This window comes from Patagioenas fasciata, chromosome 4, assembly GCF_037038585.1.
Source record: "Patagioenas fasciata isolate bPatFas1 chromosome 4, bPatFas1.hap1, whole genome shotgun sequence".
NCBI lineage: Eukaryota > Metazoa > Chordata > Aves > Columbiformes > Columbidae > Patagioenas > Patagioenas fasciata.
In genome coordinates, this window is record NC_092523.1 from 29,630,669 (window position 1) to 29,759,862 (window position 129,194).

At 42.0% G+C, this 129,194-nt stretch overlaps 1 protein-coding gene across 1 annotated transcript; it reads left to right on the forward strand.

The window, feature by feature from the left end:
• Window positions 1-20,212: 20,212 nt before the first annotated feature.
• Window positions 20,213-78,041, forward strand: KIT (KIT proto-oncogene, receptor tyrosine kinase). The gene is made up of 21 exons (XM_065837214.2): window positions 20,213-20,379; window positions 38,756-38,995; window positions 44,156-44,434; window positions 47,833-47,969; window positions 50,653-50,812; window positions 53,622-53,811; window positions 54,514-54,629; window positions 59,728-59,842; window positions 61,381-61,574; window positions 62,695-62,801; window positions 62,894-63,020; window positions 63,278-63,382; window positions 63,465-63,575; window positions 65,222-65,372; window positions 67,139-67,227; window positions 67,568-67,695; window positions 70,717-70,839; window positions 73,544-73,655; window positions 73,753-73,852; window positions 74,519-74,624; window positions 75,768-78,041. Exons 1-21 carry the CDS (start codon window positions 20,313-20,315, stop codon window positions 75,891-75,893), a joined length of 2,883 nt encoding a protein of 960 aa, XP_065693286.2. The 5' UTR covers window positions 20,213-20,312; the 3' UTR covers window positions 75,894-78,041.
• The last annotated feature ends 51,153 nt before the right edge of the window (window positions 78,042-129,194 follow it).

Genomic DNA, 129,194 nt, shown 5'->3' on the forward strand with positions numbered 1-129,194 from the left:
AATGGTCTTTTCCTATCAATGAGTTGCAATCCTTTCATTTCTGCCATACACAATGGTGAGCACAGTTTCCATAACAATAAGAAACCTGGAACTTATCATTCACACCTTCACTGTTAACAAGAAGCTCTACCCTCCCCTCCACCCCTAAAAAGTTGTTCTGTGGTAAATGAGTTCATAAGAACAATCATACAGTTTGAGACCAAAAAATCTTGTCTCCAGCAATGGTCAGTCTCATTACAAAATATATTATTTTAGTTTGACAAGATTTGTTTTCCATAAAGCAATTTTGATTTGAAACAGTTTTATTCCTATCCTTAAAATCTAGTCCTTTATTCACAATCCAACATTTTGTTTTGCTTCCAAATAGCTGTGATTCGCCTGTAATATCCAAGCTTCCTGCTACACGTTTTTAAAATACTAACATGCCATTGACTTGCTTCCAGTCTTCTGGAAACTGCTGGAAGTTTTCCAATATGCTGAAAATCACTATTTCTGGTCCTCGGTTCTCTTCAGTTAGCTGTCTTAAAAATCACAGGTGCAGGTTATCCAGACCTGCTGTTTTTAAATGTTTAATCTTTGTAGCTGCTGTTTAATATCTTCCAGCTCCATGCTTGGAATGACAATGTGCACAGAGAGATGTGATATCACCAGATTTAAAGTAGTAGAAATTTGCACACACACTGGACCAAAATGCTTTATCAGATGTAGCCCAGTTTTGAGATAAAAGGCTTAGCACTATTTTTGAGGGTTAGACTGGGCAGGTACACTGATCCACAGTGTATACATACATCTCAAAATATAGCTTGTCTTTCATTTCTGTAAATAAATAAGACTTTTATTGTGAGAGCTGAAAGAAAATCATGTGAATGTGAAATGGATGTGTTGCCTGAAGCTGAAAGAAACCTTGGACAACTGCTTGGACAAGTCAGAGGTGTTTTGGTCTGTTGCAGTAAGATGTGAACTGTGATGGTGAGGGACACTAATCCTTATCTTAGCACGAATAATTAACTTGCTCTGGAAGAGGACACGCCACTTGATTTTCACCAGAGTGTTAGTATAAGTATTCTGGTAGTACTCTCCATGAAGATAAGCCATATAAGAGTTTAGTCCCCGAGATATCTGACGCAAAGGATTGTGATTCAAATACTTTCTCCTCTGGCACTGTCTCCAGCCACCTAGTACCAGAGCTCTGACTTTGGGCAGACATAGCTGGACAAGTTCAAATGTCTTGATCTGGAGAGGGTACCTCACTGTCATATACCCTTTTTGATGGTGGTGTTCTTCCTTGTTCTCTTCCTGCTTGCCTTGGCAGGTATATTTTCCTCCAAGACATGGTGACGCCATGGGTAACCTTGCACACGGCCATCTTTGCTTTCCAAGTCAGAGTGGCCATGTCTCTACTTGCAACATGATGTGTCAGCACATGGCCAGATAAAGAACCATATCCAGGTTTCTAGACAGAGCCAAATATCTTCTGTACTTCCCCTACTCAGACTAAATGTTACATACTGTTCATGTTATTCTAGTTTAATGTGGTTTACCTCAAATACTTACTTGCTGGGCATTATGTGTTGTGTAAAAAAAAAAACCCAAAAAACAGCAAAACAAAACAAAACAAAACACAAAAAACCACACACACAAAACCAAACAGAAAATAGCTTCTTTTAACATTCAGGACAAGACATCTGACTTAAGAATCTCCCAGCATGCAGGTCTTACCATAGCATTTGTATTTGAAGTGAAACAAAACTGCAGCTGATAGGGAATGTTTAGATGAAACAATTTCTCATGAGAAAATACAGGTTCATAAACATGGAAAATTTTCATGGAAATACATGGGGCAAGAAGAAAATTTAGGGCCAGGGCAGAAATTCTGGGTCAGAGGGGAGACCCTCACAAGTGGTTGAAGTGTTGGTTGGGATGGGAGAAATGAGTATCTTTCAAGTAGTATCCTCAAGTGTGTCTCAGATAAGGCAATACACTCAGGAAGAGCCAGCACAGTCAAGTGCTCATTCAGTGCTTGAAAATTGCAGTTAAAGTATTAGATGAAACATTTTTCAGCAGAGAACTAGCATTAGTTGTTACTGTTCAGCTGTGGGTAAATTTCTGGGTCTGACAGCTGAATTTTGGCAATAGCGAGTATTATTGAGAGTTTCCCATGAATAACATGTTGGCCCTATCCTGGATAGGGAAACTCGCCGCATCAAGTAATGTTTGCCACCTACAGCAAAGCAGTAATGCATTTCTCGCCCATGTTTGCAAGTCATTCAACCACACAGTATATCAAAGAGGCTGTATATTATGGAGCTGAAGACGATCAACTTGGAGTCAGTGGAGTGTGACTGGAGGTGTTTGCGGGGAGACCTAACTAGCATAATTAACATAATCAAAGACGTTGTAGGAAGCGGGGTGGGAAGAAGAATCTTACGATTTTACCTCAACACATCTTATCAAAGCAACCTTCTCCTCCAGCCAGGCTCCCATCATGCAGACTGGTTCACGCCATGAGCCACTTACTTGTAGTCACAGATACAGCTGAGCCCCAGAGGCATAGCCAGGACTGCACTAGAGCAAATTAGTCCATCTGAGGGACTAACAGATGCCTGAATGACATCTGTAGCTGAGCTTGGTTCTGTCCTGCCAGCTCTGGGTGCAGACAAAGCTAATGTGCGACTGTGCCCTCACCAAGTGGGTAAGCCCACAGAATTTGATCAAAAGGCATCTGTGTGAAGACTCCCTTCTTATAAAGGTTAGAGCCATGGAAAAATCCAGCTTCAAAGCTTCCCTCTAACCCTTGTATCAAAGATGGTTGGAATAAGCAGCACCCAAGGCTGCATGTTTGTGGGATCTTGATTCAAACAAGTTTCAGAGTCCATAAAAACGGCAATAAAGCATACTGGTAACTTTTCCCACAGTTGGTCCTTAGCCACGTGGGATCTTATTGCTGAACAAATTCCAAATAGGAGTACCAATAAATGTCTGTCCATGTTCAAAAACCCCTCAGTGACAGCAAACTCCTGTTTCCTGAGACATCTCTAATCCCTAGGACATTCCTGAACATCATTCCTAATCTGAGCGGCATGAGTTGGCTCACAGTGAGGTCTCCAAGTGGGCAGAGGGGTGGATGCAGCTCCATGTCCAGCACTGCCAAACTTCTCCTGTATCTGAATGACGGGCCCTCATGTGAGCTTAAAACACTCAGCTGCTTCTGGAGGTCAAAAGGTCAGTCTCCAGATTCAGGAGTAGTTGGGTCCTTTGCTCTCTGGGCCTTACAATGCAAGAGCAAAAGTATTTTATTGGTGACAGCTTCCCTTTGTCTCTTTTTTTTCTAGAAGGATACTTGTCTAGGGACACAATGTTTGTTTCTCACCTCTCCAGACAAATCAGTCAGCCCTTTCCTCCAGGTAAAACCTCTTTAATTGCAAGCAGTTAACATCAATCATTACAACTCTCTTAGAAGTAACCTGCCCTTTACCTGGCATTGAGAAGACCTATCCTATTGTACCTTGTACCAGGTTGGAGTGTTGACTATTCATATAACCTCTTGCCTTGTTTATTTATACTACAGGAGGGAGTGAGTAATTCTGCAAAAATTTCAAAGGTGAGGACTATCTCTTTTATTTGCTTAAGTCATTATAAATACACTGCAATATATCACTGTCCAAAATAACTACACCTGAAAATACATATCTAAGTCAATATACGTTCATAATAAAGTGTATTTAACTACAAAGATATATATGTCTGAAGGTATAATTGCTAGTGGAAGAACATCTGAGCCTTATTGCCACAGGTTCTGGGAATGTAGAAAATGCTCAGCAGTCCAATAGTGATACCTGCATTTCTAAAGTATCTTTAAAATACTTCAAAGAGGAGTTGCTGGGAAGGATCTTCCTTTGAAAATTAGGGCTCTTCTTCAGGCATGCAGATGGAAACAGACAACAGCATGTCCAAAAACTTGGCATCCTGTGTATGAAATGTATTTATGTATACTATTAATAAATAACATCAACAATAGTTCTATTAAATTCACACAGGATCACCTAAAGGAATCTGATGTAGGAGATTTTGAAACAGCAAGAAAAATGAATGAGAATAAGCTGTATGTCTGTCAGAGACCTGAAGGTGTTCCAAATAACAGAATCCTGGCAAATCTAGAACTCCCAAGGGGTTAGGCAATACTGATTTGGCTCAATTATCAGTATAGGAAACCATACTTGTGACAGCATGTCTAGAACAGTTAAAGAGTCTATAAACTTTTCTAAAAAGTCTTGAGTTCTCGTGTCCAGACCACAGCTCTAAAAACAAAGAATTACTGTGTTTTGAAATTTTTTCCCATGGAGAAGGAAAGGCTTTTTTTTTTTTTTTTTTTGTGAAAGCATTATAGATGTCCAGTTTGGTTATGCTTAAGGCTTCCAGTTTTCAATTTGCATAGCATTTTTTATGCTTAAGCTATTCTGAATTAATTTTGAGAGTAAGACTTTGTAAGGTGCTGTATCAAATGTTGCTGGTTTTAATTCAAATTACCACTACCATGTTTTCTTCAGTTGCTAATTTACCAAAAGAATCAAGAGCCGGCAAAGAAAAGCTATCAAGTTTCCCAAGCAAGATTTAATCTTTATGAGAAAATGCATGCATAAGTTTCATTCTTATTAAACACTGCTGAGCATCCAAAGATAATGAAAATTAGGCTATGTCTTCCTGATTTCAAAGGTGTAACTCAGAGACGAAGGGCGCTTTGAGGACGTATCACACAGACACCAGATCTATGAGCTTGACATTAATGGTATTTTTTATGTCATGCTTCACGCTTGCTGTATTGCTACATTATTTGCATTATGAAGTAAGCCTCAGTCATAAGCAAACATATCTGAAAATCTGTATTGTGAAGGCTCAAGAACTGCTTGAAGACATAATTCATACGGCAACACTTTGATGCATTGGAAAACTGCTAGTAATTGCTGGAAACATTTTGAACTTTTCACTTTTCTCCCACCTTTTTCTTCATAATCACTTCCCTGTGACTGAAACTCTTATTATTTTAGACATGCCTGCAGAAGATATTCTGCAAAACCATATTATAAAGTTTTCCTCCAAAACTCGGTCTTCTGGAGACACATCAACGTATGTAGAGGGAAAGGTATTACAGCATATCTGAATCCAAATACGACAGACAGCACCTGAAGAAGATGTGAACGCCCAGAGGATCTTCCCCAGCACCTCATGATGCTGGACAAGTTTGAATCAGAAGTTCAGAGCCTTTTCTGGACAAGTGGAGGAGAAAGGTTACTTCAAGTTTCTTTACGGAAATTTCTGCAGGAAATAAATGCTGCAGAATCAAGCTGCCCCAGGTGTATGACAGCTTAATAGGCAGGAAAATGTAGGAATCTGGAAGCTAACCAAGCTTTTTTCAGGTCGTGTGTTGGAAAAAATGCTGGACCCGGGGCTTACTCTCTTACTGTCAAGACTGAAAGGGCCAGAGCCCAGTCTTGTGTAGCACCACATGGATCTACCTGTGCTGAAGCTCTGAGAAGGCCTTTTGGAAAGAGCCTCTCCTCACTAGTTTCTACCTAGGAATTACAAAAAGTCTTTCAAAGCACGGCCATTCTGATGCAGGAGGTAAGAGAAAAATGAGGAAAGACATAAGTGGCTGACACATACAAAGTAATTACTGCCACCATTCCATGTACGCATCTAGGTTCCCGGCAGCAGCCACTGGTCCTATTAATTAAAAATATTCCATAAAATTCAAATAAATTTTAGCAAATGAGATTCAAGCAATATGCCTGTCCACAGGCTCCGCCATCACATCTGGAGGAACAGATGTAATTATTAGCTTCCTTTATTCCATCCTTGCACTAGGGGTAGGAAAGGCTGGGACAAACGATCAGCGAGACATTGATTGGACAGCACTGCTTTCGAAGCTCCAGTGAGCTTGTGGTAGCTCTTTTCAGGGTCATCAAACCTGGCAGAAACTCAGCTGTTTATGCTCGTATTTGAGGTCGCAGCAGGATTCCCATGGGGAAACTCCTGCAACTCTGTCCTATCATATTCACAATGAAACAATGCTACCAAAGTGCATCAGCGAGAAGAATATCTGCTAGAATAATTATTTCTATAATCTGACATCAGTTTGGGTCAACTTTGTCTGTCTAACACGCCCAGTGGGACTTTGTAGAGGTTAGATCCTTCTCACACACAACGGCCTTAGGCTTTGTTTTCAATTTAGAAAAATTAGACTAATATCACAGTTTGTTAACTAACAGCCTCCTCAAAATGGGAACAGGAATTGCATCAGATACAGATCTATATTAGTATGACCATAATTTATATTATGTTACTAAATTATTTTTTGTTCTTTTCATCTGTGTGTTACCACTTTAAAATGTGTGCAGTGTGTTACTAGTATGCAACCTAATCTTTAGCACATTATCCGTAAGATTTAAACACAATGCACGCTCTCTTAATTTTGGTTATAGCTTCTGTGACATTTATACTTACTTTCCCTTTTTCCTATGCTGATAAGTTAAAAATGCCCCCAAGCATTTCGCAGTTTATGTCTGTGTGTTTGTTTCCATGGAATTACACATCTTATGTTGGAAGGAAATATATTTATCTGAAGACTTAATAGCTTTTTTTTTTTCTTGTGGATATCAATAAAACCAAATCTCTCTGTTTCCCTTTTACATTAAAAAAAAAAAGTAATTCTCTTGCTGTTAATGAACACTACTAGTGGTGTTTTCAGTTCCTAAATTTAATAGTCATCTCCTGTGTTTACAACTCTTTCTTCACAGAACAAGGGTACGAAGTATTTCATATAGGGAGAGCCTATGACAGACTGCCCCTTCAGTAATGGGGGCTCCAGATATATGACCAAAACATTTTCATCAGGAATAGATCGCCTAGACCTAAATTTTTCCCACTTCAAAGCCTGAGGGTGACCAGATCAATTCACAAATATATCTTCCTTCTTTCATTTCCCTAATGTGTCATCGTCACATGAAACTTCCACAGGGTCAGATCAGAAATAATTAGGAAATTCTTATTTATAATAGAGTACAGAAGCCAAAAAAAAAAAAAAAAAAGAAAAAAAAAAAGATGAAAGAAACCGGGGGAAGTCCCCTTTGCTTAATAGATAGGAAACAGGTCAAACAAAGAAGGCAATTCATGTGTGTCTGGGAGAGATTTCCTAGGGTTAGCAGAGATGCTGATTTGCGAGGCATACTGAAATAGAGGGATTTATTTTCTCCCGCTTGGATGTACACTCCAGGTCAGGATGGGAAACAGTGTCTCACATTCAGCTCACAGCAGCATCCCACCCTGAATGCCTACAGAGATGTTCATATTTATCAGGAGTTGAAACAACCTGGGAAAATTTCTCACCACTTTCAGCTTTTGAAAGTTATTATTGTCAGTGGGGCAGTGTGACAGGAGAAGGGGCTGGAGAGGTGGATGGGAGAATGGGAATGAGAAAGGAGAAGCTGAAAACAAGAAAAATCACAATATAATGAGGCAGCAGGTGGAGGAGAGGAACGGGTAAGTCCTGGCCATCAGCAATGTGAAAGACTGAGCTCAGGTCTCGCCCCACCACTGAGCAAGACTCTCCGAGACAGACCTGGGAAGAGGCACCTTCCTGCGGCATAAGCTGTGGAGACCCAAAGTCATGCAAGAGGGACACGAATGACCCTGTGAGCCTCCCCATGAGCCATGGGTAGTACTGAACATAGAGATCTAAGACTATAATTTTAGGCTTTGAATATCTGACTCTTTCTACAGCTAACTAAGCACAATCATGTGCCTCTCACTTAACTCATATCCAGTCTTTAATCAACACTGACTAGTGCCAGAGACATCGAAGTCTTAGCTACTACAGCCTTCCCCTGGGTCACTAGTAATCCTCCAATTCCTCGATACCATCCAGTGGAAGAATTCAACATTTAATTTTTTTGGGGGTCCTGAGGTCTTAGCATCATGCTAAAGACAATACTTCCACAGAGGCTAAAATTTTGAGCTGGGTCACCAACGGCTGAGAAATCTGCACAAACAATTTTTGGAGGATTTTGGCGAAATGTAGTTTATCTTCTCTGTGTTAGCTGAGTGCGAAAACTGCAGCACTGGTTACAGCAAAAGACACTAGTCATACACTGTCTCTTTGTCTAGCAAACCCAAAAAGCAAGTTGCATTTTAAAACTTTGTATTTTGTCATGGACTGTATTCTCAGAGAACAAAGATGTTTGAAGATGTAACAAAATTTTATATAACAGATATATATGAAACATATATATATGTGTGATATGTGGCCCTTTAAAGGTGTACTGCAAAGGAATTTAGGCACAGCATGTAGTTTTATAAAAATAACTGAAACACTGGTCTACTTACAAACTTAGTATTCTACAAGGAAAAAATACTGGTTGCACATTTTCTGCATAGTTTTTCCATGTGTAAAATGTCACTTCTGCACTAATTCTGTTGGTTTAAGCTCCTAATTGCAGTATTAGCTGGGTCCAAAATTTTTCCTGGAATAAGGATGTCAAGGAGGAGTCAATAATACACAGTTGTCAGCAACACAGTCGTGCTCACAAATGCTGCTGGGCTGGCAAAATTGTTCTTGGTATTGCTGCTTCTGTTCAGAAAACTGAAACAACCTCTAGCGGGAAATCACTTTATTTTGGTGCAAGCAAGTGGTTCTTCATGAGGGTTTGCCAGCACTTCTCTACCAAAAAAAACCCACTCTACTGTAGACAAGGACTTTGCAGTCAATTCATTTTTTTTTGCAGAGATTTCTTACAATTTTGCATTGTACTTGCATGACTTGACTCTATTGACATTATAGTTAGGAGTAAAAACATTCCCCACTGCCTGGTTTGATTTAGCACAGACATTAGATACAGTTTGTTTAAAAAAGAACTTTTAATTGTAGCTCAAAATAGAGTGAAATGGCATAAAAACTGATGTCACGGTCCAAAAATACAATTCTATTTTGAACATCTAAACAATATCTTGTCTTATAAATGTTCAGATTATCATTAAAGTAAAAGAGAATCAAAAGAACAGTGAAACTGCTCTGTTATAGATTGGGCAAAATCTGTAATAATTTGCTTAACAAAAAGATGCCTTCTGAAGATATGCTTGCTTTTAAAATCAAGATACCATTGCACACTTGGCTAAAAAGGAGTTAGCAAACATTTTCTTTTTATCCAGCTGCAGTCAATCAAATAGCACAAGAAGGCTATGAATGAATGTGAATTAAAGTCATCTGTGGAAAACATAAATCGAGCCTTTTCAGAATTATCATATCTGAGAACATACAAATATCTACCAGCAATTTGTGCACAAATTGTTTGTTTCCATGGTCCTTCCAAGACAGATTTACTTATCATGATGTTATTTAATGTAGTGACATCAGCATAAATAGGTCACCCAACCCAGGGTAACAGCTTTCTGGTAATACCCCCTGCAAAAGGGATCATGGGGACCAGGCACAAATAGCTCTAAGGCTCTGGTGGCACATTCTATGATTCTCTGGTCCCAGCCCACCAGTGAGCTGATACAGATGCGAGAGCTTTCGGTGTATGTTGGAGCCCATGCTAGGGGGAAATCCCTTTTCAAAACACGGAATGTTGCCTGTCTGTTGTGCAGAGCATCCTGAGGCCAAACCCTTGCTGCAGCGGTGGGGAAGGTAATCCCACACCATTTTTGACTGGGGATTCATCTCCAATCTCCCCCTTTTTCCTGCCCCAAAGTGGACATCCCGCTTGAGGATGCCCTGCACCTGTCAGGATTAGGAGATTCAGAGCAGATGAGCTGAAAAGAACATTCCCTGAGTCTCCTTTAGTATGTCTGTGAGAAAGGACCTGCAATTTATCTCAAATATCTTTAGCAGAAAAAAAATCTATGTGGAACTACAGTCTGGCTGAAGAACCGAAAACTTTATCAGAGGCAGCAGGCAGAAGCTGTCAGCTCTAGGAGACAACAAAGACCCAGAAAACAAATGCATGGGCTGCAGTCCACTATGCATCTCATTGACTGTGGTGTTAATTTAAGCAACCTTGTTCTCCACCTCCTTTTTTTGTATTACAGCAATACTTCAGCTAGGCTTCTTCCCTGCCTGGACCCATGATGTGGCCACACACACACCTTTTCCTAGCACAATGGAAGGGACAGAGCTGAGCATGAGCAAGCCATAGACAGGGTAGCACAACCACTTTGAGGATACATGGTGTTGGGGCATCACAGTGATGCAGGGATGCAGACGGCTCTGGTAGCTATTACTGCAGCTGGTCCAACATATCAACACCCACCTACACCCTGTCTCACTGGGTTACAGGTACTCTTAAGGGTATTAAGCATGGCAGTGTGCACCAGCAGAAGAATTCACTTACAAATACAGTTACTGAGCTTGTTGACTCCATGAGGAAATACTCTTTGCTCCACATCACCATTAATGGAAGGATGGCAGTTCAGGTAAGGTATTAGTGGGAAACTGAATGAGAGGGCATCTACAACCTCCAGCCTCTGGTATGCTGGTTTTGATGCAAAGAAAGGAGAGCAGCTTCAAGGAGGAATACATATCAGCCAGCTAATGAGGCCCACAGGCATACTGGAAACAAATGCATCATGCACTGGAGATGCTCAGTAACTGCTTTAGGAGGCTAATACCTAGCTCTTACATTGCCCTCATTAGCCACAGAGCACAAAGCATTTTGCAAAGCAGGTCAGCGCACTTTACAGCTGAAAACACTGTGGCACAGAGAAATTTTAGTAAAGTTCAGTTCTCCGGTGGAGCAGTGCAAAGGGGTTCCCAAATCCCCACGTCATAGGGCAGCTGCAGGGTCCTTTCCTTTATTTTTTTTATTTTTTTTTTCCTGCTGGGCAGGACAACCTGCACGCATATTTAAAGCTGTGCCATTCACAGCTGAAAACAGTGAAGCGATATGAGATGTAGCTGGTAGTGATGTAAGATCTAAACAGAGTTGTGCTTGTGACCAAGTCTCTATGTCTAAATATTTTGTTTGTATTGCTTTGGATTTATTTACAGAGGAAACTCCTCATTGATTACATTCATCCACCTTATTGTTTTTTAAGCATCTAACGGAAATGACTGTTAACCTTTGAGGCTAAACAGCGTACGCAACTTCCACATAATTCCAGCCACCTAAAAGTGAGATATTTGTTTAAAGCAGTTATCTAGACTCTCTCTGAGGAGGATAAAGACATCTCCAGATGGTGACTCCTCCCACCTGCTTCAGGTTGGATGACTGTCATTCCAGAGGTGCCTGCATTTCTGCACTGGATATAGACAGCACCTAATCATCCAGCTTAGACCCAGGTGAATCTCAGCCTCTGCTGGCTCATTTCAAAGGGATCCTGTCTTCGTTAAAGATCTAAGAGAAGTAAAGTTAAATGAGCTGTCAGTCCATAACATTTCATCCAACGTATCTGACCACACAACAATTTGAAATGAGTATGAATGAATGGGTATTTGACATGATGATCCAGGAGCCTGTTATCGCTTTGAACATGGGCTGCAGTATTCTGTTTTGTCAGTGGCTGATTGTATCAGCTAAACATTAACCCAAGGGCTGTGATGTGTTGCTAGTTCTGGATAACTCCAGTGTTTGTTTGCAGAGGGATTTCTGAAGAGTTTGGAAAGGAACTGGAGATGCTAATATTCTCCCAGGCTTTCAAGGGTCAAAATGACATGTTTCATCATATGATCATGTTAGAGAAACTGAAAAATCATCTGTGAAAGAAGGTGAAAGAAAAATTCTAAATACTATCTACAATATTTGCTGCATATTTCTGCTTATCAGCTGTATGATGGTTGTGCAGTGAGAATTATTAACATGGCATCAAGGTTCTACAGATAATAATGTCCCAGGATTTAACCCCAGGTTGAGACTCTGACTCAGATTCAGCAAACAGCACCTGTTAAATTTGCCTTTGAAAGGAGCTAACCTACCGTGTTATTTTGACTTCCTGTCACTGTCATAAATCCAGCGCACATTGTCATAGACTAATGAGTGGACGTTTTCTACAGCCACATCCTAATTGCTATACTAATTTCATCCCCAAAGACCCAAACAAATGATCCACTTCTGACACATGAACTGGAGCAGAAGCTGGGAGGGAAGAGCTGCCGGCTCTCCGAGGTGTAGCGAGATAAGCTGCTCCCAGGCTGACATCTGCGTTCACAATGGGCCATATGTGGGCTGCACAGAGAGGGCTGGTAACACAGCAGAGATCATGCATTTAACAGATTGCACCTACAACCAACACCTTGTATAACATTTAATATAAGGATAAATAAAGGTGGCGGCAGCAGCAGCCCAGACTGGGTACAGAACAATCAGCCAGCTGACATGAAGCAAGGGAAATAGCTCCGAGATAACCAAGACATCCCCTTCTAGGAGGAGCCGGTTGCTGCCTCACATTGTTTAAATCTCCCTGGCTATTTAGGTGTCCTGCTACAGTGAGGAAATCACCTGCAAGTACCTTCACACCTGGCTTCAGATAGAGGCATCATGGCATTTACTTTGGCATTTAAAGGCCAGCTCCTTCAGAACAAAAGGGTTTGCTTTTGCAAGGTGCTGGCTTTGGCAGCAATCCAGCCTAAGTTCCTTCTCACTGCTCCTTCTCATAGCTTTTCCTCCCTCAGTTCAGCAGCAGGCCTATTTGCAAAGCCACACAGTAAAACAGATCATGGACTAGATTAGAGGTGAAAAATAACCTTTTTTGTGGTTCCTCAAAATAGATGTAGTGGCAAAACAAAGAGCTAGCAAGTTAAAGTGTCACAGCAGGGGACAGAATTAGGGAGAGAAGGGACAGGACCTTCCTAAGCCTGTTTTACAGCCGGTGTCTTGCAGATCAATGTGACAGACACAGGCCTGAATGACATGGGAGTAGTTCAGGATGGAGGCACAACACTATCAGCTGTGAAAGTCGAGTCCCAGTGGATGCGCGTCCCCCCAGTGAGAAAGGCTGTATGCCTGGAGGGGTGATGGGCTTGTAAGCCGAAAAACTGACATTTACATTTTCATTATTTCCAACACGGAGCAGATGGCAAAGGGACACTCCATACTTTCTTGCATGAACCTCAAAGAATCCCATATCTCAGTTTTAGTTGGACATTTTCCTGTCCCAAACTCGTCCTGTATGCTGCCAGGTGACAACAGCTCCCTGCCCAAAGGCAGCTGCTTATCAGTGAGGATGGCTCTATATGCTGTTTATTAAGGAACATGCTGCGAGGAAGGGAGGCTTTGAGATATAAACATCTGCAAGGTTTAAGACAGGCAGAAGTGAAGGTAGGGCTTTTCCACTGCAGGTGGAAAGAGCTGATGAGCTCTGAGAATGCACCTTGGTGCAGCTGATGGGGGTCACCCCCTCACAGCAGAGTACTCTGGGCATGGGAAACTGCACACAAGCAAAAGCCTGGCCTTATGCGGGGGCGGCAGCTGGGATTAGGGGTTTACCCTCAGTGCTCTGGAATTCGGGATGAGAAACAGCACGAAATGAGGATTCAGCTGAGTATTTAAGGGCAAAACTAGATATGGTCTTTAGAATATATTTTTTACACTAACACCATTGTTTATATTGCACATCAGACAGATATGTACAGGAAAATGTACAGAAACATCTAGATAAACATTGCACACCTGGGTAATGCATCATTTCAATATAAACTCCCCAAAAGAACTGAGATAAAATGGGAGAAGAGTCCCAGAAAACATATCCTGAAACTCATCTCACTGAATTTGAGCTAGCTGAACTGATATGGCCTTACCAAATCTGCTTAAATTGTGAACAGGAGGAGAAAAAAGGAGAAGTGGTCATCACATTTAATAGAACATTGCCTCTTAAGGTCCAAATTCACAAGCCTTCTAAAGCTAGATTATTTAATTAATATCAGTGGGCTTTACAGCACCTGTCTCACAAGGGAATATACCATTTTTATTCCTGGGCATCCTCATGAACTGATTTTTTTCTTTCTGTTTATCCAGACTGGAAAAACTAAGTAATCAAAATGCAAATTCATCAAGGTGCAATTCCAAGCCTTCCCAGGATGCCAGGCAGTCAGCATCCATTGGGAGGTGGTCTGTAAAAGCTCACTTATGCTACGTAACAGGCTACATACAGAAATTTCCAAAGGTGACTGCACCATCTCAGTTTGAAAACTCTTATCAAAAAGACTGAAAAAAAACTTCTACAGGTGAAAAATTAAGTAGATTAGACGATAAATGTGATGGGCATGACCTTCCTTAGTGGAGTGGGGAGAGCACTTTGACTGCACTTTACTCTCCCAGTCTTGTATATGTCTTTCTTGCCGCCCACCAGCATTGGGCTTAGGGATTATAATACACACTGCATTTGCAAATATACAGAGTTGAAAAAAAAAAAAAAAAAGAAAGCCCCACAGGCCTCTGGCAGTACAAGATAGCTGTATGAAAATGGAATAAGACTGATAGGAAAATAATCTCTCAGAGACTTTTGGTTACCAAGAACTGTGAAGATAGATTGTAATGAAAATGTAAATATGTACATACCTGCTGTGCGGTGTGGTCCCCTAAGACACTGCAGCATTGCCTCGGTAAGGGTTACCTACCCCATACAGAAGGGCAACAACATCTACAGTATTTTAATTTGGTAGGAGTTACTCAAAAAGTTGCAGGGGCAGAAGTGAGAGGCAATGGAGCAGCTATTATAGCCCTGTGGATACTCCATCTATCTGCAGCAAACTACAAACCTTGCTTTATCAAAGCTGGGATTTACCTGCTCACAGACAGAGATGCTAACTAAAAAGTGCCTTGGTCTCTAAGAAGTTCAGCTGTCCATGGCCATCCTGGGAACTGAGTAACACTGAGCAGAAAATGAGACAAGATTTGCAGAGCAGCAGCTGGGGAGACCAGACTTCTTGATCTTTCTATGAAAAACAGTAAATGGGTCACATGTGCAGCCTGTTTACAAGTTTAAGAACTGTCTTCTCTGAAATGCTTTGACTCTAATACATAACAGTTGTTTTTAAGGCTGGCCACTGATATCCTTGTTGCAGACAAGGTGATGGAGTTGTGACAATTCCGCCTTGTTCAGCACAAGAAGATGGGCAGAGTGGGCTCTGAGGATGGGACGGGGAGAGAGCAGGAAGCTCATATGATGCTCCCCTGACAAAGACTGAGTGCTCCAGGCCAGACATGTGAGGGGAGCACTGGCAGAAGGAGTCAAGAGAGGCCACTTGCCCATGAAGTACAACCCCAGGTTAGCAACAAGTTTTAAAGCTGAATAAAGAGGAACTGACACATTTCTGCAAACTACACAAATGGGACCTAAAGAACTTTGAAGATGCCTTGCAAAACTAAAATGATCCAAGCAATTTCTGACACAGCTAAATAATGATAATTTAAAATAGGTTAAAGAAAGATATTTGAGAGGTGATGTGACAAGCAAGATGTGATAAAACAAACAAGCTTTTCCGTTTGTCTTCTCAGGGAACACAGATAAGACAAGCACCCTGTTCTCCACGTCACACTCTTGACATATATAATCTCAATCAAGGGGGTTCTTTTGCTTGTCTTTTTGTTCTCTTCTTATTTGATCCCCAAATTCATCTGCAAAACAGCGTGGTTTGACAAAAATGCCAAAGGAGTCAACTGGATCTCATGTGGCTCTAACCACCTCAGAAGAAAAATGCCTGACAAACCCCCTCTCTAGCTATTTATCTAGATTTAAGATATGGCAAAGCACTGCAAGAAAGCACAGAAGGACTCTTTATGAACAGCAAAGCAAAGTCAGTTCTTGTCACGAGATGCAGAGCCTGGATATGTTTTCAGCAACCAAGGCATTAATATCCTGTTGGGAGCAGGCAGGGAGGACAAGGACGAGGCTGTCCAGGTCTGCAGCCCAAAGCTGCTGTGTGTGGGAAGGCCAGAGAAGGATGAGAAGAGAAACAAGCTGGGAAAGGGGAACACTTTTGAGCCAGCCACATCAGCTGTTTCTCCACAAGTATTTTGATACATTAAACTTGTTTGTTTTTTTCTTTAAAAAAAAAAAAAAAAAAAAGAACAGCAACAAAATGAAATAGGACAAAACAAGACTTGAAAAGACCTAAGTTGCTGCATGGAGTCAGCTCTCAACACTGGCCTGTGCAAATAAAGCAGTAAGCGATAAAGGCAAGAACTGTACTTGGCAGTTCATAAAGACAAATCTCTTTTCTTAGTAAGATTGCAGGCTATAAACTAACAAAAATGCTATCAAGAAGATTAGAGCCTTTATTTTCCACTTAAGCTCATACTGATAAAACAGTTTTTACAATAGTGTGCTACACATGTGATAATACAAGTCGTCTTTAAAACCAGCATATATTTCAAGCTTCAATGACGATTATATCTCAGCTCTTGACATTCGATGCTGGAAAACTCTTTAATTAACTAGGATGGCAATGCTGATTTAAGATCACGGGCACAATGGGATTTAGTGAGTATTTTACAAAACTGGATTAAAAGGGAATAAGAGACACCTCTCACTTTAGTAAGACTGAATGGATTCGATGTGAAGGCTCATATTCCAGGGGGAATGCGATAAAGGTGTCCATTTTATCCGCATTAATTTAAGTGTCACCCCTGCTAAAATACTGGAAGTTTCTGCAGTTAAACAGCATGGAAGACTTTATAATCCTGCCATCTACAGATGAAGCCTTAAGGCATATGCCTATCAAATAGTACCAGTTTTCTCCACTCACCCCCCCTGCTACATCTCAGTGTAAGGATGTAAAAGACTGGAAATTGATAAAACCAAATGCAATGAGATGTCTCAGCATCTCCAGCCTTCAAAAAAACACGTACAGCTGGATTATACCTTGCTGTAACAACAGTTTAGACCAGCAGATTTCACACTTTCTTTTTTTTATTAATAAACAAGAGACTCAGAAAATTCACAGCTATGGTTTTGTCAATTAAAATTAAGATACAGCAGAGTGCTGAGTATATATTTTTGCACAGTGGTCATATGACATTCCTGACGGCCACTCTTCAGAAATGCTGTTTTAGATGAATTCACAAGGCAGAAATTTAACCACGTTTCACTTTTAAAAGCTTAACAAACTTTTACATCAACGATTAGACAGCTTTTAGAACAACACTGGTAAATCGATACATGTTTCAAACTCTCATAATTTCCCAAAGCCTTCAGGAATCACAGAGGAGTTAATGCTGGAGCTGTTTGGTTTGCTGGGGCTGCCAGTTTTATATGCAACAGCAACGTCCTAGACCAAGATCTATAAATCTGCAATTCAGAAAAAGGAAAGTATAACCTTATAGAAGAAGTTGTTATCACAGGGTTTATCAGGAGGGATTCTAGCTGACATCAACTGGCTGTATCAGAAGGGTACTTACCTCTCTTCTCATTAGCTATGTCATGCCATAGAAAAAAAGGTGCCACAGATTATTTATGCTGTAAAAATTTAGGGCAAAAAGGCTTTCACAGCCCTGACAAATGAACTGTTTGAAGCCAACAAACTAGCTAATTCCTAAATGCATTTCCATCAAGATACAGAAATGATGTTGTCTTTCATTAGGGCAGCAGTTGCTAAATGACATTAGCTTAATCTTACCAATATTATTGATCAATTCAGTGTTTACTTCAGTAAGCAGTCCCATGGACATGTAAAAACAATCTTTTGAACTGGCTATTCAAAGGAACTGGTCCATAAATGTTAAATCACTTTAAAGATTTTAAACTGAAGTGAGCTTTCCAAATACAGAGTTTCATATTTTTCTCCAAGCTTGCCATTCTTATCTCCAAATTGGTATCTATTGTCTCCAAAGTCTGTGGATCTCTCTTCCCCCCTCCCCCCAAATGTCAACCTACTGCAAGCTGGTTCCAGCAGACAATGAGGAGAGATGGCATTACCTGTCCTAACACACTGACGACTGACAAGAGAAACATGTGAGGCTGACTTCAGATGCAGAGAAGATCCTTTTCACATATTTTGGGCAAAGGTAGAAAAACGACCTAAGAGAACCCTCCATTGCTTCAGAAACTTTCTTTTCTTCTATAATGCAAACAGAATATGGATGAGAGAACTTATAGCATTCAGTGCAATACATTGGACAGAGGTGGAAAGGGCAACTGTGTTTATCATTATGATTATTAAAAATAAATGAAGTGGCAAGGTTAAAACCAATTCACCTTTGTTTCCCACTTACTGTAGCTATTTATAGCCAGTCAAAGCACAGGGAGAATGTTGTTGCCATCCTGATTTTGAGATGTCTAACATTCAGTTAATGCTTGTGAAAATGAGGCACATGATGCAGGGCCATGCGGAGTTTGGCTTCATGTGATCAGGGATGAGCAGGCCACTAACTGAAAGAGCACTAATCAAGAAGAACAGGGAGAAACCTGTCACAATAACAACATCACATGTTCCTTGATAATGTTTCAGTGTAAACCTCTTGTAGCATATTGTGTGCTGCCTTTGCATCTTTAAGAAATTACACTGTAAATGCTCCAAGATTTTATATAAAAGAAATCCAACTCCCTTTTTTTTCTCCTACAAAAACAAACCCAAAGATACTCGGAAAATCTGGAGTCCACTAAAAGTTTAAGTATTTCAGCTATTTTCTTTCTTCTACCTAGAATTAATTTGATGAGGTTAGCACCTACCTAGAAATATGACTTTAAAACGATGTTTTATTTTGAAATTGTTGGTGTGCTAACAAAAATGTATTCCATTTTGCAGGAGAGGAAGGATTCACTCATCAAAAGAGACTGGCTGTCAGAGATGAAAGAGAGTAAAGAAACTGAGAGAGCCATTTTAAACATATAAGACAAGACTTTTATCTAAGGCTGGACCATATGGGACAGTGCTATTAACCTTGGAAAAAATTTGACAGTGCTGCAGAAGAAAAGAAGATGAAGAAAAAAAAAAGGAATAATTTACCTTCAATAACTTTTCTGATCTGTACTGACATATTTCAATAAGTCTACATTTATGCTTTTCCAAGGGTGAAGGTTTTGCCATGTGTCCCCTACATCTTTCTGTACATCCCGAAGTGCTGGGATGGGTTTTCTGACAATGTGTGTGTCCTTCCGCCTGCCTGTGGATACCTGGGCAGAGCACAACTGGTGAATGCGTGGATGACTCCTTTGCCCTGGTCACCTATATACTTTTTTTTCACCTCAGGAGCATGTGACTGACAAAGCAGCGTTAAAGACAGACATTTCTGTAGTTTGTATTATTTTCACCTGAAGAGCAGCTCCATGCTGGCTCTGTAGCTACAGAAGCAAGTGCTCCCAGCTCATCCTTGTCTATCGCCTCATTGGTGCTTAAAAACCTCCCTCTGTGGGATTCCACATTTTCTCCAAAACGCATTTGTAGACTAAATTCTCCTCACTCTTTGCAAGTGCTAACATTTAAGCTATTTCTTCTTTTGCTGAGACCTAAACAGATTACTTTTTATCTTGCCCTTGAGGGACATGAAAAACAATTGCTCACAATCCTCTTTGTAAGAACCTTCACCATGTTTAAGCTCGCTGTCGGCTTTCTCTTTTCCACACCAAACCAGCTAGTTCTTTCAGTCCTCCCTTGTGTCACAGTGTATACTTTTAAGTCTCACTTCTGGTGCTCTGACTGACCCTTAATAGGTGACAGCCCAAAGTGGGCACAGTTTGAGATCTCAGCGGTGCAGGCTGAGGCAGAAGCATTCCCTTTGGTGCATATAGAATCTGCTGTGACATCTCCAGGAGCTCTAAGTGAGAATTTTAGTGGAGGCAAATGTCTTTGTACCTGTCATTTGAGGGATGTTCCCTCTGTTTCCAGGCCCCGTGCCCGGCCTGGCTGCCCCCAACACCGCGGACCACGTTGCCTCCAGGGCTTGCCTGGCCCCACAGCCACGACCCCTCCTCGCAGCACTTGCCGATGCCCAACACGGCTGAGGCGCTGATCCGTGCGGAGACCGATCTCTCCCCCGTGGCAGCGCTGTGTGCATATTCAGACATCGGGCTTTTCCTTTTAAAAATTATTTTATTTTGGGGGTCTTTGGGTAAGCCCCACCGAGGCAACATAGAATGCTCCCCCTCCGCGGGGGGGCGGAGGGGAGTTTCTCACCTGCGCCCATCTCCGTGGCAGTGGGGCGGGGCGGGGGCGCGGAGGGAGCTGCGGGGGGCCGCGCAGCGCGGGGCGGGCGGCGGAGGCGGAGCCGACGGCGGAGCGGAGGGGCCGGTCGTACTCCGCAGCCCTCCCGCGGGGGCTCGGGCATCTCAGCGCGCCGGGCGGTGCGAGCGGCAGCCGCGCCGCGCCGGGCTCGGGGGGTGGCGGCGGCATGGAGGGCGCGTACCTCGCCTGGGAACTGGCGCACGCCGTGCTGCTGCTGAGCGTCTTCCCCGCAGGTGGGAGCCGCGGGCGCGGGCGGGCGCAAAGCTCCGCGGGGCGGGGTGGCCGGAGCTAAGGCGGGCGGCTAAGGGGAAAACTTCAGCGCCGGCGACCGCTTCCGCGGGGCAGCGGAGGGCAGCGCCGTGCCGGGGGTCGCGGCGGCAGCCCGCGGTTTGCCCCGGCATCGCCCCTCGCCGCCGTTACGGGACGCCCCGCCGGCGGCAAAAAAAAGTCCTTTGTTTGCAGTGCGCGGTTATCCGGGACTGGGAGAGGAGCCGACAGGGAGCTCCCCCCTCACCATCTCCCCGGGCCGGGTTGTTTTGACAATAAACTATCTGGTAATCAGTACAAAATGTCCCCGCGGTTAAGTGCTCGTTGAACAATAGTAACGGAACGAGCCGCCGCCGTCAGGTGTCCAGCGCTCCCCAGCAGAGGTGAAGCGTCCCCCGGCGGGGCTGGTGGGCTCGGTGCCGCGCTGCGTCCCTCCAGCGGGTCGGTGCCCTGCTGTCCGGAGGGGCTGGGCAGGCGGCTCACGGCGGGACAAGGCATCAGAGCCGGTCTGCTCTGGCACTGCCGCTTCGCCGCGTTGAAGACGAGGACAAGCGGTGCCGCTCAGGCCTTCGGGAGCTCTCTCAGTGCTAAAACTTTGGTGTGCCGGGTCATAAATTGAAAGGTTCCCTTCCAGTTCCTTGATAAAAGGAGGTTTCCTTGCCACACCTCACAGCCTTAGCGCACAGGGTTAGTGATTTTAAATACAGCATCTGTATGCAGCGCTGGGCAACTTTGCATGTGACTTTCAGAATTGCCGTGCAGCTCTGTAGGTTTAAGCGGCATTTGGAGGTCTACAGGGGAAGGTGCCGTAAGGAGATTGCTGCTACTGTTCAAGGAGTTGCACCCAGGGAGGAATTTGACCCTGCACACCGCGGTCTGAAAGTGGACAGCACGAAAGGTTATTTTGTCACTTATCTAAGAACAAGGTGAGGATGTGGTGAGGAAGTGATGCTCTGTGTGAGGTGTTCAGCGTCTGCTGCCACCAACAGAGAGGAGCCCTGCAGAGCACCCTGTGTGAGAGCAGGCGGGGAGTGCTCCCCAAGTCTCTGCCCGTGCTCCTGGGAGCAAATAAAATACCAACAACTAGCTTTAGTGGCAATTTACAGTGCTTGATTGTAAGCACTTTATTTTGGGATGTGAGAGAGGGCAGTAGTTGATTTACATTTTTGTTAATAGTTTTGTTTGGGTTTGCTCCCTTTCGTTTATTTGTTTATTGATAATGTGAACCAGAGTGTGATATCTGACAATTTGGACTTTCCTATTTGGAAATACTCATACATTTGCAAAATGCTAGTGCTGTGGCCACAGGGACAGGAAAGTCTCCTACCAATGGGTTATTCCCCCACCAAAAAAAAAAAAGAAGTGTAAATGTCTAATACCAACTTTATTTACTTCATGTGTTTCCTGCCTGCACTTGAAGGTCATCCTTCGTCATATGGTTAGACTGTCCTTAAGGAAAGCCTGGGAAACAGGTCAGACTGGCAGTGTCTCCTGGAAGTCATGAGATGCAGGCTCCAGAGTACTGGAGAGGCAAGGAGGGAGTCTTTCTCGTGATCTTTCCTCTGGTTCTGAGTTCAGCCACTTACTTGTGGGAGACATTTCACCTCAGGGGCACATCAGACAAACTCGTATAGACAAAAATACACTGTGTAGTAGGCATGAATGAGTTGCTGTTGTGAAAGACAACTGTCTTTGGATATGTATGTGCATCATCTGTGTATCACACAGATGCAGGAATATTCAGGGCTAGTTCTGTGCTGGAGGAGGTATCAGAGTGATGGCTTGTGTCCTGGCAGGGGCACAGAGGACATCAGAAGTGACATGCAGGACAGAGCTGATCTGCTGTGCTGGATTGCTGTGGAACTAGCATGACCCTGGGTTACTTTTTGGTTTGCCTCAGTGCAGATGCTTGGACTGGATGATCTCCCACAGTCCCTGTTCAGACCTATCCTGTTGTTTATCGGTATACAAATTTATATTAAGTATCTTACTTTGGCTGTTAGTCAAAAGCTTCTTCCTTTGGTTGCAAATAGGAAAGGAGGATCTAGAAAACAGAACTTAATGTAGCTTCTTGGACGGTAAGCCATTAATCTTCTCTGTCCCTTCCTACTTTTTGTTTTTCTTGCATTCTAACATATATCTCCACTTTCCCTTCCATTTGGGGATTGCCTAGTCCTCCTTTCATGCAATATTCTGGATCTTTTCTCTGTGCTTCTCCTGTCCTCCCTCATGGCTTGCCCTGTCCCCTATGCCCTGGTACTCTGCCAAAGTCCCAGTGGCATTTCCATCCTGCAGTCACGGAAGACTGGACATGGTTCCTTTCAGCATCCATCAATATAGACTTCTTTTTTTTTCAGTCAGTTGCAGAATAACAGGAGACTCTCCCTGTGCCCAGAGGGAAGAATGTCTGTTTTCATAATACTTCCTGCTACCTGTCAGCTGGGAGAGAGGAGGCTTTGGAGGAGGAAGATTGAACTTGATAAGGATTCTGATTGCTGTCACTCAGTTGTTGCCCCGATCCCTGCAAACTCTCTGAGTGTCCTGCCCTCCTTACTGTCCCGTTTACATCTCTGCTGTTTCCCTCCTCTGTGACAGTGCAGGTTCTCCTGTGCTGGAACGTGGCCCAAGGCCACTGCCAGAAGCAGAATGGCAATGTCCGAGATTGCTCAACACTTGACTCTTTTTCCTTCCGTTACAACTGGGAGCCCTTTCCCAGCAAGCATGTAAGTGATTTTTTCTTCAGGCTCAATAATAAAGAATGTGATAAATTTGGCAAGAAGTGAGATTCCCATTTGCATCCCGTTTAAGTACCATTCATAGAAACTGGAGGCATTTCCATGTGCTCATTTTGCAAGGGAGAGCCTTTTGTCAACAGATGACTGCAGATGTAGTACCACTGGGTTATACTGGCTCTCTGTGGGCTTTCCACCTCGCTTCAGCCCTCCCAGAAACCTTTCGCTGATTGTCCAAACAGTAACGCTGCTTTGCAGGTGCCTGGATTGATCAAAAGATCCTGAGTCACCTCCAGAAGGGACATGTTGCAGCAGGACACAGGTGGAATCAGAAAGGATATGTCTTTAGCACATGTAAACACGAGCTAAGATGGGTCTTAGGAGGAACATGAGTCATGTCTCAGTCAGTAGGAGTTTCTTGTGGTGAAACTTGTCCTTTTCTCTCTGGTTTGTTGTGTGAGACTCAAATGATACATCTATATTCTTTAGATTTCTGTCTGAGCTATGATTTGTTGTTAGTGCAAGCTATTTGAAAGATTTTTAAGGCATATCTGGAGCTGTCAAGCTAAATACCAAGTACTACGCATTTGTAGTTTGAAGGAAAGCTACTTTCTAGCCTGAACTTTCAGTAAACACTCCGGTGTCATCTGAAGGTAAGGAATAACGAATTCTGGATGAAGCAACAATCGCATAGCATCAAAGAGTTTCAACAACATATATATTTATCTACAATACACGACAACCTATCTAATCTCATATAGATCTTGTAAAAGAGAGGCAGTAATTGCTCGAGGTTAAGCTGCTTTTCAGCTTTTTCTCTCTGCCCATGAAGGTGAATGCCATTGCAGAGATCCAAGTATTGCACATTGTCTTGCTCTATGTGTGTGACACATGATTTTACAGATGTTGTTTTCTTTTTCATCTAGTACAAACATCTTCCAGGATTTTGAGTCATTTCCTTAAGTCTCTTTCAGCTGTTCAGAGAATGGCTAGAGGAAATGAGGTCTAATACCCTAATGCATGGCATTTACTGTAAGTACCCTCTCACTTTGAGGATAAAACTTTGCCTTTTTGTAATTTCTGAATATTCCCCTGCACAAGAAACAACTTGCAGTTGTTTCTGTCCTTTAGAAACTCAGCTCCCCTGCTTGAGCCTCTTTAGCCTTAATAGAGCTTAAGGTGTTCATGGTAACCTTAGGCGAGAGAAGAGAGCTGATGCTAGAAGTATCTAATGAAAGCAGTGATCCAGATTTTAGTGTGTTACATCTTTAGGACATTTATTATAAAAAATCTGAAGAGAATGTACATAAAAATTACTAGGACTTGACATAAAAGAGATTTTAAAATAATTATTATTTTTCTCTAATATTTTATTGCAGAAGTATTGTGCATGGCTTTTTCAGTGACATTTAGGAAACTAGAAGGGCTTTTTCTGAAAGGACCCTCTTTACAATGAATCCTGCAAACAGTCATAAAGAAACATAATTTTACGTGTGTGAGTAGTCTCCTTGGCTGGTTGCCAAACCTAATGGCAACTGAAGTGTATTGTTTGTCCATCGGCCAAGATTGCTGCTGTTAGTGATAAAAGCCTAAGGGGAGTGTAAACATCTGTGTGTGAAGGGAGAAGTTGACTCCTGTTTTCTAGGGTATACCAATTAGAAGGCACAGTAAATGTTAATCTCTCAGCAGATTTACTCTTGGGGATTATATTGTTTTATTCTGAAAACATAGGTTTTCAGATATACCTTTAAATGGATTTTTAATGATGTTTTTCGTGTCACAACAGATTTTTTTTTTTTTTTTTTGTGCACCATGGAAGGCTCTTAATTAAATTATCTTTATATTATCTCTTACAGGCATGTAAATAACATAAAAGTTTGTAATGTTGCTACCATGCTATGCAACTCCCGGTCTGCTCCGTGCAGATCACTCCTTGAAACTGTAACTAAAAAGAGGCATAATTTAGTGAAATTATCAGCTACAGGGGGTTTTCCCATCAGGGGGTCTGACAGTGTTAAATGTCTACGATTTTAAATGTCATCTGACAGCCAAGTCCTTAATCTTGTAACATAATCATTAAATATCTGATACGGAGAAGAATTCACTGGTCAACTAGGCACTGACAGCTTTAAATCTAAGTGATAAAGAGAATGCACGGGCTGATTTACATTAAGAAGAGATGAAAGCCTTGGCAAGGAAATTTGGAAGTTGGAGAGGTGCATCTCTTACAAGTTCTTTGGAAGCCTGGCAAATGCCGGGTTAGTCCATCATCTCCTTTCTTTTCTCATCAATAACTGTCTTCAGCTAAGTAGTGCTCCTGCACTCATGCTGGGTGAATGTGCTCCTCATGACATGGAGTGGACTTCTTCTACAGAAAGGTTTTGTGCAAAAGCCACACTGGAAAAAGAAATAAAACTTTTTTATTATAACCTGTCATTCAGAGCCTGCATGTTTCAGGGGAGGAGAAAGGTCCCAATGAGCTATGTAACAGGAGTGTTTTGGGTACTCACATACATAGGCCATTCAGAACTAACTAGGTTCCTGGTGAAGGGTATCATGAGATTAAAAACTTGCACTTGGCTCTCTTAGTCTGTTTTTTGTTCAGGAGTTAATGGCTGTACTGACATCACGTGTTGAAGGTTTTGTGTGCAGCCCTCAGGACTGGAAACTTCATTCTTTGCTGAATGAAATCTGACTTCATATGCATTCACCTGCCTCCCACATCTGGGTTTCTAAAAGGCACAGCAAGTCTTTGGAAGCTCCCAGAGAACTGTTAAGAGTACGGCTGGAGGAGACCTGCAGAGTTCATCTGGTCTGTTCCCTGCTCTCCGCCGGGGTCAGACCGAGCAGGTCTTCCCCGGCAGACTTTTGTCTAACCTGCTCTAAGGCAGACTTGTGGTGCAGATTCTACCACCCATTTTTTCTAGTACACAACTAATTGTTTAAGGTCAAAAGCTTCTCCTGATGCCTAACTGCATCTCCCTTGCTGGGTGCATAATTCCATCCTTGTTTTGTTTTCCCTGCTCTGGTGGATATAGTGAACTGCTGATCCCATCCTCTTTGTAATAACATTTTACATGTTGACAGTTAACATAACGTCTTTGACTTCTCTTTTCTATGATGAACCTCTTTTAGCATTTTCTTTTGGTGCACCTTTCATAACTCCCACTCCTCTTTTTCTTCTCAGCCCTCTGTAACTTGTTTACATTTCCTCCAGATACCATGTGTAAAATTGACGTCTCACTCCAGATAAGAAATGTAGCGCTCCCAGGTTTAACAAAATAGTTACCTCCTGGTGTACTGTGTGCTTCAATTTGATCCAAAGCATTGTAAATCTTATTTTAATCATGATTTAAATCAGCCAACAGTAAGCCTCATTTTAACTGTTTTGCATTTGTACTTAATCATTTTGTAAAGAAAGGTTTAACCTCCTTTATTACCATTGAGTTTTAATTAAATATAGCCTTTGCACTTAGTGTTATACTTACTTTGATTAATCACTGTGCCTGTATTTAAGCAATTATGTAGCTTGTTATATATACACTTACTCTGATTCTTCATGTGTATGTTTTAGTATGAAAATATAAAGTGTTGACATTTCTTGTATTACATAATTGATATTTTACTGATTATTTGCATCGATTACAATGAAGGAAATGAGAGTTCTGAAATGTTCTTCCGTTAGATAAATAGTACCACATAGAAGCCAGCCAATTCAGAAGAAAAAACTCATTGAGAAATGTTTTGAAATAAAGAATTAATGTCTGAAAGGCCTATCTGTAGTAAAAACTGGTGGTTTCTAATCACTGTGCTGTAAATATTTTAGAACTAGGCAATCTCATCCTCTTTTTATTCTTAGAATGGCAATGCAAAGAAACATTCATGGTTTTTCAACTCCTGATCAGTAGCTCCTCTTTGAATGGACCAGTTGCTTAATTGAGTAGTACTAAAATAAAGACAATATTTTGCCTGCACCTGCTAGGAAGCTCCAGATGCCAGAGGCTGGTTTATTGCTGCAGCACAACCTGCCTAGAGGTGCTCTGCGACTGACTTCCATGAATTCAGTAGTTTGATTACCTTTAAAATGTTGGCAGCGAATGTATGGCTTGGATAATTCTTTTTGCCTTTATTTTTTTTAATGATTAGAGGAGTTGTAAATTTAAATTAGTGTTACTGTATTTTCAGAATTACTGTTGAATATTTTTACTTTTTTAAAAGGAAAATGTGCATTATGAAAATGCTACATTTTAACTTAATGTAATGTTAAATTAAATATGCAGTCTAATAGGGTATTTTTATCGGAAGCGGTTATGTTCATATGCCTTAGGTGCTGTTCTGCACTAGGACTTGGTGCTGAGGCATTCATTTTGTGCTGCTCAGTGACTGCCTGATTATTTTCTTTATTTTTGCTGCCTAACTCCTTGTTTGCTCTTTTATATGGCATGGAAGTGCTTTTTGTGCCTGGATGAGCATAACTTTTTAACTTTGAAAAGAAATTATGTTATCTTCAAGAAAATAAAAGCTTCCTCCCAGTAGTGTTCACTGTAACACAAGCTGTTGAAGTTTCCTATTCTATAGCACGTCTGACTTCCAGGTATTATACATAAAATTGCTGACTTTGCAGTAATGCTAATATCATAATACCTAGGATTTGAAGTATGTAGCACAATAAAACAGCTCGAATGGAAGAAGCAGAAGTAAACACTGTATTTCTGGTCTTCTCCCATAACCCAGCTACCATCAGAAGTGATGCTGAAATGGGATTCCCTGCTTAGGCAGGTACTTGGGCTCCCCTGTCCTCTTGTGTATATATTCTGGGGTAGGAAAGGACCATTTCTTCAATAAGCAGCTACCTATGTATATGCTGTGTATATGCAATTTATGATAGTGTTTATTTGTAAATTAGGAAATACAGTAACATTTGCAAAGAAAACATTTAAGTGGGATTTATGCTGACATTGGAGGTTAAGTTCAATGACCAAGTAATGTATCTCCTTGCCAGGAGAAGTCTGAAACTGGACTGTTAGAAAAATGTCTAGGACTCTGTATTCAAGGTACTTCCAAGACAACATCAGTGACAGATCTTGCTGGGTGTTAGCATGATTACCTGAGCCAAGATTTGTGCACCCCAGGAGGTTCTGAGGAACCTGCTGATGAATCCTACACAAGTTGTCCTAGTCACAGTTTCAGAAGGCATATGCAAAGTTACTTTTCTAATACTAACACGTTAAAAATGCATTTATGAGATTTAGGATTGTCTGTAAGTCAATGCTTTTACAATAATTTTTTAACATCCTAAGTAGCAGCAAAGTTTGTGCAGTAGTTAGATAAAGGAAATTGAACTTATTGCAGGCTTATTAAAAATCACTGAATAGGTAAAGTAAATTTATATGGACAAATATGGAAATACTTCAAAACCTGCTTCTTAAATAGATCTGTGTGCCATGTAGTAGCATGACATGGTGCAATGACTTGTATTTCAGTAATAGAGCTATATAAATACTTCAGCTATCTTATTGCTTAAACCCAGCATTTTTCTCATGAATCCATCAGAGAATGCAAAGTAATATGGACGTAAAAAATAGCTGTGTCTTTTCTGCAAATTTTGGTGAACAGGTTTATTATTCTAAAAGTCTTGTTTATTGCTGTAATCTTCTAGGAAAAAGTACTGGACTAAACAGAGAAAGTAAAATGCAGTGCTTCTCTTTGTGGTATTTAATGTGGTCCATCATAAGAGCAATGATAACATAATTATGCAATTATTGGTAGATTTTCCCCTCTGGAGGCCTTATGTAGATGATTACCAGTGCACCTTTTAATGAAATTGCTACTATTTGATAAAATTACTGCCAAGATTTGGAATAATTAGAATTCGCATTGCCAAAAGTCTTACATCTCCTTCCTCAGTTGAGCTTTTTCCAAATAGGCATTAATTCAGATTGCCAAACGATTCACTGTTCTCCAGTTTTCTCATTTCTCTTCATTAAAACTATCTTTTCACTGCATTTCAGAAAACACGCTTTCAAGCCCAGGTTGCTCATTACAAGGAACACTTGTTCAGAACGGCAGTTGAAAGATACTGCACCTTTTAATGTAAATGTCAGCAAAGAGAAGTGAGAAGAAAAAGCCATTAAAGGAATACACTGGATGAATGACAGCTGAATTTGAATACAGTATGCATTACTGTGCTTTCTCATTCCTTCTAATCATTCTCCATACTTTATAATTTGTTTGTTTATATGTCTAGCAGTCGATAAGACAAACTGTGGGAGCAACTGGTTAATAAGTAATTTTGGAAATTAGAGGGAAGAAGGAGTACTCACTTCAGTCTAAATGTACAAATCTCAGTGCTGACAAGTGTGTGGCAAACAGTTGCTCTTTTTTGCAAATCCTGCTTATGTGTGTGTACATACATATATATTTATTTTCCCCTTGTATTTTCCTTTGAATAAGAATGAGCAGGTAGTAATTTTAAGTTTAGATCATTCTGGCTTAAAAAAAACCCAAACCTGCTACATCAGCCATGCTTTGGGTTTGGTTTTGTTCATTAGACCATTGCCTGTAGATTGCTTCTGTGGTTGGAAGTTTAGGAATAAGATCATAGTGCATCAAAGCGCTGTAATAAAATGAATTAATAACCCAGAATAGGTTGTTGTACATAGTGCTTCAAGATGAGTGACTGGACTGCTAGAATGTGTATGGTGCTCCTTCAAAACAACAAATCCCAAACCCCCAAAACAACAGAAAAAAATCCCAAAGCCGTGACTTCCCTGCAAAGACGATCCAGAAAGGTGTCATACCCAGCCATGGCAAGCAGCATGGTGTTCAATCCTGCTGTGGCCATTTAGTACGTGTGCTAAACTAGAATTATATTCAGCTGCACGTCTGGCTTTGTTAAATGCCTTTATTAGCTGTGTTAGCAGAGGAGGGCATGCCAGTCAGAAAGGGCGGGCTGCTTGGGAGGCAGGAAGAGCAGCCTGTTTGCATGGCTGGAGTTTCCTCAGCCCTGCAAGGGAAAACAAGGCAGCTGGGGAAGAGGAAGGTATGTCTCTGTCTCTGGAAGGTGCAGTTACTTCTCCCAACCCCCTGCCTTGAGGGAATGTTGCACTTCTGTGTTTAGAGCAGCTCTCACACGTTTGTTGTGGAGGTCATGTGCGGAACCTGCTCTGCTAAGCCTGCTTCTGAAATAAGGAAGCAAAGAACGATTAGCTGCATGTTTAATTGCTGTGACAAGACCCTCTGCAGGAGGACCTGCTGGCTTCTGCCCACAGGCAGGGGAGCAGCCCAGGTGCTCATGCTTGTCCTGCCTGAAGATCCTGTGAATGTCTCGGAGAGTGGGATGTGTGGGGGCTAGAAAGCTGGCTGGATTTGTCTTCTTGCCACCTGCCTCTAATGCTGGCTGTGTCTGATTAACCACTTCTTGTTCAGAGGCACGCATAGCTTCTTTTCAGGTGTAGCTGGGGTGTCTCCTCAGTCACCTGAGCAGTTTTCTCTGCAAGGGGTAAGCACCAAGTGCCTTGTCCTGTGAAGTGCCCTCCCAGGTCATCAGATGTTCGGTGAGGCAGGTCTGTGTAGGAGCAATCTCAAACTATGGAGCTGAAAACTTACCGTGGGGCATCACTGCAAAGGGGAAGGTGTCTCACAGCCAAGTTCCAGCTGCCTCTGTGGTTCCCCATGCTCATGCCTCCACAGATGATAAAGACAACCTTTGTTCCGCTTCCTCTCTTGGGTTTGCCAGGGGTGGGAATAAGCTGGGTGGCTCCATACTTGCTCTTTGTATTGGGAGATACCCTTTTCTCCTTTACGCTGCCTGCAGCTGGAGTTGGTTTGGCTGCACCTTTGAGTGCTGTGCTGGCGAGTTCCTGCATTTTGTCCCCGTCCTGTTCAGGATGAAGGGTCTATGGTGAGGGAAGGTTGGGTGAAAAGGCAGTGATTTCCCTCATGCAGCTAGGTAAATTTTAAAGCCCCCACTCATCCCCTCCCCTCCTCTCCGCCAGTTTTCTGCTTAGTAACGTACAGCCTCTGAGGATCCAAAAACTTCAGAGCAAGTGCAGGAGCTTTGCAATTCTGCTTGAGAAACACACGGCGTTGAAGAGTCTGTTGGTCAGCAGATGACACTGACTCTGTTAGATGGGCTAGAAACAAACCACTTAGTTTGGTGGGGAAGCCTAATCAGTCTAGACCTTTCAATACATGCCTGGTGACAGTTAAGTTATTTTTCAGCCTCCAAGATGAAGCTGGGGCAGAGGAGCTGGTCAGAGCTTCTTATCAGCGAGGGTTTGTGATGTTCCTATATATATACCAAGAGTCCGTGATGTTTGCAGGGGACAATCAAGTCTCTGGTCATTTTTGGTCTATGTCTTTGAGAAAGACACTAGCATGGGTGTTGGCGTGGATGGTTTATTTTGCGAAGTGAGAGATTACACTACTGGCCTTCTTTTCCCCTGCAGCATAGCTGAAACGGCATCTGATGTAGCTTTCAGATCAGATAATTTAAAATTGACATTTGCCATTGCTAAACTTTTCATCTAGCATGAGAGTGTCTGTTTAGTGAAGTGGAACAAAACGAGTAAGCATATGATAGCATCTTTCTGTTGAAAAATCTGGGAGGTTTTATACATCAGAGTAAATAAGTTGTTTCAGTGTGATTAACATGCGAGTTTGACACTTGGTTTCCTTGGGTCACGAAATGGCAGGACAAATAAAATATAATTGAAAAGGTCTTAAATTCATCTCATAGCATATGTCAAGTGTCATAGTGACTTTAACAAATAAGAGACAGAGTTGGAAAAGAGATACCCTTCAATAAGACCAACTAAAACTGTAAAGAAGACCGAGCAGGCTTCTGGCTAGGACTTCTGGACTTGTATAAAAGAGATGGTTTTGCTTCTGCTTTTCTTTCAGACCTGAAGAAGACTTGTGTGTCTGAAAACATGTTCATTTTTCCATCAATGCAGGGTTTGCTGAAAGAGGATATTACCTCCCTGCAAGCCATGTCTTGCTGATATCCTCAGACCATTGCGTCTACAACAGTGCCACTACTTTAACAGATAAAGCATATCTCTCGTTTCTGCTCTCTTATGTTGTTGTAGATGAGAAACTGAAAACAGCAGTGAGTAATGTCTGTGTGATAGCCCTTGAAATGAACCCAGTGCCCAGAATGAATAGGCACTGAAAAGAAAGTAGTCTCTTGAATTGTATCCAGTCACTGCAATCTTACGTGAAAGTCACAGACACTTTGTCCCTGTAAGTTTAGCTCCTCTGTGCGTTTGTCATAGAAAATGTTAACTGGTTTAGAAATCATGGTCAGGATCAGGTCATGGTCAGGTCATTGTTTTTGTGGTGCAGCGTTTGTACAGCTCACATGGGTACTGCTGATGGCTGTGAAGAAGAGCCTACCGTGTCCTAACTGTGTGTCCCAGCCCTGGGAGAGGCAGGGAGGGGAAATTACTCTTGCCAGGTAGCAGTGAACCTGCTGGCAGGTCCCTGCTGGTCCCTGAGGCTTGGCAGAAGTACTGGCCCTGGGTGTGAGCACGTTGTGGCTGTACTGTGAAGCTGTGTTGTGCCTCTGTCTCGGGAGATGTTTGAGATAAGTTTATTGTGGAAGGGGGTGGGATGAGACACAGGGGGTTTTGTTTTGTTTTGTTTCCTCTGAAAGCAATCTGTTGTGGTATAGGGCTGCCACAAACTTCTTGTTCCTTTTAATGTTTAGATAGGGGTTGAGAGAGGAAATGGTCACAGAGGGACTAACCTGTTGGTCTAATGTTTTGTGGGAAATCTGGCAGAGCTGGGAATAAAATCAACACTGCTTGATTCTTCATCTTATTCCATGGCAATCTCGTGTCCTTTGTTTGCTTGACAGCTGGGGACAGTCTCCAGTTGCTTGTGAACGTGATGTGGACTAGCACCTGACATGCTTTTCTGTGTTACAGCAGTGCTGTGGCTGGGGCTGAAAAGCTGCCACATAAAACATTTTTTTTCCAGGATGGTACACTCCTTAGCCAAAGCTCTTTTTGTTTGGACATCCCTTAATTGTTACAGGAACATTCTGCTGTCCTTAATCATATCCCTGATGTTTGACCTGCATTTCCTATCAGTATTATCTAGAGCTGTTTAATTTTCTAATTCTTCTAGCCCAGTTTTCCAGATGTGCCTTCTGCATGCAGAAGTCACAACTGCTGTACTCCCCCACTTTCCTCCTCCTCCCTTCATTTATGGGGCTTAGGAAGCTGCTTGTAATATATTAATATATTCTGCTTCTCTTTTCAGTTACACAGCCTGGTTTACAAGTGATCCCAGCATTGTGGTTTTTAACTTAGATTTGTTATATCTTAAGGAGAAGCTAGGATAGTGGAAGTGACTCTTTTCAGCTGTGAGACACAAATTTAGAAAATCCAAAATGGGTCTTGGGCTGTCCAGCTCTGAGCTTTGCAATTTATTATATGTATTTTTTAAAATAACTTTATTGTTAATAATTAAATATTTGCCATTATCAATATATTTTTTTAGCATGAATAATTACCTGCTAGTTGCCCCAGAAAACAACTCTAGAGGGTCATCCAGGACTCCAGCACGCTATTCTGTCTATACAGTGTATGGATAGTGTTGGATGTTTCACAGTGGGATCCACAGCCCTTGACCAACAGTGCGATCATCTGCCCCCACTAGCCTGCAGGAGCCATGGAGGCAGAGGATGGATTTTCTCTCTTCCCCTTGTCCTGTGGGGTCCCTGTGGTCAGGTGGGCTTCATGGAGGTGGTGACAGTTAAATAATGAGGTAGTGGTCCACATCCTTTTCCAAGGTGTAAGCAGGTAGAGAAAGGGTGGAGGCATGCCCAGGTGTGAGTCAGGTAACAGAGTAGGAATGCACACCTACACCTGGAGATCTTAAGTGGACATACAGCCATGGATTCCTCCATTCTGTCACTGTTTACAATCCCGCTGGTGATTGGTAAACTCATGGTCCTGCCTGAGGTGGACATGGAGCTCTGGGAGGAGACAGCAGGCTCTTGAAGTTCAGCATCTGAAAGTCTCTTACCATCCCTGGCATATACCCTGCCAACACAACTGATTCCCAGATTATTAGTGTTAGTGTCATGGTTATATGCTCATGATCTGTGTTACTGGAGTGTACAGGAGCAGCAGCAGGCTGGGAGAAGCCCCATCCTGCCTTAGGTGTGGTACAAATGGAGCAGGCTTCCACCTGAGGTGCCAGCAGTTTGAGGAAAGATCAAGAGATAGTGGATGGATGTGTGCTGTGTCAGATTTCTGTTACTGAATTATTCCTCCAAAAAGGAGATACAAAGTAATTCCTATCTTTCTAAGCACCATTTAAATTCTTATCTTTTAAAGACGGGTGATATTTAGGTGCTTAATGCTAAGCACATCTGATAGTTCTTGTGTTTACAACCTTGTGTTCTTAGACTGCTATGCATTTCTTGAAGACACATTGTTTCCAGAAGGCAACAGAAAAAAACCTTCAGATTGTGGGAATCCTTTACACAAGGCATTAACTTAATTTGTCAGCTGTCTTGCTGAGAACTTGTAGGCTGTGTAAAGGAACCATAACAAGATTGTCTTGAAATATGAGTGATGGTTTCAACTAGAATATCATGGCATTTGCTGTGGAGTGCCACAGTGTGCTTGTCCTTCTATGCCTTTCTTTCCCCAGCTCCAGTATGTAACATATTTCTCATGTCTCTGGATGGAGACGTGCTCTACTATGTTTTTTACCACCTTTAAAAACTTTCCACCAACTTGCTAGATAGTCCTGATACTAAGTGTTACAAAATTTTGAACTCCTAACCTGAATGGGTATGATGACTGCTAAGAATAAGAGTAGGTAAAAGTCATAAATATTGCATAAAAATATGAAAATATGTTTTTCTTAATCTGTCTGGCAATTATTATTTCTAGGATGCTTGTTTATATGTTCAGTCATGTGAGTTTGTGTAGAGGATTAGTGGACCTCATGTGGAAAATTTCTGATGGTGCTGGAAAAACAGGCACTGATGGACTGTCTGTTGCGTTTAGCACTGATAAATAAATCTTCATCCGGGGCAGATGAGGAGAGAACAAGGGCTCCCTCCAAAACCCAGACCACAAACCAAGTAATTAGACCCTGCAGGTGGTCTGACTGTCCTTTGCTTCCTACTCTGTGGTGGATTTGTGAGAAAAAGGAGCATTTACCTGACCTGCTCTTAATCCAGTATATACCTTAAGAACAACTAAAGCTGCAAGATGAGTGAATTAAGTCTGGAGTATGTGACCTCATGCCAACTAATTATCCGATTGTTTTGCTTGAACGTCTGTTGTTATCTGTGTGGGTAGGGAAATTCAGCCAAAGAGATGCAGAGTGTTTTTTTGCATGCAAGTGGTGTTGGTTTTTGAGAAATGTTCCCCCTCAGCTCAGGCATGGCTATTATACATCCAGTCCAACTGTGCAATACTGTGCTATGCATTAGAGGGCAATGGGGTGATGGTTCTTTGTAGAACTGGAGAGTCAGTCTTCAGAAGAGGAAGGGTTTGTGCTGCAGCACCCATTGGAGTTTGCAGACATCACAGCCATGCGTATGGTTTGACAGATCCACACTCATTTAGTAGATCAGTTATGAGTTTAATCTGTGCACCACTACCTCTGATCTGTTCCTTTCCTCTGCAAACCTGTTGATGATGCCCTACCTTTGACCTTCATGCATCCTTTTGCCCGAGGACTGGCTGTTTAAGAGAATTGAGGGGGGGTAGGGGGGGAGAAGCCCAATGCCTGGCTATGCAGTACAATACAGGCTGGTTTTGTCTGGGCATTTTGGAGCCTATGGTTACCCTATGTGTCATTAATCCACTGTATAAATACCCAGGAGACAAGTGGAGGGAGCGGTTCAGCAAGCCAGGCTGTCTCCGTGTTCCCTCAGGGGCAGGTAAATCAGCTTATTCTCTGTGTAGCTCTGGGGCTTTGCATGAAGTAGCCCCTGGCTGCAGCTGAGAGCGTCTCCACCAAGGCCTGGGCTCCATGCAGAGGCTGCAGTGAGGTGTGAGAAGGGGATGTCCCTGATCCCTGCACAGGCGTGGGTTGTGCACCAGGAGCTTCTGTTGGCTGCAAGTGCATTTCTGTTCCCATGGCGGAGGTGTCCCATTATTTTGTTGTTGAAAGCAGAGGGCTGGGTAGGGGCTACGTCGGTTGGCTTTGTGCTTTCAGAGGCATCCAGCTGTCCGTGATGCTGTGCTGGTTGTGCTGGTGAGGGAGTGCACAGCTCAGGCCCAGCTTCCCCCTGCTGCCCATTTTGTGCCAGGTGTCAGGAGCCGAGGCCAGGCCACCACCAGCACCGCCCCTTGTGCTGGTGAAGGAGGGTTGTCCCATGGAGTTGTGAGGGGACACATTGGTGTTCGCTCCATGGCGGGGGCTGTGTGCCCTGCCTGGTGCCGTGCTCCTTGGCAGTATCACTGGGAGTGGACAGTAGGGGCCATCCCAGCCCAGTCATACATGCACCTGCTTTGACAGGGCTCAGGCTGAGACCTGGCTGCAGGCAGGGAGTGATGCCAGTGAAGGTTGTACTGGTCTTCTCGTTTTCCAGCCTTTCCTGACTCGTCAGAGGACCTAGCACCATGAAGGATTATACAGCATTGCGCATCTGCTATTTTGTGCAGCCCATGTTGTCTCTCAAAGCACCCCATGGCTTGTGGGAAGCAGCAGAGGCAGCTTCCAAAGACATCCCCGTGAAGGACCTGTATGGTCTTTCATGAGACATTCTCAGAGGTCTTTGCTCTCTGCCTTCTTGGGTGCTGAATTTGCTTTCTCCAATCTGAGATCTCCTTTGCAAATCAGAGGTCTCCTTGCCTCTCCTTACGCTGCTGTCAGGCCCCTTTCTGCCCCAGACAAAGGGTTTTCCCAGCTCTCCTGTCTGAAGAGCCACTACTGGCTGGGACTTGTGCTCCTCAGACCTTGGACTTTCATTCTTCTTGGTAGAGCTGCTTTGTCACAGCTCAGGCTCACACCTGCACTTGGAGGTAGCAGATTTGAAATTATTTTTTTTTTTCCCATTTCTGGCATTTATTATTTCTAGGATGGTTGTTTATACGTTCAATCATGGAAGCATATATGCAGGGTTAGTGGACCTCATGTGAAAAATTTCTGGTGGCACTGTAAAGTGCTCTCTCCAAAACCCAGGCCACAAAGTAATTAGACTCAGCAGGTGGTCTGACCATCCTTTGCTTCCTGTTCTGTGGTGGATTTGTCAGGAAGAGGAGCAGTTACCCGACCTCGTCTTAATCCAGTATATACCTTAAGAACAACTAGAGCTGTGAGACGTGTGAATTAAGTCTGGAGTATATAATCTCACCCCAAGTAATTATCTGATTGTTTTGCTTGAGGCTCTGTTGTTATGTGTCTGGGTAGGGAAATACGGCTCTGAAAGGAGCCACAGAGTATGTTTTTGAATGCAAGTAGTATTTTCAGTGGCATGACTCTGCTGCTACATATGGATTTTGTACAGTCTTGTACAGCTGTGCTTCACATGAAAGGGACATTAGCTAACAGCACAGTTATTATGAACTAGGGGTTACTTGTAGGACTAAAAAACTACTCTGAAAGAGTTTACTACTGCAAGGCCACCTCAATATTTGGGTATGTTCTTCTGATTTTCAAGTAAGTCCATAGTAGTGAGAATTTATGTACATTTTCTTTATTAACTCCATTTTGTAGGTTCACTAAGACTTTCACATTAGGGTTGTGCTAACTCAGCAACCCCCTACTTGACTTGTCTTAACAGGAGCCAGAGAAGCCTGAATGTGCTTCTTTCTCCAAGTACACAGTGTAAGGTAGGTAGTAGTTGGGAATTGTTAATTGAGACAGCTAATTTTACCCTGCTGTTTTTTTTTTTTCTTTTCTGAGAACTTTTTAAAAGTTGTGTTGTGGCATGTTCACTGAAAGAGAAGCTGAGAGGTCATTTAGAGGACTTTTGGTGACTAGGGGATTGGTACCTCAGTAAAAATAATTTGGTAGCATTGGGATAGAAGCTTGAAGAATATTTTGTGTAAGATTTTTTTGGATGTAAAAGATGATGAATTAGGACTTCAACTATAGAAATAAGTATGGAAAACATGTACTGATCCTTTCATTAAAATGGACACTTATAATCTAAGAGTGTGAGTGGAGCTTCTGAATACATGAGAGAGCAGTTAAAAAAAGATAACTGTTGAGCAAGGAAACTTTAGTTCTTGGCAACATACTGAGTAAATGACAAAGAATGATTAAAAGTGCTGCCATGTAGAATCAGGCTCATATGTTCTTGAATTTAATTTTTAAATAGCTTGGGTCTGTTCCCATTCAAAAGCCAAACCATTTTAGAAGCTGGTGCATCTGAAACTAGTTTCAGAAGGTTTTTTAAAGGCCAGTTTCCATCTGCAGTGGTTATTTGCTCTGTGTGCCAAAGGTCTTACAAGCCAAGAGGTGTCTGTAGAATTGCACAGTGACATTGAAGCTTAGTATTTTTAAGAAATAACTCCCATAATATTGACTGCACATCTACAACTATAAATAACAATTTTGCTGCAGAAAATAAGAATGCGTTGTACTGACAGATATTGTATTTTGTGCTTTTTTCTTTTTTTTCCAGGTGGTTCACTGCCCCATGAAGAATCTTCACTGGTTGTGAATAAAGGGGAGGAATTAAGGCTGAAGTGCAATGAGGATGGACCCGTGACTTGGAATTTCCAGAACTCAGACCCATCTGCAAAAGCAAGGAGTTCCAATGAGAAAGAGTGGTACACCAAAAATGCAACAGTCAGAGACATAGGCAGATACGTATGCAAAAGCAAAGGGAGTATTGTCACCTCTTTTTATGTTTTTGTTAAAGGTAAATATCAATGAAGTAGTTATTTCTTGCTTTCCTCCTTCCCTTCCCACTCCCAAAATAATAGGACAGTAGATGCTGGAGGAGGGAATGAATTTGAGGTATTAAGGGAGAACACAGTCTGATAGAAGAAATCTTCTTTCCCGTTCAGTAGAAACAAAACTCACTCCCAACTTTGTTTGCAATGGCCTTTGCCACCTGAGCAAAGCTCTGAACACGTTTCTCTTTACACTGCTGTTATTCTGTGGTGAAATGTACCTGAGCTCTCTTTCCAGAAATCAGTCAAGTCACTTGAATCAGTTGTATGAGTCAGTTGTACTGTGAAGAAACAAGTAGTATGTAGAAATGTCTTTTTAATTCGATGCCAGCCATCAGTATGAAGTCGTACAAGGTTTGGCCCCAAGCTATTGATTTACTGAGGCAGTTACCTGAAGGATTTGGCTTTATGAGGCCATGTTCTCAGGCTTAAGCTGGCAGGCAGCAATGATTCCCCTGCCTCAAGCTCCTGATCTACCTTGTGACTGATCAGAAATGTCTGAAGTGGGGAAAAAGTGCCTCTGCTCTGACGCATTTTCCCAATAATTTATTACCCTGCTTCTTTGCCCAGTGTTTTCTTCTCTTCTTCTGTTGGCTCCTGATCCATGACTTCATCAGCTGCCCTCAAGCTGACAGTTTACCACGCCTGGCATTCCCTTTTCCTTTCCAAGGAAGACAGTTATTTTGCTTCTCCTTCACATAGCTCTAGTGGTCTTTCTTCCCTGTTGATGGAAACAAGTCCTACAGCATCCACTTTCTTGGAGACAGCATTCATCGTTCTCCAAGACAGGGAGATGCCAGCACAGCACAGTGAAGAGTGTTTTCCAGAGGGAAGATACCTGACATAGTGGCCACACAATTTAAGGCGTGCTCCTTTAACTTCTCCTGAGCTGTCTAAACAGCCAGGTAGCTACCAGGGATGAATTTTCTTGACCTTTGTTTCTCTGAGACTATGGCTAAAGAAAATCTGGCATTTATTTTACCTATGTGTGACTAACATTGTTGACTTTATTTGCCATGACTGTTTTCCTGAAGGTCATGATAATTATCTGAGATGGCTGTGATCATAGAGATGTTTGTGCCTTCCATTACGTGAAAGACTTTCACCTCAGGATAGCAGGGAACCCTCCCACTGAGCATGATTACCAAAGCAGCAGAGAAGTTTTGTGATCGTCATGAAACATGTTGTTAATTTCTTTGCCTTAATTGTGTGAAAAATGTGCAAGCTTCACTTTGTCAAGTTCCTGACAGTAAAATAAGTAAATTTGTAGTTTGCCATAATTTTGCAATAGGCTGTTGCTTAATGGCATCTTCCATCAACTTGAAGATGCTACCATCAGCTCAGCTGCAGCCCATACGCTGCAGCCCATACACCTTCTGCTTGTAGAGCTGGTAATGAAGAGAGATCAGGGCCAAGAACTTCAGCCCTGCACAGTCACAAATGGCACATAAAATGGTGGCAGCTATTTATCTCTTATGTCCAGCTGGATTTACTAAAAGCAAATTTTCTCTTCCCTGTGACCAAGGATGACACAGTGTTGACAGACTGTAGGTGCTTACATCTTTCACCTTTCTGCTTTGGCAGTGAGTGCCTTTGTTGTGTCTATAGAAGCAGTTCATGTCCCTATCCAAGAAAGTTTAGTGAAGATCAAGCTAGTTTAGACACCTGCACAAGGGAGAAAAAATCTCTCGGTTTTTCATCTCAAGTCTTTTCAGAAGCCAGCAATGATAAGCACCACCACATCTTGTCTTAGAAACCTGAGGTATGCCCAGAAAGCAAGTGCTACCTGAGATGTTGCTTGGGTTGAAAGCCATGAAGGGAAGAACATGACCATGAGCAGCCTTGTCTGTGCCTGGTTTCCCTACAGCAAATCCTTTCATGTCTTCTCACCATGATGTCTCCCTTCCAGAGGGTAATGGAAGATGGGAGGGCAGCACCTCAGCAATTCTACTTACCCCAGCCAAAGCTCTCCCTGCAGTTTCAGCTGTTAGTGAAACAGGTCTTTGTTCCTTTCTTCTGTTTTCAAAACATTTTTTTCTTTTTTTTTTTCCTTGGGAGCCATACTTTCTATAAAGTGAAGATATCTTGGGTCTGTCCATATTGGAGAAAAAGTGGACTAAGAGGAATCCAATCAATTAAGATTCGGTCAGCAGGGATATTTAGATGATCTTTTCTAGCCCGTGCTCTTCCAGCTCAGGCGTGACAGCTATGCATAGCATTTCTCTATCTCTGTGTGCAAAATATCACACTTTGTTTCTGTTCAGACATGCTTTTTTATTTGTTAGTAGTCTCCATCCTCTAGTTCTAGGCTGATGCTTCAAAGCTTTTAGTTTGGGGGGCTTCTTGGGCAGCAGTATCAAATAAAATTAAAACTACACCCTCACTCTAAGCTAGAAACCAGCCAGTAAATTCTCTGTTCAGTGATCAACGATCTTCAACTTAGCATTTCCTAATTGCTTACGTAAATGTCCCATGCTTCATTTTCAGCCTGGTACTTCTTGTCTTAAACCAAAGGCATGTTGTCCATCACCTGTACTGAATTACCTCAGTCTTCCATGTTAAGTCATGGTTTGTTGATCTCTAATCATTCAAGTTGCATGAAGCTAGTTTGCAAAACAGAAAGCAAGCTTTTCCCTCTGTTTCTACATTTCTAATTCATGTTACTCTACAGGGAGGGCAGATGGGAGCTGAAATAAGCTTTTACAGAGTGTTTGTCACTACACCATCCTTTTATTTTTGTGTTTGCTATTAGTTGTGAGGTTCATAGCATTTCAAGGTCATCTGCTATCATGGGCTTCAACTTTGGTATCACAGTATGTTAGGGATTGGAAGGGACCTCAAAAGATCATCGAGTCCAATCTGCCTGCTGGAGCAGGAACGCTTAGGTGAGATCGCACAGGAACATGTCCAGGCGGGTTTTGAATGTCTCCAGGGAAGGAGACTCCACAACCTCCCTGGGCAGCCTGTTCCAGTGCTCTGTCACCCTCACTGAGAAGAAGTTTTTTCTCAAATCTAAGTGGAACCTCTTGTGTTCCAGCTTGATCCCATTACCCCTTGTCCTATCATTGTTTGCCACCGAGAAGAGCCTGGCTCCATCCTCGTGGCACTCACCCTTTATATATTTATAAACATTAATAAGGTCACCCCTCAGTCTCCTCCAAACTAAAGAGACCCAGCTCCCTCAGCCTTTCTTCATAAGGGAGATGCTCCACTCCCTTAATCATCTTTGTTGCCCTACGCTGGACCCTCTCCAGCAGTTCCCTGTCCTTCTTGAACTGAGGGGCCCAGAACTGGACACAATATTCTAGATGGGGTCTCACCAGGGCGGAGTAGAGGGGAAGGAGGACCTCTCTCAATATACTAACCACTCCCTTGTAATACACCCGAGGATGCCATTGGCCTTCCTGGCCACAAGGGCACAGTGCTGGCTCATGGTCATCCTGCTGTCCACCAGGACCCCCAGGTCCCTTTTCCCTACACTGCTCTCTAATATGTAATTTCCCAACCTATACTGGAACCTGGGGTTGTTCCTGCCCATATGCAGGACTCTACATTTTCCCTTGTTAAATTTCATCAGGTTATTCCCTGCCCAGTTCTCCAGCCTGTCCAGGTCCCACTGGATGGCAGCACAGCCTTCTGGCGTGTCAGCCACTCCTCCTGGCTTCGTGTCATCAGCAGACTTGCTGATAGTACACTCAATTCCCTCGTCCAAATCGTTAATGAATATACTGAATAATACTGGCCCCAGTACTGACCCCTGAGGCACTCCACTAGATACTGGCCTCCAACTGGACTCCGCACCATTGACCACCACTCTCTGGCTTCTCTCCTTAAGCCAGTTTGCAACCCACCTCACTACTCTATTGTCTAGACCACACCTCCTCAACTTAGCTGTGAGGATGCTGTGAGAGACTGTGTCAAAGGCTTTACTGAAGTCAAGGTAGACCACATCCACCGCTCTGCCATCATCCATCCACCTTGTTACATTCTCATAAAAGGCTATGAGGTTGATCAAGCATGACTTACCCTTGGTAAAGCCATGCTGACTGCCCCTAATGACCCTCTTATCCTTGATATGCCTTGAGATGGCACCAAGGATAAGCTGTTCCATTACTTTCCCAGGGACAGAGGTGAGGCTGACCGGTCTATAATTAGCCGGGTCCTCCTTCGTGCCCTTTTTGAAGACTGGAGTGACATTTGCTTTCCTCCAGTCCTTGAGCACCTTGGTTGTTAAAGTCTTTAAAGTACAGGGTGTTCCAAAAAGATGGACCCAATTTCAAAGCAGTATATTGGCAGATTTGATCCATCTGCACTGTATGTTTGTGTGCAGTGGTTGGCTGAGATGAAACACTTTAGAAAAGTTACCTTGTCAAAGGTTACATGATGATTACATGATGACACATTCCTGTGCGATCTGCTCTAGGTATACCTGCTTTAGCAGGTGGGTTGGACTAGATGATCTCCAGAAGTCCCTTCCAACCCCAACCATTCTGCGATTCTGTGATTTTTTTAATCAGATACGCTGTTTGTATGCCCATTTTTTTTTCTAAGGAGGCTAAAAATAACCCCTGTTTTCTGGGAAGGGAGAGAGAGAGAAGTTGTTTGGTTCTTCCTCTGGTGGCAATGTGTGTTCATTTAGATTATGTGTTTTACAGAAGTGAAAACCATAATTTAGGTGCTTTTCAACTTCCATTTGCTCATAAATTTCTTCAAAATCCTCCTGTGGGCATGAAACCTTAGAGCCTTGCCACTAGCTAAAAGCAAATTACTTTTAATGGTCTGCAAAAATCTGTTTACTGTTGTTGGAGGTGGAGGGTGGAGGTTTTGGAGCTAAACAAGGCAAAAAAAACCCAAAACATCTCCAAATAAAGAAGCATTAAGATTATTTTTAGTGCACGTGATTCTTTAGTGCATCTGGTAGTGAATGCTACTGCATATCTCCTGTTGTGCTGCTCATCTAAGACAAAATTTAATGTCTCTTGTTAAACATGAATTGGGTAATACTTGGTTTTACTGGCCGAATGTAAAGCTTTCTTTGATCCTCACTCTGCAATTGGGCACTTAGATCATCAGAAGTTCCCTGTACAATGTCAACTTCTCTGACAGGTCTTTGTGTTTCTTCACAGATCCAAACGTGCTCTTCCTTGTTGATTCTCTGATCTATGGAAAAGAAGACAGCGACATCCTGCTAGTGTGCCCGCTAACAGATCCAGATGTGTCAAATTTCACACTGAAAAAATGTGATGGGAAACCTCTCCCCAAAAATATGATGTTTATTCCCAATCCCCAGAAAGGCATCATTATAAAGAATGTACAGAGATCATTTAAGGGCTGCTACCAGTGCTTGGCCAAGCACAATGGAGTTGAGAAAATATCGGAGAACATTTTCCTGAATGTGAGGCCAGGTAACACAGAATTTTCACCTTCTTGTAGAGCACCTGATATTCCCCTATTATCTCCCAGGAGCTGATGGGAAGTGCTGTGAAGCCTCACCTTGTGTCTTGACCTTGTCATGGGGCAGCTGGGAGCTGGGTGGCTCTGGAAGCTTTTTGAAGTCTTCTCCCACTCAAAGCCAGATGTGTTTGCATACCAGGGAATTGCTCTATCATGCTTGTGACTGCTGCACGTGGTGCAGAGGCAGGTGGTGGGCTTGGAAACCTTGTTCTGGCCAAGTTGTGTGAGGGCACAAGTTGATCTTGTAACATTTGGCTTGTAACTGTACTGAGCAGATTTGGCCATGAACACTTTTGTTTACTGTTCCTGGTGATTTCCAGATTCTAAGAAATGTGGTTTGTGCTGTTAAACTTTGAGGACAAACCAGTGCCTTGAGGTTTGGACAGGTTTATGCAGGCAAGGTGGAGATCTGAGTGGCTGACTCACAAGTCTGATAACCACAAGTAACAGCAGAGGAACTGACAGGTGGCATTAAAGAGGGATTCAGTGGAAAGGAGGAACATGAGGGAGCAGAGGGCCCTGATTTGTCTCCAACTTCATGAGTGTGGATGGTCACGACAGCAACCATGTGCCCAGATCATGATGAGGATTGCATTGTGGCTGAGCTGCCAGATGTACCACTTGGCTCTGCAAACCTGTTGATGATGCCCTACCTTTGACCTTCATGTGTTGTTTTGCCCTAGGGCTGGGTGGTTAAGTAGGTTTAGGAAGGAGGAGAAGCCCAATGCCTGGCTGTGCAGTACAATACAAGCTGGTTTTGTCTGGGCATTTTGGAGCCTATGGTCACCCTGTGTGTCTTTAATCCACTGTATAAATACTCAGGAGACAAGTGGAGGGAGCGGTTCAGCAAGCCAGGCTGTCTCCGTTTTCCCTCAGGGGCAGGTAAATCAGCTTATTCTCTGTGTAGCTCTGGGGCTTTGCATGAAGTAGCCCCTGGCTGCAGCTGAGAGCGTCTCCACCAAGGCCTGGGCTCCATGCAGAGGCTGCAGTGAGGTGTGAGGAGGGGATGTCCCTGATCCCTGCACAGGCGTGGGTTGTGCACCAGGAGCTTCTGTTGGCTGCAAGTGCATTTCTGTTCCCATGGCGGAGGTGTCCCATTATTTTGTTGTTGAAAGCAGATGGACAGGTAGGGGCTGTGTTGATTTGGTTTGTGCTTTCAGAGGCATCCAGCTGTCCGTGATGCTGTGCTGGTTGTGCTACCGGGGCTGGTGCTGGCGAGGGAGTGCACAGCTCAGGCCCAGCTTCCCCCCACTGCCCATTTTGTGCCAAGTGTCAGGAGCCGAGGCCAGGCCACCGCCAGCACCGCCCCTTGTGCCGGTGGAGAAGGGTTGTCCCATGGAGTGGTGAGGGGACACATTGGTGTTCACTCTATGGCAGGGGCTGTGTGCCCTGCCTGGTGGCAGAGCAGTGGGTGGACAGCGGGGACCATCTCAAGTGTGCAATTTGCTGTGACAAGTTGAAGAAGTCTTTTTGTTAGTGACTTGGGAACTCTGATATAGTGAATTTTACTGAATACTTAATGAGAAGGGAACAAAAGTACAAGCATCTCTGGCATTCTCCTTTGATGACCAAAATCAAGTTAGTTCTTGCTGTCTCTGTTCTGTAACAAGTTTGTTTTTCAACTGTTTTTTCAGTGGTGGCCAAAGAAAGCAGTTGATTGCCATAACTGACATTTCTCTGACATAGGAGAATGTAAGCTGTAGTATTAGGTTCTTTCAGTGTTTTATGGGATGGAAGTCTGTATTTGCACACTACAGCGGTGACTTCAGATGGGATGGTGCTGCCCTGGCATCCATTGCCAGTGGCCCACAGATGGTGGGCAGCCGTAGGTGGCCAGTGGGACCTGGGCACTCTGCCCATATTCTCCAGCTGGGGGGAAACCTGCAGTAAGTGGAAGCCTCTACTGAAGGTCAGCAGCAGCAAAACAACATTGTCATCCTCAGTGTTGTAATTACTGTGCTGTACTGTTCAGTCCTTGTCAAGTTCACCAAGTAAAACTCCTACCTTCTTCTTGGCTGAAGACTTACGTGTGTTGGAGACTCTTTGGTGGGCATTGTTTTTGTAATGACAGCTGTGGTGCTCAGACCCTCAGGCTTGAGCTTCTGGTGCAGAAAGACAGGCATCCATGAAACAGGGAGCTGTGCAGGCGTCCTCAGACATCCATCAGCTGTGCTACAATAGCACAGGGAGTATTCATGTCCACCCTTCTCAAAACAATGAGGGGCTTTATGGCCTTACAGCTCTTTTTTTGATTGTCCGTAGATGTTGCTGGTGGGTGAGAACACAGCACGCCTTCTGCATCAGTTTCCTCCTGCCTCTTGGGTGCTGCTGAATGCCGGGGGGGAATTTTTATGTGAGCCTTTATCTCTGAAGAGAGCAAACATTTTTCTTTGTTCTCTTCTGTAGAACATGAGGAAAACATTATTGTTAAAGTATGAATGGCTGAAAAGCGTGGCGTTTTCTTAAGTTTCGCATAATTTACCTAAGAAAACTACAAAGCCTGTGTCAGAGGCAGGAAGAGAGTCTGGAAGGCTTTATCTGATGTATGTTGCATTTATAATTTGAAAGTGAGTCTTCCTGCATAAAAGTCCTAGTGGGAAGTTCACTGGAGTCTTGTAAATGAGGAAAAATTGAAGAAATTATGAAGAAAGTGTAAAAAGAAACTGTGGAGGGGACAGAGGAAGAGCTGAAGATCTTTGTGGAGATAAGAGACACATAATCCTCAAATATACTTGACTATTGAGAAAAGACACCCTGAAGCAGAACAAGGGTACAGCTAGCCCATGGCTGCTTGTAACCACCTACTTCTTGGGTGATGAACTTGTCCATGGTCTTGGCTCCAGCCAGCTCTGTGAACCATCACTGTGAGCAGAGATTCTAGTGCTTTCAGAGGCTGAAGTCCTTGAGCTGTACCTGTCCTTGCTAGGCTGTCTGTCAGGGGCTTTTCAGGGACCTGTCAGCTGTAGTAATTTGTAATTAGAAGTTGCAGTTAATGCTAGGCTGCAGTTCTTCCGTTGCTGATCCTCACTGTGTTTTCGGTTCCAGAGTGCAGCTTTTTAATCACTGTCATGGAATGAATCATCTCATTGATGGTTCAACATTGTTCAGGTTTCTTTGCACAAGCTGCTAAGCTCTAACAAGTATTATCTACCTTTAAGTGTAATTTGAAGAGAGATTGAAGCAGAAACGTGCTTGTTGTAAAGCAACAACTATGTAATATATTAAAGAAATTTGAATACCTCTCAAAGGTCTGAAATCTTATTGGAAAGTTAATGACTGTTGATTTTTTATTCCCCCTTGGAAGCTCTGAAACTAATGAAAAGTAACCCACTTCTAAATTGTTTTCTAGTTCACAAAACTCTTCCTGTCATCACCTTATCCAAAAGCTATGAGCTTCTCAAAGAAGGGGAAGAATTTGAAGTTACATGTGTAATCACAGATGTGGATAGCAGCGTACAAGCCAGCTGGATTTCTCACAAAAGTGGGGTGAGTTCCTTTAATGGCATCATGTATGCCTCATCACAGTGCACAAACTCTCTGTAGGCATTTGCATGCTTGTCTTGGGGCACCTGATGCTATAATATTATTGGTCTGGATTTGTTGCGTTTCCAAGGTCCCACATCCCACAGATTGGTGAGGGAACAGCAACAACTGTCCAGTGCTCATGCAGAGGGCTGTGAGGAAGAGCATCTGCATAGGCTTCTCTTCCCAAACAGAAATTAAAGTTAGGCTCTTCAATGTGAAGTTTAGGTGACCTAAATACAGAAGCACTGAGTGCCTACACATCACATTGCAATCAATGGGAACTGCAAATATCAACACATGGACTGCAAATTACATATTCTAGTCGTTATCATTAACAGTAAAATACCTGCTAATTAGCGTGGGATTGTATGTGACAGGAATAGTAGTAAGCATTCGCAGGAATGATTAATTCATTTAAATTACATGATGTGCCTCACTAACTGGGAAACTTCTGAAAAATGAGCCAGTGAACTGGCTTCTGTCTGTAGTGATCGATGAAGTTACTGCCTGGCATCACCAAATTAAATTATTGGCATGCTGAGTGTTCCATGAGAGTTGGTTACCAGCAGCACAGCTGTTCTGCAGATGCGGGGCAGAGAGATCCCGTCCTCTGGTCAGCTACCGTGCAGCCAGCTCTGCCTTTGAAATGAGCAGCAGGCTCTGGGTTTTTTTTAAAGATGTTTCTTGGTCTTCTGGGTATATCCCGAAATGTAAATGAATTAAAAGCCCTTGTGACGACCTGTTAGTAACTCCTGCAGTCTACATTCCCATGCTAATTGGCTGGTCTTTTACTGCTAATGGTAGTGACAAGAATACGTCATTCATATGTATATGGAAAAAAAGGCTTCTGTGATGCTGTGATGTTTGGATAAACCACATCTCCCTGGGCATATTGTGAACAGGAGACCTGTTCCCTGGAGCTGGGTATGCCATGCTTGGCTAATCCACCAGCCCTGGCAGAGCTGCTCTCACTAAGTGCTCACTCCTCCAGAAATCCCACCTCGCAGCTCCAAGGGTTGAGGAGGTCTAAATGACATGAAGGTGGCATGGGACATGCAGATGGGGCTTTTGGTCCTGTGCCAAGGCCAGCTACAAGTCCTTCATCTGAGAATTTATTTTATTCTATTGTTCCTCCCCTTTTCTTTGTTACAGTGTGAAGAAATCAGGGTCTTCCTTTAAGGTTTTGTGCTTTAGCACTTTTCATTTTATGAGTAAAAGCCACAAGGAAAATATTTTAGCCCAAATAATTTTGACCTTTCTGTCCTTTCTGGTAAATAGCATGGGATGCTATCTTTTAAATATTGACTGTCAAATTAAAGTTTGTGCTGAAACAAAATACATGAAATTCATGTTTATATAGATGAAGAATTACATTTTGTCCTGAACAGGTCAAAGTGAAAAAAAACAAACCAAAACAAGCCACTTTCCTTGTATGACTGAAGTTATCGCCACTTTTGAAAATGAGGAGTCTTGTTATAAGCAAACACATCCATACAAACCAAACTACTATTTGTGATTATTATAGTTCAGGAGGAACCAAAGTGTCTTGAGAAAATTAAATTTATCTAGAAACTCTTGGCACTTCCAAGAATTGAAATAATTCTACTAGACAATTACAAGTCCAGGTCTGCGTTTGGATTAATCAGTGTAAATTTATCAGTCTTTCCACACCAAGCATTCTCACAGAAACTAATGTCAACACCTCAAAGCATTTTTTCTTTAGTTCCAACATGCATACATAGGCATAGAGTCATGATATACTGAATGCTTGGAAAGGAAAATGGAGTTTCCAGTTGCCTGTAAGATTAATAGATCTAGATTGCTATGGACTGAGAGGCAGAGTGGGTTCCAGAGCAAGGATGCCATGCAGAGCATGCCATGAGCGGGTCTCTCTGCAGTGTGTCTGCAATGAGGAGATGCCATGGAATTGGGACATAGAGAGACCCCATTTAAAATGAAGCTCCAGCACTTTAAATTCTCTCTTTGTCATGTGCTGGAAAGCATTGCAACCCATAGAGAGTTCAGTGACTTTTAGGCACCACTTGGGTGGTGAACCACACTTCAGAGTTGCAATGACTTTATACAATTGCTGCAGCTTCTGAGCATTAGGAAAGACAAGACCCAGTGTTCCTTTTACATCAAGCCTTACAGCTAGAAGTGTTATTAGTGCAAATAAAACCTTCTGTTGGTTCCTCACCTTCATCAGCATTAGAAATTTAACCAAAGTAAGCTGGGTCTGACCTTGGGCCCAACACATTTTTCTCCATAGGTTTGAAATATTTGAAGAAATTAGAGTTTTAGCTTTGTGGCTTGGGCTGGTCTCTCCCATTTGGCACTTCCTCTCTCTCCCTCTTCTTCTCCCTTCCCCTGCCCTGCCCTGCAATATTCTTGTGGAAGAAAAAAACCTAAAGAATGAGGGGAAGGGATAGGAATTAGGAGAGGACATTATCTCCCAAAGACAGCTGATCACACACTTGTTTTTCATGGAGAGATTCTAGTGACAGGTTTGTCGTGCTGGCTTATTATTCCGGTTTAAAGTTATGAATATTAATATAGCAAAGTTATAATTACTTCTATTTTTAATTTATCTAGGAAAGATGCCGCATACACAGTGTTTTAGATGTTAATTGTTTTTTACCGACAGATTGTTACAAGCAAAAGCAGAAATTTGGGTGATTATGGATACGAAAGGAAATTAACATTGAACATCCGTTCAGTGGGAGTTAATGATTCTGGAGAATTCACATGCCAAGCAGAAAACCCTTTCGGAAAAACCAATGCCACAGTAACCTTGAAAGCACTAGGTAAATAGTTCTTGTAGAGATCTCAGCGTTTCTAAGAGCAGGAGGTGGAAAATGAGAACACTGGGGAGCCCTCCCTTCCATCTCTCTCCTTTGCCCCAAACCTCAGTGGGTGAAGTTGCTTTATTAAAAGGTTATTGCTGACAGGTACCATATGAGGTGGCTCAGGAAGTGTTGTGATATGTGTGACTACTTTAATTTTTATAACCCTTTGCATGCTATTGAAATGTGATAGTAGAACAACCACCCAACAGTGTTTCCATCTCTCTGGTTTGTCTTATCCTTCCTGGTTCAATTTTAAATTTAATCCAGTCTTAATGAAGCAAGTAATTTACCTTTGTCTGGTACTATCCCTACGCTTAAGTAATTTGGCAGCACAAGCATATCTTTCATACCTGCCTTCCAAGCATGGGAAATTTCACTGACATTGTCATATCAAGATTTTTTACATAGTAAAAACTACATATATGTACCTCTATTTAAAACAATGCAGTGAGGAACATTGCAATGTGTGTAGGCAGCACGAAGTTGTTCCAAGTTCACCCCTGTGGCAGATCCACTATCCATCACTTCCATCGATTTTGGATCGTGTCTTTTAACAGTGAGCAAACTCCATCCCTCCTCTTGTTTAATAACAGACTTGGGTGACACACAGTGCCTTTTGAATTTTAAAGCTTCTGAAATCTGTTTATTTGATCAATTTAAGGACATGTCAGTATAATTAACAAGTTCATTCTGAAGAAGTCTGTGTGATGGGCTACAACAGTTCTTTACCATTCAAGGTGTAGTAACTGAGGGAAGTGTAGCCTTGGATCCTTTTTCCTTTCCAAATCTGTTTTTGTGTTGCACAGATAACTGCTGCAACCTTGCTTGTTTGGCTTTCCCCAGTAACTTAAAGAAAACAGAAGTATTTGACCTATGTGGGTTAGATCTTTATGAGAGCACCAGAGGTTTGAGTGCCCTTAATCTTGTTCTGCCATTCTAGGGGATAGGGCTTATAAGTGATGGGGATGTTTTCCTTGTCTTTTTACAGGAGAGACTAAATTCATATGTAAAAGAATGAAACAGTGTGAAGTATGAAAGAAAATCTTTTACCCAAGGGGAACATTATAAAAGCTTTTATTGTAAGAGGAGGGAAGTTCTTAACTAGAGAAATTCTTAGGACTCCTATGTATGCAAATGTGGCTTTAAAAGTGATTGACTTTGGAATGTCTGGGGACTAAAATAAAGCACGGCATTATAAAAAGTAGAAAATAAAATAACAAGTTTGTATTTAGTAAAATGCAAAGTTTGTATGTAATAAAAAAAAAACAGAGAAAAGCTGAAGTCTTTCATTTTCAAGATACTTTTCTTTCCCCACCCTCTCAAACGTGATTTAAAATAAAAAAAATCTCTTGTCTCCTGGATGCCTTTCACTATTCATTGTCAAACTGACTATATTTATCTGAACTGTGCCAGTTCCCAGGGTTCTGGGAAATGGTGTATGGCATGTACCAGGGAGATCCTGGGATTGTATCAGTTTTTAAATTGCAGTGGCTTTAATATTAGCCAAAAGGTTTACAAGAAACAATGACAATTTTTGGTAAATTTCCCAATTACTTTTTTAACAATTGATTTATCTGATCATAAACAGTTTCTAGAACTGTTTTGGGGATTGACAACACAATCATAAAATCTTATTTGCAAGCTCTCGAGTCCAATTTTGAATCTCAGTTGCATAGGGGATCCTGTGTTTATAAAGAAAATAGAAAAAAAGCCCTGTGAAGGAACTAAAAATCTTCAGTTTCCAGATTTAAAACCTTTTTCGCTTTTCTAATGATGGAGAGCATTTTAGAGCATACCTGCCAGCTGTGTATTTACTTAATCTTTCTTCTCTGAAGCATCTGTTAAGTGCTCTGACAGCTCCATATGCTTTCACCAAGCCCCACAGGCTTGTTTTCCTAAGCTCAGGTGCCCAGCTGGCCATGGCAGTTTGATTACTAGAAAGTGGGAAGAAGCAGGCATCTGAGATTGACTTTTGGTCTAAATTCAAGCTCCCCCAGTAAATTGTAATTGCAATCTGCCTGTCAAACTGATAATTCCCATATGAATTTGTGTAATAGGACTGAAAAATTTGTCTTTACAAAAAGTGAATAATCCTGAAGCTGATGAGTTTATTAATGAAATTAAAACCACTGCAGTGAGGATGCTGCTCCGCATGATATGTTGGAACTGAATTGCACAATGATAAATGGTATCTGCCAAATAAAAGATTAAGCAGCAGTAGATGAACAGAAATGCCTTAGTTTAAGACAATTGCTATCCAGGCCTGTGGTCTTAGCACATTTTTCTCTAATTACAGTTTTCGATAGCTTAATTTGTAATGTCATTCTTAATTACACTTGACAAAGAAACCTTAAATACTCTGGTACATTGTCACAAATTATCAATTTATCTTGCTCTTTTCTTAGCGTTTCCTTTGTACCATACAGTTAGTGACTCTGATTTTTGGAAAAATGTAAATTCTTGAGTAGAATCAAACATGGGCTTGCACTTTTCTGAAAGCAAATAGAGGGTATTTAACACCAGAAGATGGAATTATTTCTGCTAAGGCACTCAAGACTGCTTGAACTCCTGTGCTTCATTGCTATATATAGCTAGTCATCTTGGTTTGGGCAGATGAGTTTTCAAGTTCTGCTTTGTAGAAGAGGTTTCCTGTTTCACAGTTGTGTGTTTGATCACTGATCTTGAAAGTAGTCTAAGTGTGGTTAGAGTACTGACAGTCTTCTAAATGGCCCTGAAATGGTTTTTCTTCTCCTCTTGTGGCCATCAGCTAAAGGATTTGTCCGTTTGTTTGCAACAATGAATACCACAATAGATATAAATGCAGGACAAAATGGAAATTTAACAGTTGAATATGAGGCATATCCAAAACCAAAAGAAGAAGTCTGGATGTACATGAACGGAACATTACAGAATTCATCAGACCATTACGTCAAGTTCAAGACTGTGGGCAATAACAGGTAATATGGATGACTGTAAGTGCTATTGATTTCACTTTGCAACAGCAAACTAGAGTCTGCTCTGGAAAGATGAAAGTGGAGGTGTCGAGAAAATTGTGGTTATAAAAGATCTTGTAGTCTGCGTGGTTTACCACAGTAACTGGTGCAAAGTCTGCTAACCTAGATTTGGAATAGCATTGGGCTAACCACAGCAGCTGAGGACCGCAAACTCATGACTCACCTACAAGATCTCGTTCCTGCCCGTTAGGCAAAAATAAGAATTAAAGAATAAAGCATTAAATAAGAAATAAAGTTGTTTGTGTTCAGAGACTCCCTCTACCAACACAGCACAGAGCCCAATGCTCTGGACTAAAGCTTATGCTTTTATTTCTGCTGTGCGCTCTTCTCTCCTGAGCCCTTGTCCTCCAAAAATCCAGCGTAGTGTCCGGCATGTGGGGTCTGGGTTGTGTATCTGGGCTCCCTCTTCAGTGAGAGCAGGAGCAGGTGGTGGTGCCTGTGCGAGGTCCGAGCCTGGTGCCGAGCTGTCATGTGGGTAGACATTTGGGAACAGCAGAACCTTTGGATGCTGCAGCGCAATGGCAGTCATAATGCAAGATAAGAGTGTCTGCATGGACAGCATCTGCAGAAGAAGCTGGCGTGCTAACTATTCCCTGTTCACTGTAAGTTATGAGCATCAGTAATGCTTAATTTTTTTCATTACAGTTATACAAGTGAACTTCACCTTACCCGATTAAAAGGAACAGAAGGAGGCATTTACACATTTTTCGTGTCCAATTCTGATGCCAGCTCCTCTGTAACATTTAATGTCTATGTGAAAAGTAAGTAAAGTGAACAGTCTGAAATATTTCATTATCACAGTCATTGTATTTTATACAACATAATGTATGCACAAGATGTCACAGTGTGGTTCAGCATATGAGAGGGTTTCTGAAGTGAAGTACATGCTGGAAAACTATTAAAATATCAAAATATAAAAGTGCGTAGTACTTACACAAACCCACGTACTGCCCAGCGTGACCTTATGTTCTAGTGAGTGTATTCGGAGGTTACTGGAGAACAGCTAGATAGTTTATACAGGCAAAAAAAATGTGCGCACCTGGAAACATGATCTCAAAAATAAGCATGTGTCATAAACCTTTGATAATTTAAGGTGGAGCAGGGTATACAGGAATTATAATCTGCATTTTTGGCAACCAAGTTAAGCTATTAAATGTATTTAATTCATTTGAGTTGGATGCAGAGTTTGAAAGCTCGTAAAGAGATTTATTCAGTTGTGCCTTTTGGCATCTAAATACTTCTGTATAATAATATATAGCTCTCCATTGTTTTAAAGAAATGTGCATAGCTTTACAAATGCATGTGCTGTCATCTTTTAGAGAATTCAATGCTGTCAGCAGACAAATATTGGCAGACACTAAAGGCCAGGCTTAAGCAAAATTAAGCCGGGGGGGACTGCAGGCAGACTGGAGAAACTAAGGCGAGGTAGACAATGATGCCTTCAAGCCCAGCAGAAGGAACTATATAGAAAGTGAGCGCAGGTACTGCAAATACAGTTCTGTGTCCTTCTCTGGGCATAGGCTAATGCAGAGGGCTGTTGACGCTTCCACAGATGCACAAAATCCTAGATATTAATTTCTGAACTCTTCTCATTTATCACTGAAAGTCAATATTTGTAGCATCACTATTAGCAGTGCCATATTTTGCATCTAGAAATATCACTTGGGCTCCCTTCAGAAGCCAGCATTTCTTCCTTCATTTGTGGATGTTGTCACTTTAATTTGTATGCCTTTTCTGTATGACTGTGAATTACGCTCATAAGGGGCAATTCTGCTATTTTACAGATAAGTGGAGCAAATTTTTGAGACAGAAGTTTAATTTCTGGGAAGGAATGAGAGAAATTGCAGGTTACCCATGGTGCCCTCCGTTCAGATGATGCTGGCTGGTGTTTTCTGACTTGGAGCATCATATGTGTGCTTGGAGCAAGGGGCTGTTCATGGGCCTCCCAGCTCTGCCAGGCTCTGCAGTTTTGTCATCATCAGGTGTCAGTTCTCAGTGGAGAGCTTTGTATTGTTGCTTTTGAGAATCTGCTACTTGATAAAAGCTGAAAACCCTTGTGGGTCGTGGTTAGGAAAACAGAATAAGAAGAACACGGTGAAGCAGTATGGCCAAGGTAGGAGGGGGCATGGATGGCTTAGTTCTTTGGAATGGCTTGTCTGTGAAACCAGCACCATTCAAGTCTTCTTCCGTCTTGCTTCAACTATGGGTCTTATAATTAGTAAGATCAGTCTAGGGATGCAGTGAGGACTTTTAAGCTGTCTCAGTAGAGCCCAGGTTACCATGCACAGCAGCCGTGAGTGGACTGCAGACATTGCTGAAGCAGATGGATTTGACACACTTGATTCAAAAAGAGTTTGTTGTGGAACTTTAACTAAGCTCCTGCAAATATTATTTTTTTTTTCTTTTTGAAAAGAGTTGTAATCAATTGGTCCTTCTAGGGGTTCATTTTTAAGAAAAATAACCTGTTTTCAGTGGCTTGTAAAATGCTCATCATTTAGGTGTGTAACACAAACTGAATGACAACATACCATATTATTTGACATAGCAGAGTAACTGCCAAAGGAGAGTCTTGTGTGGGTGGGTCAGATCCTGAACTAATAATGCGTGCTGACCTGGCATTATTGTCAGCAGGGATTTCACATAAAATGCTGAGATGCAGCTCGTGATGTTTACACGTGTGGCTCGAGCGAGTAATCAGCAGAAAGTAATCAAACAGGTAAAACAGGATTCATAATCAGGAGAATGTCTTTGCGTAAACAAAAATTGATGCTGAAGCATTTGCTGAAAGCTATGAAAAACCCTGCGCAGAAATACTTGCCTTTTAAACACATTTAGTAATTGCAAAAGCTAATCTGAAACAATACTGAATTGCTTAAAAAAATAATGTAGTCAGTCATAGCAAATGTAACATAAAGTAAGGAAGGAAGGAGCTATGAAATTAAGAGCCAAAAAGAAAATTACAGCTTGACAAGCAGCGTACTCAACTGAGTTACAATTAAGACATTGTAGAAATCTCCAGAGTGGCAAGGTACGGCACATCTAGCAATTAGTGGAGGAATCTTCCAAGTGGTGTCTGAGTTTAGTGCAGAATAATATCTGGGCTTAATTATAGTCAACAAAATATTACCTGTGCAATTGGGGCTCATGCTGCAAAGAGAAAACCGATCACCGTGTTAAAGGTGAAGCTCGGTGGTTTTCCTGTCATTGGAATAGACAGTGAACAAACAGGAATTCACTGTGCTATTATAAAAAGATTCATTCTGATCCAGAAAATGTGGCTCTAGGAGGAAAGCCCTCTCTCTTTGACTGTGATGACAGACAATACCTGTTAAGTGTTACTTTTTAGACATTTACTTTGTTAATGATGAAGAAAAAGGAAATCTGTAATAGAAAGCAATTAGATGCACAACCTTATTATACAGAGCATTGAGATAAAATAGGAGTAACCTCCTATTAAATAAGATAAACCATCTTCACTGTGTTCAAAATCAACATTCTTGAAAGCTGAAAAGAAATTAATAAATTTAGTGAAATTAGAAGTTTAAGACACCTAATGACTGACTGTGGAAGGCAATATGCATATACGCCAAGCAATGTAATGAAACATTAAATATTTAATGGGTTCAAGCCAAAACAGTAAGCAAAATCTAGTCATAAAGAGCCTGATACCAGTGGCGATTAGGCAGTGAAAGTCGTAAAATCTAGCACATTAAAATCTCTTTTAAAGGGGATGCTTGGTGGTCACTTGGCATCTGTTTGCCAAAACCCGTCCATCTTTGCTTCAGCATCCCCTGGAGCACCTACACTGATCAATGAGGAAGAAGCTCCAGCTCCCAGAAAGGGGTGGAGGTGCTGGGAAACACAGCTGGGGTGACAGTGGTGGCAGCCATCTCTGTCCCCTTGGGTCTGGAGCTGTGGGGGGCTCTTTGCTGCCACAAGTGAAACACATCCTTTAATTTCTCTGAGCCAGGGAGGATTGGGAGGTGAACAAAGGCTGATCACGCCCGTTGCCACATCAAAGTGCCTCACCGGGGACGTCACAGCCATTCCGAGGCTGCTGTGTCCTGTGGCACCAGGGCTGCACCACTCTGCCCAGGCTGCTGGAGGCCTTAACGCTGCCTGGCCTCTCATCTCCCTCTTGCTGCTGCAGGAGTCGTCCACATGGACATGCTTGTATTGCACTAGGTTGTTACAATGGAAGAAGCCTGTCTGTTGTGGACATTTTCATTTCCCTCACTCAAAGTGTTAGATGCAGCCCAAATCTGGCACAATAATTTTTGAGAGGCGTTATTGTTAATTTCCCTCTTATATTTGACTTTTCACCTCATTTCTTGAATTATACATTGTGTTGTAATGTTGCCTAGAACATAGCATATGCCTAAACAAATTGCTTGCACATGGGTAGTAGATTAGCTATTTAAAATTTCACAATCCAACCATTTTGACAGGAGTTTTGGAAATGTAGATTACGTGTATTCCATGAGCACTGAAATGGATGAATGAGATGCTCTTCACTCTCAAAAAGTTCCTCACCAAATGAGTAATGCTGAAAATCCACCTCAACATTTGCAACAATGTTTAGTCCTTGGTGGTTTGCATGAAACACAACATGTGGCTTTAGGAATGAAAGAACATTTGGTTCCTGTAACATGAGTCATGAGGAGATGCTATGTGATTGAGAATATACGTGTGCTTTATTGCCTCTAATTTAATCAGCAAGTAGAATATTCATTCAATCTAACACCATGCAGTCTTTGACATGGATTTTATGTGAAACGAATCGGAGTTTTCCCACTGTAGTCTATGCATTTTCACAACTTTCTAGAGTATTAGAAGTTCATCTTACGTTTCTGTAAGGTTGTATTAACCATTAATGGAGTCTTAAATTGTATCTGTCAGGTGAGCAGCTTCATTGCAATACAGTTGGTTTTTTTCTGTTAACATTTTTGGGGGTGATTTTGCAAGGAAACTAAGGTAGTTGTGGGAAGTAAGGCCTCTAATTCAAATTTCTCTGAGAAAAAAAGCTTGCTAGTGTTTGCCAGAACTGTGTTGGTGGTGCCTTCGGCTGAAGCCAATGACATTTGACTAATGACTGTAAAGTCCATCAGATTACTTTGGTTTCCTACCATACTTAAATCAGCAGCTCCTGAACTCTGCACAGGACCAGCTCCGGTGCAGGACGCAGTGGGAGGCATCGTCTGGCCAGACTGCTTTATAAACTACCAAAGCAATCACAAATCATTGTTTAGAAAGCTAATATGTTCAGCAAAATGTTGCCTTCCTCTGTGTGTGGTGTTTCAGAGAGTTAGGCAGTAGGGCATTTTGGTAGCGGTATCTTAGAGGGATGTATGTCCTCTGTGGGGACTCTGTCTGCACCGGTTGCATTGCACTGTAGTTCCTTTTCTGGCTGCAATGGTAATACACAGGGCAGATGTAAGGGAGATGTGGTTTGACAGATTTAGTACGCTTATAACTGTGAAGAAATTGTCCTTTGTGCAGGCGGGTAAAGTCATGCTGTGCAGGAATGGGAACTGCACTGTTGTTCCAAGCACACACTTCTCTGGGTTGTTTAAACTCTGGGCTTTGCTGGTTTAGGATCATCAAACCAAATACTCAGTGGAGGTAAGGGATTCTTCTGAAATCCAGCGCCAAGCATTGAGTCTAAGAACTGATGTTTCCACAGGTGGTCAGTGCTTGCAGGACACCAAGTCAGAACCGGACACGCTTGAACATGCAGAGCTCTGTTCACCTCAGTAATTCCACAGACAATGATACACACAAGCTGCCAAAGTGAAGAGCAAACTGCAATGCAAATTCGATGTTCCCCTGATGTATGACTCTCATTTTTGTTTGTTGCAGCAAAACCAGAGATTCTCACTCTGGATATACTTAGCAATGGTATTCTCCAGTGTGTCGCAGCTGGATTCCCAGCCCCTACCATATACTGGTATTTTTGCCCAGGAACTGAGCAGAGGTGAGTTTAGTAAACAAAAGTCTCCAAAGGTTATTCTAGATGTGACACAACCAATTTATATGAAAAATAAAGAACATAAAATGACTCCGTAACAGTTATGTTCAAACATTGCATCACTGTTTTCATAATTTTCAACATTGCATTATTTGCAGTGGTTTAGGGGGAAGGCAGGGGTATATTTCTTTATTCCTCTTTGCATTCCATCCTTGATAAGGGAATAGCCATAATTTTCTGCTGCGGAGAAGTAACAGTCAAACTTTCTCTCTGCTGCAGGCTAGCTAAGGTTTCTATCAGTTTGGCCCCAAATGATACACGTTCTGTATGCAATTTCATAGAATGACAATCACAGAATCACTTGTGAATATGGCTGTTATCTTTTGTTTTATTGTGTAATGCTAAAATTTTTCAAGACATAAAGTAATTAAATTTCTATTCACATGAAGCATATAACAAGTAAACAAGTCCAGAGTTATTATGAATAAAACCTTGCGTCTAGTTACCGTGTTTCTAAAAAGGTTGTAGAGTTTCACTGTGAAATGAGGGGTGACCTCATTAATGTTTATAATATGTAAAGGGTGAGTGTCACGAAGATGGAGGCAGGCTCTTCTTGGTGACAACCCATGATAGGACAAGAGGCAATGGATACAAACTGGAACACAGGAGGTTCACTTAAATATGAGAAGAAACTTCTTCACAGTGAGGGTAACAGAACACTAGAACAGGCTGCCCAGGGCGGTTGTGGAGTCTCCTTCTCTGGAGACATTCAAAACCTGCCTGGACACATTCCTGTGTAACCTCATTTAGGTGTTCCTGCTCTGGTGGGGAAATTGGGCTAGATGATCTTTTGAGGTCCCTTCCAATCCCTAACATTCTGTGATTCTGTGAAGTGGGCATCTGTGAAGTGTGTTTTAAGGTTTTGGTTGACTTCCACCATGGTTGTACATCTCATACAAGCAAGTCATGAGTCTCACCTGTATAATTTGTTTTATGCCTAAAATAATTGTTATTTCCCTCATTTTTTTATATAGTACTTTTCTAAATTTTAACCATGTGTTCAGCATCTTGAGCGAAGAGAACTGGCTGTTTTCTGGCTACATATAAGCTTCATGATGTTGTACATACATCACAGAATTTTTTTGTGTTGTAGTAAAATGGTGTTTGGGCAAAGTTTTCAAGAGTAGATTATAGACCACAACTGCTTGAAGCTAAAGCTGGAGATGCACGTTGAACAGTACAAAGCCCACAGTGGCCTTACAGACCAGTAGATATCTCTAGCCAAAAGCGAATACCAAAACCTCATGGTGTCCAGTTGGGTCAGGCTTGATGTTTTTATCCACTTCACTCACTACTTACAAGACAATGAGACATCGTGAGTGGGCTAAGTATCAAGGATAAGATCTTCACCTGAATTCCTTTGTAAATCAGTGTTATTTAGTTATCTGGTGGTCTGGCAGTGGCTGTCTGCCTCTACAGCAGGACCTGTCATCTATTCCAGGTAGTGTTTCATGGCACATAACTGTCAGTATTGTTTCTCCCAGGTGTTTTGATTCACCAACAATATCCCCCATGGATGTCAAAGTCAGTTATGCAAACTCGTCGGTGCCGTCATTTGAACGAATCCTGGTGGAAAGCACCATTAATGCCAGCATGTTCAGGAGCACCGGCACCGTGTGCTGCGAGGCCTCCAGCAATGGGGACAGGAGCTCTGCTTTCTTCAACTTTGCTATTAAAGGTAATGGCTGGAGCGAATGAGACCATAAAACGTGGGTGCCGTTCAGCTCTTCCCTTTGCAAGGGGATTCATATTTTAAGTGTGTTACCTTTGCCATAAGAAAGTTTATGTGACTGAGCGTATGATAACGTATTACACTGCATGTTCTGCCTGTCAAAGCATTGCTCTAATTTTTCAGTGGGTGTTCCAGTATCTTCTTTATTACAGCTCCAGATCTGAAGGATAGTAGTTAGCTGGTTTTCTTCTGTCTCTGCAGCACAGGGGCAAACCACCTACAGCATTACACTGGCTTTTCTTCTCTCTCTCTGTTTCTTTTCTTGTCTTTTTCTGTTTTTACTATTTAGGCCATCTTTTTTTCAAGGAAAAATTGCATTTTAAAATGTTTTTACAGTATCTCATGAAAATGCAGTCCTGAACTTGACTGGAGCCTGAGGGCCCTGCTGTTATAAAAGAAATAACAACAATATACTGCAAAAGGGCTTATGAGTTTTGTAGCAGTATTTGTGAGGGGAAAAAAAAGCTCTAGAACATAGATGACTTGAAATGTGTTTGTAAATCTGTGCTCTTCTTCGCAAAATCAAACGTTCTGCTGCCTTTTTTTTTTTCTGTGTTACACCCAGCTATAACATATAAACAAATAAGCAAGATTTAGGGCAGATGGGTTTTACTGGAATATTTCTTCACTACTTGGCACAACCTCTACTTGTAAAGGCTGTGCTTTAGAGATCATACTGGAGTTGGGGGGTGGAAAAGAGAAGAAATTAGGACTTCAGAAAAAAGCTGCTTTCTTTAATGTAACTTGACTGAGAATTATCTCAAATTATTTCATTCTATTCAAATTATCTCAAAATAAATGCAAACCTCATGCATTAATTCTTCTTGGTGTCACACCTCCTGAATTGATGAAGCTGAGACTCCCGAGGCAACAAACTGAATGGTTTCCATACCAACTCTGTCCCCCACAGCTCATTCGGAGTCACCCCTTCTGATGTACCTGAAGCACATCTGGGAAAATCAAAACCCCAAACCATGATTGACAAGGAAGAACTTTTCACCTGAATCTTTTTAATACAGTCTTTCTTGTTCAATATTTAAGCAGAATTTTTTCTTTTTCTTTTCAGAACAAATCCGTACCCATACCCTTTTCACCCCTTTACTAATCGCGTTTGGAGTTGCTGCAGGACTGATGTGCATCATAGTCATGATCCTGGTGTACGTATATTTGCAGGTAAAATCAGAAGCCTCTCTACCTGAGTTATGAAAATGTCTGAGCTGCCTCTGTAGGTTTTGGTAATGAGAGCCATTCTCTTTCCCTTCCAGAAACCCAAATACGAAGTTCAGTGGAAAGTTGTTGAAGAAATAAATGGAAACAACTATGTTTACATAGACCCAACACAACTTCCTTATGATCACAAATGGGAATTTCCTAGAAACCGGTTGAGTTTTGGTTAGTTTAGATTTATTTAACTTAATCTGCAAGATGAAACCTTCAGGTCTCATATGAGACTTTGCTCAAACGCAGCAAGATTTTTGTCAAAAGGACGTGTGATAATGCAAATAGGGGTAATTGCTCATATGTACCTTGGGACAAAAAGCAAGCTGGTGTATCTACAATAGCTTCCTTGATATCATAAAATAAATTGTTGAACCCTTCAGGAAGAAGTACTCCAAGTCAGTACAGAATACTTTGTTTTGCTTTATTAGGTAAAACCCTTGGTGCTGGAGCTTTTGGAAAAGTTGTTGAAGCCACTGCTTATGGCCTATTTAAATCTGATGCTGCTATGACAGTAGCAGTAAAGATGTTGAAACGTAAGTTGCTGTAATATACCATACAATTTTTTCTCACTTCCTTCTGATTGATACGTACTGAACATTGTGCTTTGCCTTGCAGCAAGTGCCCATTTAACAGAAAGAGAAGCCTTGATGTCAGAGCTTAAAGTGCTGAGTTACCTTGGAAACCACATTAATATCGTGAATCTACTTGGAGCTTGCACTATTGGAGGTGAGGTTATCAAGAGATTATTGATTATTTGTGTTCCTTTTTAGTGCCAGAAGGAGGAACCTTGTGAAGAAGAATCCAGTGCTGCTAAGTGTAGAAATCCTAAAGACGTTTCTTGCTTAGGCAGGTTGCAGATCATCACGACTATCACCGGTGAATTACTGAATCTAGATTTTAGACTCATCATAATAGTAGTTGAGATCACTGTAGCTGTAGCTAAAAAGGAAAGTTGGTGTTATTTTCTTTCATATGAGCCATTGTGTACTTTCTTGTTGAGACACGACAAAATGTATGGCATAAGTTTTTTCCTCATCCACACTTGCTCACAAATGAGAAAAAATATGTGAACTGGTTCCTTGTTGGTATCCAGGGTGAAGTCAGCAAGCCTGTTTTGTATAGTCTTCCAGCCTTCTGTTTAAGCTGTAAATGTATCTGTTGAGGCACCACTGAAGTTACAAATGCTAAGCAGCAGAAAGTTGAGAAAAATAATTTGCCAAATAAACTATTGCACAACCCAAATGTTTCACATTTAATATAACTTAATAAGTTTGTTTTTGTATGTAGTAAAAGCTACAAACAGCTGAATTGTCAATACAGAGCGATACAGTCCTCTATTTGTAATTTATGTGCATTTTAACAAATATTTGCTTTTTGAATTTTCGCTTCATTTCTCAAGAAAAAGGAGCTTGTAAAAATTCATAGTTTTAGATGGAGGCAATAAATTTCTCACTTTCACATTTAATGATTTAAAAATAGGATGAAACATTTTTGTTTAAGCTGTCAACAAAATAGACTCGCTGGCCTGAGTGCATATCTGTCTCGGGTGAAAAAATGTGGTGTCTGTAAGAAAATTCCACCACAAACACTGCTTTTGCTATTACAAAAACTAAAATTTTTAACTGCAAAAAAATGAAATAAACTAGTGAGTGAGCTTAGGGAACGGTGGTACAGAATAACCTTACAGTTGAAATAATGTGCAGCGCAATTACATATTCAAGGGCTGTAGCTGGAATCATTCACTCAGAAAACATATATTTGATCTGTAAACATCCATGCTGGAGATGACTTGATTCTCCTTTCCGATTTCATTTTAATATTCTAAGACCTTGTGCAATGTGGTTTTCTATCGCAGCAGGCTGTTCTGTTTGAATGATTTTTCCTATTATACTGCAGAATATAACACTACATCATTTCCAAAACATTACTGAAGGAGTGTGAAGCTCTACTGTAAACAGAAGTGAATCAAAAGGATTAATGTTTGAAGCTTGAATTGCTCTAACATTTGGAACAAATAACTTCCTTCAGGAAGTGAGCAAAATCAAACAGATGTGTCTGGCCAGAAACATTATCACATGAAGAAAGAGAAAAAGACTGATTTGTTTAATTTTTGTACAATGCAATGCTATTGAGGTGGGAGGGGGCTGGAAATTAATTGGGAGCAGCACAGCTTTAGCTGGACAATAGTTGCTGATCTGTGAAAGAAAAGATGCTGGGTTACTTTTCTATAACTTTTCAAGTCTAGACAGTGCTAGGCAGTGTTATTTTTAATAGCCCAGCCTGTGTGCTTGGCTGAATGCTGTCTTTATGATAAGGTTTTCTCCTGTGAAAACAATACTCACTGGCTTTCTAAACCCCATGTACATCTACAGGTCCCACTCTGGTCATTACAGAATATTGCTGCTATGGTGATCTTTTAAATTTTCTGAGACGGAAACGAGATTCATTTATTTGTCCAAAACATGAAGAACACACAGAAACAGCAGTTTACGAGAACCTTGTACATCAGGCAGAGCACGCGGCGTAAGTATGACCTGATGAAATGTATTTGTGGTTTTAGAAGATTGGGAAGGAGGAGATATCAAAGTTTATTATGGATAAGAAATGTGAAGAATCCTTTCATGCAGCAGGCTTTGAAGGTTCTTTGCTGTGAAAGAGAACAATTTAATTAAAGAGACGATTTGTACAGTGAGTGGTTTATTCTAACAGAGAACAATTGATTGTATACACTCACTGTTTTACTTCTTTATCAAATTTCCTGTAGTTATTTCATGCAACCTGTTGGCTCTAGTCTATGTACGTATTTGTGTTTATCATTCCTGTTAAACACTGGCAGTCTCATTTAGCTACTTGAATGACAATTCCCCCAGTGTTGGAGTGTTAATACTCTGAGCTCTCCTAAGTTCCTGCCTTCAGAAATGACTTCTTGCTGCACACCAGCACCTTACAGTATCAGAGGCAAGCTGCCGCCAATAGTTTGCTAGGTTTTGTGATGACACGACCCATGTCACGACTCTGAGATTGCTCTTGTACTTCTTTTTCAGTTACTTCATCTGTATATTTTTAACTGCTCTGTTTTAGATACAAGCCCAGAGCTCTTTCCAAGTACATTTCCAAGCAGATGTCCTGCTCACTCCTTTCTTTTGCAAAGTGAGAGAAACATAACCAAAACCTAGGGGCTGTAACAATAACTGCCCGTTTTTATTTTTAGTCTGTTTATTGCCCCAGGGGGCCCATTACTTTGTGTTGGCAAACACCAAAGAGCAAAGCAGACCCTTAGGAGGTGGTAAAGTCCTTTGTCCCAGCAAGACGTAGTAGTGGTGAAGCTGTTTGGCAATATATGGATATCTGGTGACGCCCAGGGAGGTTGGGACCACTGAGATGATGATCGCTAATCTGTGATTTGCCATTGGAGGTGTGCCCTCTTTTCAGTGCAGGAATCTTGCTGCTGGAGCACATTTTCTGAATGCAGGTTTTAACAATGGAGTATTTACCCAATTCTCATATTAGTATTTACTGTAAGGTTGCAGCTGCTAAATGTGTCAGATGTCTTTGTGGTGGTGACTGAAGCTATTGGTGATCTCATTGCTACTTTCCATGTTAGCTCTGTGGCTGCATTTATTGTTCATAAACTAAACAGATATTTCAGGCTAAGGGTGGGCATTCTAATGGCAATGAAGTGAAAAACAGCAAAGTACATCCACCATTCCTAAAGGTGCCTGACTTTATATTTATAAACCAGATAGTATGAAAATCTGTACATTTGAATTATATATAGCAATAAGAAAACTTAAAAAACGTAGCAGATGGCTGTCCCAAGCCTCAGCTGATTCTTTGAAATACATACAAATCCCCTTTAGAACTTGAGAATCTCTGAATTTAACATTTTTTTACCATTTGTCTTCTGCATTTCATTTGCCACTTGAGTTGCTGAAATATTCTGTTAGAAGTTGGCCTAAGCAGGAGAAGGAAGCATCAGCAGATCCCGTGAAACATCAGGATGTTAATTTATAGAGAGTGAAGTCTGTATAAACAGTATACATATAGAGGTTTTGTTTGCTCACCTGAGCAAACTCCAAACTTTGCGATGTATCACTAGCTGTACTGACAAACTTCTCTTTCTGTACAGGCCTTTCCTCATCTTTTTTACGCACCTATAAGTTTCCAATCTACTGATAATTTGTAAAGCATTACATTCAGAAGGCTGGCATAACTTGGGCTCTTTCTTTGGATGGCTTTTGAGACCTTTTTCACTAAACTATATTTCATTTCATCTGCTGTCTCTACAGTGATGTTGCCAATGAGTACATGGACATGAAACCAGGAGTGTCATATGCAGTCCCACCAAAAGCTGATAAAAAACGACCAGCAAAGTCTGGTGAGTGCAATGACAAGGAATTCTGTTTGCTGATGGGAGTGCAGAGAGAGGGGTTTCCTGCATTTTTTCAGCTTTATCATACTTTTTTCTCATGGATGGGGACAATTAAAACTCATTAGTTGATACGAGAAGGCTAGACAAAGAACAGTATGCTAAATTAAGGTGTCTTGTATTTCACTGCACTTAAGTGGAGTATCAGGATTAATTTTTGCTTTTTGGCAATGAGCTTTTTATGTGACTCCAGTCTGGTACTTATTCAGATCACTGTTCTGTTTAAGACAATTCTGTTTCTAAATGAATACACTTTCTCCACTTTAAAACTGTTGTTTATATTGTGTAGGATCCTATACCGATCAGGATGTTACCCTCTCTATGTTGGAAGATGATGAACTTGCTCTAGATGTTGAAGATCTACTAAGCTTTTCTTACCAGGTGGCAAAGGGCATGAGCTTCCTTGCCTCCAAAAATGTAAGTTAAGAATTTTTCAGAGCTGGAAAGAATCAGACTTCTGATTTCCTTTAGCATCACTTTCAGTGTTTTTATGTGATCCACATGTTTAAATGATGAATATTTTTGTGTTCTTTTCAACAAGCACTGCAAACTCTTATGCTCCTTCTTGGATCTGAAGCATTGGCTAGTGTTGGAGTTCTGTACTGTACAGAAACTAGTCACAGAAATGTCAAGAGAAGAGACAGAGGGACTGCAGCGAAGTATGTTTGTGGTGCCCCAAGGCTCCACTAATGAATGATGTCATGTGTTGGGAGATGGCAGGTACAGCTGCCTCTCTTGGGTGGTGCCTCTTACAGGTTTGATCTTCAGCCCTTCTTTTGTTTCTTGGAGCATCCAAGTAGTTTCATGAGAGCTCCTAATGGCTTGAAAGGCACTGAAACCCATAGGAACCCTGAGGAGTTATTTCTTCAGGCTTCTCTGGCATATAGCAATTAAGTGGAATTCATAAAAGGAGCAGAAGCCAAACATGTGGATACCTACAAACACAACTAAATCTGGAGAGTCTAAGATTTATTCTCTGTGGCGCTGCTGGAGAGTTTACAAACTGAAGAACACTATGAAGACAGCTGAAAAGCTATATATTTGCATGAGTTTTAAACAACGCTGCACTTGCTACTTCTCTCATACAGAATATTGCCTTAGACAGGGGAGCTGTCACATTGCATGCTTTATTATCATTATGGCTTAATGTACAGGATATATCCTGTTTTTTCTGAAAAGATAAAATCAGCCTAGAGACCCACAAATTATATTTGTTGGCTACCCTGAGCATAACAGACAGTTCTCTGGGTTTCATAGGAGAGGTACTGCATAACTGAAAGGGATGTGTATGGAACAGAAGTCTTAAGCACAGCATAATTATAATCTTGCAATGGATGTTCTTACATTTTTATTGGAAAAATGTGATTTAACATGTAAACATTGTAACTAACGTAGACACAGGATAATACAGGTGCACCTTGGATAAAACCCAAAACCAAACTTACACAATTTTAAGGAAAATAAAGTAATCCTGAGATCCTGTGTTAGTAGTGGGAAATGTGTCTCTAATTCTGCTCCAAAGGAAGTCCGTGGTAATATTTGCTCTTGCACTTGTTTTTTTTACCCTGCTGTTCCTCCTTCCAAACCCTTTAGTTTATTTTTCATCTGTCAACTTCAAAATAAGCCTGACAGGCAAACACATTATATTACAGATTTTAATGATTTTCACTGGACTCTTGCGGACATCCAGTGCTTTGCACACATATTCTTTATTTCTTCTTGTTTTCCTGTAGAACAGCACTAGGATTCTCTAAGCATCATTCCTCGTGACTGTTTTCTTTATAGTCTTTCCATTGATACAGACACCACGGCATTGAGTAGCAAAGGCAATAGGGAATGTAACACCCTCTCACCATGACGTTGGGAAGTAATGTTCAGTATCGCTTTAGCAAGTGCAAAATTGGCAGCTTTATCACAGAATTATGTTGTACTACGCTAACACATAACTGTGCTTGGTCCTCTTTGGTCATAGTGTACATACACACTCTTAAGTCTAGCTAGTAAATGCGAGTAGTGTGGGCTGATAGATAAGATGCTTCTCCACACATACCAGCAGTGCAGAAGACCCAGCTGCTCTTCTGCAACTTCTGTGTCAAGGCTCAGAGGCATAAAAGTGCCTCTATGCAGGAGTTGGGATAGGAGCCTCCCCTGGGGGGATAATTCCCGTATTAAGCATGTGGTGCCTCAATCACAAGACAGGGCTTCCTCCAATGGACAAAGTCTGTAATTCACTGCAAACTGTACTGCTTCTGAAGGAGCAAGGCAAAGACATGCTGGATGCTTGGCCGTTCTCTTACTGCTTCAGTGCAGTTACACTCTCAGCTTTACATAGGCAAACTGAAGAATATGTTGGACTGGGATGTGAATGAGAGTCCCCTGAGACAGTAATTGTCGTTAAAAAGAGTTCCTGATGTAAGCATGCAGAAGGGACAGAGATTAAGTTGCTTATGCAACCTGCAGCCATTTTCTGAGTTTGGTTTGTGTAACTCTTGATATTTTAAGTAGTTTTTAGGAAATTCCTGAAGTTTGGTATTTTGAGGAAAAAGGGAAAAATTGAACCACCTTCAGATATTTTTAGGCAGCTGTGCCCTGCATACTGCATACTATCAGTAAAGCAGGAGCTTAACACTCCCCTTTCCAGATGGAAAATATATTATTTTGTTAGAAAACTACCTCTGTTCTGTAACAAAGGCACATGAGCTCAACAGTTGCATGCAGAGAAAAGTGACTGCTGGGAAACTTATCTGTAGCTGCAGTTACAGACATGTGCACACTTCTCCATTGAAAACTGGGATATAAGCTGGCTGGGTCACTGAACATGTGACTGTTCATTGAAAGATACTAGCATGTGAAAATTCACAGTATTGTCAAATCCTTAGGTCTGCTTATAAAGCTCTCCTAGGTAGTTAATAACTCAGGTCTTCCAGAGGAGTATTTCTGAAATGGGATTTGATTTCCAGACTTGTGTGCTTTGAAGTTTAACCATAATTTTCCCTATTTTCAGCTTTTCAATACTTTTTCCTTAACCACAATAGTTATTTAATAGAAGACTGGAATTATTTTAGAAACAAACCACATTTCCCCCTTATTTTTCCTGTGCTAGGAAACAAGCCAGTGATTTTTTTGATAAAAAGTCAGATAAAAAGTACATTGAACTTCAGCTTCAAACATGAAATTCAAATTCAATGTGACTGCAAGTGGTCTTTTATAAAATAAATGCAAAGACAACCTTAACCATGTGGATCAATGTCACGAGAGTAGAGATACTACACTGGAATGTTTAATCATCTGAGTAAGCTCATTAACACATGGCTTCATTATGACTTTCAGCTTGCCATAAAATGCATAATGCACTAAGTTATATAGCTAAGTAAACATGTAACCAAGCAACAGCCTGTTAAGGATATTACAAAATAGCTTTGTTTGTTTGTTATTTAGTGCATTCATAGAGATCTGGCTGCAAGAAATATTCTTCTAACTCATGGTCGAATAACAAAAATCTGTGACTTTGGCCTGGCAAGAGATATAAGGAATGACTCAAATTATGTGGTCAAAGGAAACGTAAGTATATATGATACTTTATCCACCTGTTTTGAGTTACAGGACTTCTTCTTGTCTTGACTTGCAAAGTCAAGTCTTTCTTAAGTGGAAATCTCTAGATTTCCCAGTTCTGATATACTGCATATCAATACTGGTCAGGAATGTTAGGAGAGGCAATTCCTGACATAGATGCGTGTGCTGACAAAACCTTTGGTATATACATGTTGTTATACTGCAAAAAAAGTGCTGGTGTCTAAATGTATGTTGTACTGGAGGAAATTGTTTTGCTGTACCAGTGTAACACCCAGTCTTTCTGTTATATCTGAATATACTAAAAGCTACAGCTCTGTGAGTGATTGCAAGTTTTGCCATTGGAATATTCTGGTAGCCCAATCCTAAATATAATTATTTTGAAACTTTTTCTTTGGGCATTGCTATATTTGTCCATTACTGAAATAGTTTATTTTTAAAATATCTAAATAATCAGAGCTTTGCATCCGGTTCTTTGCTATAAAGCATCACTCAGACAAAAGAAACTGAATTCTGAAGTGTGAATTTATTGATTATGGCATAATGGAAGCCAAAAAAGCCTTGGTTTTATCTGATGACATATACAGATTTTAACTTCATGTGTGTAACATACAACTTTGACTTGCATCTGTAATTAAAACCCTGTGACAAGGCTGGAACAAGACAGTATATTTCGATGAGAAAGTTTAAAACCTCCCATGTAGAAGAGTACACTGGTGTGTACTAGGCATCTCCAGAGGTACAATAACACTTTGAAGTGATGCAGATTACCTTGGCAGTACTTGAAGTGCCCTTGAAAGTGCTAGTGCAGTAAAAGGAGCCTTACTACAAAAGAAAATTGAGTCTGTGATTAAGTTTGAGAGATGTGTTATGAAGCGTAGGTATTTTGCTTCTCAAACTGATTTGCAGTGCCTGGATTAATGTTGTAAGTCTGCATCAGATATATGCAGCCATCCGCTGCCTTCTGAGTATGCAGGTTTTCACTGGTACCATTTTTCAAAGGAGAGAAGATCCAGGTTGGCCAAGGCAGCCCTTTTCCCCAGCCCCACTGGGTGCTCCAGCGGCTGGTCATTAGTGAGGGACATGACAACACACAAACTGAAGGTTGCCCATCCAGGCAATCCAACACCTGAGCATCTCTCACCACAGTGGTTTGCCATGCTCAGTTAACCTGTCGGTCCATGGCACCTCAGGTATCTGAGATATCTCTGCTGCTTTGCTGTCACACAGTGGTCCCTGGTGTCCCAGATACCTACAGCATCCCTATTTTAGGCTACAGGAGAGATGGGTTTATTTGTTGTCTTCAAAACAATGTTGGTACCAGCCACTGAGTGCCTAGAAGTTGAGGTTAGGGAGCAAGAGGAGCAGAAATTATTCAGGAATGGCTGTCCTGGCAAAATATTGAGTGGCATTTAGTGTAAGAAAGCTGCTTTCAGGGTCAGGTCAGGAGCTGCTTGATCAGTCAAGGCTCCTGGGAGTGGGAAGTGAAGGCCAGCAGCTTAGAAGGGAATTGCATTCTGTGATTCTGTGAAGGGAAGTGGGCAATAAGTAATTATGTTTTACATGTCTAGGCTACCCTTTAAGTTTCCTGAGTTGCCCAAGAACAGGATTTTATGTAGCCTGGAAGGGTCAGAGGAGGATAGGCTGCAGCTGCCTGGGGAGAGAGGAAGCAGTGGCTGCAGGAGGCGTCTGGTTGCATCTGGCCTGATCTTAAAGGAGATGAGGAGCTCTGGGGCATCACTGGCTGTGGACGCTGCTGGGAGGCAGCACTGCTGACAGCAGCTGGGGGCTCAGCCAAGAAGAGAGTTTACTGTCTGTGATATTCAGGAAATAAACAACTTGGGTTGTCTCTCTGGTGAGCCAGCCCATGGCAAGTGCTGCCTTTCCTCCCCCTCATTTAAATCTTTTCCTTTCCATTTACCTCCTTTTCTATTTCTTCTTCTTTCCTTACAAGACATCAAGGCTTTTCTTGGTTGAAATATATCTTTGGACCCATCATTGCAAGACCTCTTAAAAGGAAGAGATCTGGTTTCTCCCACAGCAGGACAAATGCAAAGGACAGAATTCTGACTAGCTCCTATAGTCAGACAAGGAAAGGGCAAAGCAGGGAGAGGAAGGCGGAAGCAAATCCAAAGGCTTTCTGTTAGTTAGCATGCCACACAAACTTATGAAACATGTCAACATATATTTCTTTTGTGTAAATTTTCTTCTTTTTTTTTTTTTTTCCCCTGGTACACTGAGGAGCTAAAGCAGATGTCTTAACTGGTGATTAAAGCCTTAAAGCATCTTGACTACATGAATCACATCTGTGTTCCTATGGTAGCCAGTCCATGGAATAAGACTTGCATGTTTGCATAAGAGACCATGCCATGATTTTATATATTATTTGCTCTGGATTCTTGCAGTCCCTTATAAGTAAGACAGAAGAAATCACACAGTATACAGAAAATAAGAGTGCAAGGAACTGCACGAGTTTGGCAGACTCACTAAAAGATAGATCAATAACCACACAGCACTTGAAGACTCTAAAATGCTGAGATTTCCATTTTTGGTTGGATACTTGTATTTCTTGATATAACAAGTATTTGAAGCATGTAAGATGTAGAAAAGGTTAATTTTATCTTGTAAATGTTATCTTGTAAATTTTGTGTGCCCTATGTCCATTGTCTTAATTTATTCCCTTTTCTCTGGAAAGGCTCGTCTTCCTGTGAAGTGGATGGCACCTGAAAGTATTTTCAATTGTGTCTATACCTTTGAGAGTGATGTCTGGTCTTACGGGATATTGCTTTGGGAGCTCTTTTCTTTAGGTAAGCTCCTTCAAGACCTGTACTTCAGGTGATTTCTGTTTCACCTTGGTTTTACCACAAATGCAGAAATCACATTGTTCCTGTGCTCTCTCAACAGGAAGCAGCCCATATCCAGGGATGCCTGTGGACTCCAAGTTCTATAAAATGATCAAGGAGGGATACAGAATGTTCAGCCCTGAGTGTGCACCACCTGAAATGTAAGCGAGCACCCAGCACCGCTAATCACCAAACATCAGCAATGATACAAAGGAAGAGAAGCTTCCATTATTGTGTTAAGGCTCATTGCACTGCCCTATTGTCTTTTTTGTTTTTTTTTTTTTCAAGTTCTTTTCACTTTTCAAGTAATTCATGTTAATCTAACTAGCAGAATACATGCCTGTGTTGTTACAAGCAATGAAATGCACTCATGCCGTGTGCCATCTTATTACTTTGTCATGACATCTGCTCTGTGTCAATAAATTATTGACAGGTCACAGAATGTAATTAAACATTTTTAATTCAGGTCAAGCAGTCAGTGAGATTTATCACGAGCCTCTACAGCACCTGCATTTGTGCTGTACTTCCTGACAGCAGGAGGACCAGCTACTGAGCTTCTTTATGAGCCATCCCTAATTCCCTATTTTGTAAATGGATCAACACTTAGCAAGCTGTCAAGGAAAACTGCCCCCGGAGACTCCCATTAGTATTGAGTCCTTTATCGTCACAAGCACCGGTGTTACCAGCACTATTTCTATTCTTAAAAGTCATTTAAAGAAGATAAACTGTGAGACTGGGTCACAGTTTTCTGTGAAATAATAATGGAAGTGAGATGAGAATTCTCAGGAGTTCCTCTTCAGCAGTAGTTAATTTCAGTATCTTTGCAGGTATGACATAATGAAGAGTTGCTGGGATGCTGATCCTTTACAGAGACCCACATTTAAACAAATCGTACAGCTGATAGAGCAGCAGCTTTCTGATAATGCCCCCCGGGTAAGTTATGGGTCATCATATTTTTGGAGTCAAAGCAGTTTCAAGCAAGATGTTAGACTAGAGCTATATGGAGCAAAGAGCCTGGGACCTTCATTAATTTTCCATTATTAATTATGTAGCTTTGCATTGTAAGTTTGGGTGGTAGGAAGGATGCCTGGGCTACCTGCTTCTGCTTTGTTGTGCCATTAGACAGTAACTGTCTAAGCCCATGACTGAAACAGGTACCAGCTGGAGAAGACTCTGGATGGTTGATGTTTCTCACTCAAAATAGACCTAGCACAACAATTTTGTTGTTATAAAATGCAGTGGTACCGTATAAATTAATCTTATCTTAAACTATGAGAAATTCTATTCTAATAGGAAAAAGCTGAGAAATGAAGTATATTTAGCTTTTATTAGAAGAGCTTTCTGGATGAAGGGGTTGAGCTTTCGGTGCCCTTCTGCCTCTTCTCACTTGCTTTCCCTAGCAATATTTATATAACTTTGGAGATATGTCATGGCAAACGATATTCACTGCTCTTTTGACCAAAGCTTTTTCTCAAAGAGTAACTGGACAAAACAGTCCAAAGAAAAAGTGGAGGCACATCACAGACTTGGATTTTCTCCTGCAATAACATAGTGTGCTATTGGGGTTTAAAAAAGTTTAAAACCTGGTTTAAAAATAAAGCTTCCTTTTACCTTCTGGATGCCTTGTTTGGGCACTGAGTAGATGGCTTCCTGGCGGTTTGAGAAGAAAGCAAACTAAAAGCTGCTGGCATTTGATTGCATCCTGTAGTGTATTTTGACAGGTGCAGGCATTACTAAAACAAAAGCAAGAATGCAAAGGAAATATTAGTGAGGTTTCTGGGGGAGTTTGTTAATAATCTGAGCTGTGGTTTTTCAAGCTCAGTTGAAATTGGGTGTGTAGTTGGAAGCTGCGGTGTTCTTAATAACTGAGTTTGAGATCCTTGACTGTTTTTTAAAAAGAGGAGTTAAGCCCAAGACCCTTTGAATGTCTTTAGATTTGCAAAGAAGCACCTGAGCTGGTCTGTGCCATGCTGGTGTGTAGGACCCAGTGGGAAAAGGCTGGGAAAGGAGAGCTCTCCGACTAGGTGTGCAGGGAGCGGTCTGCACAGCTTTGATGCCGGTCTTTGGCTTCTGCAGGTTTATGCGAACTTTTCAACTCCACCTTCCAGTCAAAGAAACGCTCCAGATCACTCAGTGAGGATTAACTCGGTGGGTAGCAGTGCTTCATCTACTCAGCCTCTCCTGGTACGTGAAGATGTTTGAGTGGTATCTGGAAGAAGAGGACCCCAGATGTCGCTAGCTGTTTGTATTGTGCAGGGGGTGAGAGAGGGACGACTTCAATAATTTCTCTTACTTTTATTCACTACTACCACTGTGTAGCTGAAATGTTGTTGTAATGCTGTCCTTTACCACACACTGTTACACATAAACTTAATCTGCTGAGCACGGTTACAGGCATCATTGCAATGTTAACTGAAGCTGTATATATTTTGCTGTATTGTGTGTATTTGCAGTAGAGAGCCAGATCGGAAGGAAAAAAAAAAAAACAACACAAAACAACCAACAAAAATATCCTGAGCCAGGGTGTGGAGTGAGATGACTACAGATCAAACCAAATCTGCAGTGATTCTTCTCTGGATCTGTGCTTGGAAAACGTACAGTCATTTTCTAGTTGATCTTGTTTTGCTGAATTTAAGAAATAAATTAATATGAAGACAATAGATTTTGTAAACCCCTTTCTATCTCCTGCCAAGCCTGAGAAGCTTTCCCAGGCAGGCATTGTAGACTGGAGACCAGGAAGGGTGCTGGGTGTACCTGGGCAAGAGAGGTGAGGGGACTGAGACCCTTCCAGAGTTGGTCTGCACAGCAGCAAACATTCTTGGGAGCTCTGGGGTTTGACCCAGCAGAGAGGAGAAGAGCATGAATCTTCATCGTTATTTCCCACCTGTGCTATCAGCCTTGCAGACCAGTCACGAGGTTTCTGTGGGTATACACGCTACTGCCCACTGGCCCGTTCCCCACCAGGGACAGAGCTGCACATTGCTGGGTCTCACCCCACCAGGGAAGCTGAACTGCTCCCGTGACCCCTGCCTGGGGAACCTGAGGTCTTCAGTGTTTGTTTTGCTCATAGTTATGCCTGAAAGTGTTCACCAAAGATAGGTGGGCCTTGCCAAGTTGGTCAAAATAGAGGAGGAGGGCTGCTTCCAATAAACTGTGTGTCTGGAGGAGAGGCCGTTTAACGAGTCATCTTATCTAAGCAAGAGCAGAGGCAAAAAATTCTCTCCTGGGGGCCCTCTCTTTATCTTGTCCTGTGCAGGTGAATCTTTCCCACAGGCAGGCTTGGATAGTGCTAACTGGAAAGGGCTGTTTTCTCCTGCCCTGAGTCATTTCACCATTCCATAACAGTCCAGAGGTCATAAAGAAGAGCCTCACTGGGAAGTCCTGAATCTATGAATGGGATAAAAGAAAGAATTCCTTGAGTCTTGTCTGACAGACATGAGGCTTTGGGCTCAGTATCTGTTGAGCCCAGGGTCTTGCTCACGTATCTTCCAATCCAGTTTCTTCCCATTGGAAACACTGCTAGTTCTTTTCTCCCTTTGTTTCTGTCCCCTAGAAGTTGCTAAGGGCATTGAAAGAAGCATTTATCAGAGGCAGAGTACTAGTTAACTACCTATTTATTTACGATGCACTTAAGCACTCTGTAACATATACTTTACAAGGATTTTGGTTGAGTTTACAGGCAATTTAAGTGTGTAAGTAACTGCCCAAATGCAAGGTAATTGTAAATACAGACACTGGTAGTATATTTTGGGTTATGATGAATACCATGCTCCTTCTATGACTGTGCATTTGGTTACCGTTACAGGAATCTGTCTTTCAGAGTTAAGTCAAAAATTAGCCATTTGCACTTAACTTACTTAAGCTGTTGCACCTTTCCAAAGTTAGCCAGTTGTTTGGAGGCACTCTTATGCATACTTGTAGAGCATTTTCAGTTTAATGCTATAAAAGCTCTTTTGTGTTGGCTTTCAGAGCAACTGTAGACAAACTAGTTGTTATGATTATAGATGTCTCGGTACTTTACGGACACTTAGCGGAAAGAGGTTTGGGTTTTTTCCTTCTTGAAATTTATATTTTTATAATTTGGGGAATTTTGAAACTTATTTTGCAATGGCTTAGTGTTTTGAATGCGTTTATGCATTGTTTTTGTAAATATGGAAATGTAGCAATAATGTCCTTTTGACTATTCTCAGTCCTTGAGTCTCAAAAATATTTTTATATATATATATGCAAAAACTATATGTATAAATATGTGTTTGAAAGTTTATGAAACACTTATGGATATGTTGCTCAGTTGTAGAATTGCAGTCCAGAAAAGTTCAAATAAATCTGTAAATATGTATTCAAATGCTACCGATGTGTACTATGTTAAGATGGAATATTTTCATGTAAGTCTTAATAAATTCTTAGGTTGAAGCAAAGTCTCAGTGTCTGGCCACATAGAGGTCAAGTTTGGCATTCTGCAGCATTTTTGCAAGTGTGTGCCAGAAAACCTTAACGTTTGTTTGTTATGCAAGTTCTTTACCTGTGAATATATGGGAGAAATACTTGGAGACTTGGATGCAGCTTTATTCTGGAAAAAATTGCAAGTATAAGATTGATCCTGTAGACTGTTGGTGCTGCCTATATGTCATGAATAGTATTATTTAAAACTGAACAAAAATCTCTCAGTGTTATCAAGGGCATGATTGCAGAGGCAGCTGGAGCCACTCAGAGGTTGCAGTGATGCTGAGTATTCCCGCTTTGCTCACAGCACTGCGGGGGAGGCAGTGTGAGGTACCCACCGCTGCTGGAGCTGTTTCCTGTGCCGAGCAGGTACCCCGCAGCTTAGTGGGTGACCCTCTGCTTTAATTACCCCAGGACTGAAACCTGTGACTCGCCTGCTGATTCTGATTGCTTCTGCTGCAAAAAGCTTTGTGCAGTTGGCGTGTGGTTTAATAGTAGGTACAGACCATATGAGCAAAGTTTTCAGAACTACCCTACCAAAGGCCCTACTAACTCATGTGAGAGACAGACCTCAACTGTTTTGGTCCTTAAACATTTCTGTTCTGTCAGCAGACCTCCTTGAAGAGCTCCCCTCCTTCAGAGTTTCCGTTTTAAAACAGCTTCCTTTTTTTGGTTTTTTTGTTTTGTTTTGTTTTGTTTTTGGTTTTTTTTTTTTTCTTCCACACAGGTCTTGATCATTGTTTGTTAAAACTAATTAAGGAAATTAAAAATTAATTTTGTCAGGAGGCACAAGGCACAGGCTTTGCCACAATTAGCATTGTCATAGTTTTCTAATAATGCTTCAAAAGGTACCAAGATTGTGGCTGATGTTGAACCATTTTTTCTCCTGTCTTGCCTACCCCCCTTCAAGCAAAGTAGACTTCATAATGGCATACCAGTAGCTGAATTTGTACAAATCATTTGTGAATTCTCATTTAGCATAGCCAAAGGAGCTATTTTATGTATTTATTTGGTTAGCATAGCACGTCTTTTTTTTTTCTTTTTCCTGAAATGTTTCGCCTTTTCAAGCAACCTAGGATATGGCATCTCTGCTTTCTGAAAAAAAATCTTTCTCCTATTTTCTTACTGCAAGGCTCACGATGATTACTGCCTCCATTCCTGTTCATGGTCACATGGACCATTTCCCCCTGAATTATTTTCTTGTGTGAATTCTAAGCAATAGCTAACATGGAAAAGCACATCAGGGAGGCATTTAATATGTATTTTATCTGCCCTTCAAAACATTATTGTACTCAGATATAAAGAGAAACCAGCACGGACCATTAGGACCCAGGACCATCATTGGACCAAACACCTGAAGGGAGGTTACACAGATGAGTGATCCAGATGCTTTTTCACTGGTGCCCAGTGACAGGACCAGAGGCAATTGGCACAAACAGAAAGACGGGAGGCTCCCTCTGAACATCAGTAAACACTTTTTTTACTGTGAGGATGAATGAGCACAGGTTGCCCAGGTAGGTTATAGAGTTTCCATCTCTGGAGATACTCAAAAAACACCCAGACATGGCCCTGGCCAATCAGCTCTACGTGGCCCTTCTTGAGCAAGGGGATTGGGCCAGATGAACTCCAGAGGTGTCGTCCAACCTCAACCCTTCTGTTATTCTGCAATCAGCAAAGGCACTTTGGAGAATCTCATCTGTAACACTCACTTGGCCAGAAATAGAAAAGAAAATCACACCCTTACAGTGAACACTAGAGAGTGACTCTTCCTCTGTTGTCTTTACTATCTACAGACAGATATGCTTGTAGGCTCTGTGGGAGAGAAGAAGAAAGATCATGGAAACACCACAGTGTATGTGGAGTTAGTGACCAGTATATGCATCACCAGCAGCAGATATTTTTGGTTTTGGTTCTTCTTCACATCTCTATGTCATATATATCTTTGGGAAGGTTGTCTGTAACTGGAGACATGGTCACCAGGGAAGGACCAGTCACACCCTGGACCAAAATATTCACAGCCATCACTGGAGAGGTTGGACACCACCATCCTTAATTCTACTGTGTTGTAGGCTGAAACCAAGAGTGAAACGTTTCCCCCTTCCTGTATATGGATTAGGAAACTTCCTGTTTGTCCTGTGAGGAGGTCTGGGTCTCAACAGAAGACAAGGAGCAGTTGCATAGGCTTTTTAGCCCCTGGTTTAAAACTGCAGTTGTGACAAACACATGAAAATCTAGTCTGCAGTTCTGTTGTGGTTTCCAGAAACTTCTGTAACTATGAATAATGATTACAGATGACCTTCAATTGACATGTTTCATGAGCACTAATTTCTTAAAAGATTATACACTGTAACTAGTAAGTTTATGTCCAAAAATTACTCTGAGGATATGTTTTCTGAAAGACTGTCTATATTTCAGAAACTGATTATTGGTCACTTTTTTTGATGAGAACTATTGTCATCTGCCAACCAGGCAGCAGAGATGATTTACCAGCAGCAACACCTCCAGTGACTTGACTTTTCTGTTGGTGCCCTGGAAATCATTTTAGCGAGGTTGTGACAGGCAGCGGAAACCAGCTGACCCCGAAGAACCTGATGGGCTTGGAGCCTGCGCTCCTTGCTAAGCAATGTCAGCAGCAGCAGATAAGGGGTTTGCGTGACAGGTTTAACGCTATCTAACCATCAGGTCACCACAGCGTGCAGCTTCCTTCATAGATCAGTACACATCAGTGTGTACTGCAAGTTACCCCAGTACTTTCTCTAGCTATAGGAAGTGCAAAATAATCTTTGGCTTCCCACAAATACGTATGTTTTGAGAAGTACCGCCACCAGTGGATGGCTGCACTTCTGTGAATTACACTGCATGTGCTTTTGGCTGGTCCAAGTATCGTCAGTGGGCAGGGGGCCTTGTTCTTAGTATGTGGTTGTGAAGGGGATTGGTGTGGTCATCAAAAAAGAAGTTGGCTTAGCAGCACTGTGGAGCACTCACTTTTGGTGATTGAAATAAAAAGTGACATTTGACTTAACTGCTCAATGTGGGAGGAGGGTGGCTGAGCAGGGCTGCCAACCCGGGTCTAGCTGCCCACTGGGCTGGGGATGAAAGGAGTGAAAGACATTCCTCATGCCTCCAGTCCATTTGGTGCATTAAAAGAAAATTTTAAAAGGGCAATAGCAATCTCCCAAATGCTGTTTTTGGCCTTTCCTGGTTTGAGTTAAAAGAGCAAAACAATTAAAACTCATTTATGAGATGAAAACACACGTGTATTTTCCCCTTCAATCATTTTTCATTCAAAAGCTGTTCACATTTATCTTCTTTTGGTGGGAACAAACATTAGCCAGTCACGTTGTTCCAGAAATTAGTGGTATTTGGAAATTTACAGAATTCTTGTGCAGCATGTTTTGGGTTTCAGGTCACTCTAGTAGACAGGAGGTTTCTGAACCAAAGCACCAAAACAAACACTTCTCCTTGGACTAGAAACAAACTAGATCAAAAATGGCAATTGCTGACCAAAAACCAGTAAGCAGTTGCACAGCCCCTGCCTACCTGAGGGTAGCCTTGAGTTGCTGCATTTCTAAGACCAGTAGAAGCGTGATCAGCCCCTCATGCTGGGCACCAGCTCATGTCCAAGCCCAGAAGCAGTGGAGGAAGAAGCATTGGCTTTATCCCTTCATAATGCGGACCTGCAAAGCCATCCTCACTCATCCCAGTGTTTGCAAGTGGCTTCGTTTTGACGGAAGAAATGGAAATTACTGGTGTCATACGTTTTAGCTATTCAATCTGGGAGAACTAAGACACTAAAAGAGGGGAAAACATTAAGTCTGTTTTAGAATACCTGCTCTTTTAGTTATCAAAGTAAATGTTTGTAGAGTGTGTTTGTTAGCGTCCTTTGAACTATCATGATGAAACCAATGCAGTAGGATAGAATCAAATTGCTTCACTACAATTAGTTATACAACTCATTTTGGAAGTTTTATTATTTTCTTTTAGAGCTTCTGGGATTTTGAGGCATAGAGAAAGTATACAAATATGAGCGGTACCCTTAACACCCCCTGACAAGGAAATTAATACAATCCCAGGGTTATAATTACTTTTTAGAAGCTCATGGTTAATCCACTGGAGATTTCAGAAGCCTGGGGCACTACTGGGGAGCACCTGAGCCTGTCCATGGGGAATGGCGGTGCAGAAGTAGAGTCCTGGGTTAAATGGAAGCAGCTCCAGCAGCAGCCCAGAGGACACAGCTGACCAGCGCCTTTCTGCATCCCCTCTGGCAATCAATTGTCAGCCTGTTAGTGACTTTCTAGGATTTCTAGGCTCCTTTGAATAGCAGCAGTTGTTTGGGTTTCACTAGTAAAGTTGCAGCAAAAAGAGCCAAGCTGATTTTGGCCACTCGTGGAAAACCAAAACAAACCAATATTTTTTATCATAAAAATATTATTGCAAGATCCCTCCAGTGCTTGCATTGCATGTGGCACAGTCCCTGCAGGGATGCATCAGCAGGACCCAGGGCAGCAGGAGCACTGGGACCCCACCATGGGGATGGGCATCCCCAGCAGCACTGGCCCTGGGCCCACCAGCCAGCTTTTCTCTGAGGCCACGTACAGCACTTCAAGGGTCAAGGAGGATGTCCACACTATATCTCAACGGTCCCCTGCAGAGAAGCCACCAGCACTTGACACGGGACAGGGACAGGGATTTCTCTAGGAGTGGTAGGAGTTAACCCAGGGGATTTACCTCCCAGGTGGCCTCTATTACTCTGCCGGTTAATCCCAGCAGGAAGCATATTACCTGCTTCCTTACAGCCTCTGTCCCAAAGAGCTGGGAAGAAAAAAAAAATTATGATCTCTAATGTTCTTTGCTTTTTTTTTTAAATTGTTGCTTAATAAAGTTGCCTCACCAGCCTCAGATCTTGCTGTGTTTAATATTTTTTTATTTTCTATGAAAGCCTAGCAGTACAATATTGGAGAAGATTCTGTTTTTCTCCAATATTTTTTCTCCAACAAAGCACTCAGAGCCTGTCTCTAGCAACGGGGAGGCTCTGTCTCCCTCCTTGGGGTGTGTGTGTGCTTGTGAAGGCAGGGCAGCTGCAGAAAGCACCATCTGGCAGGCAAACGCTGCTGAGGCAGGCGGCGAATGGCTTTAAGAACAAATTTCCCTTTAACCATCTTCGGAAGCTACTGTTGCAATTACGTTGGCTCCCCAGGCCGTGTGATGGTCATGTGTGCTGATCACCCCCTAGGCACTTTTCTAATCACAAGTAATGGATAGATCGACCTCTTCGGGATCAAACCGGCACTGTTAGCTCTGTCCCGAGCAATGCCTCTGTGAATGACCATGTGAGGGTGGTTTGGACCTACTCCTGTCAGCTACTCAAAGCAAAGAGCATTTAAACATCAGTTCCTGAAGGGAAGGAGGGCAGGGAGGGAGAAGACTGAAGGAGAACCACGTTTTGTCATGTTTTTCACAGAAGAAAATTATTTAGAACTAAATACATCACACCTGCTTTCTCAAACTTTTACCCTTAGTTTAGAGTTGGAGAGAGGAAAATGAAGATCCTGATAGAAGGTCAAAGAATTTTGCATTGTACAGTGAAGGGCCATTGGTAATTTAATTTAAAAAGATGAAGAAAAGATCTGTTAACCTGTTGGAAAGTAAGAATTTCGGCCCCCTCATTTACCATCTAGCATCTGGACGCTTCAAAGAGTCATTTATATTAGATGAGAAATATCTCAAGCCACTTAGATTACAGAAGAAATATCTTAAGAAATAACATCATAGTATCACCAAGGTTGTTTTCGGGCTTGATGTCAGCAAGTCTTGTAGAGCAAGACGCAGCCGGTGTCACTCGCCCAGAGGGCGCGTGCAGATTTGTTGTCTTTTCAAGATTCCTTCTTCTGATACCAAAAGCCTTTCTGGAACAGAGCCTAAATTTTCATCCGAGCACAGACCTACGCACAAATTAGGACTGTGGATGAGTACCAGTGCTCCTTGCTTTCCCACCTGAGCCTTCTCCTTCCAGTGGAAGAACAGATAGGAAGAAGTTGCAGTTTTATACTTGCGTATGATGAATACAAAAGCAAAGATGGCATGGAAAGCTGTGGACCCCACTTGCACTGTGCCTTGAGATCGTTATGGTCATATGACAAGCCATCTAGATTGTTTGGCACCCGAATTGTGATCTGTGGTTATGTACAAGCCTAACCGCAGTGATACCTGCAAATATGGTTAAAGCTGATCTGCAACATATCAGCTAGAGAAGGAAACGTCTCTGCTCCTTTGCACGAGGAACTTGAACAAAAAATCGTTTTGTTTCTCCTCCCTGAACAAAAAAACAGCCTCTGGGGCTCAGTGGAAGTTTTAGAAAACAGGTTAAAAACAGCTTTTCTACACTAGAAGCATTATTATTCTCTGGGGTGGCTCTTTCTCCAGTTATAACTACTAAATAGCTTGACCATCAGATAGATGGTTATTTAAAATTAAAAAGAGTAATTTTTCTGGTGGTAGATTAAACTTGAATTACACATTGGCACTCATTTGTTCTAGGCTCAAATTCGTATCAAAATACAAAATCACACAATGCCTCAAGAAGTGGGAAGGAGGCAGGAAAACCAAACTTTGCAACATCGGAGCCGACTGGCTGGGCTGGGCAGGGCAGAGTGTCCTGAGAGCGCAGTGGGGACCCTCTGCGAGGGGCTGGCAGCTGCCCAGCCTGACGAACAGCCAGTACTGGGGCAACTGGTTGTGTCTCCTGTGAAATCCAGTGTAGCTGAAGGTCATTCCCACCCTGTAGAGAAGTGGGGGCAGACTTCTTGTAAACCCATGTGGAAGGGGAAGCCACCATAGCAGCAGTTTGCAGGAGCGAAGAAGCCCTGCCATAAGGCTGAGTTGTAAGAGCCCTACTAAGAGTGGGATCTGTGGTGTCAGACACCCAACTAAGACCCAAAGCCTGGGGAGATTCAGCCTCAAAGCTATAACATCTATATGAACAGTTTACAGTGATCATGGCAAGGGGAGCAAACTCAGAGGGAAGGGAAAAGGCTTTCCAAGCTTCTGGGACAAAGTGAGGGCTCACACACCCTTGGCACTGCTGGCTCAGCCTCTGCCAACAGCAGCCACCACCCTTCAGTGTGGGCATCGTGAAGGGTCAACCTGTAAGAGCAAATGAAGCAAAACCAGGCAAAGCTTCATTTGACATTTATATAGGCAAACACAGCTGCAAATGGTCACTTGGAACTTCAGATTCAAAAGCTTCTGCAAGGGCTCAGGCTCCTTCCCTGTCTGCCTCCTACTGCTGTTAGCACTGGGCTTGACACCACGTCAGTCCTGTGCTTGTCCCCCATAACTCATGACAGTGTCAGAAACTAATGGAAATGAGAGATTGCACATTTAGCTGGTCACTCTAGCAATCTATGGTGCATGATGCCAAAAACAGAGAAGTGTTGGAGATGGGCACCCTCTCGAGTGCTGGATCTTTGCATAATTACCCTTCTCTGCATCCCTCGAGAGCCCTCATAGCTGGGAAGGCAGGATGGTTGTATCATATGACATCAGGACACTTATCTAGTGACATCTGAGACCCCAGCTGTTTCCCTGGAAAACTAATGCTGGCATTTAGCTTTGCAGTCCTGGGCAACAGCCCCATCAGCTGCTTCAGGGGAGGCTGGAGACAAGTTTCCTATCACATAGACCTCGGGAATAGCTGCCTCGTAGGGGAATGCGTCTTCTTTGCCCAAGGCAGTGACTGACAGTTGGTACCCTGCAGCATGAGGCTGGATATTTATTCTAACTTTCCATCCTTCCCAATGTCATGGTGGGTAATTGTGATGAATATCTTCCACAAACTTTCCTTTCTAAGAGACTGAAAGTAAGCAAAGCCTTCTTCAAGAGAAAATGAGTCAAATATTTTCCTGTTTCCCTGAGCAGTTTTGTGCAGACTAGATGCTATTGGTAATGAGGTTCCAGGTCATCTATTATTTTGGGTACCATCTGCTGCAGTGGGAAATAACAACCAAATGTATTATATAAACACCATATGAATACGATCCATTTTGTCTAATAATGTCCAAATCCTCTCTCTCAGCTAAGTATATGCTGAACTTGAAAAGACCATTCCTGTACATCAGTACAGCTTCGGAAAGTCTATCACTTCCAAGCAGATACATGCAATATAATTATTTTGCAGATTTTAGCATTTTACCCTAAGTGTGAAAAGTCGGTTGTACAGGGCTGCTGTGACAGTCAGCTATAAGTCTATGCATTATGACTTATGCATATTATGCATATTATTACATGACTATGCATGACAGACTTACCGTGGAGACTTCACAAGAAGAAGAAATACTTCAGTATTAGCATTATTCTTCCACCTAGCCTTTGTGCAACATTTTTCATGCTGGTGTCCAGAGGGCTTTTGTCATGAAAAAAGTTGTGATTATTTTTGAGAAGGCCATTGAGAGAACTGTTTTGCCAACTGCCCGCAGATGCAAGTTGCTAAACTAACTGGTCGCCTCTGAGGACGCTCACTGTTACTAAGCTAGCTACTGCCAAAGCATCATCTTCATTACGTTTCCACCAGTGCTTTCCAGCACCCACCTGTGGCCCTTGCACATCTGCTCCTCTTCTCATCCATGCCTGCCCCAGAAATATGTGGGAAGAAGTATATAAAGAGGATAAAAGTAGATCAGCTAGATGTTCTGAGGGTTCATAAGACACATATTCTGTACTGTTTTGTCTGCGCAGTCAGAAGCAGCAAGCTGGAAGCACTGTCGCACAGTTCCTGAGACAGCCTGGCACAGGAACCGCCATCACACAGCTCCATCACCTGAAGGAAATGCTCTGGGGGCAAGAAGACACAGCAATTTGGGGTAATTGCACTGCTAATTTTGACTGGAAGGAAAAAATATCCTCCTGCCAAAGAAGTAGTTGCCTTTAACTACTGACAGCAGCATATTACCTTCCAGTTTTTGTTTTTTCTGCAACTGTAATTAATTGACTCCGTTGTAAAATTCTAGATCATGAATAATGGAATATATTAAATAAAAACAAGCCTAATACTGATGCCTGTGCCATTCCATTAAGGGCCTTATTGAAACAGAGGTAGTTCCCATTACATTTTGATTAAAGAAGTTTTCAATTCATGAGGCGATGCTTACACACAACACAAACTAGCATCTGGTCCTTTACCAAGTAGGATTTTATGCTCGGTGGTAAGAGAAACCAGCTGAAATCAAGAGCATAGTATCTTGTGCTTCCTACTTAGTTTCCTGACCTGTTGTTCAGGGAACAGCAATCTGTGACTCTGACTGGAGGCAGATCATTTAAGGAATTTTTGTAACCATATTTCATTATATTGTAAGATTTCAAATCAGGTACATAATGACTGCAAAAATCACCTCTTGAATTGGGTGGTCAATAACTGCATAGATCACCTCTATCTTAATTTTCCTGAAGCTTACCTCTCAGGATTTTACGTTTTTATTGAAATCTTTCCCATGGTCTCAAGGGACCAGGGAGAGGCAGCACCATGGGGAAGCACCGTGGTGCAGCCAGGCTGGGAGAGATGCAGGAGCAGGGGTGAGAGTGGCTCCTCCTTGCCTCCCACCCAAAATGTACGGAGTTGTTTCTCAGCACCAGCCTCTTCCACCTGCCACGCACCGATTCTGTTTTTATGCTCTTATCTTCAGACGGCATGTCGTGACCAACCATACCTTTTGGGGTGTTTCCTTCTCCTTTTCCACCCCAAGTTCCTGTTTAGAAAACAGGTTTAAGTAGCCTCTCACTAACCAGATTGGCCACTTCTTTCTTGAATTTTCCTCTCCAGTGCAACATTGCCTTGTTTCAATGCCTTATTTTCAAAAAGAGTCCTAGGACAAGGTCTTTCTCCCTCTTTTAGTTTCAGGCATCACTTCATCTAATTGCAACACCATCAATGCAGATCCAGTAAGTGGGGCTGGATAAAAGGGAGCCCATTTGTGAATGCTACATCTGGTCACAACTCTCTAAGCCCTAAATTGCCTCCTACCTCGGGCCTGACCATGGTGAAAATATACTTGAATAAGGGAGAATTTGGCAAAAGGTAAAGCACTTTGCTCCCTGTTAAAAAAAAAAAAAAAAAAGGTAGCTGGCAAACTCAGTTGAGAATTGTGAAAACTCACCAAAAAATCAACAAGACCTCTTCTGCAGAGAGCTTCACCCTTGGATGTGAGCAGCGAAAACACACCTAAGCCCTTAAAAAAAAAAAAGCTGGTCTGGACAAGGTTGTAAACTGGGGTCTTCACCAAGCCTTGTTTGTATTGGTGTTAAAGCAGGTGGAAACAGTCAGTTCAAAGGCAATGACTTTTGAAAAAACTCAGGCACAGCATCTATAACACCCCCAAAAAAGAAGCAGATCAGCTAATTGGTTGCACCTTTGTCTTACTTTTTACTGCTGGATTTTTCCCTTTTCTTTAGGAGAAAAGCCACAGAAGAACACGTGTTTTTTTGGTTGGTTGGTTGGTTAGGTTTTGGGGGGGGGTGTTTTGAGGGTGTTTGTTGGTTTTGCTTTGGTTTGGTTTGGTTTGGTTTTTAGTACTTGTCTATCCCTGGATATATGTTTAGGTTGGTTTAGATTGTTCCCATTTTGGAAGTCAGGTTTTGCATGGTGCATTACTTTCCAAATCATTACCCAAAGGGGTTTTCAAATACATTTCAGCATAGCCAGGATCACAACTTACATCTATTTACTGAATTTTTTTTTTTACTTACTTATATTCATAACGTATATTTATTTACTTGTATTTGTTTGTTTGCATTTATTAATTTATTTACTTTGTATATATTTAGTGAAATAGGTGCATATGTGAAAACATACATAAAATACTCTTGTGCTGGGGCAAAGAAGCAAAATCAACATTGAAAAAACAGATTTGAAAGACATCACACATTTTGTGTCTCTCTGTGTGTGTGAGTGTATATTCTCTGGGTGCATAATTTGTCTGTTTTAGTGGGGTGTGATGCTAATTGCAGTGAGCTGAATATGGACTTTGTGTGTGGATTTTCCCCTCCTGAGTGTAAGACCATTTAGGCTCCATGTATTTTCAAAGTAAAATTAGATGCTCACAGAAGGTTTACAGTAATTCACTTTCAATTTAGAGCTGGTTTTCTGAACCAGAACAAATAAATGGCATCTGTTGCCCTCAAAATGTAGTCACCAGGCAAAAATCAGACATCTCTGAAAATGGTTATTTTGGCTACGTAATCAAGCAAGCAATTATTGCATTATGTACAAAGTATGATCATACATTATTAATACATTTTCAGAGAAAAAGGTTTCAGTAAATGTCGTTTTTTCTGGCTTTTATGGTACTCAAGACTCAAACGTAATTCTAACTGACTGAAAATACTTCATGGTTTGTCATTTTCCAGTTTAAGATGCAGCTTGGTTGGGCATGAGAGACAGTGAGGAACGAGCAGGAAAAACAGAAGGATATGGACATTTGTATAAGTGATTACAGATATCCTTCCTATGTGTCATGCGTATCCATAGCCAGAGAGCCAATTTTCCAGTGGAAAAGGATTTAATGAATGCAAGCAGTATAGTGCACTGTGCTATATACAGGACATTGTATTCACAAGTTCGGATACACGACCGCACAGGCATTTTTCACCGAGCACCAGAGTTTCACGTGATGCAGAGAGAATATTTTCAGAATGGGGAAAAGAGCCTGAGTGAGGTGTTCACTGACCTTTGATGTCCTGGGCTGCAGTGACTTTCCAAAATAATTTCCATCTTCAAAAGCACCTTAAAGTGGGATTAATTTCAGTTAATTTTGGCTGTCTGAAAGTCAGGCATCCTGGCCAAGCTTCCACCCAGTTTATTTCTGCATCCGACGGCAAGACTGTTTCACCTGTCTTGGATGCTTCACTCTGTGACAGGATGAATCACTCAAGCCTACAAAGCTGACGTTTATACTGCAGAAGCTACGGGAGTTGAATCCTTTAATCATTAACAGTTTCAGACAGTTTTTAAATGACTTCTGGAAATGGAAACTAGGCTTTCAATTAATTTTGGGAAGTGAATGTTGCCTCAGCCCCAACATGACCGAGCTGTACAGTCTTCTTGTTGAGCTGCATGCCATAATCTCATGCCACCAGCTGGAAGAGAGATTTGCAGCTGAGTTTTGTGGCAGGATCTTTCTGGGTCCTACTCTGCTTCGTTTTCTAAAAGATGCTTGAAAGCATATCCTAAAATGTCAGCAGGAAAGACTTGCGCCTTATGGACAAATAACCCAGACTGCATGGGGACTCATCCATCCAGATTGCTTTACAGATAAACTCAAAAAAAAAAAAAAAAAAAAAGGCAAGATTTAGTTGGGAAAGATCTGCCCAAAACTTCTGTTACAGTCACAGAGTCTACTAGAAGTTAGTGTACAGTCTGTGTGCACGTCTGTGTGTGTGTGAAAACATTGACAGGCAGGTCTCACAATAATCAGCTATACAGATTACCACTATTGGGTGGCAGTACCAAATGCCATGGGATAAATTCGTCCTTGGCATGACGAGGGGTAATTAATCCTAAATGCACCCCTGTGATATAGATAAATATTATTATTAGCCCAGTTTGACAGACGCAGAGACGTGTTTTGCCCTTGGCAGCTCAGCTTTCCAGAAGACTGACTAATGTAATTTGTGATGGAGGATTACATGATGCTCTTCAGATGAGATTTCTTGTAACATGACAATACTATCCCATGAAGAGATGTGCGGGCAGTTAGTTAGCATTTTGGAAAGCTGATCCCCAGCTAGAAAATTCAGGAAGCAGGTTCATGTTTGGGTGAGCTGAGAAACCTTTAAATCCAGAACAAGGCAGTGCATGTGCTAACACAAATGCCTCGGGAAGGAAAACTTGCTCTTCAGTAACGGAAACTTTCTGAGTGTCTGTTTCCTTTGAAAATACACATTTTTGGTACATAAACACCAGCTCTGTTCAGTGCTTGAGGTTTTCTATAAAATGGTCCCTCCTGGGGCTTTAGGGCTTTCCCTGAAGCACATAAACCATGCTAACACAGAGCCTGAGCCTGTCCCCCTCCCCAGCAAATTTGCTGATAAAGACGGAGACTTAGTGACCATCGTCTCAGTGTGTCCAGTGAAAGAGTGCTGCTGGGTGTTGGTAGGTCTCACAGGTGAGGAACCATTTTAAAATCATATCTTCAAAGATGTGCTATCCATAGCATGAGGACATTTAAATCATATACCATATGTTTAGCATATAAAGGCTTCAACACATCATAGCAAGTTCCAGCTGGACAGACAGCTTGTATGCTGAAGGAATTTCCTCCATGGTGATCTGTAAAGCCCACAAGCTATATGTATGTCCTGCATGTTTTCATTCAGTGCAAATACTTTTAGACCATAATAATAATCTGATATGACACAGAAATATAACTTTCTTGGCAGAGAATGAAGCTTGGGAACAAGCAAGATCAAACAATTTAAATTGGCTGGAATTTAAGCACCACTTTTAGTATATGTTTCTAATGTTGGGATGTTGTGAAAAAAATAGCATCTTATTACAAGACACACATGGCCTGAATTACGGCTGCACAATCTTTCCTTGATTACATAGGAAAAAAAAAATTAAAAAAACGCATTTTCTATGTACCATTCAGCTTTCAGTGGACCTGAGTTAGAGTTTATCTATTAAATTTTAAACCTCCTTAAATTTTTAATTTTAAAATTACTTAAAATGTAAAAAATGGAAACCACTGTTTGTGTTGTGTTTTGTTTTGTTTTGTTTAATTTTGTTTTTTTCTTTTTTTTTTCTCTGAGAACTGTTGCTTGGGACCATTCTGAAGCCCTTGGAGGCAAATAGTCTTTGCATGCTTTCTTTATTTTGAAGTCTCAGATACAAGATATTAGCTTTTAGAACTACTGTGTATTCTTAGAGAAGGTCTCACCAAAAATGAATAAAGAGACACAGCAAGAGGCAGCTTATCATAACATCCTCATGAGTATGTGCCATTCTGCAGAACAATACGATGGTCTTCATGTCCAACACAAAAAAAAAGAACTTAAAATAGTCTTCAGAGAAATCTCAGAAGCTGCGGGCATTTAGGTATGTATTAAAATATGTTTAAATAAAATGTCTTTTTATACATCTAGGTATCTTAATAAACTAAACCCTGGAATTATACACTTGGACTAATGCCCAGACCTAAAAACAGCCCACTGCTCACTAGGCTTTCCTCTCTGCCCCCAAGGGAAGGGTCTGAGTGCCACAAATGGAGGCTGGGGCAGATGAAAGTGATGAGCAGGCTTTAGAGACTGCTGGAGATGCTACCTGCTGGCACCTTCCCTGTGCAACACGTGTCTCCCAGCTGGGGTGCCTGGACTGGCCACGGTGTCGTACAAGGAACAAGGCAGGTGGTGGTGCCCAGGGGCCACATCGCTTAAGGTTTTACAGATCAAACCTGTCCCTTAAATTTCTCCTTAAATAAGCTGCAAACCAGGCTTTACATGCCAGGAGAGAGCACCCAATGGAAAGCAGTGAGGCTTTCCCCCTTGCCAGCCAGGGTACTGTTGCCAGCTGCTGCCCAGGACAAGGCAAAAGATCCCCATGTTGGGAGCCTGAGCAGCAAAAGGCACCCCAGCTCCAGCTCCTATGATCCTCTCTCTGAGCTCCCTCAAACCACGGGGAGCAGAACCACTCGAGTGCCATTTCTGTCCCTTTCTGAGCAACCAGGGTCATGTGGGGAACAGTTTACAGTCCGCAATATCAGACTCCAAATGTATTGGCTTTTCATCCATGCTTGGAAAAAGCTGGAATGCAAACCACTCAAATGTCGTCAGAAATCATTGGCAGCAAAATAATTTAGAGTCTTTGCTTCTCTCATGGAGGCAGCAGTTGCCTCTGTGATTAAAGCTTGGGTTGCATCATGCACCGAGAAAAAAATAACTGTCCCGAAGGTCTGGTAAAGAAAATGACAAAATCTTTCAAACTGAGAATCCTGTGAGATACAATGTAGGAACTGGATGTTCCCTCTCAAATTTATGTACTGCTGCCGAGACTACATTTTTTAGGCTGTATTTGAATGTACACGTGTGTGTGTACACAAGGAGAGAGGGAGAAGAGAAACTCCATGACCCAGGCAGTTTCAGTTTAGCCATGTTGCAAAACATAGGTGGTTTCTTGTATTTTTGTCTTGGCGGAAAGGAAGCAAAAGGCCTTTATTGGGAAAGCTGCGAGGCCTGCCCATCCCGTGAGCCGCAGATGCTCAGGAAGCCGAGGCACTGGTGCGGCTTGTGCATAGGAAGCGCTGTCCCCCCTGCACCCCCTTTGCCCCAACCCACGGCCCCCGGGCCCCGGCCCCTGTTGCTCTGCCAGCCCCCCGGCGCTTATCTAAGGTACAACCAGCTTCCTTATACCCTGCCTGGTGTGTGGCAACCTACTGCTGTTTAATTGCATAACGAAGCAGTTGCGTAAGAGGATCTTAAGAAAGGACCAAATAATTAACAGCGAATAACCACCGCTGCGTGTTTTTGACAATCTGAACCCAGACAATAGTTATGGGAGAAACAAAACAGCACCAGAGAATCTGTTTCCTGAAACGGTGTGGGGCTGATTTAAGTCCCATGTCACTTTCAGCAGCCAAAGACTCAGCGTTAATTAGTCCACACCAAACCAGCTGGGGCTTAATCATTTTCCTATTTTAGGAATTGTTCTCTAATCTTCAGGGATGGGCTTTTATCTAATGATGGGTTATCTTTCATAAGCCCAGGGAAAAACATAGCTCCTTGCCATTGCAACCTCTTGCACGTTTTCTGGGTCCTTGCTCAGGGCAGCCTGACATGGCCACACGCCTTTCCTCGCCGCAGCACTGAAGTGATGCTCAGCTGGTCCACCGCAAATATATTGCACTGAGGGGACCCAAGCATGACTTGGTCAAGTACGACTCAGTACCAAGTCAGAGATACAGAAACTTGCCCAGATGTAGGATAAGTGACAGAACGCACCAGGAGCATCTTCTGCCTCATTCACAGGGCAGTTAGAAATCCTGGGACAAAATGTATGTTGGAAATAAGAAGATGCCTCATACATGGACATTCATAAAGACTGTCTGCTACAATCTTGTATCAACTTCCATTTGCAAAGCAAAAAAATACTTCACCTTGCAGAAAGCAGTCTGTCTCCTTGAACAAGGACCTTTAGCTCACACAGTTATTGATAATCACTGCCAACTTGTAGCAGAAAGGAGAAAAGCTCTTTTCTACTGATGAAGTCCAAGTCTTTGAATGGGATGGTCAATGGGGTCCATTGGTAACAACCCAAAAAGGCTCTGACTGGGAACCCAAAAACACATATCAGTCAAGACCCTCCTAACATTGCAATCACACTTCCCATAACACTTGTCACCTGAGGCTCTGGCAGAGGACCCGCATACATTTGAGAGCTTTCTCCAGTCTTTTGGGAAGGGTGGGGAGAACTTGATAGAAAACTAAAGTAGAGTACTGCCTCTGCCTCAGTGCATGGAGGAGGCTGTGTGCCCAGGTCTGGCCAGGGGCGCTGGGCAGGAGGAGTCCTCCTTCCTGAGTGTCCTGAGGTAGTGCTCAGGCTTATAAAGAAAATGTTCATCGTCCATAATAAAATGGCATTAAGTCAGAACCTGCTATTAACCCTTTAGTGGTTGTACTCAGAGTCTTCCAGCATGAGTTATATGCTATGCAAAATGCATTATGCTTTTATGGTAAAATTCCAACGATTGCAAGAAGAGGTTAAATAAACTGGAGAGAAGAAAATAAAGAGGCTTTTAGAATGAATTATTCAGGAGATCATTAAAAACCAGACACACATGAGAAGCATGATACTTAGAAATCCTAAATGTAAATACACGTTCCTGGCTTAATGTAAGATTAAGAAAATAAATAGAAGTTACCTTTGCACTGCTACTATCTATTGTTAAACAGCAGAGTTAGCCTGCATGCCGTTAAGAACCACTTGTAATTGTGAACAGCGTTTTTGGTGCAGATGCCTATGGAGGGTGAGATGGATGCTCTTGGAGGAGCAGTATCAAATCCCACAAAGCTCCCTTACTCTGTGATGACTTCTTGGATATAAGCTCTCCCTGCCAGCCTTTGCCCGTCATTGATCCCTTGGTTGTGTGGACTCAGATGTTTGTGCAGCCCGATGCCACCAGCTGCTCTGTGTTTGAGAAAAAAAAAAAAAAAAGAAAAAAAAAAAGAAACAAACGAAAAACAAAGTACAAAAAGTCTGTAATCCCAGGTTTTCTAGGGGGAGGCAAAGAAAGCAGCAGCAGCCTCCCCACTGCCTTGGCCCCAGCCTGGGCTCGGGATCACACGACGTGGCTCTAACAACGGAGCCATTTCTCTTTTTTCCCCACTCATCTCTGCTCTCAGAACTGGTTTTGAACCAAGTTGGTCAGCTTAACTTTACATCAGCCGCAGAGTGTGTGAGTCACCTCCTCAGCTGTTGGATGTATGAGCAGTCTCAAACATAGACGCTTTTTCTGTAAGAAGGCTTTGCTCAATCAATGGATGTTGGGGAGATCAGCAGATTCACCAAGACTGGCCCTCGTGGTATTTTCTGAACACTGAATGCTTTATTTGTCTGCTGTTGTGAAGCTACCATGCTGCCACTGGGATTTTCAGCCATACAACTGCCGTTTTACACTTTGAAGAAAAAACAAATGCCTGAATTAATGTGAACTTTCTGGGCCCAAGTCTCATAGTTAGCAAGTCTCCACTGCAGCAACAAAAACTGAGGTTACATTATGTATAAATTGTACTTATGCCTCATTTGTGGTCCCTTTACACAGTCAGAAAGATACCAAAAGGTACATGAACATTAGGCCGCCAGTCTAGATTACATCTGAGTCAGACAGGAGATGAAAGAAATTCAGAGTGATAAAAGATGGTGCTTATCTCTGGCTTTGTGAGACCCTTCGTCTTGAGCTGTCTTGAGGTGCAGCCTGCAGATCATTTTTAAGGCTGCAAGGGAGGGTGAGCAGGAATAATGCTATATCAATGTCCCAGCCTGGAGCCAGGCTCTGCAATCCTTCTCTCTCTGCATTTGCCTGGAGGATTTGACAATACAAACTCACACATGCAACTTCATTTCATTATTAACCAGCTGAAAACGATTATTTCTTTGCCTTAAAAGCAATTCCTTCTATTTCCATTGAGAAATGGCTGTTGTGGTGATGAAAATATCCTGATTTCTCCAAGTCAGCTCAGATATTTGAAGGTAAATTCTGCAAAACATTTACTTGAATTATTCTGAACAGACTGGATTTCAGGTTGAAGAGCAATTAGAGAGGAAGGCTTCAGAATCCCCAGGATGTTATGAACTCTTGTCCCAACACAGCAGTTCAAAATTACAGATGCTTTCTGAGTTCAAGTATCTATGTCAAGTCTCTACAATCGTGAGGGAGGCATTACTGTAAGGTCAGCTGCTGTCATGAGATGTTTGCTGTGATCCTCCCTCTTAAATGGATTAACATGGGCATTTCCTCAGACTGGATTCGGCCTGAATAAAGAACCAGAGGGATAAGTTTCTAGGGGAAGCCTGAACCCTGTGTCTCCAATGTGAGATTTTGGGTTTTTGCCTTCTCTGATTTTTGACAGCATTTCGTGATGTTTCACAAAATCTGTACTCCACAGAAGAATAACTACTGACTGCTGGAGAAAAATCTACTTCTCCATCAAGTCAGAGACATGACCTTTGTGTTTTGAAGAGCCTTTCTTTCTGATCACCTTTTCTGGTTTCATCTGCAATTTGCAAGACAAACCTTGTGCTTGAAGCCAGCTAACACATGGTCCCTGCTACAATGACTGGAATTGTTATCTGGGAGGCAAATCACTTGGAAAACCTGCTCCTCGGAGTTATTTCCAAAAAGGAGCCTGGCTCCTCTGCCAGCCTCCCTGTGTCCTGGCACAGCTCAGTCCTGCTTCCACTCTTGCTGTGCTTGCCCTGGCTGCCACCTGCCCATGCAGCTTCCCAAGGGCATCCCACTTTTACATGGTCCTCCCTGCAAATTCTCTGACAGGTGTGAACTGCTGATTCACATGCACCACCCTGGTCCTAGAAAGCATTTCCTCCAGGCCATGAACAGTCAGGAAGCTCTCATAGACAATTTTAGGAGCATTATTAAATCTCTGCCACCTCAGTTACTGCTAGCTTTTAATGCATCTTAATGCAGAAATCTTTGCCTAGGGTGGCAGATTCCTTCAGTCTATGCAATGCTTCGGCCTTAATCCATGTGACTGTAGTCTTAAGACTGTCTGGTTTAGAAAGGGCAGGGCAAAAAGCACCCCAGGAAAATATGCCCTGGGATTTATTTTTTGAAGGGCACAGTCATCTACGTTCTCTGCTATTGTGGATTTAAATGCAAATGTTTCACAAATGTGCAGATTTTTTCGTTCTTCCTCCAAAAGAAAAAAGGCAAATGACACGACATGTGCTGTGCGCCAGGGCTTGTTTTACAGGAGAGGATAGGGATGTGTGCCAGGACAAGGTGTTACCATTTAACTAACTTTCCTGAATATTCAGATGAAGCTGGTAGCACATCAGCTCCCTGCTTGCTCTTGGCATCGAGCTGTCCTGCTCAGTAGCTCCGCATCTTCTGCTCCTTGGCTGCCGAGTTGTCTAAGCTCATTTGTCCCCTCAAGACGGTGTGAGCCACACTTGCACGTTTTTTTCTGTTGGCACTTAAAACCTTAAAGTAAGATCTTAGAGGAGTCAAAGAAACTTTTAGCTATTCTCTTTCACTAGTGTCTACAGCATAGTACAGTAGTTGAGTTAAAGCTTTCACATCCCCTTACACCAACAACTATCACAATGGCTGGTGGGGATGATGGAGTGTGATGGAGGAAGGGTTGAAATTCAGTCCCTGAAAGAGAATTTTGTTTGTGCTCCTTGTGGGAAGAAAATCATTTCAGTCAATGGTGGTGAGACTGGGAAATCCAAAACATAAGTGAATTCACTAATAAAAGCTGCAAAATTGTAAGAATGGTCTCAAAGCAGGATATTAAGAAGACAACATCTGTGTCCTTTTTATCCATCCAGAAATGTTATAATGCTCCCACAGCACTTTTCTAAGTCCTCTTTTTTTTTTCCAGAAACTGCATTTCCAAGAAAAAGAACTTAGAAAATGTAATCCATGTATTAGGAGACTCAGAATAAAATTAATTTTTTTTACTTATGATGGTGGATGTCTGCACTGTAGAACATTGGAGTAAATTCATTTTTAATAACCAGCTACTGATTATCTCCCATGCCTTACATACCCATGTGATAGGAACATTAAAATAAAAATATTCTGCTGCATTTCAACCTTACACTGTGCTGAAGCACAGCTTGCAGCCATAGGTTTCTGAGGAGTACTGCACAAAATTAAGCCTCTGGGCTGTTTGTTGTACACAAACCCTCAAAGTGGCTGATATAATAGCTCTTATTCAGCTTGAGAGAGGGACCTGAGAGAGATGAAGTATCCTAATAAATATTTCAGTGCATGTTTTAATTAGTATACAACTTTGCAAATAACACATGAAATATTTTTGAAAATCTTTGAAATAGAAACCTTTGGGTAGTGAGCATTGCTGTTTCCTTTATGACAGCCTCCTCCTTCTCCTCCTCTTTGCTGAGATCACAGATGTTAAACACAAGACCCTAATATAATATTTACATTCCTGTTCTTTAGTACAGAAATACAGACTTCTCCAGGCACTGAGCTTCTCAGTTTCCTGAGTCTTGGACAAGACTGCCATTCAAGGATCCTGCTCATGTACCTCACCTGAGGACATCCTTCTTGCAGGAGGTGCACAGCAGGACCCTCCAGTGGAGGTATTGTCAGAGACCCAAAAGCACTGAGTGAGCCGTAAGACACAGGTGCTTGTGTTAAGATTTTGCTTGGGTGATTTAGGCCATTTGGTCCTTTCTGAATTCTTGAAAAGAGGAAAGTGAGCAGAAAGTTGTTGTCTTGGTCCAGCCTGTGAAGGATCACGCTCAGGTTCATGTGTGCCACAAGACAGGGTGAGCGTCTATTTCTGAAAGCATGAGGCAGACACACAGAAACCCCACTCTTAACCCCTTCACTGCTTGCGAGTCAGAAATCTGCAACAGAGCCCCACAGAAGTGCCAAGCCCTGTCCTGCATATTTCTACAGACTTTCTTTGAAACGCTGATGCTATTAGCTAAAAGAGCAGAAACACATTAACAGGGTGTTAGAAAGGCTCTGCTCTACTTGGGTCTGGGCCAGTAATAGGGATGGTGAACAAGCTGTGAGCTCCAGGAAAGCTACTGAGCATCTCTGAGTCCTGCTTGTCCTCTTTAGAGCATGCCTTGTGTTTGGCTGTACTTATAAATCCCGGTTTTAAAAATAGCTAGTTCCTTCCTGACTGGGATACATTTATTGGCTGTCCTGCATGTTTTACATTTGGTTTCTTTAGTCACGTTCACATCAAGTAAATGTGTACGTATAGGGTGGCAGGGTGATCACTTCCAGAGAGTGAATGCTTGTGTTTCTGTTCATGTGTCAATAGATTCACTTGGGTGTAAATAATACTTATTGATATAAATGACTCCTTACAAATATCTGTACAAACAATTGTATGAAGGCAGGTGAAAAGGATGCAAGCCTGGCTGATTGAACCGTGAATCCTTGGGAAAACAGTTTTCCATCAATCACCCAACTCCAATACTTGGAGAAGCTTGTACCAATGGACGTGGTAGAGCTACATGACTTATCCTCCTGTTACATGTGCTAACATCACACCCTCTGACCGCCATTCTTCAGCCCCAATTTAGCAGTATCCCTGCAGCAGGCAATGAGCAGCCACCAATATGCTCCTACAGCGGGTGCCAACACCAACTGACTTCTGCCCAGAGCTGTTCAGTCTTGGCTGTTTCCTGGTAACAGGACGATGCAACCACTGTGCACCTTGCAGCGTGGGCCTCAGCTTCACAGGGCTGGCTTGAAATGGGGGAGCCACTATCTGAAATGCCAGGCACTGTGTGGTACAACTCCATCAAACTGCTCAGGATCAGCAAAGCGTTCAAGCTTTGGTGCACCTGTGCAGAGTGGGAACCATCCAGCATGGTATCACCATCACTGGCCGTGGGCCCGGTGGGAACTCCTACAGTGAAGTCCTGACTCGCCTGTTAGAAAACTCTGTGGTTTCTCTGGAGTGGAAGACTTGCTCAGTCTGAGTATGTATAAAAGCGTTAATTTAATTTCCCATATGCCGCTCTCAGTCAGAAATGGTTAATAAAACCACTCATCTTGATTCTTCACCACCCTGGCTACCCTGTGCTCTTTCAGCCCCAAATAAAGCTTGCACAGTATGCTCCAGTTCTTATCCCACTGTTAGTTGTCGTGCTGCTTCTGAGAGGGGAAGATAGCTGAGAAGGAGGATGAGCAGAACAATAGCATCAAGGTCTGTAGTGAGATGTCACTTTTACTTTGATTAACTTACACAGCAACACAGGCTTGGTGCCCCAAACTAGAGAGTTTGTAGCCACTTCAAGTTCAGCCCAGGCACACACTGTGCCTAAAATGTGAGAGGAGGGGAAACAGGCTTAGCTGTTTCTCAAGCTCATGTATGTACATTTGACAGGTTTTTCTAAATAAAATTACCATTGTAGAATAAATATTCCCACTGACTTAAGATCTGGGAATAGGCAGTCTCTGCCCTTGGTAGAGCAGTAAAGATTTGCACCATTCCAGCTTCAGATTTCTCACTAAAAATCTGAGACGTACCAAGAAAAATAAGAATCAAAAATTAGTATTGTTTACTTGTTTATAGCATTTTAGGAGCAAAAGGGAATTGTGATGGATTTAGTACACTTGGAATTAAAAAGTCAGATGGAGCCTCTCAGGTCTTTCTGACTGACAGTTAATCCCTGTGAAAAGGACTATGAAATGAAATTATAGTTTCAGGGCTAGTTCCTTTTGCATACTTAACCCAAAAGCCTTGTTAATGCCTATTAAAAGGAAATCCAGTGAACAACAGGCTCTCGTGTTTATGGGCTGTCAAGCTAATTTCCATATAGCTGCGCTGTCTTCTTTGTCATTGTTGTCTAAGGGTTAATTCGCTGCAGGAAAAAGTGCGACAAAATACATCACTTTAATCCCTTTCTTCTGTAAAGATGAAGCAGTAGAAAAGGAAAAGTAACAACTGGGAAAATGTTGAGATCCGGAATCTTTAATGTAAACTTGTCAGCCATGCCTGACGTCTGCAGTAATAAACACTCGACAATAAACAGTGAAGACTTTTCTTAAATCTCAATAAAATAACAACTTTGAGAGGGAAAGAAAAAAAAAAAAATTGTTCAAAGGCTTTTTCTGAACGCATTTGCATTTCCAGGCTTTGTTTTGTTATCTACGTAAAATGAAGCAGTTGCTTTTTCACCACTTAACCCTTCACAGGACACTCCTCAGCACCTAGGCAGAGTTCCATGGCTGAGCTTGGCAGAAGTTGCCGGAAACTGTAATATCCTGACTGGTAAAATCCTGGCTTTTTGGAAACTTTGTGCCAAAATTATCCCAGACTTTTTGAGTCTGCATTTCATCCTCCATTTATTTATTTCACTGTAGTCTTTTTCTCCAACAATCCTGTACTTAGTGCTGAACTGAGGCTCTCGATAAACCAGTATTTTCCAAACTGCCGACATTTCTTATCCCCTCCGTAATCCCAGCGTTGCACATCCCAGCTGTCCTCCCCCATATTGAATCTTGTCATACTTCGCATAGCCTCAGCTCCTGAGCAGTTCCTGTTTTTTGAATCCATGTCCTACCAGATAAAAGGCAAAGAATCCCTACACCAACATTTGCTTTTTCTATTATTAACCAAGACAGCCTGCTAATGCTTGGGCACCAAATAAGCTAAATGAATGAATGAAAAGTTCAGAGGCCCAGATGTTTTCAGAATAAGATGGGGTGTTTGGTTCACACAATTGTTCTGCCCTGTTTTTTTTTTGTTTTCCTGCATGGTTCTTTCCTGTGGAGTGTAGGATATATTAACTTGCAGCCACAGAGTACTTGAAACGCATCTCCTGGATCAGCCTAGTACATCAGTGAAAGATGGCTAACAGTCTTCCTTTTCCTGTGCAGCTGTTGTTTGCAGAAAGGGATAATTTTTAAGTTGATTTATTTACCTTAGGCTTTTTTTTCCTTCTTCTCTTAATCAGTCAACATCAGCATACTAATTGTTACTAGTAGCTTTGAAACAATGAATAAACCTTATTGATACAATTAGAATTTTAATAGAAAAACATCCTTGATGTGCAGGTGGAAAGCTAAGGACATTTGTCCTCAGGAATGGTGATATCACAGAGTTACCAGCGTCAAAAAAAAAAAAAAGGAACAAAGATCCATGTATTCAGTTAGAATAAAATAAAAAAGTCCTCAACTTCATCTTTTAACATAAGAGACAAAATTTGTATATGTTTTTCATGGTTTTAGTAAATCCCTACCTGCTGTAAATTATTGCTTATGCTCTCTTCAGACTGCCCACTGTGCTAGAACAGGGTGGTCTTCACTGGCACGGTCCCTTGCTTGCAGAAGGTGGGCTCAGGAGTCCCCCACACCTTTCAGCGAGGGAACAGAAAACATCAGGACAGGTACCCCTGCTGTCCTGGTCCTAAGAATCAGCTGCTGCAAAGACACCACTTTCATGCCACACCAGATAAAACATTTTTTCCTTCACAGGTCAGAAAACTTAACCTGTTATTGTATGTAAAACACCTCGCTGAAGTGCTGCCTCCATCCACAGTACATAGTGCAGGGGCACTTCGGGAGGAGATAAGGCACAGCCTCACATCCTGAATATACTGTCCCTATTTTTCCATTTACTGGTGCTTCCTACAAAACTCCTCTTTCCCATTCACTGTTGTGCGTTTTTTTGGGTTTTTTTTCTCTGTCTTACTGGTGGAGGCTGCCTCTCTGTGGCAAGAGCTTGTATACAAGGAGGTTCTGCAGAATCCCCCTGCCTGCAGCCTCTGAAACATGTAAGAGCATTAGTACACTCTTGGGACAGTTTTCATGAACTTGCAACAGAACACTGGAAAGCACCTAAGCAACTCCTCGTTGTGTTATTAACCGAGGAGAACCATCCTGCATTGTGTTTGCCACAAAGACATGGTATGACGGGGCTTCATTCACAAGGATGAAGAAGGATTGAGACACACGTGGCATTGAAAGCAAACAGAAGAGAGTGAGCTGGGAGACAGAGTTCAGGGTTTGCAGTGACTGTGGGCAAGAACAGAAGAATGGCTGTGGTCTGTCTGTAGGGTGGAGAAGAAGGCAGGAGACCTGAATGGCCACCAGTCAAGCTGCCTCCAGAAATGAAGCAGCAGAGAATTGCTGGCAAGGCTAATGTTGCCCTGTGCCTGCTCCAAGATCTGAAGTATAAGATCTAGTGTACAGACTGCTGACTCGTAGAGGCAAAATGCGAAGCCTAGACCTAGGCACCTTCCCTCTCTTTTTGGGTAGGGGGAAAGTGAGTTGCCTTAGGAGTGCAACCCAAACCCAACTGTACACAGACTGGGTAGCAAAGTTTGGGAAATTAACTTTCTGCCAATTCAAGTCCCACCAAGCTTTGCTTTGAGCACTTTAGTCTTCCCTTAGCTGTAGCCCTGAACCTCTCTGGGGCTATAAAACTGATAAAAAACATTTTTGGCAGCCTGAGATCACCAAAAACCTTGATGCTCTGGGGAGGGATGAGGCCTCCTTTCTCCAGTCACTGGAGCACATTTCACCAGCAGAAGATTTCAAAGTGACTCGACCAGCAAAGGGTCAACATTTTGCTGTTGTAATAGAAACCTTCCCCACCAAATCTTTTTTGGCTTTTAATGTGCATCTGCCTTACAGGGATGAGTTTGGCTGTAAGCAGATATGAATCAACTTTCCACTGAAGTGTCTTCAGTGGGAAAATGCCCAAACATCAAGTTGGAAGAGTTTCTCAGGAAACGTGCCTCGCTTTGTCAGTGCTACACCATTTCTTGACTGCTAACCTCAGGGGCTTCTGGGGAGACCAGGCTGCCATGTTCCTCCAGGCAGGTGACACTCACTGTCTCTAGCACGCTAACTTCAATAATCAAACCACAGAGACTGATAATTATCAGGGTGGTCGGGTGGGAGAGAAGGCCCAGTCAAACAAAATGTATCACAGCTCTGCTTAATAGCACTCTTAGTTGATCATTATTGGCATGATACAGCAAACTGAAGTGTTAGCTTCTCCCACCAGGCAGTTTTTATAATTTCAAAAGGAAATAAAATGGAAAAAGCAGTTAATCCTCTGCTAATAATCAATGGCTGCTGCTCCACGGCCTATGAAAGGCAAGACTGTCTGCAGCACAGCAAGAACTTGGCAGGAGCCACCAGGACAGATAATGTTTCCCCTCTCAGAATAAGGAAAGCTGCTGTTTTTCCCTTTCCTGTTTCTTTACTTGGAGAAATCTGTTACTTCCTCTGAGATTTACATCCTGATCTATGTAAATCTTTGAACTGTTCTCTTTAGCTTTTCACTTGGGAAAACTCCTTGCTGAAAAATGAGGCTTTAGGAGCATGTAGCTCTCTTATGAAGAAAAAGCTTTGTCCTCAGCCTGTGGCCACAAAACATCTCTACTTTAGGTCTTGTGTGGATCCCACCATAAACAGGGACAGAAAGAAAAAGAAGGATATTCCCAGTTACGCCTGAAAGCCCTGTGAAAAGAAGGTGCAAGCAAAGGAGGGCTGCACATCAATTAATAAGCAACTAAAGGGTACAGCCCTGCAAAGAGAAAAGCCTCATTGTTAATAAGGACATAGTGGTGCAGCTGCTCCTAATGGCTTGAGAACTCCCCAGCACTAGGGTTGGTTAGTGGGTGGGATCTTATTCATCCCACTCCCATGTCCAAGGCTGCAGGTGCTGCCACCCAAGGTCTGCGTTCCCCTTCCTTCCCCTGCTCACCTGCTCCCCAGAGACAGACCAGCAGAAGCCCAGGGAGCTGGGGAATATAGCCGCAGCCCATAATGAGCCTCACCAGAGTGACATTGCAATTCAGGATGGGCTTTGCTTTGGGGAAATGCTGATAACTTTTCAATCACTGGGTGCTATCTCTGAAGTGAAGGCATGCCATGAGTGCTGCCAGAGACATGTTTTCTCAGTGGGTTATAAATAACTGAATTCTGATGTTCAGGAAAGTCCTTTATTTTCCTCTGTTTAAGCCCTTTGGGACTTCTGTTGTTGTTCTCAGGCTCTCTGATTCCTATTCCTGCCAATAAGCAGTGAAGAAATCAGCTCTTTCTGAAAAGCATGTGCTTTGGTGCTGTATTGGCTGTCACTAATAGCATCTTCTTTATTATTGCTGTGACAGCTGCATCTGATAACCCTGAGGAGGGACCAGATATCTGGGCCACGTTCTTGCTTACCACTAGACATTGGCTGCAGTGGTAAGTGACTACACCTGAACTTGATGTCTGGGTACCCATCCTGCCTGAGGAGATCTCATCAGCTGAGATCTCATAATCCATCTGGCCAAATCTAGCCAACTACTTCAGGCAAGAGTAATTGCTCTCTGTATTTTATTGCCTCTGTTGACTTTAAAGGGTGTGTAGTCACCAAGATGGAATGCAGATATGCCTCAGAGGCACCTGGAGTCAGGTAAGAGTCATCTCCGCCTTGTTACTCTGCTGTATAGAACTATTACTTGGTTGCTGACCCAAACATTTCCAAATCAAAGCTTCTAGTCTGCTATATTTAATGAAGTTTGCTTAAATGTTTGAAAATTGTTTGCTTATAAATGTTGAAGTGCAGTGCAAGCCTTTAAGCTTGCAATGTAGGAGAAGAAGTGACAGGCCCTCACACCAGTTTTGGCAATTCTGTGGTTCTGTTGGACTCTATTGTGTTATTTTAAATCTCTGAAATATGTTACAGTGGGAAAGAGATTCCTAGGGCTTGTGCTTATCTTCTTGCTGCAGAATGGCAGCTAAAAAGCTCCAGAAGAATGGCAGTGAAACTTGCTGCCAATAATTCTGTATTAATTCAGAGAGATTCAGGGCTCTGGTTACAGGTGCTTATTCAGAAACAATCACTTCACTCCAGTGTGCTGGGAGGAGTGAGCACCCACCACATGGGGCTGCAGTATTGCAGTAATTCTCCTGTATTAGCTGTTGACGTTGTCTGAAAGACAAAAGACATCGTTTTCAATGTGCTGGACTTTGTACTAAAAATGAGCAGTGATCTGCTACCATATCCTCTTTCCTGCTACCTACTTCATACCCCATGGAGAACAGGAGTGCAAGACTATGGCCTACATAGTCCAGTCATTGTTTCCTTTTCGTGGGAAACAAGACTTGTCCGTCAGCCAAACAGCATTTGAACATCTCATATGACCTAACCAGATTTCCTCATGTCACGTGGCTGTGACCCAAACTTCAGGTGCAGAGAAAATAAGACAATTCCCTACCTTGGGGACACATCCAGGGGAGCAAATCGCTGTCCTGGCTATAGCAGCTCATATCTCTGCACTGAGGTGTGTGATGTTTGGAATGAAAGTTGTGCCTCAATGAAAAAAGGGGAAGAGCTGGTGGGTCTGTAAGGATCTCAATAGACCACACAGATTTTGCTTGCAAATTGTATGTGATTCCCAAAAAACTCTGGCATCCACCATGATAAGATTGGACTCTTAGTGCCTGGTAGTAACAGTAGACAAGCCAAACACAACCTGCCATTTTGCAGAAGCAGGAGTTTGTTACCAGATAGTGTGAATGATGGTTACGTTACCACTGTCATCTCAACGGCTTGTTCCATATACTAGTCATATGTGGACTGATATCTTCGTTAATAATTTCTGAATAAAAGAAGTTTCATTCATCTCTTTATACAGCCACTGTTGCTGGAAAGAAAGTTGCTCACACACACTTCTTTCTGGCACATAAATTGATGGCTGGTCCAGCCAGCAGTGACGGTAAGACTCCTTAGTGCTACCTACCTCTATAGAAAAACTAATCTAGCATATCAGGCTGTGATACTGGTGTAGATTTTTAGTGATGAATTAACTCCTGTTTATTACTGAAGGTGCTAGTGATTACTGAGGAACACTCACAATTTGTTCCAGCTCAAGGACCCTATTCTTTACAATGGGATGATGGTTTGTGCTGGCCTGGTCTGAGTACAGGAAAAAGCAGTGTAGGTTCATTGAAAAGCAAGTAGTGCCACACTAACACTTTATCTTCCTTTGACAAGACAGCTGGTTTTCCCAGCAGATTTGCTCTGTTTTGATTTCAGTGAAGCATCTGACATGGTGCCATACAAGAAATATCAATTAAGAGAGGAGCTGTAGCAGAACTGTGACCTGCCTAAGCAGCTTGCTAAAGGGGAGATGAAACACAGGCTGCTGAGAGGGGGGGACACCTGAGACCACAGGGCAGTCACTAGACGGGTTTATCAAGGATTGGTCTTTAATCAGTGGCTGCACATACCAGCAGCATCGAAAGGCCACTGCCAGTGGCCTCATGACTGAGCTTGGGCAAGATGCAAGGTAGAGAGGGATTTGGGACTGGCCGGCAATGGGTCCACCAAGGCAACTGCTGTGCCACAGGTTCCTGCACCACCCACGCTGGGCAGAGCATACAGTGAATATAACCCACACTGTCAGACTTTTCATTGGGCCCTAGCTCAATAATGAATGTTGAGTCTGCAGCTTTGTACCTGCAAATTACAAATTAGTTTGTTCTGGGACATATTCAGGCCTGACTGGATAAAACCCAGAGCAACCTGATCTGAACTTAGAGATCACCCTGCTTTGAGCAGGAGTTTGGACTAGATTATCTCCTAAGGTCCCTTCCCACTTAAATTATCCTATGTTCCTACCGTTGCTACTCTACTTTGCCTCTGTACTTATGATGACCTTTCCAAATGCATATCATATTTTAGACATTTCATATGCTGATCTGAATACTTCTTCCACTTTGGATACCGTGAACTTCCACCTTCACCGGCATGGGGTGATACCAGCACGTCAATAGCTGATGGTGTTGCTGGCTGTGGAGCTCTACCTGCCATTGGCTTGCCCAGCAGGTGTGCCTAGGAAGATGGAGCAAGACTTGTCATCTTTTTTGAAGGCTGAGAGAGCTCAAATGACACGTCTGACATTACATGGTCACAATATAAATGCAGAGAACTTGTTCCCAAATAAGGTTCAAGGGGCTTCCATGTATCTATGCTATATACAGTGTGCAGAAATGCAGATTTTACATGAATAACTTACATTTTCCTTCAGGTATGTCACAGCAGCAATGACAGGAAATAATAAGGAGGAAAGCGCACTGGTTTTGCTTATATTCTTGTATTAATCCTTACTTACAATTGTCCAGGAATTGCAAGCAGGTCTTCGTTAGGGTTTTACAGACAATAGCTTCTGGCTTAACCGTGTTTTCTGGTCTTAAACTTTGCTTTCTGATCTTTCTTCAGCAACAGGTTACACTTAGATGAAGGAAAAAGCGTGGGAAGATATATCAGTACCTTTTCTACCTCACTCTAGCCAGAAATGTCAGGAATTCACAAAAAAGCTGTAAGGCAGAGACTTCTGTCCAAATAACCCAGTGAAACAACAGCCTCTGAAGAAAGACCTGGAATAAAAGGATATTTTCATGTACTGGTGGATGGTGTCAGGCAATTAAGGGCACAGCCTTGTATCATTGAGGTCATTAGCAACTCTGTGGTACTTCCTTTCCTTGAGGAGTGACCTGCAGCAGCTGGGCAGCCTGTGCCCCTCGGCACGCCAAGGGAGGGTGTCCTCCAGCAGAAGCATGCACAAAACAATACCTTATTTTTTTACTTTTCATGTTCTGCTAATGTATTATGCCTGTGAGGCAGTTGTCTGAAAGCGCATCCATTCCCATGGTATTAAAATTTCCTAAAAGCTATTGTGAGCCAAAGGTTTCTATAAACACCTTTTATTTTAAGATGAGGCAAATGAGTGATTTCTTTTTTTCCAATATAGTAACCCCCAATTAATGAAATTGCTGACTGCTGCATAGCTGACACAAACAAAAGCTAAGACAAATATTAGAAGTTTATTTAAACAAACTATGCCTTTTGGTAGAATAGCAGAGGAGGAAGCAGGCATCTTATTTACATCATTGCAGAGGGTCCAGTATCTTTCACTTACCAGCAACATTAAGAGTAGTTCCTACTCCTATGAGTAAGAGCTCCCTTTTGTCACCACCTGTTTTGTATTCCCCTTCCCCCTGGATAGCCTCTCTCTGCCCAGCAGCTGGACACAATGCAGCCCCAAAAGGCAGCAGCCAGTGCAGTGCTGTGCCTGGGTCTGCAACGTGCACACATTTATTTGTTTATTGTCTGCCGAGGACCTACTTGTTGCTCAGCTGCTAGACCAGGCTATACCAAGAACAGCTGATTACATTTGTTGGCTTGTATATCCATGGGGAAATTCATTTGGGTCTCTTTTCTCCACCTAGTGACTGATTTTCATGGAACATAAAGGAATTTCATAACCCTGAGATTGCTAGCCCTCCATCAAACCTTGCCAGCAGGTTCAGAAGTTATTAGTGGGAGACTCTGTGATCACACACAATTTGTTTCTTAGGAAACCAGACTAAAAATAATCCGTCTCAGTGGATATCTGAGGTTACCCACCTTCTGCCAGATAGCTTTCAAAATTCTGTTGAACTTGTTATTTTCAGATGCCTAAACAGAGGCATGGGTGATAAACACCTCTCTTTATCTGACATGAATATTCACAGGTTTAGGTAGCTATATCCCTCCTCCTATTGGACCATTTTAGCTCTGTATTTATGCTTGCTCCTGTTCTTGGATGGCAGCTTGTCTGTCATTTGTTTCTTCATCACTTCCAAAGTGGATCACTGAAATCTGCTCTAGCTGGAGTTGAATTTAAAAGGCATCCGTTTGATTTCCTGTCTTGTTTAGGATAGAGCTGTTCATCTTTTGCAGATCACAGTGGATAACATATACAAATGAAATATATCTCCAGTAGCCAAATGCCACGCAGTCAAACCTAATTTTGAAATAGGGAAGCTTTCTAGCTTCAAACTTCTCATTCTTTTTTAGTTGTTGATTAATGGACCCAAACCAGTCATCTACATAAACCCTTTCTGTTGCCTGAAACAAGTACTTTAGTCACAAAATAAAACTGTACCTACCTTTAGCTAACTTTGTTCTCCAGCTAGTCTGTCAAATGACAGTTTTATTCCATCTCTGGAACAATTAAGTGATATCTTGTTTAGAGTGAACTGAAACATTCAGTATTCAGAAATGTAGGAAATACACACATAGATATTACATGTAATACTCCTGTCTCAGAGGGCCACCAGTGTTCATGAGCTACCTGGAACTGCCCATAATATTTCCCATTTGACCCCGTAGTCCTGTTTTTTTCTTAGCACCCTGTACTCAGACCTCTCTTGCTGTATTCTGCATTTTCTACAGCCCTTCAGACTGTTTCTACCCCACCTGAGGTGGCCAACCAAGCTCTGCACCAGCTTTATCACCAACCCTTGTGCTGCCCTGATGCTGCACTAGCAAAGCCCTGGCTGAACCAACATCCAGCTCTGCCATGGCTCTTGCAGTAAAGGAGCAGAGAAGGACACAGCTCAGGTGAGAGCAGAAAGCATAGCAAAGAGTTCCCAAAAGCCCCACTGGGCAGGAAGGGCTGTAGGATTTACGCTTGCTTTGCACAGAAAAAAAAACATCGGAGGAGGCACATCCACCAGTAGGCAAATGTTATCATAAAGGTGGCACTGGTCAAATGCCTCTGTTTTTATCAGGGTAGGACAAAAAGAAGCCACCTAAATTTGCAAGAGACAGTCTGTGGATAGACTTGAGAGCAAACTGTCCAAGTGAAAGTGAGTAACCACAGGTGAAAGGCTGCCCAGAGAGGTGGTAGATGACCTACCCCTGGAGACATTCAAGGCCAGGCTGGACAGGGCTCTGAGCAACCTGATCTAGTTGAAGATGTCCCTGGTTATTTCAGGGGCGTTGGACTAGATGACCTCTGGAGGTCTCTTCCAACTCAAACTATTGTATAATTCTATGAAATTCCTACCTTTGGAATAGGAATGTTCTGGGTGTTTTCAGGGATAGAATAGACTAACGTCTTCTAGGGCTAGTCTAGGTATAATTGACCCCTTAGAGGGCCAATCAAACCCCCGCAGAGGGTTTGATAAAAGGCTCTTTGCTCAACTCCGTCCCTATATTTCCCTATTTTGTGTTCCTTCAGTTTTTCTATCCTAAGGAAGGAACAAATACAGAAAGTTGGACCTGGCATAATTTGTGTACAGGTGTAGGGCAATCCTTTCATGCCTGATGATTTCCAAAGACTGAAAAAGAAAATAGAGTAATGCAGAGAACAAAAAGGAGCCTGAGAAACGGTGATAAAATCTTTTAAGTGTGGAATGGGGAAACGTTTGGGGAATTAAAAGTAGATGGAAAGCACTTATGGATATTGGAGCCCTGCCGTACCGACACTAGATGGCTCTGCAGCCCCGGGAAAGCTCGCCTTGCTGGGCAGCCCGCCTCCTCCGGTGGGAAATCAAAGTAGTAAAGGGACGCAACGGTGAGGAGGATGCTTCCAGTCTGTCTTTATTAAAGAGGAGCAGCATTACAACTGCAGATCTCTTCTAAACGAAGGACTACTACTACTGACTTAATATGTCATAGATAATTTGAACACCAAGTATTGCCTTTTTTTTTTTTTTTTTTTTTTAACATGAGAACCACTTCTGTTTAGTTTTAGCAGAACTGATTTGCATGGATGAGATAGAGCTTATAGCACAGTCCATACAGTATTGGAAAAATGAAGCATTTTAATAAGAATCACTCATGTCATATCAGGTATGACCAGTTTCACAGAAGGGCAGTGAGTGAGCAGTGAGCTCATGTGGTACACGAACACCAGGAGAACTGAATGCAGTTTGAGTTTGGGTAAATTTCATAACCTGGCTTCAATATAGAATTTTTAAACAACAAGCAATGCAGCCCCATAAATATACATGTTTATTGCCAAAAAAAAATTAGATCAATTTTCCTTTGTAAGCTTTTTACTTGTATCAGAGAGGTGGAAGAAGGTCCACTGAAGTTAGAGTTTTCTAGTTTATGTCACAAAATGGCAGTGCTCAGAAAAAGCATTAACATGAAGGTAATTAAATTTTGGAAGAACCCGGTTTCATTTGGCACAGAGACTGTCCTTGGCATATTAAGCCACTGAAGACTTCCTCAGATTTTTGCCACTTTCCAGTTATCTTTCTTTATTTTTGTTGGTCTCCTGATAGGGAACTACACATTTATCAGGCTATCCAAACCACTGCTGCTAGGAAAGGTCACCTTCCTTTTCTGCTGTTCTTCTTTTGTCACCTCACTCTGAAAGCTGTCACTGGCTTCCTGTCTCTTGGTGCGTTATATGAAATCTCTATTTTCTCGTTTTCAGGGGCTCATCTGCTATTATCTCTGTGTATCCAGGTACCATATTTTATGAAGAGGAATTACACAGGCTTACATAAATGGCTTATTTTTTAGAAGATCATTAAAGCTCCTAATGCAAATATTTGCCAGTAACATGAATGATATGCCTGACTGATTTCTCAATTTGTTATTTACGTTGTGATTTAGAAATAAAAGTTTTCTCATTGTACTGCTTAAACATCTTGTTGAGAGAGAAACATTTCTTCGGATTATGAAGTTTAAAAATCTCTATGATTGCCATATCCAGGTAGAGTTTCTCTTAGTTTTGTGTCTATTACCTGTTGTGTTCTGCAATAATCTGTTAGCAATGCCTTAATTAAGAAGAGTTTTAACACTGTGTGTCAGATTGAAAAAATGCATAAGAAAAGTCTAAGAGCAACCTGAGTGAAGAAGGCAGAGGCGCACTGGGAGCTGTGCAAAGCGGGACAGGAAGCTAATGTGTGCAATGGTATGAGACCATTACGGCTCCTCCGGAATCTCTTTCAAGTATATGAGTATGTATATTTGATCATTCAGTGTCATATACATAGATCTAAGCGCAGAAGAGATACAACTTCATTTAGTCCCCTCTCTTCATGTCAGATGATTCCGCTTTAGTACCTACTTGCTCACATTTGTCACCTTCTGTCCACCTTCCATCTCCTCTTTTTGCGTTACCAGCAGGGAAATCCCTGCTGAGAGCACTAGACCCGAATTTGCCTACAGGGCATGCTTTGCTGGGAGATGAGATTTGAACTAATAACTTCCACCTTGTTGTTAGTCAAAGGCTACATCAGTTAGTAAATATCCAGTGTTTTCCTCCTAAAGTCCCAATTACAATCTTATATACAGCACTAAGTGCTTCTTCCTGGACCAGGCAAGATTTCTGTATTTCAAGAAATAATATTTACTTTTGCATTTATTGGAGTGTTTTAATTAGCTTATTGCCCTCTCCTGTGAAACTGCAGTTTTGCAATTACAGCATCAAGCCGCAGTCTCAATACTGTGGAAGAAAAATGTGAAGCAGCTGATGGAGAGTTGTTGGTCCCATTAACTAGTCTCAACTTTATTATTTTGTTTAGGTTCTAACACCAGAACACAGAAGCAGGATAGGATCCCACAGCGCTAAGCAAGAAGTGACACACAATCCCAACATCCAAAAGCTTTACACCAACCTGTTTTCCTACAGATTGAAGCTAGTGCCTTTTTTATACATGCTGAAAGTGACTTAACACATAATATGAAGAGGACACCCTTTACTATGTTTGGCTCAGATGGTTCAGTACTCTGGAATGCTATAGGAATTATTGCGCACAAAAAATAATCCTGATCTATAGCATGCCACATCCCACCTGCATGGGTGTATAAGTCCCTGTGTTGGCCGTACAGCGAGTATCAGATTCCATGGAAATACCGCTCAATGAAACTTGAGGTTCTCATACGTGTGTCAAATCATTGTAGTGAGGTAACGATCCTCTCTAGCTCACTAGTAGGGCCAAGCTGGTTATAAAGGAGTCAACGAAGGTCCTTGAGGCATCATAGACATTACATCCTACTGAGAAACCAGAAGTTTCAGCTGGTTGGAACTGGTTTGTGTGATGGCCATCTGGCAGCACACAGCACTCCTCACTCCGTGTGATGGAGGAACACACAGTCAGGGGAAGAGCCTGCCCCACACCCTGGGCTAACACCCAAACCTGCATACTCCTTGCTCTTGCCGACATGCCTGTGTCTGAAACATGACCAAAATACCTTGGTTTAAAATTTTCTTTTGAGTAAGCAACAGCTGTTACTTACTGTTTTTTCTCCCCTTGGGCTTTTTTTAAATAACAAACTCTTCACTTGAGAGCTGACCCAGCTGCAGCCCCAACTGAAGGCCAAACAGCTATGAAAAACCTAATTCTGTGCTGGATTTGAGGGTAAAGAAACACAGCAAGCTTGGTCTAAGTTATGCTGTTCAAATAAAGCTGCATGAACTTTCACACTTTATATTGTTTGTTATGATGTTTTCAAAATGAACCACAGATGTTTTACTTTGTTCATTTTTTTCCCCCTGGTTGAGTCACCTATTATCCAGGCCAGATCTGGGCAGCTCGAGCAGGAGTCACAACGACGAAGTCTCCTAAACAAGGTCAATAGTTTGTTTGATTTTTAGATAATCTTCTGCACATACCCGAAAAGATAAGGAAATAAATATAATCTCTAATAATGACACGGAGTAAAATATTGGGAAGTAATTGATCCTGTCCAAACTACTTGTGCTCCCCATCACTTAAGTTGAGGCAATGAGTTTGAGTTAGGATTGAATTTTGCCCATAGCTTGCAGCTTTGCTTTAAATATTCTTCTCTGATTACAATGCAGGAGCAGAGGAAGCTGAAAAGTTTTTGATACAACCTTTGATTTTAACTATATATCTTAAGCCCTCTTGAGCAAGTGGGTTCCCATCAAGCAAATAAAACAGGAAACTTTACATAAATCATAAACATGATGACAAATAGATATGCTCTGAAAAATGCCAAGTGTCACAGCAGGACATGGAGAAACTCCTTACTTTTACTTTTGGAAGAAAAATAGTCACATATTCTCTGACAAAACAGATCTCTGTCTGGCAACATGTTACTGCAGCATCCTTTTGGGATGACACTAATGTGCAGAGGAAAATCAAACAAACAAACAAAACCCACAAACAAACAAAAAACCCCAATCTTCTGACAAGAGTTAACCTGAATTTCACTCAGTAGTCAGCCGAGTCCTTCCTAGAAAGGAGAACAGAGATCTGGCTACAGAGTGCTGCCTGAGAGTAGTGGATGTCAGCCCTTTTGAAACTAAAGTTCCCATCCAAGCACATCCCCAGGCTTTTTACTGCGTGCTTCATTTGTTTTTTGTTTTTAAAGAGTTGTGGAATAATACATCCAGATCCCCAAATACATGTTATAGTTTTAACAGAGCATTGTCCTTGGAAACTTTTCAAAGTGTTTCTGTATGTTTGCAGTATCTGTAGTTAGCACACTCAAAGCCAGGGTGATTCATTTCCTGTCCAGTGGCCATTTGTTGTTTCATATCTTTTTTTTTTTCTTGGCTGCACCTTTACAAATATAATGGAAAAATCACTACTTGCAGATAATGAAAGTGAAGGAATTAAAAATTAATGCATGCAGCAGAGAGTGTCAGCCACAGAAAATTGTTTGCGAATGCCAGTGCAGAGCAATATTTTGTGCAACATTCAGTGCCTAAATCTTTGCGGTTAAGGGATCAGTAATTTAGAATCAACTATAGCCTTGGGTTATTTCTACAGGGCGAGTTCCTGAACAGTGAAAATGAAAAAAAGTGCTCAATGATTGATATTTCAGTGTGTTTTGTTTGGGGGGAATCTGTGCTAATCCATAACGCTTTGTGTATCTAGTAAATAGTTTTCAGAAGCTACAGGTCTGGGGAATAGAGCACTGCTGGTGACATCCGAATCTGTCAAACCCAGGTCCATGATAGCAAAGTACACCTTATTGTGTGTTGGACAACTTCCCTATGTTTGGTGTTTTAGGCAGTCAGGTCAAAGCAGCCACTAGAGAAACAGGAGGCTATAGACAGCTTTAACCAAAGCATTCACCTATTTCTATGGCTCACCTTCTATGCTTGTATGTCCCAGGAACTCACTTAGCAATGTCAAGGGGCAAGCATTGCTTGTTTGAACTGATGTTGGGAGAAATGCAGCAGAAAGGCAGGAGGTACTAATAATGAAGATATGGGAGCAGTAGACACATATCTTTCATATCACTGCTCCCAGAAGCAGTGAAAATACTGGGAAAAGATAAATATTTGGACTTCTGGGTAAAAAAATCTAATTTCTTTCCTATTTAAATTCAAGAAAATTCAGGAAAAAGTTTCTTGATAAATTTGTATCTGTTTGTATCTACAAGTTTATGTCTGATATTTGACTCCATCCCCTGATTTTCTCTTCCTGGGGAGCCCTGAGCTTTGGCTGGTATTAGCTAGTGTCAAGAACTGTGACTGGTCTCTTGTGGAAAAATAACAGGACTTTGTGGTCCTCTTGAACGAAGAATGAACAAAAAACAGAGGTTCTTCCATATCACGAACTTGGTCCATGGTGTATGAATCTAAAGATGCACTCAAATAAATGCTGCATGTTTAGCAGAAGAGTCTCAAACAGAATCTGAAGGCTTCACAAAAATAACACAGAAAAAGTATTTTGCCTTGGATGCTTTTCTGAAGCATGGATAAAATCAACAGACTCTTGGAGAACTCTGAATCCCGGATGCAACACTCCCAGTTTGGAAAAGCAAGAGCAGCAGCCTGGCTGCTATGGACTAGAAATACTGGAGGCACTAGGAAACCTCTGCCCAACTCAGCTCTTGCTAGCAGAAGTGAATTCCTACAAGAACTTAGGAAAAATGCAGAATTATTTCCCCAAGGATGCCAGAAGTTTTGCAGGCTATTGTAGAAGTCATCCACAAGAGTATGGGATCAGGCCAGTTTTATGATTATGATGACTGTCTTCCAATTTGTTTCTAACCATGGAAGGGGTTAGATGATTGAATCATCCCACTTCAGATACTGCAAAGATCACAGAATTACAGAATGGGCAAGGCTGGCAGAGACTTCTGGAGATCATCTAGTCTACCCCCCAGCTGCTCAGCGTACGTTGCTCACAACCATGCCTTGTCAGGTTCTGAATATCTACAAGAATGGAGACACCACAGCCTCTCTGGGCAACCTGTGCCAGTGTGCAGTCACCCTCACAGTAAAAAAGTGTTTCCTGATGTTCAGAGAGAGACTTCTCTGTTTCAGTTTGTGTCCATTGACTCTTGTCCTGCCACTGGGCATCACTGAGAAAAGCCTGACTGCCTTTACTGCCTCCCACACATCACATCTTCTCTTCTCCAGTCTCAGCTCTCTCAGCCTTTCCTTGTGTGAAAGGTGCTCCAGTCCCTTAATCAGCTCCATAGCCCTTTGCCAGACTCACTCCAGAATGTCCATGTCCTTCTTGTACTGGGGAGCCCAGAATTGGACCCAGCACTCCAGATCTATCTCACCAGTGATAAGGGGAGGGGAAGGATCCTCTCTTCAGCCTGCTGGAGACACTCTTCCCAGTGCAGTCCAGGAGGCTGTTGACCTGCTTGGCTGCAAAGGCACATTCCTGGCTCATGTTCAACATGGTGTCCACCAGGACCCTCAAGGCCACTTCTGCAAAGCTGCTTTCCAGACCTTTGGTCCCCAGCCTGAACTGATGTCTGGGTTATTCCTCTCCGAGTGCAGGACTTCAAATTTTCCCTTGTTGAACTTCATGAAGTTCCTGTTAGCCTATTTCTCTGGTGTGTCCAGGTCAGCACGGTAGCACAATGATCTGGTGCATCAACCACTCCTACTGATTCTGAACTGTGAAATCTTGCTGAGTGTGTACTCTGTCCTATCTCCCAGGTCATTCCTGAGACAGGAGCTCCTGTCAGTGCCCTTGTGTGAACAGTGCATCTCTCATGGTGTTGCAGAACATTCCCCTGACTGAATGAGCTGGATGGTGTACAGACCATCAGTGTGTGGCTTGCAGACAGCCAGCAATATGAGCAACCAGAGAAACAGCTGAGAGTGAAGCCAAAGGCGTGGGGGCTTGAGGTTGAGAGGGAAACAGTACACTCTACCTGAGCTGCTGGAGGACCACCGAAGTCAAGTCTTAGTAGCAGATAAGAAAGCTACCAAGGATTTCCAGGATAAACTGGCAATTAACCAATTTACAGACTTTCAGCTGGTCTTCAGCTCATGAACAAAGGTCAGTGGATGAATGCCAAATGACTTGGAATGGCTCTGGAATTTGCCATGCTACTTACATTTTTTGTTGCAGTAGTGCACCAGAAAGGAAGCAGGTGCTAGTAAGGAAGATGGGTGCAGATCATTCTGAGCCTAGTAACTCGAGCTCTGCATCTTGCTGAGAATCAGCAGTTCTGGTATGACTCATGATAAAGCACGAAGAACCAGAAAACCATTAAATCCACTTTGTAATGGGTAACAATTCAGTTTCAAAAATAAAGAAATTGTCACAAGTCAGAAGAGGATGGAGCGCCACTAATATAAATCACCCTCTGAAGTGAAATAAGAAGGAACATTGAGCAGAAGGGGAAGCATCTGAAAATCAGCCTTACAGTTAAGTTTGGATATGTCAAGAGTGATTGTGGGTGTTTCACTATTGAGTACACAATGAATCAGAAAAGCAAACACTGTAGTCATAAGACAAGACATGCAAGATCATCTGGAGACTGAGGGATTCTGGCAAAAAACTGGGGTTGAAAGCCATGTATCTCATTGCCCAGGGAAGAGGTCAACTTGAAAATCCATTTGGACAGCATTACTGCTTCTGAATTTGTAATAAAAGCCAGTAGTATGCTAATACAATAGGAAATGAAACATGAAGATTATTTTTAAAAAGTAGTTTGTGCAATGTTTGGGCAATTTTCAGAAAAAACAGCTAACCTGCTTTCAGAAACTGCTATAGCATCCATTCACTGTGGAAGGTATCTTGTAAAGAAAAATAGAGGAATGATCCAGCTGCACCCCAACGCCAGTATCTTGGCTGGTTTCAGCTGCCAAAGTTCTTGTGGAGCTGAAACAAGGGATGTCATTTTCTAGTAGATATTTACTACCCAACAGAGGCAATCGACTCCACTACTGGATTTTCCTCCTAATCTGCAGGACCCCACAGGCTGGCCAACCATCTAAATGTGAAGAGTATCTGCTATACATGCAGCCATGCATACCCATGCTTCTCTCTGCTGCCCTGGCACCCCCAAACTGTGTTGCAGCTGCCACAGAGATTGTGTAAAGCCTGGAGAAGCCTCTCAAAACACACCTTGCTCTCTGCTTGTTGCAGCAGCTTAGACAAGAATTTGTAAAGGATGTTCTTGCTGTATTACAAGCATCACTACCAAAGCAAACCCAGGCTGTGTTTACTCTGCTTTTTACTGTGTGGAAAAAAAAAAAGTTTATCGCTGATCTCAGTTGGAGCCATTTGATGGTTTCTTTCTGAGCTCACTTTGCTTCCAATTCAATAAGAACTAAAAATACTAACATGGATAATCTAATTGCAGATCAGTAGATATCCTGACCACTCTCATTCTCAGAACATGTATCTCACGTACACTGGATGCACACACGGTGCACGAGCTGCCCAACAGCAGCAGCTTTTCACCTAGAACAAGGGTGACATTTTTGAACCATGAAGCCTATCAAGGTTACCCTGCTCAGCTGATATAGTGCAGAGACTTTCTTTAAACAAATAACAAATGCTGATCTCTCTCTCTGATTGCATACCTTGGCCAAGGAAAAATATAAATGTTTAAACCTTGAATTTCATGTGCACTGGAGAAAAGTTAGAGAAAAGAAAACAGGAAAGCACTTGTAATATTAAAAATAGATTGCTTCCTGGAAGTAAGAACCCTGATGGTCTTGTTGACTTGTTTTTTTACATGTTAAATGTCATATCATACAGAAGCACAGCCAGTCAGCTCCTGTTTTTATTTGACATTCGCCTGTAAAAAACATATGGTAGATTTTATACTTTGTTTTCCTTTTATTTTTATGTAATACATTTCTATGTAAAAGATAGTTATATGTCTTGATGTGAAAGACTGACTTCAGAGTCCCCAGAGAGTATCTTAGACTTTAAAGTCATAAGTAAAGTATAGATAATTAATGTCCAGTAAAATGAGTGTCATACTGAAAAGCTGGACATTTCCAGGGGAATTTCCCACAAGGAATATTGCTGGAAATTGTAGAGATTTCCAAAAAGGAAAAAAATATTAATTATACCTACAAGTTACACTGCAATTTAAAACACACATCAGGGCTATGTATCCAAATAGCTATGGCGCTTCCTTCATCTACAGCGTGGCACCCCAGCTAACGGAGGCTGCTGAGACCCCCACAGCCTCGTGGTCCACGGTCCTTACCAGTTTCCCAACCAGAAAAAGGCGGTTTCGCATCAAAGCCCTGCAGCTCAGATATGAGGAACAGCCCCTTGCGGGCAATTGTGAGCTCTTGGCAGTTTTTGAGAAGGAAAAGGCAGAGACGGGGAGGGCAGCTCCTTCTCTGCAGCTGTGACGGTTGCTTGCAGATTTCAGCAGGCAAGCTCAGCTATCAACATCGGCTGAAGTTAAAAAATCCATGTAGCCCATCAATAGCCTACTACTATTGCATAGATACAACAAACAAATACAGCGCAAACTTTTCATAAAAGCGGCAATCAGGATTATATGAGGACTTACATGCTAGCAGGTAAACGCCCAGGGAGTAACAGCCACCCAAATGCGGAGACCAGTGAAAAGTCATGTTCCCAATCGCCTTGCATACTCTTTCTTCTGATTTTTGCCTTCCTAAGTTCTCAAACTTACAAGTGAAAGAAGAGTATGTAGATGCAAAACCTGGAGGTGGCTTTTGATTTTGATTCTCATCACCTTAGTCAGTTACCCTGCAAAAGCGGAGAGAGAAAATACATTTTTAAAATTAATGTCCATTCAGACATAATCTTGTCTATTGAATATATCTTAAAAATTATGTTTTTTTACACAAAGTCAGTGTAAATGTTATTTATGCTGTTGTAGTGTTCTACTTGGGAAGGATTCACATGAGGGATATTTTTTCCCTAAAAAAAGACACAGGTTTTCTTTAGATATGAAGTTTTCTTTTAAAAAAAAAATCATTGTAGTATTACTTGGACATATTTTTCTCTTTCAGTTTCTACTCAAATCCTTCTCTCAGATTATTCAAGACAAAGACAGTGAGTTTTCTTCTGGTCACTGGACAGTTGTGGGGTCTCCTGCTCCCAGTAAGTTCCCAGTGCAAAAGAACTGTGAGGAAGCAGGAAGACATTTCTCGCACAGTTTTTTATGCAGCGTAGATTTTTTTCACCGCTGAAGACAATGGTGGTTCCTCATAGATTCCAGCTTAAGAAACTGACAGTCTGCAAATGTCACTAAAGGTGCTGCAAATTTTGGCATGTGAGAGTCTTTTCATTCCATCACTCAGACACCTTTACCTTCAAAAGTGGCAGGGACAATGGTGAGGGGTTCATCTGTCTTACTCTATCATTTCTAATCTCTACATTTAGTTTTCCCACCTGTAACAGCTTCACAAAAGCCTACGCAAGTACACTTTCTTTCTCCTTTTTTTTTTTTCCATTTTTACTGTTACCTCAGCCGTTGCTGGGTGTTGTTGCAGATAAAAAGTTCTATCACGGTGGAAAATTACTACAAAGATAAGTAGTCTGAATAACATTACATATTCAATTAAAATTCTTGCCACAGACATTTCTGAGTTCCAATTGCAGCTTGAAGCACACTGTACCTTGTTGCCCTGTTGATCCCTGAAATACAGACTAATTCCCCGTGAAATTAACTGTTTATACACAACTAAGTTGTGTCCTCATGCTTTGGTTTGGATAAACATTGGCCAAAGTGGTTAATATGCTGAGGTTGTTTTCCTTCTGAAAGATGATCCCCAAAGTAACTTCAATCGAAAGACGTGCAAAGATGAATGATGATTTTCTTTGTCCAAGGGTCTTTCAAGAGATCAGTTTAAAGTACCATTCTTCAGTTATGCTCAAGTATTCTATGTTCTTGTTTCTTGCTGTTAATTACAAGTTTTTATTAGTATTTTTTTTCTTCTGTGAAAATATTACACTTCAAGATTAGGACACTGCCAATCATTTTTATTAACTAGATAAACACAATATTTTCTTTTAAAATCATGCAGCTTAATTCCGGGACAGCTGAGGTGAATGCTGATGACATCCAAATGGTGATGGTAAAATCAGTTTATCCATATGCGAGTCTATGAACTCTTAGCCTTTAAGTGCTTGGACATGGCTTGGTATTAAAATCTCATCCCTCCCAGGACATCTCATTGCATACTCCTCAGCCCGTGGGACCTGTCCCTGCAGGTTTGGATGTAAAGCCCTGACTAGCCAGAGCGAGATCCATCCTGGTCACGCTTCTTAGTTAATTCGCTACTAGTGTTGTGTGGGAAAAGACAGTAAAGGCAAAGGAAAATGGAGTTTCCAACTACCCAAATTGACTGGAGGAAAAGGAGTGAGAATGTGCTCTCTTACACTTTTTTCTCTCTTCCCAAGCCTCTTGAACAGATTCTAATTTTAATGTTCATCTTGGCCAAAGCAATAAGACAGCCTTCTCCCTACTGTAGGTTCAGCCAGTCAGAAACATACCTGCTACCCTGCCTACTCACTGTTACCTGTCCTCACTTCATCCAGGAGCTGAAGGACAGCATTTTCCCAGTTGTCTCCATGCCTGAGCCCGTGGTTGGTGACTTATCAGCCTTACTTACCAGGGGAGAGGGGCAAATGTTCAAGCATGATTTCAAACTCCATGATGTCCCTGCAAATGTGAACTGGGTTATTGAAACACTTGTTTCCCCTAATGCTCCCTTATAAAATCATGAAAACTAAATCAAAATAAATCAAAATATTGCTAAGTGTAAGAACATAACAGGAACCTGACTTAAAAAAATTGAAGTAAAACCAGTCAATCAGATAAATGTAAGCTAACAGGAGCAGAAAGAGAAGAAATAATCTGTTCTACCGAAGGAGGAACACAATGTTGGGAACCATTTTCAGCTGTTAGAGTGCCAATGCCATACACAAAACATAAGGCTAGTTAAACTGTCCAGCTTACAGAGAGAGATCATCGTTCCCTTTAAGGATGCCTTCCTGGAACTTGAATAGCTGATGTGAAAGAAGTTTCTGTTTCTTTAAAGAAATTCAGCAAATGCTTCAAAAAAGGGCTATGTCATAACTTCTGAATCATTAAGCAGAAAAAGACTTGTCTCAGTCTGGAGGTACATCCCTTTTACCACTGAGATGATACAGAGATCAGAATTGAAAGCAATTGGTGATAACACAACCTCTCTGGAACAAAAACATGGGTGGCTTTTGTGTGAGGCAACATACAAGTAGGATATATTTTCTGTGTTACACTTTATCACTTCTGTGAGTTAATATGTGATTATAGATGACAGAATTTATATCTGCCTCTTTTTGGATAAGTCTTTCTTTTTCTCGGAAAATAGAAGTGTGTAAATTTTTGCACGGAGCATTCCCACAGTGTGAATTTGGAAACATCAGCCAGACCTTACAACAGTAATTTGATAATGTAGAATTTGTTCATTTTCACAATAGTTCAGTGTTACAAAAGAAAATATACATGTATATTTATGGTATAAATTTGTAAAAAATGTCTACAGATAATGTAACAACTGAAACAATATGTCCTATTTCAGTTTGGAGTTGTTCAATAGTGTTTTTCGAGATTTTTAAAAGGTTTCATGTCAAAATACACATGGTCCTATGAAATAGTTTCAGTGTTACTAGAGCAGAATTCTTCTATGGAAAAGTTTCTGCTGAAATATTTTCCCAGTACAACCTGACACTTTGAGTCACAAAATAATGTAGGATTGGAGGGAGCTCTGGGGGGTCACCTAGTCCATCATTCTGCCCAAACCAGGGTTAACTTCAAAGTTGGATCAGATTATCCAGGGCCTTCTCTCCATCAAATTTGCAATATCTGCAAGGTTGCTTCTCTGGACAATCTGCTCCAGTGTTCATGGTGAAGAGCTTTTCTTTATATCCATCTGAAATTTCCCTTGCTCATATCTGTGACCATTGTCCCTTTTCCTTTCATGCTGTACCTACAAGAAGAATCTGGCTCTAACATCTCTCTGTCCCATAACAGGTAGCTGAAGACAACAATGAGGTGCCCCTGAGTCTTTGCTTCCACAGGATAAACAAACTCATCTCCTTCAGTGTGTCCTCATTGCTGGCTTGTGTCCATCTTCTGGTCCAGCAGGTCCCCCTTTTCCACAGAACTGGTCCCAGCCCATGCTGCTGTGTGGGGTTACTGCAGCAGGATGCAAGATGTCTCAGTTCTTTGCAGGTCTTTGTTGATTTTTGTGAAGTTCCTGTTAGCCCATTCTGCCATCACCTCAAGATTTTGCTTGAGATGGCCTGGAACGGTATGACAGCCCCCATCATTTCTGTCCAACACATCACACCATTTATATATCATCCCCTATGAACACAAAAGGCATACGGACTTCCAGTGGTTGTCAGTGTAAAAGTACTGTGCATCATGTATTGAGCATCATGCCTTTTTGTTTCCTTCTCACAAAACACAAACATACCTGAATGTTCTTGTGAATGCGTGTACCCTGTGACTTTCAGACGTCCAGAAACTAGGATGTCTTCCCAAAGTCGAAGCAGAGAAAAGTACTTATCATTACATCAGAAGCCAGGGCTGCTCAAAGTGATGGTGCTGACAGGTGCCTCTCTCTCCCTTAATCTCTTTTGGAACTCTGGCTTTTAAGTTTTAGGACTGATTTAAGTGCAGAACCCTATCTTTTTCTTTTTCTTTTTTTTTTTTTTTTTTTTTTTTTTTGTGGTCTTTTTTTTTTTTCTAATGAGGGAAATGATATAACAACTCTTTCAGCACTAACACTTCTATTAATCTCAAGGAGCAGAAGCTGACTTCCTTAGTATCTCTCATTTGCCATTTATTACAATGGGAAGAAACCTGCTTAACTGATATACTACCTAATGGATGAGCAAGGAAGTTATAGAAAGGTAAGCAGTAGTAATAACCATTGTAATGGTAGCAATCAGAAGCCAATAAAACACATCTGATGCTGACCTCAATTAACACTGACATGCACTCTCATTTTAGCAGTAATATCAAGTGACTGCTGCAACATAGTTAAAGCCCAGAGCTCTGTTTTCAAGGGATGTTGGTGACAGTTCTGTTTTCAAAAGAAACAATTAGAGGCCACAAATCAGGATACGAAGTTGAAATGTGGTCTCCTGAGGATCTCACGATCCTGAGCTTGAGCTCTCAGATAAACACAGGGCTGCTACAGGGAGAGTCACATTGCTTTTCCCATTCCAGATGATAAACAGGTGTAACCTGCAATTTTAAAATCCTGCCAGGAGTGGAGCAAACATCTACAGCTGGGATGACACAGGCCCTCTTCTAATTTATAAAGGCAGATAATATAAGATACTCACTGAGTAGCAGGCTTAACCTTTGAGGTTAGAAAGTTCAAACCAATTTGTTGAGAAAAGCTAAAGGCTTACATTAACAAGTCTCAGGAAAGGTCTGGACAAGGGGAGGTGCCTGAATTAACAGTGATATGGAAACTCCTACAGTCAAGAACAATATTCACAGTGGGTAACTCAAGCTGCATCTACATTAGTATTTTTGTTCCTTTTTGAAGGAACATTTTGGAATAAAATCTTCCACTTCCCCCATGGATGAACACTTTGGCCACACTGGGGCACTGTCGCAGAGAGTGCAAATGGGCCCCTTCAGGTGGCACCAGCCAGAAAGGTGAGCACGAGAAACACAACTCTCGTGTCCCAGCCGCTAATGGGCACTCAAGCTCTGAGACCATGCTAGAAACAGTTCAAAGCAACATCCTCTCCCCACATATGTGGGCACTGAGTCCTTGACACCAGCTGGTCGACTCTACAGATCTGCATTGATGCTAATGCAGACACAGCCTCATAGAAAATTTATGTAGATCAACACAGCAACAGTACATACTGGCATGAAATCATCCAGATACAATTGTAAAAAGCCAAGAAATACTCTCTAGGATGAAGAAAGACTTGCCCACCTTCCAGAAGATTAAATTTGAGCTTGCATCTTTTTTATGGCTAACCAGCATTTGCATGGAGGGTATCTTCCATATAGTAGAGTTTCAGCTAGAGTACTTGTCCTTCCCAGGATGATGTCTCACGTGACTGGATAAAGGCTTTCAGAAACAGTCTGGGGCCAAATCAAAACCAAATATGTCTCTGCTATGGATTTCAGCTGGACATAAGGGTCCCAGTATTTCCAAGGATCCAGGCACTTGTTCTGAGCTTTCCAAGGATTTAAATATGAAATTGCAACATACTAGTCTCCTCCCAATGCCTGAAAGGCAGTAAGGTCTGTGTAATGGTATTATGTGCATAAGGATGTAACAGTGGCCTCTGGCTGCTGCTTTCTGCACTAACTGCAGCAGAAAGCTCGCAAAAGCTGGGGTGAGAACAATGCGGAGCCCAGCCTCTCAGTGCAGCCAATCCAAGCACAGATCACAGTGCGAGTGAGTAATAAATAATCCAGAATTAATTGTTAATTGCAAAGAGCAGTTTTGTCCCGAGCTGATACCTGAGTCATTCAGCAACTAGAGACATGTTACACTTGGGTTATAAATGACCATTCCCATTCATTAGGGTATCTCATTTGCTTCCCAGTTATCTCTGCTGTAGACCAAGGAATATCTCCTCTTCTATGGACTGAGGCATCTAGCTCTTTTCCAGTTTTTGATATCAGATCCTTTCTAAACAAAAGTAGTGGCTCCTTTGAGTCAATATATAACCTGGACAGGAACAATGGAAACTTAGAACCAGATATTATCTATAGTTTGATCCTTTAACCTTGCAGTTTGACATCTATATATCACAACAGCTGAAGACTTTATTTGCCCGTCTAGTATCATATAGACATATTGAGTAGAATATTTAAGAGATTAGACCTCTATGGTAGCCCTCAGAGGAGCTCATAAGGTGAAGTACCAGCTACCTCTAAATCATGATGTGGGCCCTGGTGAAAATGAGTTTGACACCGCTGCTCTAAATATTTCCTTGTCTTTCAGTGGTTAAAGGATTAAAGTAACTCTGGTCCCTCCTGAAGCTGTAACCACAGTCAATGGAGATGGATGTCAAAAGCAGCTGACTCATATAAAAGATTCTACATAGATGATGTCCTCAACTGGTGTCAGGGAGACAGATTTTATGAAATATTGAGGAACAATTTTACAACCTTAACCATGTTTAATAGAGATAAGTATTTCAGTGTTACCACTAGATGAGGTGGAAACACCCAAAAGTGCTTTTGGTTAAAATATGGAACCACTACAGATTTACACCATTACGAAGCCTTGGCAGTGGATTCATTCTTAATTTGAAGAAACAGAGGATAAGATCAATCTTCGCTTTAGTTTGACTTCTCTGATGATAAAGAAAGCTATCAACCCTCACCTACTGTCACAATGAAAATCCTTTTGTGTATGTTTTTTCAGTTCTAGCATCCTATTTAGCAATTTCTCAGTACTGTTACTGCTACTGCAGGTTGCTAGTACTAGCAACCAATACATAGCAAACCTAAATGTTTGCAAAAAAAAGAGGTGGTCACACCAAGAGACCAAATGGGCTGCAACTAAACATGCTGAAGAAATTGGCTGTTGTCATTGCAAGGTCCCTCTCTATCATCTTTGAAAAAACATGGAAATTGTAAGAGGTATCTCTCTAATGACCGGAGAGAAGAAAATGCTACACACATCTTCAAAAAAGGCCAAAAGGACAATCCAGGGAATTGCAGACTAGTCAGTCTCATTTAGATCCCTGGGAAAATCTTGAAGCCAGTCGTCTTTGAAGATATTTCTGGGCAGATAAGGGAATAAATGTGATTTGGAACAGTCAGCATGGATTTACCAACGGTAAGTCAGGTCTGACTAACCTGATTTGCTTCTGTGATAAAAAAACTGGATTTGTGGATGAGAGGAAAGCAGTGGATGTCCTTTACTTTTACTTTCCCCATCTGGAATATTGTGTCCAGTTCTGGGCCCCTCAGTTCAAGAAGGACAGGGAACTGCTGGAGAGGGTCCAGCGTAGGGCAACAAAGATGATTAAGGGAGTGGAGCATCTCCCTTATGAAGAAAGGCTGAGGGAGCTGGGGCTCTTTAGTTTGGAGAAGAGGAGACTGAGGGGTGACCTTATTAATGTTTATAAATATATAAAGGGTGAGTGCCACGAGGATGGAGTCAGGCTCTTCTCAGTGGCAAACAATGATAGGACAAGGGGCAATGGGATCAAGCTGGAACACAAGAGGTTCCACTTAAATTTGAGAAAGAACTTCTTCTCAGTGAGGGTAACAGAGCACTGGAACAGGCTGCCCAGGGAGGTTGTGGAGTCTCCTTCTCTGGAGACATTCAAAGCCCGCCTGGACACATTCCTGTGCGACCTCACCTAGGCGTTCCTGCTCCAGCAGGGGGCTTGGACTAGATGATCTTTTGAGGTCCCTTCCAATCCCAAACATACTGTGATACTGTGATACTGTGATACTTCAGTGAGGCTTTTAAGACTGTCGCTCACAATGTTCTTGTATCCTAAGTTAGGATGGGTGGATAATGAGATGGCTAAAAACTGGTTTGATAATCAGGCTTAGGGGATTAATGGGTCATCTTCCACCTAGAGGCTGGTAATGACTGGAGTACCATGGGTCTACCTTGGAAACTCTTGCATTTAACATCTTTATCAATGACCTGAAGAAGGTGGTGAAGTATGCTTTCATCTGATCTCAGATCTGGCTCACTTCGGCAGAAGGCCAGACTAGACACCTTCTGCAGTCCTTTCCAACCTGGGTTACCCCATGATCCTTTGACAAGGCATTAAATGCATAGTATTATAGCATTTGAAATGCAGCATGCGTCAGCGCTCTTTGCACTGCAACACAACTGCTGCAGTTCTGTGCCACGGGTTTGTTACTCGTAGAAGACCATGA

Coding starts and splice junctions, on each gene's coding strand:
- KIT (XM_065837214.2), top strand. CDS start 20,313: ATGGAGGGCGCGTACCTCGCCTGGGAACTGGCGCACGCCGTGCTGCTG. Junction 54,630..59,727: donor ATTTAATGTCTATGTGAAAA/GTAAGTAAAGTG, acceptor TGTTTGTTGCAG/CAAAACCAGAGATTCTCACT. Junction 70,840..73,543: donor ATTATGTGGTCAAAGGAAAC/GTAAGTATATAT, acceptor TTCTCTGGAAAG/GCTCGTCTTCCTGTGAAGTG.